At 38.9% G+C, this 144,179-nt stretch overlaps 1 protein-coding gene across 3 annotated transcripts; it reads right to left on the reverse strand.

Moving 5' to 3' along the window:
- Positions 1-15,060: 15,060 nt before the first annotated feature.
- Positions 15,061-117,503, reverse strand: ERCC6L2 (ERCC excision repair 6 like 2). Of its 3 annotated transcripts, none has more exons than XM_074953146.1 (21): positions 117,435-117,503; positions 116,526-116,604; positions 115,552-115,804; positions 110,981-111,396; positions 102,986-103,105; positions 95,635-95,783; positions 91,103-91,264; positions 89,595-89,802; positions 87,946-88,086; positions 84,649-84,762; positions 82,412-82,531; positions 68,194-68,265; positions 66,474-66,619; positions 59,032-59,127; positions 57,713-57,812; positions 53,320-53,472; positions 51,629-51,709; positions 48,814-50,041; positions 45,959-46,113; positions 25,049-25,233; positions 15,061-17,273 (listed from the first exon to the last, which is right to left on the reverse strand). In XM_074953146.1, the coding sequence occupies exons 3-21, from the start codon at positions 115,565-115,567 to the stop codon at positions 16,307-16,309; spliced, it is 4,629 nt and encodes a 1,542-aa protein (XP_074809247.1). In that variant the 5' UTR covers positions 115,568-115,804; positions 116,526-116,604; positions 117,435-117,503; the 3' UTR covers positions 15,061-16,306. The 3 variants fall into 3 exon arrangements, with proteins under 3 accessions (XP_074809247.1, XP_074809246.1, XP_074809248.1); XM_074953145.1 differs by having other exon boundaries at positions 95,635-95,828; XM_074953147.1 differs by lacking the exons at positions 15,061-17,273; positions 25,049-25,233; positions 45,959-46,113; positions 48,814-50,041; positions 51,629-51,709 and having other exon boundaries at positions 53,314-53,472; positions 95,635-95,828; positions 117,435-117,495.
- Between the last annotated feature and the right edge of the window lie 26,676 nt (positions 117,504-144,179).

Here is a 144,179-nt window from a genome sequence, read left to right on the forward strand (position 1 = left end):
CTATGGGATCACGTCCAAGACTCAAACAAAAGCTTTTTGTGGTCTAGAGCTATCAGGTCTAAATGGAGTCTTCCTTCTGGTCAAGTCCATCAGAACTGTACTAAGGCAAAACATAACATTCTCCAAGATTACCTCTCTTATACTGTCCAGCTCAAGGAGAGACTGACCAGACACAGAATGCCTTGTTCATGTGTATATTAATGAACTTTGTACTAGACTACCTTGCACAGGGAAATTCAGTTCTGATCTGTCAAACTCTGATTCACCTCGAATGAGCTTTTTGCAAGTCTCATTCACTTGAATTAGCTTTTTTGCAAGTCTTATCTCAGGGAGATAATGGAGCTAGTCTGCTTCACTTATGTGTATTTTCAGCTCATACCATAGGGGCCAAATTCTGTTCAGTTAAACCACCTCAAACCCTACTCTATTGAGTTCAATGATATTATGCTGGATTTACACCCATGCTATTGAAAGCAGAATTTGGTCTACATGACTTTATTGTGGGCTAAACCCATTTCCAGCTGGTTTCATGCAAACCTTGTTCAAAGCTTTCCTGTGCCATCCTGTCCATTGAGGTTACTACCCCCACACAGCAGCTGGTTTGGTCTATTAGCATCCTGACTGAATTCTGGCTTTTGCTTCCATTAAGTATGCCATGATTTATTTTCAGTGCTGGGATTTAGCACACAGCCAGTATTTACTATACCTGCTCTTTGCCATTGGACACCCACAGCTTTTCAGGACAGCTCCATTTAATTATATTGAACATCAAAACATTTTTGATACAAGGAGTGCTTGGATATATCTTTTTTTGGACTGTAATTGCTTTCCACCACATCTGATTAAAGGATGGTGAATTCCTGAATAAACTACAGCTAGAGCACCACAGGGGACTCCTAACGGTACAGTCAGTTCATTTAATCATTCCCCGCGTTTTTTTCCTCTCAGCTATGATCAGACAGCACCTTTATATAGCAAGAACTATAAATGTAGCCTTTAAAGTTTAAGCAGTCAGACCTTAATTAACATTAGGGTTTTCCCCCTCTTCTTTCCCAGCCAGCCAAAACTGTTCTAGTGTCAGTGAAGGTTATTATGTTTAAGCATTAAAAAATGCCTAGCTAAATAAGTTGGCTTATTTGCTTTTGCTGATAGTAGCAGTCCACCCACAGAGCCCTTTCAAATCTCTTCAGTGTTTTGGAAAGTGGATAAGGGACTTATTCAGTGACGCACAAGTTTTGCTTGAGCCAGGAATGAAGCGTGCATTTCATGAAATGAGAAATAACCTCAGACCACACACAGTGTAATAGCTGAACTCCAACTCTCTCTCTCTCTCGCTCTCGGACATACACACACACACACACCCTCCTCCTAAAAAACAAGATGAAGACTGACATCTTTAAATCCTTTAAGCATTCTTCTATAACTAACAGCAGAGGGAGGTTTTCGGAGCTTAGGTGGCTCATTGTTAGCAACAAGATGATGAAAAAATGGATTACTACAGTATGTACATACCATGCTGAAGAGAAATCACAAAAGGCCTTCACCATCTAAACACAGCTTTTAAGAGGAGAAACTGCTAGTCCAAATGTAATTGTTAAAGCTACCTTTAGTGTGTGGGACAATGAGGGGAAGACAAAAAATTTTTCCCTCTGACAATAGTGTTGGTTCTATTGCAACCTGTTTAGTTAAAATAAAATCAATGAATACTTCAAAAATCCCAGAGTAATACAGTGAAATAAAACAGAACGATCATAAGTATATTACACACACAAAACTCACATCCTTTTCTCTTCAAAGCATGGGACCTATGTGTTGTGTTTGGTGAAAATAGATTACACACACACACCCCCCCCCCCAACCTTTTCCATAGCTGCTACTCCATATCTATAATTCCAGCTCCAGCGTTTAACAGTGGCCAATGTATGCCACTTATTTGTTGAGCAGGTCAAGTCCTGCTCCTGTCTTAGCTTACCCCCAACATATTCTTTGTGCTGGCCTATGCAAAGTGCTAGCTTCATAGTGTTCAGCAGGAGAGGAAGTCTCATGCATCAGAATTGTTTGCTTTGTCAGAGATCAGTAATAAGACCATCCCAAACTCAGCAAATGATATGTACGCTACCACATGGCACCATATATAATTATGCAAACATATAGAAGTGTATATAAATATATATACACACAAACCCAGATAATAAGTGCCAGGACCTCCATCTATAGTTAAGGTTGCTTAACACTTTCCATTATAAGACCCAGTTTTCTGTTGCTTATAAAACTTTGACAAACTCCAATCATTAACACGGAAATTTTCCATGGTTGGTTGAATTTTTCTGGGAAATTTCAGTGAAAACAGGTCAGCTGTTGCCAAATATGAAGTTAAAATAGAGCTACCTTGTTCTTGGCTTGATAAAATTTCATTCAACCATTTCACTGAGGACCTATAGTGCCTTGTAGGGAGGTGGTGTGGTTCCCCGGTGCCCCGGAGAGGGACGAGCTCCGCCAGACACCAGAGTGGGCAGAGCCAGAGCACTCCAAGCCCGCCCTCCAGAGGGTCAGAGGCCGGACAGGAAGTATAAGAGCCCAACCCCAGAGCTCACTCAGGAGGCAGCCGCTGGAGAGATCAGACGCCTCTGGCCCAACTTCCGCTGGGGAGACTCCAGCAACCAGTGGCAGACCTGGAGACTGGCTTGACCAGCCGACACTTGACACGAATCAGCTTGTGGGAGAGTTGCTGAGCTTACCGCTTGCCAGCTACCTTGAGGACCCAATGGTGATTGACCCCCCTGAGGACACCGCCTTAACCCAGGTACCTCTAGAGGGGGAGTTGGGAAGTAGCCCCGGGGCAGCCGACCCGAGTCTGGCTGCAGTACTGCCAGAACCCATGTCAGTGTGTTGCGGCCAGGATCCCCACTGACACAGCAGCGGGCCTTTGGCTGCTGCTAGGGCCCAGGGCTGGGACACAGTGGAGTGGGTGGGCCTGCGTTCCCCCCCCACCAAACGCATTGGTGGCAGTCTTCGCCTCTCCCAGGCTGCTCTAAGCCTGAAGCCTGGGCTTGTTAACTGTTACTTGTGTTTGCTCTGCGCTGCCGGATGACTTGAGCTTGGACACCTGTGGTCCAACTGATTCCCCAGAGGCCAGTGCAAGGACTGAGGGAGGCGGTGTGAAAAGTTGCCCAAATTTGGCCAAGTTATAAGCCTCTAATAATTTCAAGCTGCACATGCTCAGTAGAAGGTTGTTAGAGGCTGGCAGCTAAATTCTCTGAAAATTCCATCTGTACTGATTGTGGTCTATCCCCACACAAATTTGCCATGCTGACCAGACTGCACATAAACCATTCTCACAGAGCAAATGAGCATGCTCCTCCAATCCAGGGGCCGCGCAGGACTTTTCCAGAAACTTTTCCTCTTGGCAGCCAAGAGTTGCTGTGACACCAGAATTGAAAGCAGGGAAACACTCTGTTCCATGTCCCCAGTGCCCAGAGGTCTTTAGGTAACACAGAAAGAAGGCAGAAGAAATGGAAAAAGCCACCTGACTAGCTTGAATACAAAAGGGTGAGACAGAGGCAGGATAGAGGGTACAGTGTGGGGCCAGGAGGAGCAAAGGAAGAGTGGGACAAGCTGGGGGTTAAGAGCAGAGGGGGACAAACAGGCTGGCAGAAACCAGGCAAAATGGTCTGTAGCCACTAGAGCACATACTTCTAGAACTTGGACTAGAACTCAGGATTCCTACATCTCAAATCTCAGGATCCCAGGTCTTCATCCAACCTTGATTTAAAAATATCCAGTGATGGAGAATCCACAACAGTCCATGGGTAAATTGGTCCAATGGATAATTACCCTTCAGTTAAAAAGGTGCTTATTTCTAGCTTGACTTCTGCTTCCAGCCATTGGATCTTGTTATATCTCTATCCGCCAGACTGACAAACCCACCATTATCGGTTTTCTGTAGGGATTCCATTATGCATTGTAAACGTAAGTCCTCCATTAGCCTTCTTTTTGATAAGCTAAATAGATCGAGCTCCTTGAATCTTTGACTGTACAGCACATTTTCCAATCCTTCAATCATTTTCATGACCCTTTTCTGAAACCTCTCAAATATCTGAACATCCTTCTTGAATTGTGTACACCAGTACACCACAACTGGTTACAGTTTTCCACAGTAGCAGTCGCAGCAGTGCTAATACAGAGGTAATATAGCCTCTGCTAGTATTTGATAGTCCTTTGTATATACATCCAAGGATTGCATTTAGACCCTTTGGCCACAGTGTTGCACTGGAAACTAAAGTTCAACTGATTATCCACCATGACCCTCAGATCCTTTTTAAAGTCACTGTTTCCTAGGGTACAGTCCCCCACTGTGTAAGTATGACCCACATTCTTGGTTCCTAGATTGACTCTACATTTGGCCTTATTGAAACACATGTTTGCTTATGTCCAGCTTTCCAAGTAATCTACATTGCTCAGGAGCAGTGATCTGTCCTCTTCATTATTTACCATTCCCCAGTCTCCTAGTTATTTGCAAACTTTGTCAGTAATGATTTTGTGTTTTCTTCCAAGTCACTGATAAAAATGTTAAATGGTGTAGGGCCAAGAACTGATTCCTGCGCTTCCCCCACTAGAAATGGGGGATGATTCTCGATGATTCTCTGTTTATAATTACACTTTGAAACTTATCAATAGTTTTTAATCTATTTAATTTATGCTGAATAGATTTTGTATCATTGTAGTTTCTCAATCAAGATATCATGTGGCATCAAATCAAATGCCTTACAGAAGTTCATTAAACACTAATGCTTTTATCAAATTTGTAATCTCATCAAAAACACATTAAGTTAGTTTTACAGGATCTACTTTTCATAAACCCATGCTGATTGGCATTAATCAGATTATCCTCTAATTCTTTGAGTTCTACATCAGCTCTTCTATTATTTTGCCTGGGATCAATATCAGGTCAAGCCTCTATCTACCCAAGTCATCTAATTTACCCTTTTAAAATATTAACACAACATTCACTTTCTTGCGGTCCTCGGGAACTTGCCCAGCATTCCAAGATTTATCAACACTAATAGTACAAAGAGCTCCTCAGCCTGTTCTTTTAAAACTCTTTGCTACAAGTTATCCGGATCTGCAGGTTTAAAAATGTCTGTAGCTGCTGTTTAACATTCTGCTGAGTGACTGCTGGAATGGAAAATATTTCATCATCACTTGGCATTTACCTAAATACAGAACAAAAATATTTCTTGAACACTTCTGCCTTTTCTGCATTACTACTGACAATTCTATCGTTTCCAACCACCAGGAGTAACAGAAAGCACAAGTCCTCTCTGCAGTAACGCTTCCCTATGGTTTTTTCCCTTTCCCTTTCTTTTAAACACATATATGAATACTCAAAGAATCTGCTTACAACATGGTTGCTCCCAAATCTGTTTACAAGAACGGGTTCAGTTTGCAAATGTCAAAGTCAGATTCAAGACTCACTGAATTTGTCAGACCACTCTGTTTATTAGCAAAGCGCTTTGCCAATGCACCCAGATATATGTGAGCCCCCTGCAAAAGCTCAAGCTAACTTATTTATACAGATAAGCCAAAGCCAATTTAACATAGGAGACAAAAGGAAGCAGAAACTGACAAATATACATACATATCTTATTTGCATACTAACGTTTACCAAGCTCCTAGCTCAGTAGGAGCTCTAAGTTAATTAGTTTGAGGACCCATTGTCTCACACTCCTTAACGTTTCTTTTCCTGACAACTATATTTCAACAAACCTTTCAAGCAGCATTTCTTTAATGAATTATAATTTCAATATAATTCATTCTACTTTCACACAAATCATGGTTAAGATCCAGTCTACACTACAAATCAAGCTTAGAACATCATCACATTTCCCCCTCTTACATTCGTAACAGGGGTCAGTAACGACATTGTTGTAAACAGGCTCCCAGCACAACTGTATTTGTAGTGTAGGCAGGGTTAGATTTCTTATTAGTTCACCAGAGTCCTATTCTTCCCAATCAGGATACAAGTAACTATAAATCAATGAGGATTATTGGTATCTTTTGAAGGGGGAAGGGGAGAGAACCTGCACACCCCTGGTGAGCAAAGAGAATTAGTTGAGAAATAAGTAACTGAAAACTTTTTACCTGAAAGCAATGATGAAAAGAGCCCTCCTCCTCGCAGCTGATTTCTATCAAGGGGATGAGGTGATAACCACTATGAAACCATTCCTTTTACTGTGAGGCTATTACAGATTCCACATAACCAATACCTCAATTGCAATCATGCAGGAACGTACCAGTGGAAGCTGCCCACATTCCACTCTGCCATAATCCTGTAACACTAAACACTAAATCCCCAAATTGCTCTTTACTTCCAAACCTACCCAGATGATAATCACAGATTTCCAAGAAGACAAAGGGTACCTAAAAGTAATAGTTTCGGTGAAGGTCAAGCGCTTCCTTTCCAGCCAGTTTAGATTCCAGCTTTTATATATACAAATCTTATTCATGACAAAAAAGGGCATATACATATCCTCAGTGCACTGGAACTAATATTATTTACAGCTTTATATAATGCCCGTAGGTATAATATGTCATAATCTAAGAGGAAAATACATACAGAGATAATCTTAGTTTAAGACATTTTCTTGTGGAGTAGGTTAACAGACAACTAATGCACTTCTACATATAAATGAGAGTTGGTGAATCAATGAATAAATTATTTGTATACAATCTATGAAAGTCTGGATTTATTTATGCATATGCCTACTAACAGAAACAAATGGGTCTGCATCCTCATTCCTTGATTGCTTCAGACAGCTCTGCTCATTAAAACAAGAGCTGGTTTGTGCCAATGAACTCTCCCTGTTGGGCCCTGATTGTGTAATTGACTGCATGCATATACTCCCTTACACCCACATGGAGTGATAAGAATAATCTAAAAGGAATAAGGTGAGCTACCATGAACCAAATCTATCCGCTCCTACCAGCAAGTACCTTATGTTTAATGGTATCGGTCTCTGTTAAATCTAATGGTGTTTATGTGGACGTCTGATCTCAATTGTTTTGATGCTATCAGAAACCAATGAGACCAACACCATCTCCACACCACATCCTGATCTGATGTCCAACTGATTTATGTCTGAGCAATGAAGAATGTCAAATGGTACTTCAGTTGGCTTGCTACCATTTTATCGAACTCCCTACCTCCAGAAAGGGCTATAAGTAACAAGGTTGTTAAAGTCAAACACTTTTTTGAGTAAGGACCACATCATTTTTAAGGTTTGCCAGCAGCTTGCTTGCCATTAGGGAAACTATAACAGTCAATAAAGGACCCATGCACTATGGATGTGGGGTGGAAGAAAAAAATCATCACTGATGAGCCACAAACTGGGGGAGTGGTAAATAATGAAGAGGACAGTATTGCATCCAGTTTTGGGCTCCCCACTACAGAAAGGATGTGGACAAACTGGAGAGAGTCCAGCGGAGGACAACAAAAATGATTAGGGGGCTGGGGCACATGACTTATGAGGAGAGGTTGAGGGAACTGGGCTTATTTAGATTGCAGAAGAGAAGAGTGAGGGGGGATTTGATAGCAGCCTTCAACTACCTGAAGGGGGGTTCCAAAGAAGACGGACCTAGGCTGTTCTCAGTGGTGGCAGATGACAAAACAAGGAGAAATGGTCTAGGTTGGATATTAGGAAAAACTATTTCACTAGGTGGGTGGTGAAGCACTGGAATGGGTTACCTAGGGAGGTGGTGAAATCTCCATCCTTAGAGGTTTTTAAGGCCCGCCTTGACAAAGCCCTGGCTGGGATGATTTAGTTGGGGCTGGTCCTGCTTAGAGCAGGGGGTTGGATTAGATCACTTCCTGAGGTCTCTTCCTACCCTAATCTTCTATGATTCTATGACAGGTCACTGATTCAGAGTGATCTGGATCACTTGGTAAGCTAGGTGCAAACAAACAATATGTGTTTTAGTATGGCGAAAAGTAAATGTATTTATCTTGAAGCAAAGAATGTAGACCACACTTACAGGATGCAGACTCTACCCAAGGAAGCAGTGACTGAAATAGATTCGGGGATCATAGTGGATAATCAGCTGACCACAAACGCCCAGTGTGATGCTGTAGCCAAAAGAACCAACACGGCTGCTACTCTGAAACCTTCTGGCATTGGAATCTATGACTATGAGAGGAGAAATGCGGGGCCTGGGTCTGGGTCCATCTCACAGATTAATATTGCTTCCCATAAAGCCTGCATAAGTCAAAATCACAGGATATTCAAGTTTTCTTCTATTCCTCTGTTGAGGCTACTTTTGTTGTCCTGTGTAAGGGAAACCTCCTTCTTCAAGTGTCCCAATTGGTTATCATAATTCTAAGTGATTCAAAGCCTTCAAGATTGCATCTAAAACACCAGGGGATATAATAAAAATGGTAACAGAATGCAGTTTCAGAAAGGTGATGGAAATACATCAGACGCTTATGCCCATTTCTTGTAAAGCCTAAACATGGTACTATTTCATCATATTTGTTAAGTACAGCAGCTTCCTTGCTCCAGGTACTTAAGTCAGATTTCCCATTTTAGTTTTCAGATGGCATCCAGTTACAATAAGTGCATAATGGCTAACACAGAGACAAAGTGAAGCCTATAACAGCTTCCCATGACCTAAAGTGGAATCTGCTCCAGATCAAATTTAAGCTTATTTTCCAGTGGGCACGCATCCAGACCACAAAAACCACCACAGTTCACAGACTGCTGCTGTGTAGTGTCAGTGTCCAAGGTTTTAAAATTTCATAACATTTACCCTTCACATAAAACAATTTATACACTATATTCAAAGCAAAATCCTGGTATTATTAAAACAGTGTTAACTTTGAGATTTCAAAACCTACAAGCATCAGAAAATTCAGGGTTAAGGTTCCCTTGGCAGCCCTATACCTGGGCCTCTTGTAGCTACACATTATGCTAAAGTCCTACATTACACGACCCCATAGCACTGAGCTGCATGACACACGCTTCAGCACAGAAGGCATTAGGATTGCTTATCATTCAGCAATTTTTCTACTCCTGGAGAAATAATTTTTCACTAGATTTAATTTCAGTCAATATGTTTCGGAGTGTAAGATGATTACGTGTGGGTAAGAAAGAATTCCCTCACCCCATACATAGTGTATGCAACACTAGTAGGGGACGACACATGGACCAATGGTCAGATCCAGTATTTATTTATTACACAGAAAGACATGGAATGCATACAGACATAGGCACACATGCATATTTGTTTTACATGCAAAAAACCCAGCAAGAAATCTTATACCATGTTTTCCATCTCCAATTTATGTAGTCCTATTAGGTTATATTAGCTTAGGTGCAGAGGCTCTAATACAGAATAGTATGGCAGGGTACTTACAATATGTATTTCAGATATGACTAAATAAGAAATTACAGTTTATATGACCTCTCGTGGCATTTAACAATATAAGTGATCTAAAACATAGTCTATGTGCGTGACACATGTACAAAGGTGCAAGATTATGGTTAAACACTATCTTAATTATGCATTCCTTGATTTTGAGAGCTTTATTTGCAGCCTTAGTATAGCATTAATGTAGAAAGCCATAGCTACCTGTTGTGGGTCATTTATATTCAGATCCTGTACTTGCTACTTCTTTTGGCTGAAACACCTGTGGGGCAGATTCTCATGAGCATACAGCCATCCTTACTGGCACAAAGGTCGGGGGAGCACACCAGTACCCTCCATCCCAGCACAGTGTCAGAATGCAGGTTGGGGACTGCAGGGACTTGTCTCAATGCACTCCTGGCAGTTCACATGGCCCCAAACTCCCTCCTCACTGGCCCACATAGTGGGACAAACAAGCAATAGGGCTTACACTAGGAATATGGCGTCCTCATGTGCATTAGAGAGCTCCAGAAGGCATTCTACATCCGTATACTAGTAGCTATTAAGGCAAAATGCTTGCCAGAGTTCCTTCAGGGCTGGTCCTGCTGTACACTGCCCCCCTTAATGCAGGCCAGTGTGCAGCAGGCATGATAGATACCTTTATATTTTACCTAGAACCTAATGAATGTGCCTTCTGGGTAATGGAACCATTAGTGCAAAGATTCACATATCTTCTTTGGGAAATAACAGGAATATAAATGAAAGAATAATTTTTCATTTTCTGTTTCTCATGATTTTAAGCGTACACCTGAATACATGTACATTAGTAACATTTCTAAATGTTCTTATATTAACACTACTGGCCGATCAAAAAGTTCATCTACAAGCATGTCAATACTTTAGATGTGATTTGTTTATTTCAAGAACTATGTTACTAGCATTCAGAAGATATTTAAAGCCTACATTTTGAGTGTTTACTTTAAATAAAAACAATATTTGGGGTACCACTATGTCCCTAGTGTGGTATAATATATACATGAAAGATGGTCATATACATTTGTCTTTAGATTATGAAGCATCACAGTCTGACATTTAATCATAATCCCCTGCAGTCATCTGCTCTGAATCATTTGAGCACAAATTATTAAAAAGGTAATTTGGGTGTTAGAGATTTGAAGCTATTTTGCATGTAAAGTAGTCGTCACTGAAGTCACAGAAACTGAATGTAATGATTTTATAAAAAGTTGTCAGGAAATGTATAGGGCTTTGTTCTGACTAGATCTATTTAAATACACAGCCCTCTAAGATGGATCTGAACTGTGCATAATATTTGGCCTACGGCATGTCAGAAAGGCATACGGGCGCATACTGCCATAAACAAGAATCTAGACAGGCTCAGGTTGCAAGAGGCAAGCTGCATACCCCGCCCCAATGCGGGCAGTTGCCCCAGATAGAGAGGATTTATTCTTAGGCAGCAGGTGGCAGTACCACATTACGCTCCCCCCAGCTATTCCACTTTATCCAGAGCTACACAGAAACCCCGCTGATGGAGACTAATGTGGTATGTATTGAATAAGTTTGTTTCACCACTGTCTTGACTCAACCCATTTTCTGGGCAGTGCCAGCTGGCGACAGCCCATCTAGCTGAGCTGGAGTTGTAGGTGGCTTGTGCACTGTACTTTCCCACCAAACAGATTTTCCACTGGCACAGCTTGATCTTGCTGGTTTATGCCATACTTAACATTAGTACCATATTATAACACCTCACAATGTGTTATGGGACTCACCAGTTGAGAAGTTCCTGAGGTGAAGGACAAAAACCCTTACTGCTAACATTTAACAAACTTCTGAAGTAAAACAGAACCCTGAAGTAGTTACAACACAGCTAAGTGCCAGGAAACTAGAACAGCAATATCCCAAACCAAAACAGAATTCCAAACAGAAAAAGGCTGGCAATATGCCACAGTAACAGCTATACCATTCTCACCAAGGTCACGTGTCATAACTGTCACAGTTCAGGGCAATTGCACTTGTATTCCCTCTCTGAAGTCCCTCAAGGACAGACACTCTTGGTTCCTGGCTCCTAAGCCATCACCTCTTTTGGGTGGAGATCCGTCTCTCCCCCTCCCGTCTGGGGATTTTCCAGGCTGTACAGTTTCCTGCCTACACTTTGTTATCCCCTGCAAACCACGCTGCCTAAACAGGCCAGTGTGTGTGCTTTGCTTTCTCTGTAAAGGCTATGAACAACATAATTGCCAGCAGTTATGAGCTACCTCACAGCTCTTTATAAGCAAGAACATTTATTCTGAAGATGAAAGTATTACAGAAAAAAATATATAAAAATAAAGTTTCCTATACACATGCTAAAGTTTCCTATACACATTTCCTACAAGATTACCAGAGGTCACTCATCAGTCTTACGGCGATTCAGTGGGACAAAGTGCTTCCAACCCTTCTCAGGAAAGATTGGGGACTCCCTTCGATAGAGGGTCCTGTCCACTTACTGGATCAGACAGAAGGCCCTGAGTCCTTAAACACAGGTGATCTACCCAAAAGTCCTTTGTCTGCTGTCTCTAGAGAATCCAGTTTGAACCAGCACATGAGAGCCTCTCCAGGTGGCAGCCCTTCTTTGGATGTGTTACAGCCTGAGTGAATTTTCCCAATCACCCCCCACTGTTCTTAGTTCCTGGAGGAGCTATCGTCACCCTCCCGCATGGAATTACATATCATCCCTGGCCCACAATGATATATACACTTAATATAGGAAGATCTCCCAAAGATATTGCAGAAAATTGCTCTGTCTATCCATATCTGGGGATCAATCCAACACACGGAACAGAGAGAGCCAAACAAAATAATACCACCATCTAGCTCTTACACAGCACTTTTCATAAGTAGATCACAAAGGAGAACACTGGCTCAGTTTCTTGAGAACATCCAGAATTCTGTTGACAGTGCTTGTGCACAGAAGAAACACAAGTCTGCTTTGTGAACAATAATGACAACTATGAGGAGCAGCAAACACGCCACTGTATAAGTAGCTGTTTCCAGAAGAAGTAGCGGCTGTACAATCAGAAAGCCACAGTGGTTCAGAAATAATGGCTATCAATAGATACTAGGGCTGTTGATTAATCGCAGTTAACTCACACGATTAACTAAAAAAAAATAAATCAAAATTAGATTAATTGCACTGTTAAACAATAGAATACCAACTGAAATTTATTAAATATTTTGGATGTTTTCTACATTTTCAAATATATATATTTCAATTACAACACAGAATACAAAGTGTACAGTGCTCACTTTATATTATTTTTATTACAAATACCTGCACTGTAAAAATGATAAACAAAAGAAATAGTATTTTTCAATTCACCTCATACAAGTACTGTAGTGCAATCTCTTTATCATGAAAGTGCAACTTACAAATGTAGGTTTTTTGCTACGTAGCTGCACTCAAAAACAAAACAATGTAAAACTTCAGCACCTACAAGTCCACTCAGTCTACTTTTTGTTCAGCCAATTGCTAAGAGAAATAAGTTTGTTTACATTTACGGGAGATAATGCTGCCCACTTCTTCATTACAATGTCACCTGAAAGTGAGAACAGGCATTCACATGGAACTGTTGTAGCTGATGTTGCAAGATATTTATATGCCAGATGCGCTAAAGATTCATACGCCTCTTCATGCTTTGGCCATCGTTCCACAGGACATGCTTCTATGCTGATGACACTTGTTAGAAGAATAATGCGTTAACTAAATTTGTGACTGAACTCCTTGGGAGAGACTTGTATGTCTCCTGCTCTGTTTTACCCACATTCTGGCCATATATTTCATGTTATAGCAGTCTCGGATGATGACCCAGCACATGTTCATTTTAAGAACACTTTCACTGCAAATTTAACAAAATGCAAAGAAGATACTTATGTGAAATTTCTACAATAGCTACAGCACTCAACTCAAGATTTAAGAATCTGAAGTGCCTTCCAAGATCTGAGAACGGTGAGGTGTGGAGCATGCTTTCAGAAGTCTTCAAAGAGCAACACTCTGATGCGGAAACTACAGAACCCAAACCACCAAAAAGTAAATCAACCTTCTGCTGGTGGCATCTGACTTATGATGATGAAAATGAACATTTTTCGGTCTACACTGCTTTGGATAGTTATCAAGCAGAATCTGTCATCAGCATGGATGCGTGTCCCCTGGAATGGTGGTTGAAGTATGAAGGGACATATGAATCTTTAGTGTACCTGGCATGTAAACATCTTGCGACCCCAGGTACAACAATGCCATGCAAACACCTGTTCTCACTTTGAGGTGACATTGTAAACAAGAAGCAGGCAGAATTATTTTCTGCAAATGTAAATAAACTTGTTTGTCTGAGTGATTGGCTGAACAAGTAGGACTGATTGGACTAGTAGGCTCTAAAGTTTTACATTGTTTTATTTTTGAATGAAGGTTTTTTTTGTACATAATTCTAAATTTGTAAGTTCAACTTTCATGTAAGGAGATTTTACTACAGTACTTGTATTTGGTGAACTGAAAAATAATTCTTTTGTTTTTTACAGTGCAAATATTTGTAATAAAAAATAAAGTGAGCACTGTACATTTTGTATTGGGTTGTAATTGAAAGCAATACATTTGAAAATCTAGAAAACGTCAAAATATTTAAATAAATGTTATTCTATTATTAACATTGCAATTAAATGCGATTCATTTTTTTAATTGCTTGACAGCCCTAATAGATATCGCTAAAAGGCAAAATAATTCCAATTTTTGTCATCTACCTTAATCTCAATAGAAGACATTGTTTTCTTTTTCTTATAATTGGTTGTATTAGTTGATAGTTTTTTTCTAGGTGGTATTATGTTTTGTTAGCATTTGATTTTCAAAATAAGCGAAGGTATAACAACAGCAACTCCAATCCATATTACTGACCCATGTGACAGAGATAGTAAGCTTTTGTAATTCTTATCCGCGTGAGGTGGTTGAGTCAGGAAACAAAAACCTGCATGCCCATGTAATACAATTTATTACACAGGTAGATCTCTGTTTTAGAGATGGGAAAACTGAAGTGCAGAGATTCAGTGACTTGCCGAAGTTGTTACAGAATGTGTGGCAGAAATGAAAACAGAAATCACATCTGAATCCCACTCCTGTGTCTCTACTACAATATCATAATTCTTTCCAGGAGCCTCTGGACTATGTAATTCTTCAGCTCACCTGTTTATGCTTGAGTGCAATTAAACTGCTTTGTTAACAGCCATTTTGGATCAAGCTACTATACTATAGGCAGTGACTTCATTTCAACAGCCGAATTACTTCAACAGAAATGTAATTGTTCTACAGTAAAAGTAACCACAGCTGTGTTTTAAGCGTGAATATTAATACCAGTTTTTAGGGCCACATTTTTATAAATAGGTACAGGCAATTCCACATGCTGCAATATGCATACACAAATACAGTGATTATGAGTGCAATCACAGTAACTGCACATGCAAGTAACAAAGTACACATCTAACATGTCATCTGCACATATAATTGCATGTCCCCTTTTCTAAATATCTTGTTCATGTTATACATAAATGTGTATAACTCAGTATTGTATATAAAACATTTATTCTTTTCAGAGCACATTTCTTACAAAAATGTAAACCAAATTATTTTTTGGGTGGAAAGAACTATCTCCCCCGCCCCCCCTCTTATAAAATACCCATATTTGATCTAAGTTATTTTCCCATCAATTTATTTTCATATTAGATACTCAAATGTTAAAATAAACTAAGAGAAAACACCAAACCTGAGATATTGAAGATAACTGGATTTATCTTGAACTTCATTATGAAATGGGCTGAAAAAAACCCAAGTGAAGAGAAAGCATCCCTGCCTGTGGTATTAACTGAATATCTTAACTACCTGGAGACCATGGTGGCAATGAAGATTTTTGTAATATGGGTACTTGCCCACCAGAGAAATACGAGGAATCATAAGCGAGGCCTCCAACTTATTATGCACAGGCCAATGACTACTTTCAATAAATGACATGCAGGAGTGAAAGTCTCCAAATTCCATTATCTGAGTTATTCAGTCCTCAAAAATTCTCTAGTTATAATTTAAAACTTATATGCAAAGCTCTGATTAGAAATTATTATTATTATTATATTATTATTATTAATTATATCAGATTAATTATATCAGATTATTCTCTGATTTAAAAACAACCTTGTTTAACAGCAGTCTTATTTGAGATTGCTGGGATCCACCCAAGCAGCATCAGAGGGGCTGCTGGCAGACTGACAGCCTGAGCCACCCGTATTTCAACAAGAGGAAAAAATACCCAGAGCTCCATTTAACTTTAGGCACATCAGCATCCAAAAGAAAACAACTCAAGCGATTAAAAAGAGTGTAATTTAAAATTAGCGCGAGTTAAACCACAGTAGGATGTGATAGAGCTAATGTGTACCTATACTCATGGACTGCAATAGCTGTGAAGACAGCATGGATTAGTAAACCATAACTCATGCCCTGCGGTGTTGTACTATTGAAGTTAACACCTATCTTGTTGTGTTTTATGCCTCCATGATCACAGCAGAATCCCTAGTATGAGTCCACTGAAGTCAAAACAAATATGGGCCCCCTTATGATTACAAACAAATTACAAGGCCAGGGTTTAAATGACACTAAGATCCTACATTTACATCACCAGTATTTCCGCCTTGCTTATTGCAGAGAAACATAGGGTAGAATATCTTACAGTATGCCCCAAGGCCAATGGTCACAGTAAGATATAATGGAATGCTGTCCCATAATGTATGCTACTAACACCAGTAAGTTTTCTTAAGCTGTATTTGTGTGACTGATGAATTTATTACCTGAGCTTTAAGATCAGTCTTTCATATTTAGACATCAAAAGGTGTGTGTGCCAGATGTAGACTCATCTGAATCACTTAGATTATATTTTTTCCATAAAAAATTATCATTTTGTTTCCAAAGAGAACTTTCATGAACCTCCTTCTTTTTTGTCAAAGCAGTAGGAGGTGCTCTTTCACACAACTCCTCTATGACGGCCATGTCTGTGAGCTTTCTGAGACTCTCATCATTCTGCTCATTCAGCACATCCCAGAAGTCTTTTGGTCGTTCTTTTGCTTTTTCTGCAGGCCTTGAAAGAGATGTTCTTGGCAGCTCCGTAGGCCTGTTTCCATTACTTTTGAAGAGGTCATTGAGAACAGAGGTGTCTCCTAGTAAGTCTACAAAAGAGTTTTTCTTGTAAGTCTGAGTTTCTCTTTCTCTGTTTTCTGACTGAGACCGGGATCTTTTTCTTGGAGATTCCATCCCCTCTGAGTCCAGCTGTCCTTTAGTGATATTTACAGAGAGCACATCTATTATTTCTGATTTACTGCTTACTGAGCCAGTTGCCATAAAATCTTTGAATGGTTGACTGTTTCTCCCACTGATGCTATTTTGGGTATTGACAGTGGACAATTGTTTATCTTTTGAATTAAGACACACAGCATCTTGTATGCAGAAATCATTGTGAAACTGTTTTGCTTCTCCTTTGTGTCTTTTTTGGCTACATATTCCTGCAGTCACACAGGGAGGATCTTCAGCTGAAGGACCAGACCTTGACTGTCCACATTTTACAATGGCCCTTCTCTTTCTACAATGACTTGTATATACCTCTTCTTCCTCACACCCATCTGAAACGTGTACTGGAACTTTGACTGGAAATAAGTCCTCTAACTCTGGACACTTTCCAGCATAAAAATCTCTCAACATTTTCTGTCGTACTCCTGATGTGGCTTTTGCAATATATTCTGCAAGTTCTTCAACTGAAGCCATGTTAAAGTGGGATACCATTTCTTCAAACTGTTTCCTATCACCATCAATAAAGAAAAACATGATTATCTCGTCTTAATTTTTTTTAAAAGGCACAGAGTATAAAATAAAGATACAATCAATTCATTCAGTTTAATTAACTTATATAACACAAACCTAGACGAGAACTGAAAGTCATACCCTTATTGGTAACGGTACTAGTTCTGACTTCAATTGCAAGGAAAAGACCAAGAGCAAAATATTCAAAGTTGCCAAAGTGACACAGGGCTTGTCTACATCATGGTGGGGTAATGTGCTCTACATGGGCGTGCTTTCCAAAGGGCACTAACGTGTTGCTGATTAATAGGTCCCTGTAGACCCTGCTGATGCGCTTTAACATAGCACTGTTTGAAACAGCTGTATGTGAAACTGCACTATGGAAACTTTAGCATGCACCAGCATGCTACAGGGTCTACAGGGACCAATTAATGCACAACCAATTAATGCACTTTAGAAATCACAAAATTGGAGAGCATATTTCCCCCACGTGCAGACAAGCCCTTAGGAGTCCAATTTTCAAAAGTGACTTAGGTACTCAGGAGCCTAAACTTTATTGAAAGGCAATGGGACTGAGGCCCGGTCCTACATCTAAAATGTAGGTCGACCTAACTATATCATTCAGGGGTATGAAAAATGCACACCCCTGAGAGTTGTTGTTAAGACAGCCTAAGACCCAGTGTACACATCACGAGGTTGACGGAAGAATTCTTCTGTCAACTAGCTACTGTCTCTCAAGGGGGTGGATTTAGTACAGTGCTGGAAAAACTCCTGCCACTGTAGCAAGTGTCCACATCACACTGCTGCAGCTATGCCACTGTAGTGCTTGTCGTATAGACTTACTTTTAGGTGCCTAAGGGCCAGATTTTTAAAGGTATTTAGACATCAAAGATTCATATACGCACCTAGTGGCATTTTCAAAAGTGCCTAGCACCCACTGAACCAAAATCACTTAAAAAAAAAAAAATTCACTTGAAAAGTTGAAGGCATAATTTATGGCATACCACCATGTGTCACATTAAACTTGGGAGTAAAATGTTCCTGGCAGGGTCTGAACATGTACAGATGAGAGTTCTAATACTACACAGCCACTGGTTCAGATATCAAGTGCTACAATAACGCACTGCTTGGTCTTCCACCCAATTCCAGAACACAGAGTAATTTAAAATCTCAAATATTAAAAAGGTCTCTGACTAAACTGGACACATGCAATACATTTTCTATAGATCTGATCCTTGGAACTAAAGCTTGAAATTAGCTCAACTCCTTTGGGTGCAGATGGTAAGCAGCCATTTTTGCAGGCTTCTGAGAGAATGCAGCTCTGGGAACAGAGAGCAAGCTCAGATATAGAGGCCCATTAGGAACTTCTCACAACTCTTAAAATGATCAGCTGCAGCTCATGGGGAGCCATTGGGCTACCCAGAAATTACTGAAATGTTCCTTTAGCAATGAGTTCCTTTCAATGCAAGTGTTTTGGGTTTTAACATTCACAGTTAATTTGAGAGAGGAAGTGGGATAAAATTTTGCTGGATACTGGTAAGGGTATAAATAGTTTATAGTTTGACATCTGCCTTACTTAAATTCCTCCTCTCATGAGAGGAAAGGAGAGAGAACTAAAACTAAATTATAATTTGATAAAATATACTGTATGGTGATAAAGCAGGAGACCTACATATAATTCTGAAAACAAAACACTATGTCCAATGTTTGGGCAATTCATTAACAGAGACCTAAAAGTGAAAAGTATCCTAAATTGGATATGGATTTTTACTCATTTTAAGAACTACAGAAGGAGATAAACCCATTCATCCACTCAATAATTCATATTGAAATGCTATCTGGTCTGATGGAGGGGAGCTTGGGTGAAAGATCTTACCAAATTAGAACAAAAAACATCCATGCTATTAAAAGTATGTATTGAGAATATAAGACACAATCTTTATACTGAATTTTAAGACATAAAAATTGGCGTTATAAACAAAATCTTTTTTTCAAAATTAACTTATCTCAGAACATTGTGAACCTCTAAGGCCAGCCTATGTTTGTTTTGGATACAATACTTTAAACAACTTGATTTAAATGAACCCATAAGTACCAAAGGCCATGGAAACCTAAATCATGGTAATAATGGACACATTGCAAAGAATTAATCTAATATTTATGGACTGCTGAACTCTGAGCTTTCCTGGCTTCAGTAACAACTTGGTTATTAATGTCTTGTAAACAAGAAGTAATTTTTTTTTGGTAAGGAACTTCATATTCTCACCAACACTTGTCCATACCTTCACTCACACAGTTTTACCACCTTAGACAGTGGAGGAATACAGAAACTTTAAAATCTTGTATTTACAGAAATCATAAGGAAAAGTCATGGGATTCAATCTCCTCTGCAATCTAAGTGGCTGCTGATGACCAAGTTGTGTGCAACAGAATCATTAAAATAAAAAAAATATAACTTTTCAAGACAACAAGCTGTTTTGGAACGAAAGCTACATATGAAATATTTTAAGCTAAAATATCCTGCAGTAAAGTTAAAACATGTTATGAATTCAACAGAAAACTTCAGGCGAGCAGGTATTGACATGCCTTACATAATTTGTGAGGCATGGGCAAAAAGCTGGGCGCATTCTATCTAGCAAGTTATATCTGCCGTGACTTATTGTTCTTATATGCTTTTTTTATTTCTAAAACAACAGTAGGGATTCTGAAGTAGGAAACTGTTACTCATAAAACAGTTCTCCTGATGTACTATAGTGCAAAGTAGCAACAAGGATTTTTCTAAGCTTATCTAGTAATCTGTCTTGCTGATACCTATGAAAGATTCACAGGCATAATTTTCTTCCTTCCATCCCTCTACTGTTAGACAACAGACAGTTCAGGCTTGAGTGGTGGGAACAGTGAAAATGGTTTGAGTGGTAGCACACACACACAAAGTAGAGAGAGTTTACATGTACTTTCTAAGGTTTATACTTAGCCTGGTTGAACACGTAATATTTTCCACAGACAGCAACACTGCTTGCTTTTCACACGCTGCTCAAACAATGTGTATCAACCCTAAACTGGAGGGACCATCTTACGAATGACAAATAGTACAGTGCCCATACCCACCATTCAGTCTTCAGCCAATCCACTGAGACTGCCCACAAAGGTGCCAATCAGAGTATTTTTGGGATGTGAATACGTGTCTCCTTTGGCACTGCAAGGAGCTCAAAGGGAGCTGCGGAGTTGGTGCTCGGGCCGGGGGCAGTGCGCGGAGATTCTCCTCCCAAGGGGCTGCAGGTACTTGCCGCCGGCTGCTTCGAGGAGTGGTGCGGAGCGAGGGTGGGCAGGAAGCCTGCCGTAGCCCTGCTGCACTGCCAGCGGCGGTGGCTGGGGCCTCCAGGGCCTTTTAAACCACCCGGGCCCCTGGGCAATTGCTCCCTTTACTCCCCACGTTGGCAGGCCAGAGTGTGGTTCTAGCAAAGTGCAGAACTATCAAGAATGCCATCCTTCAGAATACATACTAAAACTAAGCTCCCTTTGCCCAGTCTTTGATGGCTATTCATGTTGAAGTTAGGGGTCCTGAGGGCAATTTTAAAGGAAAAATAGCACTTAACCCTGGCTTCTCAGCCAAATTTATCTCAACAACAAAAAATATCACACAGAATAGGTTCTTATGTCCTAGATTGTGAGGGATTCATGAATGAGCATGTGGCCACTGCATTACCTATACCTAACTCATTGGTAAGTCAGTCACTTTGGTATACCTTTAGAAAGTTGAAATCTACAGCCATTTAAAACTGAAAACAATCTTCAAGAATATGATTGTACCAGACTAGGCCTTGAGTCTCAAACATATTGCTGTTGGTTCTTTTAAACTAGACACTTTCTATAAAATGCAGCAGGTTTGTAAAGAGGTCATCTTTTCTCCTAGTTGAGTACTAAATGCAGCCAACACTCCCGTTTTCCCTTCCCCATCCCCACAGTTGGGCCTCTTTTCAATAAAAGCTTGAGAGTTTCCAGCATTTAGTGGCAGCATCTCACACAAGTCTGTTTGCAACCAGCTACTATTTTCCCCAAGATTATTTCCAGCCATTCTCAGCTTTGGTAGAATATTTGGTTGCAAAATTTCATATTTTCATATTTCTGTCCAAAGATATTGGCACCATTCTAAATGGAAGGTTAAAACACAGGATTCAACAAGCCCTAAGAGGCCCCTGCTCTAATTTTATATGAAATAAGACTGTTTTGCTTATTAATCGTTTCTAAATCCATTTTCAAGGCTTTTAAAAATCTGAAGATTTATTATCACTATCGAGCTAGACTATATAAGCGATACTCTGACACTTCACTTTAACTCTCTAAAAAAATATAGAGCTTTTCCAATCTAAATAGTTTATCCAAATATTCAGCTGCTCCACTTTTTCCTCTCCCCTCTCACACCCATAAAACAATCAATTTTTAGAAGTACAAAACTAATACAAAGAGATTTAGTGAAAAAAATCTGTATTAAAAATATTCCTAAAAGTTACATACACTGCACATTTTGTATATAAATGCAAAGAATCCCATGGGTAGGGTGTATTTAAAAATTCACTATAAACTTATCAAATATATTTTAAAAATGTCAATCCACTTAGGCTCATTTTCAAATTATTGGGAAAGACCTTTAAACAATTCAGACCAAGCTTCCAATTTCAGATCAGGAGGGTGTTTTTGTTTTGTTTTAACTATGATGTAGATAATCTGCTATTTAGTTTGGACAGTGAACCAGTCTGTTTCTGTTAAAAAAAGAAATTCATAGTTAACATATTTTGAACATCTACAACAGCATCTCTGTTTTAATATTACTAGTTATATGCCTCTTGCGCAGCTATCCCTGTAGCAGCTATCCAGACTCCAACATTTACAGATGAATGCTGCATACCTTATTCAATGGAGAAAGCAGCTTGATTACAAGTACATCCTCAAACAATTTTACTGGCTCCCCACTTATTTCAGGATCCAATCTGATATTGACCTCCTTGTTTCTAAAATGCACTTGCTTCAGCTGATTTCATAAATTCTCTCTCTCAACTCCTTGCTTAGTTAGCAATGGCCTATACCTTTCTATTTCTGCATGCTCTTTGACCATTGTTACTATGAGAACTTTCTCCTGTAGCAGATGTCAAGAACTGCAAAATGTTTCTCTTTCTCTGCATGATTATAATTTAAATGTTGCTGATTAGTATTAAATAGTGAGGAGGGACAGGGTGGAGTGGAGTGGGGGATGGACTGGAGGAGGGGTGGGGGAGAGAGAGAATGAACTAGAATGAGTCTTTTTCCAAACTGGGGGTTTGCAGGGGGAGAGAGATGTGGGAGGGTGGGGAAGCAGCAGCACAGAAAAATACCCTCTTTTGGAAAACTTGAATCTGTGTTTAAGAAAAACCCAACTTTTTAGTCCTTGTAGCCTTCAGCTGAAAGAGACTAGATCTGGATAATACCAGTAGCCAGTCTCCAATCCACGCTATAAAATCTCATTTTATACAATTTAATAAATTAAGCTGCAGTATTGCACAGTGCACATACCATGAATCCTGCTAGGATGACATCTGCACAGATATGTAATGCATGACATGTTGATTCAACATGTTGAAATGGTTTGTGGGTGGTTCCATTTGAGCTCAGCCTCAAGACTGATGGCTATAAATTCCCATTTAAGTTTCAACAAGAATTGGAATATCAGATTTGTTTAAGAATCCAAAATTATTATTTTCAACAAGTCATTTATTTTATACATCCTGACTGGCAGTGAAATATCAGACTACTGTCAGGGTACATTTTCAAATTAGCAGGAAAAGAGAAATTCAAAGCCTTACCCCCTCAAGGAGAAGACTACACCTTCCTTCCCTCCCACACACTGGCACTTGCTGTTAAACACATTATAGATTCATCACTTGCCAAAATTCCATTTGTAAAATAAACACTGTTCAGATTTAAATTAAAAATTAAAAAAGAACTTCTGTAGATGATAAAAAATCCTGAATGTATTTTCCCTTAAGTATGTTTTCATAGCCAAGTCATAAACTACACCTGACAGACAGCAAATCACAACACCTTGCACATTCTTGAATGGTTTTAAATATTCACTTCCCTAGAACAGGTAATATGCATTTTCCAAAAATCAGAACATCAATCTCTTGTCAACACGACTGTTTGTTCCATAATGAATTTTTTTTAAAGAACTGTTTACCGTAGAGTTATAGTCCTAGTTAATAAGTAAAATCCTTAAACAGTTCATCTCTATTCTGGAAAAAGTGAAATTCAGGCTTTTCAGAGTTAAAGGACTGGTAAAACAATCATTTCAAAACAATTTTTGCTAGTAAAGACCATCTTTTCACATATCAACAAGTTACTACCCTCTTTCTGTCAATTTAAAAGCAGAGGCAAACTGTGTGTACTTTAAGTAAACAACTTGTATAAAATCTACGACCTAACATTTCAAACCACTTCACAAATTCTGGATGCACTGCGAGTGTTTCCATAGGTAAGGAAGAGGAGAGCTTTGCACTTAAAGCAGGGATTCAGCTTTTTTGTAATGTATGAAGAATATATTGCATCCTCCTGAAGCACTTAGCCTGAGTTAAAAACTTCAAAGAAATCTAAATGTGTAGAAGTGCAAACAATCTTAATTCTACCTAGTAGTGACAGCATTAAAAATATGAAAAAAACCAAATACATTTTAAAAGTCAGTTTCTTCTAATCTGAGATACCAAGCACAAAATATGTATCAATCATAATTGCATAGCTGTTGCTTTCCCACTCTTTAACAGTGTTTGGATTACTTTTAAATTTAACCTTAACTCTTAATTTCATGGATTTATAATGCTTGTTTTGAGATTAATTACATCCAGGTATTTTTTTTAAATTTTAAATTTCCTGATAAGCATTTTCATCCTCAACTCACATTAATAGTTTTTATCTGAGAATATTCACTGAATCTCAGCACCTTTGTGAGAAAGGTAGGAGGGTATTGATCTGCTTTTTTCAGATTAAGGAAAATAATACAGTTGTGTATGGCAGACGCACTTGAGGGGCCACATCTGCAATCCTTAGTCAGAACACTCAGCAATTTAAATGGGAGTTTTGCCTAACAACTGGACCCATAAAAAACAAGATTCTAATTGCATGTACTGCACAGTCTCTAAACCAGTGGTTCTCAGCCTATTTACCACGGTGGGCCACGTATGCTGCTCACTACTTGTTATGTGGGCCACATCCACACAATATATATAATACCTGTATGGCCCTGAGGATGTCACATGGGCTGCAACTGTGTGCTGATTGGGCTTGGCTGCAGATTGAGAACCACTGCTCTAAACCAAAGCAAAATGGACCAAAATCCTTTCCGGGTGTAAATCTATTGACTTTACACAGTTACACTGGAATTATTTTGGCCCTCTAAATACAGTTGGAAGTCCTCAAATTACCTCAATTTGAAAATTATCAAAATTGTCAACTTTCACAATATTAACTGAAAACACAAAAACAACATGTGTGCCATTTTAAATAATTCATGTCTATATTTTAATTCAGCCAGTATGGCAAAAGTGTGCTGTATAAGCTACAGTATAAAGGCAAAGTTTCCAATTACTTCTGCTCTTGTAACAGAAAGTTATCAATAACCCAGCCCTGCCTTTTGCCCACCCATGTCTGACTAAAGTTTATTTGACAAAATGAAAAAATTACACAACTTCCTAAAGTAAAGTTCTCTGTAATCTCTACTTCTTCCTCATCCTCCCATCTTACGAGTCTCACCTGCGAATGCTTTTGGGTGTCTCTCCAATCAAGAAGGTAGTTGGACCTACTCTGTGTACCTTTTTCTTCTTCTGGATTGCAGGATGTGCAATACAAAGGTGAGACTGCTTACTGTTGTCACTTATTTGCTGTTCTCTCTTAATGTTCTTTTTTGCTGATATGGCTTCTTGGGTTTCCTTCTCTCTCTAACAAAAAGAGAAACAGAAAACATTATTTGTCCATATTTCATAGAAGAGGGTTTTTTTAAAATATGTAGCAGTTCTGTTCTGATCACTCTAATTTCACAATTAGCCATGGTCTAGCAGTTAGTATGCTAGCCTGGGACTCAGGAGACCCAACATCAATTCCCTGATGTGTCACAAACTTCCTGTGTGACTTTGAGCAAGTCACTGTATCTCAGTTCCCCACCTGTAAAACTGGGATAATAGCACTTCCCTACCTCACAAGAGTGTAGTGAGGATAAATCCACTGTATCTTTCACTAAATGCTAGTACAATGCCTGGCACAATGGGGCCCCAATCTCAGTTGGAACCTGCATCAGAATACAAAGAACCTATTCACACATTAAAATTATTGTATTGACTCAAATACATCCTCATTTCTGTCTTGCTTCATTTCGCAAGATTACATGGGCCATCTGAATTTCCACTTAGTTTCTGTTTATTAATGTTTTTGTTACATGTATACTTGCCCTGTGCAGAATTTTCAGTTACTTAATACCGAAGTTTGATTTTCAATCTATGATATTTTCCTCAATCAATTTTTATTTGATGCGTGCCCATTTCCTAACTTCCATGGGACTGTTTGCAGTGTTCTTAGACCCTAGGATCTCACATCTGTTCTGATTGTATTACTTTGGCAAAATACAGACCCAATTTGCATGGACGGGGAGGCTTTGACAATGAAGATAAACAAATTAAGAGACCAAAGATTTAAACTTTTACTTTGGCAAGGTAAGTGCACAACTCCAATCATCATCAATGCTGCAGTGAACTCTTACATAGACTACCAAAACTGAAGTCAAGGCTCTAACTATGTTAAAAAAACAAGGTCTTCAGTTCTCAAAAGGAATTGTATAATATTACTCAGCAAACAGACAAATTATAAACAACATCTAATAAATTACAAATATTTTTAAAATCTTACTCTGTGTATATTTTAAAATATTTACATATTGTATAATTATTGTTTGAATACATATGGCTATAGAATTTTAATTTAAAATTTGTAATACATTTTAATAGAAAGCCTAAAGGTTAGCTTCAAAATAAATTATTTTGATGGGTCAGATATTTAAATGCAAAATATTTACAGTAGAAAGAATGCTCTCAGAAAATGTCTAGTATTCATCTTTCTTCCTCAGGGAATCAGGAGTTATATTAAAATTATATAATTTAAAATAATGCAAACAAACAAACATAGCTGGTGTACAGTACTAGTCTAGTCATGTCAATGTCTTCCTTAAAAGTATTTTATAACTCCCTAATTTTTCATCCATTTATTTCCTTTCATTAGAGAACATGGAATAGATGAGGCAGCAATGCTTTGGTTTACACATCTGTTCAAACACAAAAGATTAAAAATCTCTCTCTTTGGGAAAAAGCCAAATCCTGTAAACACACTAAAAGTCATAAACTTGCTAGTCTTTGCAAAGAACCAGAATTACTGTAAAAACATACTGCTTACTGTAAATAAACTCTCACAAATGGCATCTGTAATTCTAAAAGGACAAAAACTTTTAAGTGTGTTTACAAAAGTTTGTGAAACTCTTATCCTGCCCAAATTAACTGGTCACGGTTTCTGCATGGAGGTAAAAAAAGTTACTGTAAACACCGTTTCCCAAGAGCTAATGCTAGTGGAAGCCTAAAGCAACTATGAATTACATTTGAATGTCTTAATTTAGTCTTCTGGACAAAAGCCAACTGGTGAAATGGACCCACCACCAACTTATGTTGCTGCAGAACTACTGGCATTATTTGAATTTATGAAAATGTTCATGATTTTATCAAATTCAAACCCAAGTCTAAACCCGAATAACACTTTTCAAAAATGACAAACATGAACTTTTAGGCAAGAACAGAGGGTTATAGTGTAGCTTTTCTTAAGAAATCTTCAAACTCTCTCAGGGCCTTATCCAAAGACCATGGACCTCAATTATAGCTGAGATAAGGCCTAAATGCAGCAGTATGTTTTGCACGTAGGTAAGTGAAAATATTTCATGAATTATTTGACATAATTTGAAAAATTCTTTTGTTGTTTGTTTACTTTCAAATATCAATTTTTCATATTGTAATTACTGTTAAAATAGTCAAAAACTTCACAGGAACATTTTGGCTGCTCCTTTCTTCTTTTGTTTGTGCTTTGAATTGGATTTCTATGTATTACTCTCATCAAGCCTACTCTCATTTCCTCCTTTTTCACTCTCACATTGCTGATGTTCTTTCCAGTCCCCTCTCTTAATGGCTGTTTGGCTTCTTCTCTTACCCTCTGCTTCAAGCCTATTTCATGCCAGCAACTTCCTTTCAACAGCTGCCCTCTTCTTGTTCCTCAAGGGCCTTTCCGCTCCACCTTCAAACCCACATAATTTGTTATAAGTCCTTCTAGGCCAAATTCCATGCTGACATTACACCATTGGCCTCTTTCATTTGCATTATCTCATATATTGTATATATCTGAATTACACACCATTCCTGCAAAGACTGATTGAACTGCATGGGACTTGATACAATCATATCCTTTTATAGGCTTGGACTTTAAGATTGCAAACTCCTTGGTACAGAGACCATCATGTTTGTAAAATGCCATGCTCACTTACAATACTCTATAGAATATTCTGACTTTGGAATAAGACATGTCTAAAAAACAGTAAAAAAAAAAAAAATCAGTGAGATGACCAAAAAATGCTACCACGGCTAAAACAGAATAAAAGAGGCAGTTAGAGACAAAAAGACATCAATTTAAAAACTGGAAGTCAAATCATAGTGAGGAAAACAGAAAGGAGCATAAACTCTGGCAAGACAAGTGTCAAAGTATAATTAGGCAGGCCAAAACATTTGAAGAGCAAGTAGCAAAATAAAAAACTAAGTAATTTTTTCAAAGCAGGAAGCCCGACAAATGATCTGCGGAGCCACTGGATGATCAAGGTGCTAAAGGAGCACTTATGGAAGACAAGGCTGTTGCAGAGAAGCTAAATGAATTTGTTGCATCTGTCTTCACTGCAGGGGATAAGAAGGAGATTCCCACACCTAAGCCATTCTTTTTAGAAGATGCATCCGAGGAACTGTCCCAGATTGAGGTGTCAATAGAAGAAGTTTTGGAACAAATTTATAAATTAAACAGTAATAAGTCACCAGGACCAGATGTTCTGAAGGAACTTAAATATGAAATTACAGAACTACTAACTGTGGCATGTAATCTATCACTTAAATCAGCCTCTGTACCAGCTGACTGGAGGATAGCTAATGCAATGATCATTTTAAAAAAAGGTTCCAGAGGCGAGCCTGTCAATTACAGGCCAGTATCAAGGAAATTGGTTGAAACTATAATAAAGAACAGAATGACCAGATACCTAGATGAATACAAGATGTGGGGGAAGAGTCAACATGGCTTTTGTAAAGGGAAATCATTCTTCACCAAATCTACTAGAATTCTTTGAGAGGGTCAACAAGCAAGTGGACCAAGGTGATCCAGCTGATATAGTGTACTTGGACTTTCAGAAAACCTTTGACAAGATCCCTCACCAAAGGCTCTTATAAGCAAAGTAAGCAGTCATGGGATAAAGAGCTTATATAATAAGAGGGAAGGTCCTCACATGGATCAGTAACTGGTTAAAAGATAGGAAACAAAAGGTAGAAATAAACAGTCAGTTTTCACATTGGAGAGAGGTAAATAGTGTCATCCCCTAAGGATCTGTACTGGGACTAGTGCTGTTCAACATATTCATAAATGATCTGGAAAAGGGGGTGGCAAAGTTTGCACACGACACAAAATTATTCAAGACAGTTAAGCCCAAAGCTGACTGAGAAGAATTATAAAGGGATCTCACAAAAATGGGCCACAAAATAGCAGATGAAATTCAATGATATGATAAATGCAAAATAACGCACATTGGAAAACATCATCCCATAGATACAAAATGACGGGGTCTAAATTAGCTGTCACCACTCAAGAATGAGATCTTGGAGTCATCGTGGACAGTTCTCTGAAGATATCTGCTCAATGTTCACCAGAAGCCAAAAAAAGCTCACAATGTTAGGAACCATTAGGAAAAAGTGACAGATGCTAAGACAGAAAATATCATAATGCCATATAGAAGTCCATGGTACGCCCACATCTTGAATATTGCATGCAATTCTATTCGCCCCATCTCAAAAGCAGAGAGATTAGAATTGAAAAAGTACAGAGAAAGGCAACAAAAATGCATATGGAAGTTTCCATATGAGGAGAGATTAAAAAGACTGAGACAGTTCAGCTTGGAAAAGAGACAAAAAAGGAGGGATATGACAGAGGTCTATAAAATCATGCATGGTGTGGAGAAAGTGAACAGGGAAATGTTATTTATTTCACATAACAGAAGAATCATGGGTCACCCAGTGAAATTAATAAGCAGCAGGTTTAAAACGAACATGAGGAAGTACTTCTTCAAACAATGCACAGTCGAGCTGTGGAACTTATTGCCAGGGGATGTTGTGAAGGACAAAAGTATAACTGGGTTCAAAAAAGGATTACATAAGTTCCTATTAGCTAAAATAGTCAGGGATGCAACTCCATGCTCTGGGTGTCCCCTAAAACCTCTGACTGCTAGAAGCTAGGAGTGGATGACAGGGGATGGATCACTTGATAAATTGCCTTGTTCTGTTCACTCCCCCTGAAGCATATGGCACCGGCCACTGTCAGTAGACAGGATACTGGGCTAGATGGACCACTGGTTTGTTCCAGTACGGCCATTCTTATGCAAGCCCATAGGAGAAAAATCTTTTAAATGGGCTAGCAAATTCTTATCTAGGCAAGCATATTTTATATCACTATATTAAAACCTTATAAAAACCAGTAGAACCATACCAATTCACATTAGTAAATGGGAGACCCATTATGCATTACTGACTTCTGTGACCAAGTGAAGAAATGAACAAAACAATAAAAAAGCCAGAATCCTGTATCACAAGTCATATTTTGTGCATGTAGTTTAGTTCTGATTTTTTTAATACTACTGTATAATAAAACTAGTAAATATGCTGCTGGATATTTTGAAAGAGTAACAAAACTTTAGTGATAAGTCCTCACTTCCCAATCTTTTAGATCTTTGCTGAAAAGTGGGAAGACTACTGCTGACTTGTGCATGTGAATTTTGGGTAGTGTGGTGTAATGAAATGTGAAGTAGCATTCTATTGCATTAAACCAGAGAACCAGAAGCAAGAGTTAATAAGTATCTACAAACTTTCAAATGTTTTGCCATACTCAGCCTGGGTTCTTTTCCCCAGGATTAGGATTCCAGACAACACCTGGATATGAAGTAATGTGTTCAACCATTTTTTCCCAATTTATTTGAAAGAAAATGCATATGCTTAAAAATTCCAAATACATGATGATGTGCAAAATATTTTGAAACACATCTGAAGACAGAATGTGGAAACCCATGAGGATTCTGGTCAATCAATACACTATCATTCAGAGATATGATACTTCCATGTTAAAAAGTTTTCCTATGTACAGTTTACCACATTCTCTAATTAGTCTGCTTAAATGTATTTACTTTGTCTTTTGCTCTCAATCCAATACATATTTTTGAAAAAGAAAGCAACCAGCAGAGTGGCAAATTGACACTCTTCTGATGAGGTCAATCAGTTCGGTGTTGCTGCAACATGTATTTGCAGGGCATGTAACTACATTACCAGCCAAAAGATTAAAGCTTCCCTTAAATAACTGATCATAGGCTTATTTGTCCTCCAACAAATTAATTGCACCTGTGCTAAATTATTTGAAACCCTCTCTTTTTTTATTACACTTCTCACATTTTCCTTCCTCTCAAACCAATATATTAGGGGATAGGTCCAGTGCCATGGCAAAGTAATGTTGCCTCTGTAGCACCGAAAGCAAGAAATTATTTACTTGCAATTGACTAGATTCAGTCTAGTCCATCACAGTTGTCCACGCTCTGTCAGAGGAAAATCTGCCAAATGTAGTCTAAATTGAATCACTAAAGATTGACAGTATATTTTCAAACAAAACCCTACAGAGTAAAGTCCAGTGTCAGAGATGAAAGCCCTTTATCTACCAATTCAAGTATCAGCCAATATTTTTGCATCCTATAAAGTTAACTTAATGAAATAAACCTTAAGGAACTGGAAAGTATCAGCCATGTGCTGAAAAAATGTGAGGGTTAAGGATAAGAAACTGAGTTTAGACAGACATCTCAAACTGAGAGCTGCTGTATGCACAATTAAATGCGATTGTGAGGCCCCAGTTAAATGTGGGGAAAGGTGCATATGGCAACTCAGTCATTCCTCCCTTCTCACCTTCCTCTTGTTTCACTATCTCTTCCATGACTGTGCAACAGTACCTGCTGTAAAGAGACTTCCCTGTGCTGCACCAGCAAAGAAAGACTGGGGAAGGTCAGGGAGAATTATTTTAAGTGCTCTACAACCTTTAGACTATGTCATTGATTAAAAATACTTCCTGAGAAAGCAGTTATTTTGACCTCTTCATATTCCACTTCTTCTGCACAGAGTATTCAAAACATAACATACATCAATTTTCCAAAGACCAAAACCTTGCTTATAAGTTTGAGAAGAAGACACATACATAGAAAATGAAGAATGAATAGAGAAAATTGTCTTTTGTGATAGGAAGATATAAGTGGATGTGTGTATGTGTTTTGAAAACTGTCAAAGGTCCAGCAAAAACGGCAACATCTGCATATTTCAAGTCCCACAGCCCTCACTCAATCCTTACGTTCACATGTATTTTCAGAAGGGAAGGGACAAATGTAAGAATGAGTGAAACTGGGGCATTAAATACAAAGATACAAAGGGGGTGACTTCATAGTCATTGCTTCCAGCTTGACATTCTATCTTCAAACCTCAACCAAACAGACATATTTTAGCAATGTGTGATAATCTAAATACCAAAGTCAATTTTAAAATGTATAACAGGCCTATAGTAAACAATTATTTTCTGCGATCATATCCATGTTCTCTTTTGAAGGCATACAACTTTCATATACTTGCTTCCTGCAAGGGGCACGCTATTGTACACCAAGCAGGGCTGGCCCTACATGTTATGGAACCTCAGGCAAATCAGTGTGGGGGCCAATTCAGCTCCCTCCTCACCTATGACTGAGTCAATCTGGCTGCAAAATGAATTGCTGCTATAGATTGCTAGTGCTGGAGTCAGAACAGACTACAAATGGGGGCATCAGGGATGGTACTCTACATGAACATGTGCTGTAGGGCCACATTAAGCTAAATGGGTGATTGTGCAATGGGAATTATTTCTAGATAGTTCCGAACCCTATGGCAATTCGTCATTTCTCCAGGCTGCTTCAATGACAATGAATATCCTTCAAAAACTGTGGGACTTCACATTAAAGTACTTCAGCATAAATATAGTATGTCTGAGGCTCTTTCTCTCTCTAAACACCTAAATGATCACCCTGCAGCAGTTTTCTTGCAACATACAGGCTTCCAGCCATCATTTCCACTGTGCATCTTTCCCCCTTCATAGCCAGAGCAGTGTTATCTAGTTTCTTCCTTAAAGGATACATGAAATCACTGCCCCCAGATACACAGGATGCATATCTTGTACAGTTTCATTATCTAATTATTTTCATTTCTAAAAACAAACAAAACTGTAACTATTCAAACTTCTAGGTGCACTGCCATCAGTCATACAAAATTATGAAATATAGTAGAGAAATCCAGTCGGACTGTCTCGTTAACATCTACTCACAATAAAACAACAAGCAAATACCCATTCTGCCTCATGCCTAACCCCAATCCCTTCAAAAACTGACAGAACAGATGGAGCCTGCACCATGTCCTGAAGGTCCACAGACTTTGGACCACTGAATTTTCCAATGGGACTCATTCACAGTCCCAAATAGTCTGTTTACTTCCTTTTTTTCCTCTCCTTAAAAATTTCCTCTGCTTTTCTTTCCAATGGCTTTTCTCACATTACATACGAGTTGTTGCCACCTTTCATTATACTTTTTAAGAAACTTTCTTATCCACAGTTTTCACTGTATCTGGATATGTTTTCTGTATTTGCTAGAACATATGAAATCTGCAACTTTAGATTACTCTTGTTCACTTCATTTTTGGTTTCTTCTACCACCCACTTCCAGACAGATAAGCATGAAGAAAGGCTTTCTCTCTAAGAAACTCCACTACTCTGCAAGCAAGCTGCTGCTCAAAGAATAATGTAGTCAGCATCACTCTTCCTTATGGATCATATGCATTATCTAGTCCCTCTTCAACATGATACCCATACAGCCAAGATCACAATATAGCTGCTGATCAAGAACCATGGAACAGCTACTGTTATACCATAATACACTTGCCTCACATCTGGTAGTCTGAAAGCAGAATTGTTCTTTTATCTACAGTTCATCAAATATGAAGATAATACTGTAATTACAAGTGTTAGTGTCTATCTAAGCTAAGGTGTCTGTCACCACAATATTCAAGATACAAACAGTAAGGATTATGTTTAAAATGACTCCTGAAGTTATCATTGTCTTTAAGTAAGGGGGACTAAAATTACATGTTAAAAAAAAAGCTGCTAAAATTGTTTTCATCTGTTGTACTTGTAATACAGAATATTAGGAAGGTTCTTAATGTAATTACAAACCCCAATATTCGATTCCTCAACTTAATTTCCTCCAAAAGGAAACCAACTCCCTGCAATTTCACATTCATTATCAGACCTAATTCTGTGATAGACTTTTTGAAGTCAGTTAGAGCACTTGCTCACTAGTGTGAGCAAGGGGTTCTGAGTCTGTCCCCATATAATTAATATTTCATAATACCACAGAGTTCAATCAGCGGAATTCTTTTAATAGAAGTATATTCTTCACACTATGAAGAAGCCAACAGAACTCTAAATTACAATGTACTGAGGGACTAAATTACTTCCAAGACTTCCTTAAAGATTTAATGATAAAAAAAAATAAAAAAAACCCAACAACAGTAAGGACCAGACCCCGGCCTTATTTCAGCCCCTCTGTGGTGCAAAGCAGTCAGAAAGCTGCCCTTACTGAGCTGATAAGGATTCCTTAGATGTCAAAGAGCTAGTATAACCAGCTTTGTGTCACCACCATTTGCCCCACACTGTAGAAGACATTTCAGGAAAATGGCTGAGGGTATGGATGGGGCTGGAATGCTTTGTTGCTCAAGTGATCCCCCAGCTAGTGTAACATCCCCTTGGGAGCAATTATCAAATGGCACATATTGCAGCATCGCTGAGGCTATTCTAACTTTTGCTGGAACTTGAGCCAGCCTCTAGTTGCTGCAGGGACCAGTGAGGCACAAAGGTGATAAACTGTCACCTTTGCCCCCTTCTAACTGAGTGGGGAGATAGTGAGTGATGAAGAAATTTTGGTTGTTAACTGAAGTCCTCTGAAACATTCATATTTTTTAACTCTTTGTTTGGGAACCGTGCTGAGAAAAACCAATGAAAGCAAGTGGCTCTCTGCGAAGGGACTGGGTTTGATTCCATTTCCCATAATATTAGCCCCAGTTCCTTTTTATATGGCTATGGTCCAGATATCAACAGATTCTGCCAACATCCAAGACAGGCATCACAATATCAGTCTATATACAGCCATACTCTCCATTTACACTAGACTAGTTTATACAGGGGCCAGCATTCCACTACTTTGTATTTTCATCAGTTAAAAAAAAATCACTACTCCTCAATTAGACTTACCTGTAACTGTCCAACAAGAATGCTCCCATCAACTACAGAGATGAAACATTCTTTAGTCCGGACAGGAACAGCCCAAACTAGTCCAGATGAGGCAGAAGTCCTCAGAGCAATACACAGCTTTTCTACTTCCTCGCCTCTCATGCAATACTCAACGCTCTGCCTTTCTGACATGTTCAACTTCAGATCAGCCATAGATTGAGACACCATTCCTGAAGTTGTGATCTCAAGCTTGGAACTGGGAAGTGCTGATAATAGGCTACCAGGTCAACCAAGGACAGATGTCTCTCTGCTCTGCACAATTTTCACTGCCTCTTCTCCAGTCAGATGGAGAGAACATATTTTCAGGGGCAGCAGCAATTTCTTTCCCCTTTTTAGCTGCTTAACAGGATTAATTCATTCAAGTGACATATCGCCTTAGTACATCAGAAAACCTAACCACAAATCAATCATCATAATCATTGTTGTTGTTGAAAAAGGGGAAGAACCACTAGCTTGTCTCAGAACTCAAGACCAGTTGGTAATTGCTTATTCTATTAGAAGCCAGAAGACCTCAAAACAACATTTCCTGATTATTGCAGATAGCCCAGAACAACATCTGCCCAACAGCTATAAGCTTTACAAAATTGTGTGTATAGGACATTAAAAACTACACTGAAAGGGTTAATTCCATAATACGTTGAAATAGTAACCTTAACGAAACAACATTACAGGTCAATCATTTGGGAACAATTATTTTAAAGCAGAATAGCCTTCCCTATCCTGAAAGAGCAGGATAATGGAATGTTATCTCCCCAATGTCTACTCACTGTAAACAACCTATCTTTCCTGGATGAATGAAAAAGCTGTATAAACATATTGCAATCAAATCTACTACAGCTGATGGAAATCCTTTGTTAAGCAATCTAAAAAATGCCAATATACTACAAATACGATAAAGAGGAGTTCTTAATAACACAACTTTTGTATTTACAGTATTCTGAGCAGCACGTAAACCTGCATTGGGTATACAAAGGGCACATTTTTTTCTAGACTGACAGCATGCTTAGTTCTCTCATTTACACCACACTGCAATAACATAAAGAGGGGTTTACCATTAATCCAGGTTTTACTACAAAGCATCCAGTTATTTCTCTGTCAAACACTGGCAAGAGTGCCAAGTGTCTGTCATCCAATTCAGGGGATTAAGTCTTCTTTTATAGTGTGATACTTGTACCAATTTATAAAAATACAGATATAGTTTCTTAGAGCTGGTCACACTCTATATTTTGGCCAGGATTCATGCCGCAGAGGTTGAATATGACAGCTGGCAGGAAGTTGAGGGGAGAATACATCCTCCCCCTTTTCAGTCACCACATTTCAGTTGCCATAGTAATTAATCCTCAATTGAATGGCTGTCTTTGTACATTTCTTTTCAGTAAAACTTTAAGTAAACTTAAGTTGAAAACATGCAGTTGACTGGAAGAAAAAAAAAAAACAAAAAAAACCCCCACAACCCCAAAGCTCCATATAACCCACAGGTACAGTACAAGTTTTGTGACTAAAGCATTTCCATTTATTGAGAGCAAATTAGCTCTAATGTAGGATATTATCAGTTTTTCAAAATACTTAAATATGCCGTGCCCCTGTTTTTATAATTGTTTTGTGAAGTAAATTTTCCCCCTTCAAATTCTTCTTCCCCCGCTTAAAAAAAAAATCCCTTCAGAAAAATAAAAGTAAAAATCAGCTTTAAAAGAGCTAAAGAAAGGCCATCCCAGACTCCTCTACTTTTGAATTTTCATGTAGACTGTTTTTGCCAATTAACACTGAAATTAATTAGGGAATTAATTATGGAATCCAGACATTCAATTCAGAATAGACTGGAAACAGTAGAAAAGGACATTTCATCTTGGCTCTGGGAGGCTTTTATTTCTTTTATGTTTAACTAAAAAAAAAAAAAGTTCACTAATAAGAGTCCAAAAAAGCAAAAGAATATTAAGGGAAATAAATCAAACATCCACCACTGAAAATCTGCCTGGCTGCTACAGTCTTTAGTCACCCTGTGCATAAGAGGAATGGAAATGCAAACTGTGCAAATATTTAGTGGGCATGTCAGCTCTGAAGAAATATGTGAACACCTATATTTTCTCCCTACTATTTACCTCACTCCTGGAGGAATGTGTAAAAGCTTGGTTTTGTTATTTGCATAGCTGTCATGACTTTTGGTCCTTGTCTTTAGTAAGGCTGAAATCAGTGAGGCAAGGACTGACCTGGGTTCTTCATCTTTTCTAAAATGATGGCTACAGAAGAACACACTATCCAATCCACTGCTTCCTTTGCACTGAATATTTTTCCCCCTTCAGAAACTTTTTCCATTTGAATATGCTTCCTTTCCATCTGATATCACCCCCTGGCAGAGAATACAAGCACAGGTTTTCTTTGTAACATATGGTGACACATTGTTAACGTAGGTAAACTCCCCTTGTAATAATGTCAATATTTTAAGCAAGTCTGTGGTTGTTCATGCACTGACAACAGAAGTATGAATCATTTTTATGGAAACAAATGCTGAAGATGATGGGCTCTCTGGATCCTATTAAATTAGTTGAGGATGGGCAAAGCACAGTAAGGTGTGGAAAAATTAACAGGAAAACCATTTACTTTAAGAGGAACCTTCTTCATTCAGACCAGTTCTATGGATGGGGAAACCTGCCTATCTTAAATTGCATCTATTGTTAAATAAATGACAGCTTATTTTGTGAAGATGCGAACATTGGAGCAAGGGGCAGCTGTGGATTTTTCTTTTGCTAGATGACCTTTGAACCCAGGAGACTGTGGATCAAGTCGTTAGAATCCTGAAGCCTGGTGAGATTTTCCCATCTATGCCTTGCATCATTGTGCTCTCAGAGAGCTGGGCACATTTTTGTCTCCACTATTGGGAGGAGAAGAGCAAAGCCAAAGCCTTTCCATAAACCTTAGTGATCTCTGTATTTTTAAAGCGCTTTGCTCAGGGGTATGGAACACTGAAGTTTTTGGGAAGTACACAGAATAACAAGCTGTTGAGATCTGTGGAAGTGGTTTTTAACATAAAGTTATCTTTTTGAAAGATGTAAGAGGTAAAGTTTTCTATTGATAGAGCATCAGATTCTACTGTTTGTTAACATGGCCAATCAAAAGACAACCTGGTAGGACATGAAAGAGAACCTACTAAGTTGAGTTTCCATATGGACAACTTCAGATATAAGGTGTTTTTATTAGTATGTGTGTGACAGAAAATGATTTGTTTGTCCAATGAGTCTAATATGCTGGCTACAAACACACAATGAGATTTCAGGATATTTAATCACAGCCCCTGAACAGCAACATCCCAACCACATCACACCTTAACCTTTAGGACACCCAGGCTTGCCTGTAATAAGGGGAAGCTTGATTCATCTCTTCAAGTGAGCTACTGTGGTGGAAGGTGTCTAGAGGTAAGGATCGTTGAGGTGACTGTCATAGTAATACCTTTTCCTTCAACTTCATCCTTCAAATACTTATGCTTTTAAGTTAAACAGGCTGGCCTGACATGCATCACTAGTCCATGTTATACCATCAACAGTATCTTTTGATCTCCAGCAAGATCCACTGCTCCACCACCATCTCCACTTAGGAGAATTATGTCTTGCTTTGCTAATTTGGAGTTATTAATGCCTAAATTGAAATTTCCCCTTGATCAAGGTCATCCAGATGAGCTGTATCCATAGGAACAGTTAACATAACATTTGCCCAGTTTATGAGAAGGCACCTCTGCTGTCCTTAAGTCTTTTCTCTTTGAGATGTACATCCTTCTTTTGACATTCTGGTTTGCTATTAATATATACATCGTAGATTATCTCAGGCTGCTGAGTCTCCTCTGTTATACAGAGGGATGCATTTTAATTGCCAAAATTCTTAAGAAAATACTTTTATTTCCGTATGTGTTTTATACTAGGTACTACTTGTAGCAGATATAGAGCAGTTTAAGCAAAACTATAAATATTGACATAACCACATTATTTAAAGCAAAACTGCAGTTTTTAAGGGAGACCACTGTACCTCCTTGATTATGTTTCAAGGGTGAGCTGCTGTATGCTGAGGAAGTTTGTTTATGATGGTTCCCTTGGTGTACAAAAATCACAGGTAACAGAAAAACAGTCTTTATCTATTGGAAACACCACACAACCTCCCTGTCTAGCTGTAGATTTCGGGTCCAATCTTGTTTGTTTGTGTAAGTTACTGTTACTGCAGCTGAGATAGCTGGAAGATATTTTCAGATGGTATCATGCTAGTATAGATCCTCATCGCTCTGAGCTTCAATGTGTGTTTATACTATGTTCCTTTTCCTGTCTTGACAGGTCCCCATAACTACTGTGAGATGATGTGTACTTCTCCCAATCTTCTCAGACTTGCATCAGTGTGAGGGATGGTAAAAGGTGGTTAACAGAATCTTTAGTAGTGCCTAGGGTGTAATCCAACTACGATCAAAGAAGCATTTACTGTTGTTTTCTTGCAGTAATCCAGAAATTAACATAATTTTCTACCACATCAAGGAGCACTGAGGGAGTCAAGTTCATTTCCAAGGATTGGAGGATTGACAATTACCATCTTGCCTCCTGCTTCTTCTACCTATTTTGGCTCATGCTCAGACTCTAGAGTACCTGCTGTCTTCTATGCTTTCAATTTTGGAATGGTCAATCAGAGATCCACTGTGTGTTATAGAGTCCAAAGTCCTTCCTGCCTCTATCTGATTACTAGAATTTTGTTGGACTCGACCATTGCTCTGTCCAAAAGACATTCAAAATAGTTTGCCTTCTAAGACCTTAGTGTCCAAGAAACAGGATTTAGTTTGGCTTTAAAGATTTATATTTATACCAAGAAACATTGGATGAAGTATAGTCATTGCAAATCTGGATAAAGTTTATTCTCTATTCCTTTTTTAGGACAGGTAGTGTATATTTAATTGTATTAGTTTTATTACTTTTAAAATTGGGAAAGAAGACTCAAATCTTCAAGCTGTTTTTTTTTAATTTCAGATTTTAGTCTTTATATTAAGAATGTTATGACAGATTCTACATTTCAATAGTCTGATATGTTTTAGCCATTCATTATTGTAAATGTTGAGTACAGTTGCTCACTTTAAAAGGCTAAATCAAGCCCTTTCACATTAAGTGTAGGTTAGAAAAAACAAGACAAAACAAAGAACAGCTTGGTGTATCTCAAACAAATAATAAGACTCAAGCTTGCTACAACCAAGCCCTTTCAAGTCTATTTACTATTCAGGAACTCATCTTCCTGAGCAGGTGGGATAGCCCATAACCCCATCCGGCTGCTCAGGGCACAGCTCCTTCTCCCAAGCCACCCATCTCTCCACTAAGGGAACAGCCTTCATGGTTTCTGTAATTCACTCCAGCTGTAATCCAATCCACTTTCTGCTTTTTAATGTATGCATTAATCCCTTCTTTACTTCTCAGGTACGCAGGATTGATAAGCCCATTCACATTCAGAATATTTCTGATTATACAGTACATGAATGAAAAGTGTCTGTGTATACTCAGGTTTCAGAGTAGCAGCCGTGTTAGTCTGTATCTGCAAAAAGAAAAGGAGTACTTGCGGCACCTTAGAGACTAACAAATTTATTTGAGCATAAGCTTTCGTGAGCTACAGCTCACTTCATCAGATGCATTCAGTGGAAACATTCAGTGGATGCATTCCACTGAATGCATCCGATGAAGTGAGCTGTAGCTCACGAAAGCTTATGCTCAAATAAATTTGTTAGTCTCTAAAGTGCCGCAAGTACTCCTTTTCTTTTTGTGTATACTAAGCTTTTCTTATTTCCTCTGTTGATTGATTTTTGCTGCAGTCATGTTTATCCAGTTACCATATTATTAGCTATAGTTTTTCCAGTTTGCATTTGGCTGAATTCTTGCTACAGAGCATTCATATAATAATTCATGTTTTGGGTTAATCAAAGAATGATATAATATAATCTGAAGAAAACTCCCAGCATAAATATTTTTTATTTTTTAAAATTTTTTTATATTTTTATTTAATATGTAAATATTTTTACAGCATATTGTCTTGACTCATAATTAGGGCTGTCAATTAATCGCAGTTAACTCACACAATTAACAAAAAAATTAATTGCAATTAAAAAAATTAATCACGATTAATCACAGTTTTAATCGGATTGTTAAACAATAGAATACCATTGAAATTTATTAAATATTTTTGGAGGTTTTTCTACATTTTCAAATATATTGATTTCAGTTACAACACAGAATACAAAATGTACAGTGCTAACTTTATATTAGTATTTTGATTACAAATATTTTCACTGTAAAAATGATAAACAAAAGAAACAGTATTTTTCAATTCACCAATCTCTTTATCGTGAAAGTATAACTTAACAATGTAGATTTTTTTTGTTACATAACTGCATTCAAAAACAAAACAATGCAAAACTTTAGCGCCTACAAGTCCACTCCATCCTACTTCTCATTCAGCCAATCACTAAGACAAACAAGTTCTTTTACATTTACGGAAGATAATGCTGCCATCTTCTTATTTACAATGTCACCTGAAAGTGAGAACAGGTGTTAGCATGGCACTTTTGTAGCCAGCACTGCAAGGCATTTACATGCCAGATATGCTAAACATTCATATGCCCCTTCATGCTTCGGCCACCATTCCAGAGGACATGCTTCCATGCTGATGACGCTCATTAGAAAAATAATCTGTTAATTAAATTTGTGACTGAACTCCTGGGGGGAGAACTGTATGTCCCCTGATCTATTTTACTTGCCTTCTGCTATATATTTCATGTTATAGTAGTCTCGGATGATGACCCAGCACGTTATTCATTTTAAGAACACTTTCGCTGCAGATTTGACAAAATGCAAAGAAGGTACCAATGTGAGATTTCTAAAGATAGCTACAGCACCCGACCCAAGCTTTAAGAATCTGAAGTGCCTTCCAAAATCTGAGAGGGACGAAGTGTGGAGCATGCTTTCAGAAGTCTTAAAAGAGCAACACTCCGATGCTGAAACTACAGAACCCGAACCACCGAAAAAGAAAATCAACCTTCTGCTGGTGGCATCTGACTCTAACGATGAAAATGAACATGCTTTGGTCTGCACTGCTTTGGATTGTTATCAAGCAGAACCTGTCATCAGCATGGACGCCTGTCCTCTGGAATGGTGGTTGAAGCATGAATCTTTAGCGGGCAGCATTATCTCCTGCAAATGTAAACAAACTTGTTCATCTGAGCAATTGGCTGAACAAGAAATAGGATTGAGTGGACTTATAGGCTCTCAAGTTTTACATTGTTTTATTTTTGAATGCAGGGTTTTTTGTACATAATTCTACATTTGTAAGTTCAACTTTCATGATAAAGAGATTGCACTACAGTACTTGCATTAGGTGAATTTAAAAATACTATTTCTTTTGTTTTTACAGTGCAAATATTTGTAATCAAAATATATATAAAATGAGCACTGTACACTTTGTATTCTGTGTTATAATTGAAATCAATACATTTGAAAATATAGAAAACCTCCAAAAATATTTAAATAAATGGTACTCTATTATCGTTTAACAGTGCGATTAATCGCACAATTAATTGCGATTCATTTTTTTAATCACTTGACAGCCCTACTCATAACGTATACTATTCTCCCCTTCAATTTAATTTTCTCAAGGGTGTCAGAAATAAAGTAATATCTCCAATCAAGCCTAGTTTTCCGCAAGCATTTTATTTGTTGCTCTAAAATTCAGCTACTTCAGTTGGCCATTCCCTTAGTGTGTCAAACATCTTTTAATATTTTTGTATCCCTTTCTTTCAGAGATATAACTCTATTTTCTATCATCTCTGAAATGTGTTTATAAATTTCAGCTTTACAAAGTTGGAAGTGTAACATTACACACATATTATAAAAAACATTAATTTAACATGATGAAGTTGGCATGGAAAAGGGAATAGGAAGGGATATTTTGTTAATGCCCAGGAGAAGAGACTGATCCACTACAGGAAAGAAAATGAGATTATTCTGATGCTCAATCCTTCTCCAGAGATGCTTAGCGAAAAAAAAAAAAGATGAAACTGTAAAAATAAAACAAAAAAACCCAACCCCCCAAAAAAACAATAAAACCGGATCAGATATTTAAAAGGCCAGAGGTAAAATGTAACACACTGCAGATATTTTCATGCTATGTTGTATATGAGGGAGGCATCAGCTGAGAGGACTAAGACCTACAGGAGATCACAAAAATTCCCTATATTAAAAAAAAAAAATCAGATTAAGGAGTGTGAACATAGAAATCGAAGAGAACATTAATGCATATGGAAGCTTCTCGTAAACAGATGCCAAGACAGTGCTTCTGAAGAGCAGAGTCAAAGCTTTCATGAGGGCATTCAGTTGTTCTGTCAAAATCTTCTAACGGCAGGTCTTCACTACCCGCTGGATCGGCGCGTAGTGATCCATCTATCGGGGATCGATTTATCGCGTCTCGTCTAGACACGGTAAATCGATCCCCGAACGCACTCCCCGTCGACTCCGGAACTCCAGCTCGCGAGAGGCGGAAGCGGAGTTGACGGGGGAGCAACAGCGGTCGACCTGCCACCATCCTCACGGCCAGGTAAGTCGACATAAGATACGTCGACTTCAGTTACGCTATTTGTGTAGCTGAAGTTGTGTATCTTAGGTCGACTCTCCCCCCCCCCCCCCCGCACCCAGTGTAGACCAGGGCTAACCTTGTTTTGAGAACTATGAGAATAAAATGAGCATACCAAAAACTCTACCAGGATTATACTTGAAACTCCCCATGACTCCACAAGATTTTTTCATTAAGAATTTTGTTTGGCTGATAGTACTTAAACCTGTTTTTAAGAACACCAGAGTAATTTGCATGTTTCTTTTCTTGACTATTCCTCATTTGATTCCTCACAATTTTCTTTGCAGTATTTGCCACGGCACCTTACAATGTCCTAAACTGACTGAATAAGTGAAAAATAAATGGCAAAAAGAGATGAACACCAGAGCAACCATAATTTGCTTTTCATACAAAGTCCTTGTATTAAAAATAAAGAAACAAGGAAAGGAGAAAACAGAAAAAGTAGCAGCAGAGTTGTTCCTAAAAGTGGATCATTTTTCAAAGTTTTCTACAAGGCATCAGCAGCTCTTTAAGAAAAGCACGAGAAATTCAGAGCTCTATATTTTAGAAGAGACAGACATCTAGCGATTACTGCTAAATTAATGCCTTTATGTCAGAGTAAAAACAGGAAATGAAGTCAACTGGCAGTTTTTCCCACCATTATTGATGTTTTCCTTCCTTTTTCGATCTCTTCAAGTTAATTGATGTTACTGTTGCTTCTGGTTTAAGAAACCAAATACCCTTGAAACGTATCGATTGACAGCTAATCAGAGAAATTAATTTGTTAATACCTGTGGGCATGAAAATTCTGAATTCGGGTGTAATGAGAAACAAATCATTTGAACAACAGAAAAGCCTTTAAAATCCCATAGCCTAATATCAGAGACACAGCAGGCGTTAGAGTCATTAAGCCCCAGTACTCTCCTCAAATTTTTCTTTCATTTGTCCTGCATTCTAGTGATGTTGTCAATCCCGGCTATTAGGGGCTGGGATCTTTCTGTGGTATTCTTGAGCATTTTTACCTGATGGTCTATTTAGGGGAGAGATTCAAATACAAATACTTTTACTATAGAAAAGATCTCACTTATTGCTCATTGGCTTATTTGATCTTCCCAGCATAATATTGCTTCAACACCCCTTGCTAATAGAACAATTATTTACGCTAAATCAATAGTGCTGGAAGCACACCTGTTAATGAGGAAATGCATGGGCATGACCTAATATATGTAGATCCAGACTAGAGTTTTTACCTTGAGTTAAATGATTGTTAGTTTATTCATGGTAGCTAAACACATCTGTGAAGACTAAACTGAATGTACCCCAAACATTTGCTTTAGGCTACAAACATTTGTGGTTCATCCTGGGAATCAGCCTAGGGGAACTACAAATGTTTGTAGTATGGAAAAAAATGACTGGGGAATGGTTAGATTCATCTTTACAAATAGATAAATTGATGGTGTCCGTCTAAGTCCAAATTAAACATGAACCCCCAAACCAAAAACCTGGATGTGAACATTCCCACTTAAGTGTCTGAAATCTGGATCCAAATCAGAATGCCCCAAGCATTCAGGAATGCAGATTAAAACCAACAAACGATAGGTTTGAAACATAAACTTGAAGCTCTATCCGAGTTTAGACTCAGGCTTATCTCTATTCCAAATGTAATTTAACATGAAACGTAATGGCTGTAAAGCATAAAAACATACTCATCACTACAAATTAAGCAAATGTTAGAAATGCTCCCAACAGGCTTGCGTTCAATTTTCAACTTCAGACTTACATTAACAAAGACTACACTGACCCATAAAGTTGAATTAATCATAGTAGACGTTTTGACATAAACTCTTTCTGCAAACTTGTATTTGACTTTAAGTGATTCTAACTAAAACACTTTCCAGCCCTAGTGAGGGAGTCCTTTGGAATACCATGAAGGTTCAACCTTCTTTTCTGCTAACTTGCTACTTTATTAATTAGACCAAAGAAACTGAAGATTCCAGGCCTCAAATCAAGTCCTATTACCAGAGAAAATGTGGCACAGGATTAGATTTCAGGTACCCAATCTCTGTTCTAAAACAGATAAGCATATTACTTCTGAGACAGTCTTACAGAAACCAGCAGAGGGTGCTGTTCAACTCAGTTCCCAACACTTTCAAAGCTGACCAATACAGAAGTAGCCGCAGTATTTTATTTTATTAGGCCTCCACTTGAAACTCCTCCTCCTCTTCCCATCAGTGGCTTTGATCATTCATGGTGGCCATTAACAAAAAACCAAGTTTGAAGAAAGAGAATAAGGAGGATAAAAATAGAACAAAACAACATTTCCCAAATCCTCCTCTTTACCTTGGCACTGTAGACTGCTATATTAGCAGGGAGCTGGGAAAACTGCTTCAACTCAAACACATCTCGCACTGCCCAGTTACTCATCTGATTCTCAGCCTTGCTTGATCCAACCACATTCTGGTTTGAATGAATATAAGCCACTTCTTGAACACCATCTAATACATGAGAAGAAAGGTATAATCAAACACTTTTGGCCATTCCAAAATACTGCCTGGATATATCAGCTCTATTATAGAGATCTACTGAAATTTTAAAAGAAAAAGTTAAAATAAAGTTAACGTGGAAATCCTACATTTTGTTAGCCTGCAACTTAGGCCTAGATTTTTAAAGGTATTTAGGCATTGTTGCACTCAGCGTTGCAATGGCTAACTGCTTTAGGAGCTTAAGTCTCATGTTCAAAAGGGATTTAGGAACCTAAATACCTTCAAAAATCTAGGGCTTTGTCCTTAAATCCTTCAGTTGTGCTAATATCCATTTAAATGCTGCAACCATTTTAGTAAATTCCCTTTTACATACCGAGAAATGGCAAACTTTGCTCCATGGCACCCAAAGTTTTTAAAAGATGAATGCAATAATAACGCTCAAAGTTAAGGACTAATTGCCCCAACTACTCCATATTATACATACTACCAATACCACAGTACATATTTCAAATAATATTCAGTGATAAAATTACCAGTTACTGATAACAGGAAAAAAGTTAACGTTATGGTGAGAACTCATTTACTCATTCCCAAATTAGAAAATGTTTCAGAGTAACAGCCGTGTTAGTCTGTATTCGCAAAAAGAAAAGGAGTACTTGTGGCACCTTAGAGACTAACCAATTTATTTGAGCATAAGCTTTCGTGAGCTACAGCTCACTTCATCGGATGCATACTGTGGAAAGTGTAGCAGATCTTTTTATATACACACAAAGCATGAAAAAATACCTCCTCCCACCCCACTCTTCTCCTGGTAAAAGCTTATCTAAAGTGACCACTCTCCTTACAATGTGTATGATAATCAAGGTGGGCCATTTCCAGCACAAATCCAGGGTTTAACAAGAACGTCCCCTTGTTTTTTCCTCCCCCCCCAGACGTTCTTGTTAAACCCTGGATTTGTGCTGGAAATGGCCCACCTTGATTATCATACACATTGTAAGGAGAGTGGTCACTTTAGATAAGCTATTACCAGCAGGAGAGTGGGTTTGTGTGGGGGGGGGGCGGGGGGGGGGCGGAAGGGTGAGAAAACCTGGATTTGTGCTGGAAATGGCCCACCTTGATTATCATACACATTGTAAGGAGAGTGGTCACTTTAGATAAGCTATTACCAGCAGGAGAGTGGGTTTGTGTGTGTGGGGGGGGGGGGGGCGCGGAAGGGTGAGAAAACCTGGATTTGTGCTGGAAATGGCCCAACTTGATTATCATACACATTGTAAGGAGAGTGATCACTTTAGATAAGCTATTACCAGCAGGAGAGTGGGGTGGAAGGAGGTATTTTTTCATGCTTTGTGTGTATATAAAAAGATCTTCTACACTTTCCACAGCATGCATCCGATGAAGTGAGCTGTAGCTTACGAAAGCTTATGCTCAAATAAATTGGTTAGTCTCTAAGGTGCCACAAGTACTCCTTTTCAAATTAGAAAATGTAATTGTATCATACGTTAATGCTTCTTTTTGTAGTGATTGCAAATGTTTAGCAAAAATAGAATCACATGTAAACAGTCAATTCTGCTTATTAGCAACCCCTGGATTGCCAACAAAAAATTGCCATTATCTGGCAGTTGCCAATAAGAAGGGCACTTTTGTGGGGCTGCAGCCAGAGAGGGCGAGGAAGGATAGCTCAGTGGTTTGAGCATTGGCCTGCTAAACCCAGGGTTCTGAGTTCAATCCTTGAGGGGGCAATTTAGGGATCAGGGCAAAAATTGGGGATTGGTCCTGCTTTGAGCAGGGGGTTGGACAAGATGACCTCTTGAGGTCCCTTCCAACCCTGATATTCTATGATTATAAGGAAGTGTTGGGATGAGCTTTCTCTGGCTTTACCTCCCCAAACCTGCCAGGGGATAGGCAGCAACGGAGAGCGTGGCTGCAGCTTGGATGCTGGGGCTTTCAGAGGGGAGGGGAAGCTGCGGATAGGGCAGCATCAGGCGAACAGGGGTGCAGCGCTGCATAGTACCTCTCCTTGTGGGTTGGACTGGGAGGCTGCAGGGAGGGGAACAGCAGTGAGAGGTACCTTGCTGCTCCATGAGACCTCAGCACCCCCAACTCCCTGTGGAAAGCCTTGGCATCCAGGCTGCAGCCCCCAACTCCATACTGCTGCCCTGCCCACAGCCTCTCCCAGCTTGCAGTGCCAGGACTCCAGCAGGGGTCCCCCATTGGGCAGGGCTGCAGGTGCAAGCAGGTTTGCAGGGCTGCAGCGAGGGAAGGCATCTCCCTGCATTTTCTTCCCATGCTGCAGCCGTACAAACCTGCCTGCCTACAGCTGGAGTCTTTATTCCAGAAAAACTCAATAAAGCATCATGCCGTTGCCAATCCTATTAACAATCTAAATCCCATTAACATTAATGTCAATGGCATGGAATTTGTTCCGAGCAAAATGCTGCTATTAATCGGAAGTTGTTAATATCCAGGTTGATATTAAGCAGCATTCACTGTATTGCAGAGTGGCCCTCAAAATCAGAAGAGACAAGGATAAAAATATCAGTGAAATCAACAAGGCCTATAAAAAGGGAAGGACAATATTAAAGATCTCTTAATAAATCAGATATAAACAAGGACAGAGTGACACCTTTAATATATCTGCAAAAAACTTCTCCATATTAAATTTGTACTACTACATTGTGCTGAACAAAAACTCATAATAAATTTTACAATCACCTAAAAAATTGTCCATTGATCCCACATTTTCTTCTTGATTGACACATGCTCTCTTACTTATAGAGGTCTTGTGCACATGAGAGTGACTGGGTGTCGAAACTGTAACTGAGGCACCTCTAACACGACAGGGTGATTTGGGGTCAAACTGAATTCTGCGTCTCTGTTTTTTGTGCCTGTGGTTTTGCTTACTTAAGTGAATTTTCTTGACTGGTAAACCATCTTCAGAGGATGAAAATTCACCTATATTCTGTGAATCGGTTTCCTTTTCTCCATTGTTTGGCTTGTTTGCCTGCAGCACAGTTCTGGAAGAATTACAGAACTTCTTATTTCGATCACATTTTTGTTTCAACCTAAGAGCAGTGAAGGCTTTCTGGTTTCTTGATTTGGACCATAGGGGTATTTCAAGATCATCAGACTCATCACTTATGTCACTAGTGCCTCTCACATATGTTGTGGACTTTTGGGCATTTTTCCAAGTCTTTGTTTTGGTGAAGACTGACCCAGTATTATGGAACAGAGATTGTTTACAGGCCAAAGTGTCTCCTTTAGGTGTACGTTTAGTGGTCTTTTCTGTATCTGACCCTTCCAATTTTTCTGATACAGCCTTGTCTCTTTTAACATTTTTAGCAGGAGCAGTTTCTTGGTGAGTTGGAATTTGTGAAGGAAAGATGACATCATCACTCTCTTCTGAGCTGCCTTCAGTCTCCATGACTACGCCAATTTCCTTTGAAATGCACTGATCTATATTTTTATTTTCAATGTCCTTTTCTTCCTCAGATTCAGATGAAACAGGCCAATCTGGGGCTACAATCGCACAACGCATATCTTGTTTTTCACTTCTATTTGGTGACTCAGTGGTTCTCCGACGTCTCAAAATACTATTATGGCTTCTACTTTTCTGAAGACCAATGCACTTGACATCTACATTTGCTCTTTGGCCCACAGACCTGGCATCTGAGCTTTCATGATCAGATGCACCATTACTATCAGTGACCTCAGTAGCTTTAGTTTCTCTCTCTAGCAGTTTAAGAAAACCACACTGCATTAAGGTAAGCTGTTTCTGTGAAACTAGCATGTCATTTGCACTGCAAAATCTACTTCTTTTTGTTCTTGAGCTTCCCACAAGTTCGTCATCACTAAAGTCACTGTAAAAATCAAATTCCTCTTTCTCCAGTTGTTCCCTAGATTTGAGAGGAGCTTTATCATCTTCACAACCTGGCTCTGCATGCTAAAAAAAAAAAAAAAATACTGAAAATCATTGTCACAGAAGTTAACATTACAACAAAACAAAAAAGCTATTTAAAACAGATATACATTTGGAACAACAACTTCTAACTTTGACTCTCTAATACAGATAATGGGTTTTTACTAAATTATAAAACCCAATCTATACAAAAATAAGTACATATTCAATACACAGATATTAAGCAAGTAGGAAGCTTTGGTATGCAATACAATATTTAACCAAATAATAGCACGTGTATGACGATTAAAAAACCCCCGCAATATTAGTAAACTGTGTTAAATGTTTGGGACAATAACACATGCTATCTACTGTCTGCTTGTTTGGGAACAACCTGCATTTATCCAGTAAACATACCATTACATTTACAGTTTGAACTCATTTTAGTGCGGCTTTCAAGTTGTTTAGGTTAAAAAGCAACTCAACAGTGCAAACCAAAACACTACATAATCAAATCATTTATAAGGAAAACACATAACAGGGTGGCCAACCTTTTAGGATTTGAGGTCCAAAAACACTCCCATTTATAATGGTTTGAAGAACTGTGCGCACATAACCTTCTACTCTAGAATCACTTAAGGACTATTGTAGCCAAGCACAAAACTAAAGAAGTTCAGAAAACAGGAACAAGCCATTAAGATGGCCTGTAGGGGGGTTTATTGGATCTGTAATTATATGGAGCAAGCAGCCCAAAGCCCTTGCACAGGGGATCTGACCACTATACCAGTTACTAGGCTACAGAATACTGACTATAGTTAATAGTTAGGGGTCTGATTGGCCAAACTGCCCAACCGGTTGGAAAAGTCAGCAGACTGGCTCTTAAGCCCAGCAGCAGCGTTCAGGGGCTATGCAAAGCATTTGCCCACAGCTGTGATAGCTCCTGTTTCAGCCCTGCTCCTGCCTTGGCCCCAGCCTTGCCTCTTTTCAGGTAACCCTGTCCTGACTTCAGTTCTAATTATGAGGCCAGTCTAACCACAGAGCACAACCAGCCTCTGACACACAAACACACGAACCAACTATTTGGGCTTTGTGCAAAGGAGTGAATTTTACTTCAAATTCTCTGTTCAAAGTACAGTAGGGGGCAGCTCCTCAGCTGGTGTGAACAAACACTGAAATCACTGGGGCTAGGCTGACTTACATCAATTGAGGTTCGGGTCCAACAAATCATTTGTCAAATAAGTCATTCAGAATACAGTATTTCAACAACAGCTCAGTGAGCAACTGTCCCTCCATCAACGGTATCCATTAACAAAATATACACACGCACAGCAGTCTGATGGTATTTAAGAAATACTGTAGAGGCATTATGATGGGATATTACCACAGACTAAACATATTAACAGAAGTTTGCCTGATATTCATTATCTTCTTGAAAATTCTAATCGAAGGCAGCAAGAGACCATCATCCTGCAGCAATGTTCTCTTTCTGATATTATCCCTTACATACTGTATCTTTTAAAAATTTTTGTGTCTAATTTTTGTCAAAGATGTTTGCTCAACACACTAACTGGACCGAGAAGAAAAAATAGCACCCACATTCGATGATGTATGACATGCACAAAGACAACTTACCATTTCTAACCTGCATGATGATGGCTCCTCCTTTAGCCATGTAGTGGCTGTCATGACTCCTGCTTCCACTTGACCCTCCCTCTAAAAGAGAAAAGATGCAAGACAGGAAAACTTTATAATAAAAATTACCAACACAATAAGGCAGCATGTGTGGTCTTCAAGGTAAGGTGGGCAGACAGGGCAAAGCTTAATTTTTCCATATTTATCTGGAAGTGCACATGTTCAAAAGTAAAATGGCCACTCACACTTAAGGCCCAAATAAACTGCCACACTTTAGTTGATGGAAACACTCAATGGCAGTTAGATCAAGCCTCTAATGAGTAAGAAAACTGACATATTATACATGTTGAGTGGATCCTACACACATCCAAAATTTTACTATTTTTAAACATTTTTTTCAGAAAGACAGTATTTTCATCACTGAAGACTATTTAAAGCAAATACCAAGACATAATTGTTTTCCTCCTAGTAAAACAGATTTGAGCTGAAGTATCCCAAAGTGAAAAACAGGTATCTTTTCCAAAATATGGCTAGACACATTTTGTTTATAAACTTTCTAGAAATATTCATCTTTGGCTGAGACTATGACTAAGAAGCTTTATCTCCAAAGTTCAGTTACTAAGAATGATTGTGATGGGGTCATGGCTTTCGCAGTTTAAAAGAGTTCTTAACACAGTGGGCCAACTTCAGAGGCAATGCATCCCATATTATAAAATTAGACTCCTTTATCCACACATAAGGGTAAAGAATTTTAAATCGGGGTATCTTACTCATCAAGAAGCCAAAGCAGGTATATGTGTGAAAGTGCACAGTGGCTTACATTACCTTACATAGTCTTCTTACATCTTCATATGAAAGATTTTGGTTTTTTGCTACACTAACTTTTTAGTCCATAGCATGTGATTTATACCAGCTTAGCTCCTAACCTCCTTCTCAGACTCCACAAACCAGATTGAGGAGTGATATGTAAGGGATGGAGGTGTCAGATATGAGAAAGAAAAATAGCTTCAGGGAATCTTATTTGGTAAAACATACATACTGGGGACATAAAGAGGTGCATGTTATGCATCCTTTACCTCACTCTACACCACCCTCTGAATCTGGCTCAATACACTGTTTGAGAACAACCAAATTTTAGATTTTAGAATGGAATGCCCCACTCAACCTTTTCAATGCTGCATTTTTAAAAAAATGTATGCATATGATACATAAATGCAATAATTCTATGCTATGAAAAATGTCTATCCACCTGAACTAATAACCATTAAACAGAAGGTTAGCAAGATCAGAACACCTTCTTCATAGTAAAAAAGTATTTTAAATTTGATTTAAAGGACAAATACTGTATCTGATAAATAAAATACATCTGTGAACACAGATGAATAAATGCAGAAGTGTCCCAAAATCAATTGTGGTATTTTTATTAGGAACAGAAATGAATTTCATTGAGCTCTTGGCAAGTTTTAATAAGACTACATTTTCCATATTTTTGTTTATTTTAGAGGAATTATTTTGGTGTGCCTGAAAGTGAGAAAGTAACAGCCCTATATTAAGGCACAGTGTAGGCATTTGCTGTTTCAACCTTCACCATACTGCTTTGCATGGCACTACATTCATATTTATGGTAAAATGCTTCAAGAGGAAAAAATATGTAAAGCAAATATCCAAAAGTCATAAGGAAAGCTTCACACCTCCAGGATGTCTTTTGTAAGGCAGGACCCCTGGTTTCGAAGCTTGAAGAGGTTATGGATCCCAAAAAGCTCTCCTTGATGTTCCTTTGATCCTTGCACTGCCTCAAAATATCGCTTGGCATTTTCACTTCCAACTACCGCACAGTGAAGTTGCTAAAACAGAATAATGCAAGAGATTTCAGAAATGTTTGCTCCAATCACGTCAGAATTTCCTGGCATTCACAATATATATGCAGCTTTAGTTAAAGCAGGCAGAAATTCCTAAGGAAGGATATTTTGTTTTTATTTACCTGGCAGATGTTGCCATTGTGGTATAATATTAATCTGACTAGTTTTATTGAATAGGAAAGAAAAAAAATGTTCTAAGCCTCCTACTTCATTGTTCTATGCCTAACACTGGAAACTTGCTAACTTATTCTTGAGTATCAGTACTTCACTGCATCATGACTGTTTACAAATAATTTATAACAAATATTTAAATTATTGTTATTCAGCCTTTAAAGTACACCAAGAGTGAAAAAGAATATGGTCACTGAATCATGAATATTGATCTGGAAAAATTTAAATTCTGATCCACTCTGATTAAGTGGAATGTACAAATGACTAATAAGAGCCACCACTGTGCTGGAAAAAGTTAAGTAAATAGTGCATCAGATAAAATTTAAATGTTCTTTAAATCAGGCAGGTTGAGCTGTGCTTCAACTGACGTCAAGTGTTCAGTACAAATATAGCAGACATCCTTTGCACGAACAGCAGGAAGAAATGATGGCTTTACTCGACCTAAAAAATTTTTCTGTAGCTCTGTCCCTAGGATGTTAGTAGCCTTTGAGGGCTACTTAATGGTAATTCTAGGACTATGCAGCTGCTTTCAAGGGAGAAGTATCCCTCTGAAATAGTCATCAGTCACAAAGGCAAACTATAGCTGGATGGAGCCCTAATTTTGCTAGGTGCAGTGTACATTTTTCTCTAAAAATTTAGTAGCAATCATGATCATAGTTAAGGTTGCACCACAGATTTCAGATTAACTAGTTTATATTGTTTACTTAATTTTATATTTTTGTTCTACTTGTTTTATATTCTGAATCACTAATGGTTGTACATGGTTCCCCTCTCCCCTAACTGTTCCACTAATAAAAAACAATAAAAAAATGTGAAAGTAATTTCAAAATCAAACACATCCTTCAATAATTTCATCTTTAGACAACACAACACAAAGCATTACAAACAGACTGCTTTTCAAAAAATCAATTACTTACACATATTAAAATATTGACTAAATACAGAGTAGACAACTCAGTTTATATGTCTATTTGAAGATGCACTTGCACATATACAGAAAGCCACATGTTTAGGTGCTGTCATGTTTCTGTGTTCTCATTAATGGTCACAATATATTTTTATACTCTTCATCAACACTTGTTGAAAATCTCAGGGAAAGTGTGTGTCCAGTTAGGTACTCAACTGTCAATGCAATTCAAATCTAGATGTAAAAACCAGCCTTGGATTGCCAATATTTTGTCTGTAGACTAATTCTATGTAAAATATACTTGGCCAATTAGACAAAAAAATTTCAACAAGTTCTGGATAACAGGTCAAAATTTTGAGCAGGTTTCTATCAATGCAGACATAAGATTTGTAGGTTCCTCACTTCCACATGCAAAAGCCTACACATGGGCAGACAAATCAGGTAACTGCACATGCAATTCACAGTTATGTACCAGTTTACCTGTTCATACAGATACACAGGTGTTTGCAGACCAATGTGTCTGCTGATTTTAAGCGTGCATTAGTGGAAACCTAATGAAAATCTGAGCCTTAGATTTGCAAATTTTAACTGACCATTCTTATAGTTAAGAGACAGATGTTCAGTTATATGATACAGCTGTATGCATACATATAAGCTCAGCTATATTAATAGGTACCTGATTGGTCAGAGTAGTGTATGGTCAGAGTAGTGTATGCAGCCTGTCCCCTCCAGTTATATAAGCTATCTAATATATCAGTTTTTTGCATTCAGTAGTAACATGTATATCTATGTACACAATTTCATGCATAGACCTGTGCAAGTCTGGCCCTAAACATTCCTGCTAAAATTAAATCATTATGCTTTGTGAGAACTTTACAAAGCTGGTAGAAAGAAAGCCTTATACTGTACTAACGTCTTTGTAAAGTCATCTCAAAATTTTGTACATAAACAGCACATAATTTTCTTCATGGTGCTTTCGATTAAAGTTTCCTAAACATGTATTTAATTAGGATGTGTGACAAAGTTCCTGCTCTACCTTGGTGGGTCTTGCGCCTATTGGCGGATTTGCTCGCCTTGGAGCTTCACGGAAGCCCTCAGCTTGGCCATTTTTCTGAACCCACAGTCCAGGTCGACTCCTCCTGTGTCTGACCAGGAGTTGGGAGGATTTGGGGAGAACCCGGGTCCGTCCTCTACTCCGGGTTCCAGCCCAGGGCCCTGTGGAACACAGTTGTCTCGAGTGCCTCCTGGAACAGCTGTGCGACAGCTACAACTTCCCTGGGCTACTTCCTCATGGCCTCCTCCCAACACCTTCTTTATCCTCACCACAGGACCTTCCTCCTGGTGTCTGATAATGCTTGTACACCTCAGTCCTCTAACAGACCGCGTTCTCACTCTCAGCTCCTAGTGCCTCTTGCTCCCAGCTCCTCACACACACACCACAAACTGAAGTGAGCTCCTTTTTAAAACCCAGGTGCCCTGATTAGCCTGCCTTAATTGATTCTAGCAGCTTCTTGATTGGCTGCAGGTGTTCTAATCAGCCTGTCTTAATTGTCTCCAGAAGGTTCCTGATTGTTCTGGAACCTTCCCTGTTACCTTACCCAGGGAAAAGGGACCTACTTAGCCTGGGGCTAATATATCTGCCTTCTATTACTCTCCCATAGCCATCTGGCCCGACCCTGTCACAGATGTCAGATAATTACTGAAATGGAGAAAGGAATACATGATGTTTAAAAACATGTTTACTGATGTTTAAAAGGTTGTCAAAGTTGGTAGGTCTAAAAATTGACTTATTTTGACAGTGTTCTCCACTGAAAGGTCTTAGCTTCCAGATCTTTTCATCTGTTTATTTTTCAAATTGATCACCGTTGCCAGTAAGACGAAAACCCCTATACACAATAAAGCAATATGACATTGTGTAAGTCACAGTCAAGAAAATAGCATACACACATACTGATATTAACAGGGAATATAAAAGTTTTTCAGAAAGTTGTGTACGTTTGAGAAAAAAAACATGTTAAGACTTTCCAGAATAGAGCACAAAAAGCAGCAGATGTTAGTCCTTAAATAAATGCTAATTAATTATTGACGCTTTAAAAATACAGTGATTTCCTTTTAAAAATTAGATTACCGGTATATAGCAGAACTCTGCTAGTTCAGTCACAGTACATTTACCAGAACATTTTCAATTAAGTAAAAGTAAACACTGGGAAAAAAATGAAGTGAGGAACTAGTGACTTTCTGCTGCTGTCCTAGGGATGGACACAATCCACACATGTGATTTCATTCCTCAGACTTTCTATTCGGAAAGTGTCACATAATAGGCACAACCCCTACTCTTGCCCCGATGATTTCAATAAACTGTCCTGAAACAAGACTGGGACAAGTTGAACTACGAGAAGGGAAAACCTTTCTTACAAATTCTCATGACCCTGCTAGTCATCACAATCCATAGGAGGGAAGAGGAAGTCAGTGGGCTTCCTCAGAAGTATGATGTTATCAAGCAGCTATTACTGTCCAAGTTACTATACTGGCAATGGGGATTGCCCCACTTCAGCTCTCCTCCTCCTCCTCCCTCACTCAAAATGAGGAGCTGGAGAATCAAGGAGTTAACAGAAGAGCCTGGCTCTCACAAATAAGGTAGTGTTCAGAGTAATGGACACTTCTTAAGTCCATTTAGCCCAGCATTTCCCAAAGTTTTGAAAAATAAGCCCCACCCTTCTGGAAAATGAAAATCAATCGCGCCCACCTTCAATCCCATCATGTGTTTAAATTTCAGTTTAATTTCTCGTACAGGCCCACCAATATTTAACTGAAATTTAAAACTTGCTCTTACATTTTTATTTTAAGGAATGACATTCAATATTGGCTGTCTCAGACCTTCATAAGAGATACTTAAATCTCCTTTCTCACATGCTTTGAGTGCTGAAATAAGTAACAACATTGGCATTTAAAGTACCATCACTGGCCTGAGTTAGCACCCGCTGAAATAAATGGGGTAGTTCTTCCTTGTCAAGTGCATAAATTAACATTGCAAGTCATAAATCCAACATAGAGTCAACCTTGCTATAGGTCAGCTTTCACTCATTCAGACAGCTGGCTGAAAATAGTTATTGTTTGACATGTACCATGATACTGTGTGAACTTTACCTGTTTGTAAACCTGCCGTAAGTACATCATCTCCTCCACTGTCCCCAACGAGATCAATCTAAACACTTTCACATCTCTGCACTGGCCAATCCTATAGGCTCTGCAAAGACAGAGTAATTTTGAAGAATGCTAGGTTATTAGCCAACGAGTTCCTTTGGGGATAAGTAAAATCCTAATTCCAATAAAAGGGAAATATTGTAAACTTAAAATAGAACTTCCCTAAAAGACAAGTTTAGAAATTAAATGTTTTTACCCAGCTCACATTTTCTCTCTTTAGGGCCCTCACTTCTCTTCTCCATAAATCTCTAAAACTACCAACAGATTATTTTCAGAAACCACAGAAGAGATTTACTGAATGTCAAGACATCAGAGAAATGTGACCTTCACAGAGGTGGTACCGTGAAAGTCTAGTCTTTTCACGGTTTCTTCTGCAACATCATAACATTTTTCCATTTGTGGAGTGTGAAGGGGAGAAAGAGATGTCTTCCTGGAGGTATCTAAAAATAGACTCTCTATATTGTTAGAAATTACAAAATAATGGAGGAGCTTAAAAGCTAAAATGTAAAATAGGATGGAACAAAGAATGTATTTTTACTCATCAAAACTCAATTGCTTTATACATTTTAAAGACTCCTTGGGGTGTTTCCTTAGTTATCTAAAAGTATTTTCATGAGCTGTATGTGAAATGCTATCCTACGTTTAGAAGGTCTAGGAGAAAACACTTATAAAACAAGAATCCTGCACATGTCACCACAGCAAGCTATCAGACATTAAACTGAATGCTGAAATGGGACATCTCTACATTACAGAGGTTTCAAAATAAGAACACAACTATTTTTCTTCAGGGATTCTCTGTTTCTCAACATCACTCTTGAGCTGGATCACTAACTGTGTATTTTTTGTTTATATTCTCTACTTTTAAACAGGCTAGCAGTGATTGTTCCAGGTTCAGGAAAAATGCCATCAGGCTATATGTCCACTTATTTGTTTTAAACGAACCTATCATAACAACAGCTTTGTCCTATGCCTCTCTCTTCCAATGATGTCACAACTTGAAAAGTAGCAAATAAAAAAAGTTACAATTCAGAGGTAAAGGAGCTGTGGAAATTCTCACTGACTTTTTAAACAGTATGCAGAGTACATTAATGCTAAAAAAAATTATCAACAGGCATTTCTAAATCTAGTCTGATGTGGCCAAAATCAGAGTGTGTCTAAGAATATCCTATTCTCTAGGAAAATTTGCATGAGAAAATCTATTTCCAAAATGAAAAAACAAAAAGAGCACTATGTCTACCTAAATTTTAAAATTGAGATTATACCTGTCAATGGCTTGAAGATCATTTGCTGGATTCCATGTTGGATCAAACAACAGAACGACATTGGCTCCAACAAAATTGAGACCCAATCCACCAGCCCTTTAACAAAAATGAGTTAGTTCTTAGACTGCAAGAAAAGGAGTTAGGTACCACCATTTTTTAACTCAAATTAAAAGATTTCTAACTCTGGATCTATTTAACCAAAATTAGGCTTACTAGTGGTAGGCTCATATTTTTTCTCATTCCAAACATAATTAAACAGCATTATACCAACGTTGGTAGCAATGGGCTGGCGCTTTATTTACAAAACACAACAATAGCATAATAAACCAACAATCATGATTATTGTAGAAAATCACAATACCTTAAATTGCAGGCAGACTCTATAACCTGCCCAGCTACAAACAGCTGCTTTCACCTTGATAATAGAAGTGCTGCCCAACTACCTGCTGCATCCCCTTAACACTCAAAGTGAACAATATGAATCAAATCCTCAGCTGGTATAAATCTACATAGCTCCATTTACTTCAGCAGATCTATGTCAATTCTAGCCATATGAGACAGCCAGAAGAGACTTTATGTAAAGAGAGACTTACTACAGAGTTTGCACCAGTTTTGTTTCTTGAATCACAGGGAGATGGATTTTGGCAGTACTTGCTACATGACTTACACCAAAACAAGGTATAGTTTGTAATGCCTCTCCCAGCTATTCTTAGTGCAGCAGTCCTGGCAGGATAAACAAGTACTAGAGTGCAGTGGTGCCTGTTTCTGAATCAAAACTATTGAGAGGGCTAAGTAAGAGCACAGAAAAGTGAATGATAAGAGAAAACATCACTCATTTGTGATGCAGTCCTTCTAGTTTCAGAGTAGTAGCCGTGTTAGTCTATATCCGCAAAAAGAAAAGGAGTACTTGTGGCACCTTAGAGACTAACAAATTTATTTGAGCATAAGCTTTCGTGAGCTACAGCTCACTTCATCGGATGCACAATATCTGTGAGGGTCATTATAAGAAAGTCCTATTACATATGTATATACTGGACTTTTGGGGAACAGTTAGGCTCAATGTGTTGGTTGCATCTTCCAGAACACCTTAACTACTCCAAAATGCTGTTCAGACAACAAAGGCCCCAATACAGCAAACCCATTAAGCATGTGCTTAATTTTAAGCAATTGAACAATTCCCCTATTGAAGCTGAAAGGATTACTCACTTTCTTAAAGTTGGACATATGCTTAAGCGGTTTACTGGAGTGGGGTCAAGTTGCAGGACTGGTTCTTGGAAATATCTTTAGTACCTGTTTAGCCACATTCCTCCTAATCCCCCCCCAAAAAGAGATGAAAATTTCTGGAAAAGTGTCTGGAAGCAAAATGCTTGTATCCAATGCGCTAGTATCTGAGAGACTGTTTGAGGTGGGCTTTGATTTCAAACATGCCATGTTTGATTTTGGGTTATTTTTTTTTTCAGATCCAGAAAGCACATTCGGCACATCCTGTGTATGATGTGAACAGACAGCTGGTAGTCAATAAGACTGGATCCAGCGGAAATGCTAAGGGGTTTCAAGAATCTCTCTCTAACAGTATCCCTTGCTGGGGATATAGATGGTAGATATAGAGTTTAAATAATTAGAAGTAGCACCAGTTAATCAAGTGAGAGTGAGGTAACATATGTATGTATGGCAGACTGGTCATCACAATTTGAGTGGATACCATTCTTAACTGATGAGTGTTTTTCTTGACGAGATCTATCCCCTCCATAAGGTTTATAGTGGTATCTTATGGTCAATGATGGTTTCTCCAAAGAATTTAGAAGAACATGGCAGCAAGCCACTACACGTTCTCAATGAGACACTCCCAAAATATGGAAAAAGTTTATCCAAGTTTTTTTTAAAAGTGTATATTTTAAATAGTTTATTTTGGATTCTATTAAGCTAGTTTAAGGTGGTTGGAAAGGGTTGAGTTACCCCCATTAATTCATTTCCTTATTAAGAAAAAAGAAATTGGTGGGAACCACCACCTTATGGTCTTAGTGGAATCCTTGTTAATATAAATAAAGTTGTGGCCTTTTCCTTCCAAATGTGGTGTAGTGCTCGGTTAATTAAATTTAGAAAAGGAGATGTGGGAACTTGCCAGCGTTAACGGAGGTTTCCGGAAGATGAGCATTCTCAAAGTTTGAAATACTGAATAAAAATCTGTTTGTTTTTTGTTTTGTTTTTTTTGTTTTTTACAATCCTCCACTGTATTTTGGAATATTTCTTATTAGAGGGGATGGAATTCAGCTGCTCTTACCAAACCCTGCAGTCAGACCAAAATATAAGTCAACATGTTTTTCCAATTGGTTTCTAATAAAAAATCCAAATATTTGGAACCTGAAATATGAAGTATATTTCAGATTTCATTAGTGGAAATAACAGACTGAGTATGAGGAAAGACAAGACCAAACAGGATGTTTAAAAAAAATTAAAGGGGCAAAAGTTTTATAAAATTATTAGGTATGCTACAATGTTTCAGAAGACAAGGCCCCTATGACTTCTTCATAAACACAATGTACCTAGAAATGAGTTGGTGCATTATAAATAAATAATTAAAAACGGGTAATATTTTAAGTGTCATTTAAGCAGGTAATGTTTAAATCACACTGAATTATAAGAGAACTCATGGCTCAGATGGTTCAGCCTGCTACATCACTTCTGTTAAGGAGTTTGCAACATTGCCTTATAATAAACCATTATTTTTCAAGAGTTCATGGCATTGTAGGACTGCACATTGGATCTGACTAATGGTCTATTTACTTTTGTATCCTGTTTCTGTGCTCAGTACCATAATCTTCAGAAGTTAGAAAACAACATGCCAGAGGGAAGTTTCTATGGAGGCAGTTAGTAATTAGTTCTATTCACAGAATTGTGTGATCCTAAACTTCATGTCTCAAAATCACTTTGTGGCTGGGAGTTCCACAAACAAGATTATATAGTACATAAAAAATTATTTTGTAATTTTAAAATTTGTCATCTTTTAATTGGATGCTTCTTTTTACTTGAAAGGGCAAATACTGTAAGAGCACCTGACCAACCGAATAATTTTACACACTTCTATCTTGTGCGCTCTTATTTGTCTAATATCAAAAGTTTAATAGGAGAGATTTAAATATTAGAACTATTTACATCTTTAATGATTAGTCATCTCATTGCCTCTCTCTGGATTTTTTTCTTCCCCTCTTGCTACTTCCTTTTTGAGATGAGTGACCAGAATTGTACACAACCAGAATTGTATACACTACTGAAGGTAAGGACAAACCAACAATATATAATATAACATTGTAATAGTTTCATTATTCTTCTCTGTCCCTTCCTTTATACAACCTAACATCTTTTTTTGCTTTTGAACTGCTGATGCACACTTTACAGTATTTTCTTAAGTTTATATACACTTAATTTAGAAGCCACTAATAGGTGAGATTAGTTAAAATTCTTTCTAGTGCATATTACATTACAATTTATCTCATCTCCCATCATTGCCTAATTTTCTGGCTTCATATCTGGATTAATACTCCACTTAAATAAAGGGAATCTCATGGCTCTAATAGCTACTGTTTCAGGTCTGTGTGCAGACTCAGGAAGACATCATTGCACTGGTTCACATTAGAAAAGGTTATTTTCATTACCAAAAGGATAAGAAAATTGCATTTTAAAAGAAATTTTATTCTGAAAAAAATATTAGAAATACCAAAAATCTACAGAGAAGCCCAAAGTCTGCACTGGAACGCATACATTTGCATGTTGTGCGTTTCCAGTTGATCTACTGAACCTTTTCAGGCTTTGTAGGGATGCAAACAGAAGTTACAACCTTCTTGAGACATTGCTTTCAGATCTCATGGCACTTGCAAGCAGCACTGCCAAGACCACTGATATACAAATCCTTCACTTCTATCTCCTTGGAATTTTCAACCTCTGCAGGAGGAAATTGATGGAGTAAGCATCACATATGCAGGACTCAAAGAGATAAAAAACCTGAAGATCATGACTGTTATATGATCCACTAGCCAATCATGTGTGAATTACATGAGGCTCTGTCCAATTCACAGCACTGCTTGCTAAATATGTGAGCTCTAAAATGAAGGTCTAAAGATTATCGTGTCAACTTTACTTCAAAAGTTTATAAGATCTGAGAGTCTTCAAAAAGAATGACTCAGGATGTTTTAGTTCAACCAGCCTGGCTGCAAACATGCTAAATTAAAATGCGGCCTTGCAGAAGTTTAAAGTAATGAGGCATGTCTGTAAGAACATGCAGAATACTGGAATTTATATTAACTATTTTTGGTATGTTTATATATCTAGGTATTTTACAGGGCCCTCATTACTCTAGTATCTGAGGGCCTCCCATTACTAAAAAAATGACAATGGTCTCTCTCTTCCTTAGCTGTCATCAAAAAGCAGATTTAGGATTTTTTTTAAATGAATGGATTTCTGAGCACATGGAGATTAGCGTGGGAAAGACAAGGTAGAGCATTGGATTTAATATTTGGCTCTGAAGGAGGGGATATTAGCAGTTTTTATTTCTTGCAGCATGATATATTGGAACTTTCGAACAGCGCTGCCCAATGTCCAAGTGCTGTAGTTCCCTCCCCTTAAACGAAGTTGCATCACAGATATTACAAGCTCTGAAAGCTCTACCAGCTGAGTTTGTAACTCCTGCAAATCATAGCACTACTTCTCATGAGATTTACAACTTGAACTTGTTTGCTTCCAGAACCAGAAATAACTCTAAGCATTATGGACCATATTTATTCTTCTCCCAGGACAGATTCTTCTGCCAGCACAGGCTTAATGAAAGAGATATTTCTGTCATGGAGCTTTAAAAGTGACAACAGATAGGACATGGGAATATGTGCCATAAACCTTTTTCTTCCACAGAACGTGCAAGTGTCTGTCCTTGTAATCTTTAACAATCTATAGCTACTGGTCTCCAGAAATTTATAAGATCAGTAGGAATCATCCATATTACTTATAACTTGTCCAATAGATTTTTGAAAGTTAGAATATCCACAAGATTATGTTCAATACCAGTATCTAAAACAAATGTGAGGATTTAAGATCAAGTTGTTCTGGAGATATGCCTTTACAAATAAAGTTATATTTATTGAAAAGCTGTTTTTGAAAGCCCCTTTTCTCAAAACCATATTATTCCATTAAAGTTTACGTTTCTAAAGGTACTTTTTGGCTAAAGGCTATGCAGGAAAAATTTCAGGCAGAATGGATTTATTTCTCCAGAACATAAGGTAGAATACAAATTTGGTAACTGTCACTGTTTTAAGAATGAAGTCATTATTACTGCTTCATCATTTAGTAATTGTATAGGCTGGTGCTTCTTCCTGAAGTTGTATATTGATTGTGCCACTGGAATAAAATGACAAAAAATAAAGCTACTCTATTGAGACGTCACCCTTTGTTAGATGCATTTTTTCAGCCAAAATAAAGCGTAAGTGGATTTGTCAGAAATTAACATTTGGCTCTTTGAAAGATGAGACTTTCAGAACATACAAGTTGACTGCACAGAGCAGTCAGCCAAAAACTTTGCAAGAAACTATGGACAGAAAAGTATGTCGCAATTCTGTCAATTTATGATGTGTTTAGAAATAAATAAGATACTGAAAAGTTCCATCAACCAGATGACTGCACAAAAGATCTTGGTTTGGTGTGCCTAAACTCTGATTTAGAGGAGACCAGAAACCCTCGTGGAGTGCTACTAGGATATAGCACCTTCAGATTTCCAGAGAGTTACAAAAGACTCTTGTAGTCTCTTTGATTACTTTATCTCAGGAAAGAAGAAACACATTCATTTTTGTTGTACAATGTGTGTGTGTTGAACTACACTTTAAGAAATACAGAGAATACCATTTTGTTTCTCTTGGAACTTATACTATGCTGCATATTGTTCTAGGCATGTTTTTCACTAATTTACTCAGTGAAATGTAAGACATTGTATTCAGCTCTGTATAGATAGGATCATCATAAGTTAAGGTGGCTGGCATGAAGCAACACTTGCGGGCATGGCCTGCCTTACCACCTTTACTACTCAAAAGGGCAAGGGAGAAGAAACTACTAATGAAGCAAGACTCCATTTCCATTTAATTGAATTCTCTACGTCATAACACCGAATTTATGAGATTGTGGGGATGAAGCTAATCCTAAAGTGTTTAAAACAAATAAGGTTGACAGAACATTCACTATAAGTAGAAAGCCTTTCAGAACAGTACAGATACAGTAACTCCCAGAAGGGGTAGCTCCTGTAATAGATTGTTTTCATTTTAATTTTCTGTTCACCTAGAAGGACCAAAAACTGCTTATCATTTCTTATTCAAGAAGTCCCCTGAAATCACTGGCCAGATATTCTGATTCACTGAGGTTATGCTCAGCAAAGCAAGAGTACATCACTAGAGCCGTGATTCTCTGCTTATATACCAGACCCGTGCAAGTTAGAGAAGCCTGAGGGCTGTCCTAATGTGTGCCAGCTGACAGTGGTCTTAAACGAGCTATGATGGTTGAGCACAGCCAGAATGTATCGTGCTCTGGCCTCTCCACATCTCTGCTCCCAACATGCACCCTGTGCTGGGACTGTGGAAGGAACAGCAAAGGAGACAGTTATCCTGGCTCTATACCCACTGCAGTCTCCCAACAGCCAGGGATAAATAGGCAGTATCTGCTCCCTTTGCACTACTGCCTGGGAGTAGTAATCAGCTTAGCTAAAAGATAAAGGATTATGTAACAAAATCAGAAAGCCATGAATGGGTTGATATACTATTTTCATAATTTTTGGCTGAACACGTACATCTCATTAGCCTATTCCAGTAGAATTCACTATCCATCATAAACTGATGAAAAGATCCCTTTCAGGCATATAGAATGTGTAAGATTTTATTGCTTGTTTGAGATAAGTGCTTTAAGGGACAAGTGTTAGGAAACTGGGCTCAAACTGCACATATAAAAAGCATTCATAGGTGTAAAATTTTACTGATAAAAATATGGCTTTCCGTATGGGTTCACTATGCACACATAAAATAACTCACATGCTATTGTTTTGCACACACAACTTAAGAGCCTAGTTTTTGAAAGTTTGTCTCTTAATGTGCACAGTAGAACAGAAATAAAGAATGCAGTGGTGCACTAGACTGTTAGGAACAATTTGTGGTTGCCCACTGCCCTTGGCTAGCCTGGGGATTTAAAACTATCACTCGCCAGGTTCAAATCTCAACGATCCCAGAAACGACAGGAGAGAGTGAAGAACAAAAATTAAGTGTTATGACCCATTTCTACTGTAGTAATCTTAACCCATAATGGATGCAGCTGACAGTAACACCAGGCAAGATCAATCAAGTTAATGCACAGTAACTTTACTACAAGCCTCTAAATACGTAGCTGAAGGCAGACACACAGTACAAATTAAATTCTCTTACATTGTAGAAACAAGGCAAATGTTAACATCTTGCATGCTATTGAACTCTCTCACTATCCTGACCCGGTCCTCTGACTTTGTATTTCCATCAAGTCTTTGGTAATCTAGCCCAGATGCCATACAGTATTGTTCCAGCACATCTAGCAACTGATAAAAAAAGATGGGGAGATAAGGCATTATTAGTATCTTTTAAAATAAGCACCATAACAACCACAAAGATTAGGTATCCCAAATACCATTTCTAATAGCCCACAGACCATTTGAGAATATAAACGTCTCTCTCTATTGGTATTTAACATCCTTATCCGCTTATTCTCTATGACACAATTGGTTTTGTACTGTGGCATTTAAAACCTTAATCTTTCACAGGTTTTTTAATTGAAAGCAACAAAAGATATAAAATTAAAGCAGAGATCTTGAACTGTCATTTACAGTAATCATCTATGTTGGCATGCTAAGTATTTAGTTAGATAATCCTGAGTTATAGTTTGCATCATTTCAGAAACCACATTAGTCACTAACAAGAATACCACATTTAAGGCTTTGGCTTCACTGCATTGTTAGCTTGATGGATACTTGAGTGTTGCTACTAACACATCTCCCAAAGCGTCTAGCTCAAGTTAAGTTGTGCGTTACTCTCAAGCTAGCTGGCCCATTGGAGGCTGTGGGTTGATGCTTCAGTGGTGCTGATGCTTGATGCCAACGCAGTGAGGACTCCACTACTCTGTGCTGCTAATACAAATATTCTGTGTAGCTCACAAGTTGTGTTGCACGCGAGCTAAGCTAGTGAGTAGGGCCCTACCAAACTCACAGCCATGAAAAATGCATCATGGACTGTGAAATCTTGTCTTTTGTGTGCTTTTACCCTCTGCTATACAGATTTCACAGGAGGGACCAGCGTTTCTCAAATTGGGAGTCCTGAGCCAAAAGGGAGTTGCTGGGGGATCGCAAGGTTATTTTGGGGGTGGGGTGGGGTGGTATTGCCAACCTTACTTCTGCACTGCCTTCAGAGCTGGGTGGCCAGAGAGCAGCAGCTGGTGACTAGGTGTCCAGCTCTGAAGGAAAGTAAGGGTGGCAAAACCATACCATGCCACCCTTACTTTTGTGCTGCTGCCTTAAGAGCTGGGTTGCCAGAGAGTGGGAGCTACTGATTCGTGGTCCAGCTCTGCCTTCAGAGTTGGGCTCCTGGCCAGCAGCTGCCACTCTCCAGCTGCCCAGCTCTGAAGGCAGCACCGCCACCAGCAGCAGTGCATAAGTAAGGGTAGCAGTACTGCAAGCCCCCCTATAATAACGGTGCGAAGGCCCCCACCACCATTTTTGGGTCAGGACCCCTACAATTATAACACTGTGAAATTTCAGATTTAAACAGCTGAAATCATGAAAATTACTATTTTAAAAATCCTCTGACCATGAAATTGACCAAAATGGACCGTGAATTTGGTAAGGCCCTATTAATGAGTGGAGACAACTTCAGCTAAGACTCCAGTGAAGACAAGCCCAAAGAAGAAAGGCGATTACTACATTTGTCCTTGCCACTGTCCTTGAGATAACATAAGGTTTCAAGATGTTTTCTTTAGTACTGCATATTGTCCATATCAACACTATTTCCCATAGTGCATGTGAGAAAGAAAATGTGGTTGAAAGCTGCTGCTGTCCCCTGTGCTTTATGCCTCAGGACTTATTGCTGAGGTCAGTCATAATGCAAGTCATATAGAGCTCACCTTGGTGGAAAAGGAGAAGAGAAGAACTTTATCTTTGTTTTTTCTGAAGTGATTTAAAAGCTGTTGAAGGACCTGGAAATGAACCACAGAGCAGCAATTAACTGACTTCATCCCAAGTACACCTTACATATACACACACTTACATTTTCTAACTTTAAAAAGAGTAAGCTGTAGTTTTGGTCTGTATTTCATACTATTTTCTAAGGAAAACGGGCACTAATGAGAGGCTTTGCAAGCCTAATACAGTTTCCTAGTATCATAAATGTCACTACAATAAAAGGAGATTCTAAATAAACACATACACACATGCACACACACTGTTAATAAACTCCTTCTCCGAACACATTCTGAAAGGGCAGTTTTAAAGTTGCCACACTAACAGAAGTTAAGTTCTAAAGGAGCTATTTGTATCTTTCAAGTTGCCTTTTAACAGAAGTTAGTCTACAAAGCTGTAACAAATACTACCTATCTACTGTTCTACCCTGGGTTTGGGTTTTTTGTTTTTAATTAATGAATCCATACATTCACTCTGAACAGAGCTAACCTTATTTAGTTTGCTGCACTACCTCTGAGTTCAAAACTTTTTGGAACTTGTCTTCTTAAAATAATCAGTCAGATGTATGCCCCTCCCTACTCCCCCTCTTTTCTGTTGCTTTGTTTACTGTAGGCCTCAGCTTCCCAGACTCTGCACAGACCTTGAAATGCCAATAATCCGCCCACACACAATGCTCTTCTGGTAGGGAAGCAAATAATCCAGAGACTTGCGTATAATAGTGATACAGTTATTTTCAAAAGAAGCATGTCCACATCTGGCAATGGCAGTTCAAGAGTACCATGCAGAAGCAATACACAAAGGGGAAAAGGAATTTTCTGCACCATGTCTGGAGCCTTCTCCCACAGGGCAATAAATATTTAAATTATTTTATTTATTCGGTGATAACTACTTAAACTGTTACATCTACACAAATTTCACTAAAAGTGTAACCACTCAAATAATAGAGGAATGCTTGTATTAATTTTACAGTTCTAGATAAAATCTTGAACACAAAATACTAATATCAGTCATAACATTTTCTGTATTGTAGTATCATTCAATTACTGGGTAAATAAGAGGCACAAATCATATAAAGTTGCATGTTTTCCATCTGTAACTATAATTTGTAAGTTGTACAATGGACAAAATGAGCTTTATTTTACTCAAAAAGTGTAAAATATACTGTGTTAAACGTTCTACATTTGTATTTCATGTAATTGCATTAAGAAAGGACAGAAAAATTAGCAGCATGTTTAAGCTGTAGAAGGAGTTTGTCTCCTGTAATATTATTATTAGAGTAATAAATATTGTCACGTAATTAATTCCCTATAGGAGACAGTGCAAACAAATACACCCAGTTTGTTTAAATAAAGTGAATCAATGTCATGTCTGCTTGGATTTTACGTATTCTGGAATATAATAGCACTAACTCTGACGAACAAAGAAAATTAAATGGTTTTGTGCTGAAGAGAAACAAAGTATATGTTCCCACACTGGAATACTATCCTAAAAGGTAGGTGTTTTGAAAAACACAAACTGGGTGAGCATACTCAAGCAAAAACATAATGTTACAATTAAAATATGGTTTTTCAATATGGTGAGCATGGATTTAACTCCCATCAGGATTATTAGAAGTCCTGCAGTGAAATCACTTTACACCATATTGATATTTACCTCTTAGATTTCAACTACAATTTATATTGTGTACAGCTGTCAATGCTGCTTTTGATGTTTTAAAGATAGAATCACAGGATCATAGGACTGGAAGGGACCTCAAGAAGTCATCTAGTCCAGTCCCCTGCATTCATGGCAGGAATAAGTAAAATACCGGCTTTTATAATTCATCCCTCACCCTAAACTAGGCCTAATTTTTTGTTTATATTTACATGGTACTCCCGCAGAGATACTTGCATTTTCCTACTTAAATAATGACGAAAATAAGAAGCCAGTAAAATCAATCTCTTAATCAGACGTGTATACTCCCAGGAGACATATACTTACTAAACAGAAGCTTTCAAAAAGTTGCAACTAATAAAAGTATTATAAAAGAAGTTCTAAAACTACATTTTATTTCTAGCAGCCAGATATTTAATATAATTTTTTATTTAAAAGTCATATACACAGTGAATATTGGTAGACTACTGTTACCCAAAATTTGAGGAAAACTGAAGGAGTAATCGGACAAGTGAAGGTTTTGGCCCATGTGATTATGGGCCAACTATTGCGTGACTCAGAGAGCTGAGTAACCATTCTGTTTCACCACTCCTGCTTCCCCTCCAAAAAGTCAATGATATTGTAGAATAATGCTCAAGAGCATGCAGTCTACAAGCACTGTACTTCAAAAGTGATGAGTCATTTGTCTTTTCATTACATAATTCTCACTTCACAACTGAGGTGTACTGGATTCTCACAACAATGCATATTGTCAGGCATTATTTCTTGCATGTTCAACTACACCAAATCTAAAAAAATGCTTTTGTATTACATTTATTGACAAAACAGTCTGAAGTGAAAACAGAATGCTATTAAAAAGGGGAGGGGGAGGGAGACTATTAAACAACCACACATGCAAGCAAATACCTTCCACCTCTTGTTATTCTACTACAAGAAAATCTTTAATAGCTACATTTCTGCAAGTTTTATAACATTTGGTCAAATTTATTTCCCCACTGATATGTTAATTTTTGTTTCATTACTGATTTTAAAAAAGTGTTTATAAAATATCTTCCAATTCTTAATTAATGGTGACCTCTCTCTGTGCATTTTTTAGGCTTCCCAAGAGACCAGAGATCCCCTGGATACCTTTTCTCTCATAATAAAAGCCCATCAGTATAGTAGATTTATAGTTCTTTTCAGAATGTAACACATATGGGACAATCAGACAATAATCTGATCAAGAAGAAAGTTCACAATATTATTTGAAGCAGCCTTGGCAAAACAATTTATCTCAAAATACTGTATATTTGAGGTCTAGAAGAACAGGAAGTATAGGTCTAATTTGTTATGATTATTCAGTTCACAGACAAAAGCTATCACCCAGGATCACATATTCAGAAAATTTCTTGAACCTATTCAGAATAGAAAACAGGTTAGCTAATCTGTTCTCAAAAAGATTAACCTTCAATGAAGTCTCCACTATTTTAAAAATATAGTACACCAGACATTAAAAAGGCATCTTGGCATTAAAAAATTACTGTCAAACATTTTTAACTTAATGAACTTAACACGAATGTTATTTTTCAGTTATGCCAATCTGACCCACTATAGCAATGAAGTCAGATACAGTATTGATGCATTTGAAAGTGTTTTTTATTTTTAGAACTAAAATAGCAACATTTAAAATATTAAACTTGCAAGGATAATAAAGTGAATTTCTATAATCCAGGTCAATTAAATTTTGTCATCTTCTACAGCAGAATTTCCAAGTTTGAAAGCTGAACCCTCACTTCTTGAAAATAAAACCAATCGCACAAGACCAACATATGTTATTAAAGGCCCACCCATCTTCATTTTTTATCCTCTATATATAGTCCCATCTCCCTCTTCCATTGGGATATGGATGGCATTACACCTTTTGGAAATGTTGTTCTACACTGAGATGCATTTCCTGAAGTGATATAAAATCTGAGGTCTCTTTAAGATAGGAAGTCGTTATTTTCCATTTAATCAGGTGTTTCATTCCACTGACCCTCAGATATACTTTTTTAAGCTTAGATATTGCAACCATGCGCTTAAGTGGGTTAAAATGAAAACAGTCATTAAGCAGGTTTCTGCAGTGACGTCAGATCATTACCATCAGAAACAACCAGGCATGATGGAGGACTGAATAACAGTAATCTACTGGGATCTCTTCAAAGCATGTTTTAGCAAAACCGCCCAATACGGTAGCAGTAAAACAAAACAAAGGAAAAATTCTATGAAGCAGTCAAGCAAAGGAAAAACTAACACAAGATCACTGTTTTTCCTATTTTCCCTCTAATGGCCAGAGGGGAAGAAAACTACTAGGTTTCAAGTGACTACTGCCAAAACGTGCTTGTACCCTATAGATCCAACTCCCCAGCTTGCCTTATGATACACTTTAAGAAAAGGGCACATTAAATATGCTTTATTTTACTAAGAAAAATTGAAGCCAAAAATGTAAGTTAAAACAGACAAAAATCACTCAAACTTTCTGACTGAGAGAACCAGTCAAAGTGAAGGGCAGATTTCCCACTCGGCAAAGGAATTATTTTCCAAGGGTAATCATAAAAAAAAAAAAAAAAAAAGAACTTTAAATGTAAGGATCCAAAGGAGCTTTTCAAGCTGATTATATCTTAAAGTAATGAATTCATGACTTTTGTCTGTGAAAGTAATCTTAAAATTAGGATTTCTTCAGTCAGGTTCTAAAGAAGGAATATTTGATCCACATCTCTCAGAGAAGTGTCATTTTTTTCAACATAAATGGAAGTTTCACCAGGTGCCAGACAGATAAGTGGTATCATTCTTGTTATTAGTCATAAAATATATTCCACTCTTCTTTTAATGAGGTTCTTCACATTCAAGTGAGTTTACAAGAATATCTGCTTGTTTTGGAAGTCCGATTTCTGTAGTTACCTACTTTCTGAATAGAAAGATTCCTTCTTAAATTTCTTTTAAATTTTCACAGTAAATATTCTGGTTATTTGTTTTCCTCTGATGATATTGGAAACACCAGCTGCCTATCACCAACTCAAACCCAACATCACTATCACATCTCTGCAATAAATGATAAGGTCAAAAACTCCTGTATACTAATGTTGTCTTTTGAGATTCTAATTATATGAATATTAAATCGTCTATTAATATTTGAAATCTTCAGTTCTGTTGACTCAAAAAGAAACAATGGCTTTTCAAACTAGCTACTTCTCTTTCAAATCAGTGTTGTGGTCCTCGGTTTCACAAATTCCTCATGGAACATTATACATTTTATTAAATGTATTTTATTTCATATTTATTACAATATTAGTAATTTAAGATCTTTAATGTAAAAGAATACTATGAGAACTTTTAATATCTGTAAGAATCATAGTTTTAATGGAACTGCCCTTCTCCTTAGTTTGAAGGGGATTAGAAAGCAAACCTAATTTTCATCGAAGGCTTGAAGTTTCTTAGTAGCCAAAATAAAAATCTTTCAAGTCCTTTCCAACCTATAAATCTTTAATTAGCCATCTTGTCCCGATCTCAGTCTTTTATGTTATGCAGTGTTCTTGGTACTTTGAAAAAAAGTAGTTTTCCTGCTGAAATGAAAGAGGGGCAGAGCATGTCACGATTCCAATATATTTTTAAAAATTAATTCTCTTTTCTTTACATTTTTACTCACATTAATGAAATCAAGTGTACACACAATATTGCAGGCTACATTAATTGAAACCTAATTTCTCATACTGTATGGACTCCAAACTGAAGACTAACATAGGATGTGCTAAAAGTTCATTTATGATTTGATCTTCACTTTTATTTTATTAAACTCAGTTTCTAAATAAATAAATGCCTTGTGGTCCAACCAAGATACAATTCACACATAAATAAGCAATAAGACTCTCACTGAAATGGGTTTTCTACTGTTATGATGCATTAGTGGAGAAAAACAGGAATGAGAAAGTCAAGTAAACTAAGGATCATTCCATAAAAACAGTATTTTCAATAAATAATCTTTCCCTTCTACTATGTGTGCAAGTGGATTTGTTACTCAAGAAAGTAAGGGACTTTCAGGAATGGACCACCTAGAAAGATGGCTTATGTAAACTTACACACACAAACACACACACACACACACTTATCACAACGCAACTCAATTCCACTTGGTGGGATAAATGGGAGGTTTGACAATGTTACAATGTGGTCAGATTGAAATATCAGAGATTAGAATGAGAACAGAATAATTTTTTATTTGCATCTTAAGTGAGTGTGAATTAAATTCCACACTTGAAAGCTAATACACAAATCCACTGCATAATCTAACCACCTATATTTAATTGGCTATTATATTACTACTTTCTTTTCAAGTATTGCCCAAAATTTATAATGACAAAATATTCATCCACAATATAAAGCTATTTCAGGGAAAAGGTTAGCAATCATTTGAGATGCTCAGATTATCATGTTAAAAACGGGAATTAGGGGGCTTGAAAACACAATGTGGTTATGCTCTAGGCTCTTCCTTCTGTAAACCTGGCTTCAAATCCTGAATTTGTTCATAAGTGAAAATAAATTCCATGACATCACCCCCATCCCCAGATTTTGGCACAACTACGAGTCTCTGCTAAATAGAGGTTCAGGACTAAAATGTTACAAAACAGGTGTGAAGAATTGTGAGGGGAATATTATACAGGATCTACTTGCAGCATGTTCTGTTCCCTGCTATTAATCATTCTCTTCCAGAATTAGCATTCCAGACTATTGTCATTGCATTGTTTTATCATTAATATCATTTATCATTAATATTGCTAGGAGCACTAAAGTGTGACATACTTCCCTCATTCCCTCTAATATACAGTAATATACAGTACTATCCTATCTTGAAAGCATTGAGACTAGGCACTTCTCTTGCCATGCCAAACTGACATTCTAGAAACATGACAGGAGAAAAACCTGCTTTAAAAATAGCAAAAAAGATTTAGACAGCTCAGCAACAGCAAAAATTACCTCATCTCATTTTGACACTCTTAAAAGCAAACATTTATAGTAGATCAAATTGGTTCACAGCCATACTTGAGAAAAGCAGCTACACCCACTACACATCTACTTCCATAGATAACAGAAAAGCCCAATATTTATTAGAACCAGAGTTCATGACTCCCAGGATTCTGAATGCTACCTAATTCACTAGGATCTATTCTTCCATTAACACTCAGCGCAAGAAAAGACCTCCTTAATATTTATGCCAAAGAGTGAATTAGTTTTTGCCCAGCACCTTTACTGAATACCTCAAACAAATCTACATAAATCCTATGTATAGTACTCAAAATATAATAATGATCTCTTTCAAGCTACTTTCCATTTCATCTGAACATTTAAACCTAAAGTTTTAGAATGAATGCTGTTCAGGACATACTGTTCTACTATGCTACTGCATATCTATATAGGCAAACTAATGTGAATTGAAAATTAGCTAAAAGATTGTAAAAGGAGAGGTTACTCATCCTGTGAAGTAACTAGTTTTTCGGGATGTGTCTTGCTACGGATGCTCCACTTGAAGTACACATGCACCACATGTGCCTTTGATCGGAGATCTTAGTTAACAGTGCCCATTCAGCTGCACACGCACTCTACTCTGCCTCATGCTCTGCTCTGGCCACACAGAACTACACGGGCAAACCACCCTCAGTTTCTTCTCCATCACAAAGCTCCATAGCAGAGAACTCTGAAGCAAAAAGGAAAATGATGGAGCATCCATCAGGACACACATCTCAAAGAACTACAGTTAATGTACAGGCAGAATAACCTCTCCTTCTTTGAGTACTATTCCTATGGGTGCTCCACTTCAGCTAGAACTGAGCAGCACACTCTAAGGAGTGGGGGGGCTGCTGAATTGGATCCAAGATCGAAGACAGTAGAGTAGAACCAAACACAGCATCAGAAGCTGAGTCATGAATTACTGCATAATGTTCAGAAAAGGTGTGCACGGAGGCCCAAGTTGAAGCTCCACAGATCTCAGCAATGGAAACATTCTTAAGAAAGGTTTCAGAGTAGGAGTACTTGTGGCACCTTAGAGACTAACCAATTTATTTGAAAGGCTACTGAAGCAGAAAGAGATCTTATTGAATGGATCAGTACTCTAGAAGGAGGTTTGAGACCATGAGACTGATAACAAAAAGGTAATGCAGCCTGAAATCCATCTAGAGAATCTTTGTTTGGAAACTGGATATCCCTTAAATCTGTCCGCAGTAGACACAAACAACCTGGAAGATTTTCTAACTGGCTTAGTCCTGTCCAAGTAAAAGGCTAATGCCCACCTGAGTGTATGTATTACCATATCCTTATTATTCAGGTGTGGTTTAGGGGAAAAAACTACAAGAGGAACAGACTGGCTGATGTGGAAGTCAAACAACACCTTCAATAAGAATTTAGGATGTGGTCACAATGTGGCCTTGTCCCCGAAGAATAATGTGAAGGGGGGATATGCCATCAGAGCCCCTATCTCCCCAGGTCTTCAAAATAACTAATGGCTACCATGAAGCCGTTTTCATAGATATGTCAAGTAGAGAAGAGGTCACTGTTGGCTCAAAGGGATGTCCCATAAGGCAGCTAAGCACCAAGCTGAGGTCCCAAACCAGAGCAGGATTTTTGACTTGTATAAAGAGATTCCTCAACCCCTTGAGAAACCTCATCATCATCAGATGTGCAAACACCGAAAAGCCCTCCACTGGGAAATGGAAAGCCATAATGGCTGCCAAATGTATCCTAATGGAACTCAAAGACAAACCTATCTTCTTCAGTTCCAGGATACAAACTAGTATATCAGCCTGAAAATGACACAGGTGAAAGGTCACACCACTGGCTGAATCTCATCCTCTTCTGTTGGTAAGCATTATGGGTACACTGCTTTCTACTACATAACAAATAAATACTCTTCTTACGTCCTCAGAACAGGCTGTTTCTAGTCCCGTTAACCATCAATCAGCCATGGTTTGAGCTGAAGAACCCTAAGGTTGGGGTGAAGAACTTGACCAGTAACCTCAGACAGAAGATGAGGGATGATCTGGAGAGTGATTGGTTGACAAGCAGCCATTGGATGAGGTAAGGAAATGATGTCTGTCTTGGTCAGAACCACCACAATAACTCTGGCCTTGTCCTTCCTTATCTTGATCAACACCTTGGATATTAGAGGAGTTGGAGGAAATACATACAAATCCAACATCCAATGAAGGAAAAAGGCATTTCCCAAGAAATTGCAGCCCAGTCCTCCTCTCAAGCAGAACTGGAAGCACTTCCTGTTTCTGGCCATGATGAACAGATCTATCCGCGAGATGCCCCAACACTTAAATATGTGATGGCTTACAATTACAAATGGCTTACACCTCCCATTTGTGATTCTGAGAGAGGTCTCCACGGAGGGCATCTGCCGTGATGTTCCGAATGCCTGGTAAGTAAGCTGCTGAGATTTTGTATGCACCAATTCCAGAGTCTTGACTGCTTCAGCACAGAGGAAGGGTGATCTCACTCCCCTTTGACTGTCGATATAAAACATGCATGATATATTGTTGGTCACTATTTTCATATGTTTGCTCCGATCAATGGCATAAAATGGAGACAGGCATTCCTGACTGCTCTGAGTTCCAGGAAGTTGATGTGTAGAGTAGTCTTCCGAGATGACCACCTGTCCTGAGTTGCGTGAGTGTTGAGATGTGCCCCCATCCCAACTGGGATGCTTCTGTTATTATCACCATTAAAGACATTGAGCAAAGGGGACTTCTGTTCAAATACTGTGAGGGTCTTTTCACCACTTGATGGACTTCTTCATGACAGAAGGAACCGAGAGTAGTTTGTTCAAGCTGTGTTTGCTTGGTGAATAAACAAGCCACCCCTAAAGGCAGTGCAGGTGCAACCTCATGTGGCTTATTACAAAAGTAACACCTGCCATATGTCCTAATAATTGGAGACAGTTTTTGACTGATGTCTGGGAATTGATTTGGACAGTAGTGACTAAATTCGATAGGGTTGTAAACCTGTGAGTAGGAAGGTAGGGTTTGGCCGCTACCGTATCAAGATAAGCTTCTATAAACTCCAATCTTTGCACCAGGGTCAAGGGGGACATCGAAATAACAGTGGCCACTCAGAAGGTCAGAACGAGGTCTCACTTTAGGAGCATCCCTTTTACTGCCAATTGTCGAGATATGGGAACATAAGGATTTCTTTTCTGAGAAGGTAAGCTGCTATCACTGACAGAACCATCAAAAACACTCTGTGAGCAGAAGACAGACCAAACAGAAGCAGTCTGTGTTGAAAGTAGTTTTGACACAGAGTAAAACATAAGAAATTTCTGTGGGAAGGGTGAACTGCTAGATGGAAATATGCATCTTGTAGGTGAAGAGCAGAGAACCAATTCGCTGGGTCCAATGATGTTATTATTGCTGCAAGTGTTACCATTTTGAATTGCTGTATCTTCATGAGCCAGTTTAGGAGCCTTAGATCTAGAATGGGTCTCTACCCACTGTTCTTTTCTGAAACCAGTAAGTACCTGGAATAAAACACCTTCCTGTGTGTTGTACAAGAACTAGTTCAATAGTATCTACGTTCAGGAAGAAGTCTATTTCCTGTTCTAGAAGATGCTTGTGAGAGGGAAAATGCCTGAAGAGGGACAGAGGGAATTGGAGGGAGGAGGGAGAGAAGTAAAGCAGATGGAGTATCCTGCTGATATGATCTCCAAAACCCATTTGTCCATAGCAATATGCTCAAAAGCTTGTCTGGAGTGAGGAAGGCAGTTCCCAAAGCAGCGAAGGCACGTGAACCATTGAATCTGGTAAGGAGTAAGGGAGAGAACTCAGAACATTGACTACTCCATCAAACTTTGTGTTTCAATGAAGGTTGAGAGATCGATGCCTGTACAGCAGACAGACTCTTCTTCTGGAACATCTGCCTCACTCGTTGGATTTCATAAGGGCTCTAGAAGCAGGAGACAGGACAAGATTTCTGCATTGTCTGAGACTTACTAACTGTCCGTTTATGAGCAGCTGTGTAAATTCCTAGAGAAAGCAGAGCGGCCCTGGAATCTTTTAAAGTATGTACAGACTCGACGGTATTCTTCACAAACAATTTTAATCTGTTGAAGGGAAGGTCCTCAACTGTATTCTGGACCTCTTTTGGAAATCTTGAGAGTTGAAGCCAGGAGGCCTTTCTCATGACACCCACAGTAGAAACAGAGCGAGCAGCTGTTTCAGGGGCATCCAGAGAGGCCTTCAGAGATATTCTGGCAAGAAGGTGACCCTTTGTAATGGACTGCCTGAAACTGGTCCCTCTGCCCTGGTGGTAAATGCTCAACAAATGAATTGAGTAGTAGCTGTGATTATATTTCAATAGTTGGTGATCCTAAACTGCAGAGTCACAGATGAATATGATCTGCAACAAAATAAAACAAGACACTTCTGATCTTTGTCGTATGGCATTGATTTAACACAGTGCTGCCTTCTACGTTCATTTATAGCCTCGATAACTAGGGAGGAGTTGGGAGAGAGATGAGGAAATAGAAATTCCGAGTCTTTAGATTGGACATAAAATTTCTTATCAGCCCTTTTACAGGTGGGTAGAATTGTCACTGGGTTATACCAGATTACTTCTTGCAGGATCCAGCAGAGCCTCATTAATAGGTAGTAAAATTTGGGTAGATGACGTTGTATGCAGAATATCTAGCAGTTTATGTCGTGACGCCTTAATCTCCTCAAGTGGTATTTGTAATGGGTCTGCTATGCTTTTAACAAGGTCCTGGAACTGTCTGAAAATCATCAGCCAGGGATGGTGGAGGAGGCATGACTGCTTCATCTGGGGATGAAGAAGAGATATTGGTTAGCAGGGTGATCTCTGTCTGTTCTCACCTCCTGCTCCTCCAAAGTCTCTTCTTGTGGGTCAGGCCTTCCAGAGGGAGAGGAATGCGGGGATGGGGAGGAATTTTCTACTTCTGTGAGCAATGAGTGATACTAAGGGCCCTAGAGAATTGTTGGCGGTATGCTGCTCATGGATTCAGTACAGCCATTGAGGGGGTCAATATGGAATAGGTGGGGGCACCCATGAGTGCCATCAGACCATCAGGATGGAGCTTGAGGGTGTCTTTCTCAAATAGGTTCCATCTTCCTAGAAGTCTCCAGAAAAATATTTGTCTGATAGTGAGGACTGGAGCCCTGAAGCAACATTTGAGAAGTCAATGAAAAATCCCCATTATCATCATCTTCAACATGACTTTGTAGAAGTGGAGCACTGGTAGAAAAAGATGGTGATGCCATCAGTACTAGGTGAATATCTGGACACGTAGAGGTCTCTATCAAAGGGGTGTCACTGTGACATCTCATGAAAATTTAACTCCTGTGGTACTGACCGAGGTGGCAGCCATGACTGTGGCAGAGGAACTGGACAGTACTGCAGGCTTTATGTGCTCCAAGGCGTGTGTCCACAAAATGACACTCTGATCTTCTGCAGTGCTGCAATGGTAGGTACCGAGAGCCTGGCTTATTCTATTGGTACCGACTTAGAAGAGGTAGTCTTCTTCTCCTTGTTGCCTCGATCCCCTGACAATGTTAATGAACTTCTGGAGCTGGAATCCTTACATTCTTTGGGGTTAGTGCTGCTTACAGTACCTGAGGACCTGCAGCTTTGTGGGTACTGAGTCAGGAACTGGAGGAGGGGCAGGGGGTAGAGGGGAGATACCAAAGTAGCAGCCTCAATCTGTGACCACAGTTTCTTTGAGAGTTTCCCTACCTGGGAACCGAGCTCTGTTCTCTAATGACTTTTTGAGAGTATTCGAGTTTTCCTCTTAGAAGCACTAAGGGAAAGTTTTGTGGAAATGGTTTAAGAGCTCTATTTGCTCAGAGACAGGTGTATGGCAGGGCAGGGGTGTCTCCGTGGCTTGGGTCAGAAGCCAAATGGAGGGAGCTGTTCATCATGAGGAGATGCAATTTAATCTCCCAGTTCTTTCTGGTTCCTGATTTTAACGCCAGACAAAAATTACACTTCCCCCAAAAGTGAGACTCCCCAAAGCATGCAAATGGATGCACCGGGAGTGGCCCCTGGCACGAAGGATAGACTCCTGGCATGAAAGGCAACATTTAAAACTGAGAGAGACAGGCATACCCTTCTAGAAATCTAAAGTTCCCCACATGAGAAAAAACCTGAAAGGACAACGGTCCTTACTACTTTTAACTATTATTAACCAACACTACTACAACTAACTAAGCTAAGTGAAACCATGGGGGGAGAGAAACTACAGTGGAGGAAAGCTCAACTCAGACACACCTGATGCTCCATCTCAGGCAAAATCATTGAGAAGGAACTGAGGGCAGTTCGCCCACACAGATGTATATACCCATGGTAAAGAGCACAAGGCTGAGCAGAGCATATGCGCAGGTCGAACAGGCACTGCTACCTAAAATCTCCAATGCACAGGGCACCCCCACCCCTCCCCCGAAACGGAGCACCCGTAGTGACACTACCTGAAGAAAAACAAAAGGTAATAGATTACAATTATCAAGTCAGGAAGATATACCTAGAGGGGTACCCTCAGGATCAGTGTTAGAATTAATTTAATCATCTGAAAGAGGTATTAATCAGCATGCTAAAGAACTCCAGAGTTGATATTAAAATGAAAGGAGATGGGAACCCCAACAAGCCCAGAGAAATTAGAAACATATAGAAAACAAAATGAGATTCAACTTAGAAAAATTTAAGCAATCTGGAAAAAAAATAATCTGAAAACAATGTTGCTCAAACAAAAGGAGAACCCTGGGAAGCAGTAATGCTAAAGAGAACTAAGGATGATAGTTAAAACAAATTTAATATGACTTTGCAGTATATATAGCTGCAAAAAGGCCAATGCATTTATGGATTGCACAGGCAAGTACATCAAGGGGAGGGTGGTAGTGGTCCTTCTCTATGTGACTCTAGTTAGATAAGACATCAGTCCAATTCTGGGCAATACATTTTCAGAAAGATTCCAAAAAAGAGTAACTCAAGCAACCAGGAGACTAAAAAAACTGACTGATGAGGAAAGGTCTTAAGAGCTAAATATATATAGCTAGGGTAAGAGAAGGCAATAGGCAGGAGACCTAAATGGATATAAATCCATTATATTTAAAGACTGAACACTAGAAGTGGTGACATTATTTATGAAGATATAACTAGCAACTATAGTTATGAATAATGGAATGAAAAGTAAAAATTTAGACTCCTATTGGGGTGCAGGGAAGCTTCCAGACTACAGAGTCTTCCAAGAGAAGTACTGGATACACCATTGCAAAGAACCAGAATGGACAAAGCACTAGAAAATGTTTTAATCAGGAATAACCCTTCATTGCCAGGGAATAGTATTGTGATCTAGGTCTTTTAAATCTGTAACTTTCATGATCAAGGTACAAGGATTAGTTATAAAGTGGTTAGATAAATGGTAGATGCAGATTTTCTAACACATCTATACTACAAACTCCAAAATTATGTAACACTGTTTTTTCCAAATATGTTTACCTTCATTTTCCCACTGTACTTTGGATCAGAAATTGTTTCAAAGGCTGCATCTTTGCTCAGCTGTACAAAATCTGGAAACTCGGAAAATACCTGGTTGCATACCCTTTTGATATGTTCTTCCTGTAAAAAAAAAAAAAGGGGGGGGGGGGCAGAAAATGTGATCACCACAAACGAAAAATGGAGTTCAGTATTAGAGATAATTTGGTCCAGCATTAATCTGTGAAAGAGTGAAATAGGCTAAAAGAGCACATTCTTGATGATGCTGGAATTAGTAGTAAATTTATAAAAGTGCTCAGTACAAAAGCATCTGACAACAATAAGAAAAAAATTGAGGTTTTAGCTTAAAGGATAAGAGGCTACATGGTTAAATATGAGAATTCTAGTAACTAGAGTCTGCCCAAAACACAAGATAGTCCTCTCTCCCATATTAAGGAAAATAAAAGTGCATTGCCTCACTTGGAAAAATACCAATGGTGGACTTCGGCATATATTAAAGAGAGCATTGCAAAATTTTCATTCCCTAATGGAGAAGTTCCCAAACCTCTCAAGATTATGAGGATCATTAATTTTCTGATCTCAAGTACCACAATGGAAGATATGGCAGCAGACTGGCTCGCAAACCCTCTCCCCCCCCTTTCTTTTTAGACTTTATTATTTGTTTAGTACAAACAAAGCTGGAGCTGGTCAAAACACAAATATCCTGTCCCAAAGAATTTACAATCTAAAGGACAGACAAGAAGACATTGAGAAATACAGAGGGAAGATTAAGAAAGGTTTTTAAATCAGTATTACTACAAGTATAACTTCACTTCTTGCTGGCTCCAAAGAAGAGTTGATTCCTTAGGAACAATATCAGTAAGGAGAGGGCAAACAGATTGGGAGGTCGATTTCAGGGGGGGGGGAGCAATGGGCAGGAATGGGAGGAGATGACAATAGAGCATTAAGACTGATCCTGAGATACTGAGTTCAATGAGAGTGAGGGTGCTAGGTAGCTTGCAGGGCCAGGCTCAAAAATACTGACTGATGGAACTAGAGCCCAAGTATCTTCGATTTTCCAGTTTGCTTACTGGCACTAATTGTCAACATTTTAAATCAGTCTTTTGTGTACAGATGTAATCAGACAGGTATCAATTGGTACACATACGGTAAATAATCATGGGAAATGAATTCACCATTAAATAATACAGCAATTCTAGCCTACTATATCATACCAGTAACTATTTCAAGCACTACAGCATACTGTAATTTCCATAAACCATTTGAACTCTTAATTTTTTGTCGTAACAAAGAACACTATTCTTCCAAAGCACGCCAGACAGAAACAATATTTAAAGTGACATTTAGGCACTTACTATGGTGATAGGTATAAGTATAAAGTCCTGGACAGCGAGGTGTAACACTTTTCAAAGAGGGACCACCTTCTTGAGGGGCCAGGATTAAGCCAGGAATTCTGCACTTTTATCCCCTTGAGACCTCCAAATGAAGGTGATTAACATCCCTTTCTTTTTTACTCATTTACGGTCTTAGAGGTATATTGCAACACTTAAAAAAAAAAAAGTTTCTATGCTGCCTCTGTCTTCACTTGAGGAAAGAAGTAAAGTGAATTCCAAGAAAATATCTGTGTGCCACCATCAGTTTAGATTCACAAATTCCCCCTTGCCATTCTAACAATTCCAGCTGACACTGTCTTCTCCTTGCCCCTACTTTTATCAAAGTATTTCTTCTTGTGCTGTTCAAAGCAATTCAGCTCTCTCAAAAGAACAATTCTTTTGGAAAGCAAATGCCCTAAAACATTTTCTATTTTTACAAAGAAGCCAACCTTGGAGAAATTCTTTTGATAAACAAATATGTTACAAGTAGTTGCCTCTGACATTATTTGAACACTAAAATGTCTACTTATCTACTGTTCCCCCAACATCACCAGAATTCAATTTTTAAAAAATTACTCGTGACTAAATGAAAAATACTGCTACTGTTGAAAACTACTGAATAAGGGTTGTTCCTGCACTATAAAAGTCAATGGGAGTTTTGCCATTCGATTTTATGGGAGCAGGATCAGACACCAAGCACTAACCAAAATACTTCAATTCCTGCTAGCTAGACAAAAAGATGAGAGTAAATAAAGTTGAAAAGAAGTGGCCGTCACAATTATAGCTAGCTGCTACAATAAGACCTTTTCACTAAAAAGTTTCTCCCTTTGTTTCACGACTTTGCTCTTCAGGCGGACCCAAACCAACCTGATGTTTGCTGGTGTTCTCTGTCTGTAGTAGAGCAGCATGATTAGCAACCTTCCGAAGGATTGTCAGGTAACTGAAATACAGTGCCCTCATTGTTTCACCATGGGCATTTGTCTGTAGAAACAAAACAAAAAAAGCAATAATGCTTCCTAAAAGTACAAACAACCTAGAAAAATGTGAATATCCTACAATTACAGATATTCTAACCACATTTATTGGCAACTGGCAGAATCAGCGTTCTAGATGAGAACTACCATTTTCAGCAGAAAGTGTATTTGCGATTTCCAAGTATTTTTTAAAACCTCTTCTACATAGATTAATATGGGAACCTTATTGATTTTGTTAAAAATGCAGCATGACAGAGAATACTTACAATTTTCCTGCATTTTGTAACAAATAGTATTAACAGAAAAGATTTCTTCAGAGCCGATGCCAGGCATAGGCAAACTAAGCAATTGCTTAGGGCCCTGAGCAGCTCAAGGGGGCCCCTTATTAATTATTGGTATGTGTTGTGTGTGTGTGGGGTTCCAAAAATACTCCTGCTAGCACCGCCTCTGCTTCAAGACAACAATGTTGTTTATATTTGTTCTTACATATTACAGAACATGTAATTTATAGAAAGTTAGGGTAACCAAGATGCCATGTAACATGTCATATGAAAAATAGAAATGGAAATGTTACAAACAATTTAAAATCAAATTTAAATCACAGCTGTTTTAATGGCATCTTACCCAACAACAGCTAATAGTTTTCTTTCTGAAAAGAAACTCAACAATATTTTAAATAGATAAAATAATAATAAAATTATAAAAATATAATAATAAAAATATATAATTAAAATGACTTTAAATGTTTATGCAAGGTTTTCTACTGCATCAGCAATGACATCAGATACCTGTGTTTTCCTGGTTATGGCTGACTGACTTTAAACATGCGAATATGCCAAAAATAACAGTCAGTGCATATCACTGAAGTCATTAGTTGACAAATAATAAAAATGACAGCTTTAGCACTTGCACTCCATTTCCAATATTATTCTTAAATGCCTACCATAAAATTTTAACTAGTGCTCAATCATGTTTCCTCCTTCAACCTTTCAAATTGCTAGATTTCATGGGTAACTTCAGGAAGTTATTCTATAGCAATCTATTTTACACTTAAGCAGCCAGGATGTGGCCAAGGGCTTCCAGTAATTTCAGGTGTCATTAGCGAACTGAATGAAATGGAGGGTCACTTTTCTCTACAAAACATCATGAGACATAGAAGCATGGAAACAGCTAATGTTAAAATTAGTGAAAAACCAGCAGCACACCTTCATAACGTAAAATCTATTAATAAAATAAACAATCCAAAAGCTGCCTTACTGTAAAAAGCATTTCAACAAGAGATAAAATAGATCGGGTTATCACACTGAAGCAAAGCTGAAAAACATTTATAATGTACATGAGGAATAAATACAGTATATAAAAGTGTGTCATTGGCCAGTATTATGTGCTCATTTTACTATTATTGTAAAGCGTGTATTTGAATAATGATTTTCCATTACAGGACAACTTCTGCAGAGTAAATACAAAGGTATGCTTATAATTTGAATTTATTGCTATTACTTAGAGCTGGAAGTGAGCTAATAGGTCCTTCAGTCCATCCCCCTGTCCATGCAGGTTGTTCCCGACTGTATCTTTTCTAATGTTTTACCACAGATCTAAGAAGGCTATTCCACAACCTAATACAGCTCAAGTAAGGAAGTTTTTCTTGATATCCAATCTAAATTTTTCCATTCTTAAAATTTGAATCAGTTGGTTGAGAGAAGCTGTCCATAACGCTCTCAACCCAGACTGTAACAGCTCTTAAAATATGGGTGTCAAGGGCAGAGCAAACTGAGCGACCTGGAGACACAGATATGCCTAGACAATAAAGGGTGATAGGGTACATGGAAGAAAACGTGAGAGACTGCAATAAGTTAAAAGTAACAGGGAAGTTGACAAAACAACAGAGTATTTAATGTAAAGATAGAATAGATGGAAATTTAGAAAAAAAATGCATTGCTTTAAATTGGAGAAGTAAAGACTGGGAAGAATACCAACCAGCCAAAAAGAGTGCAGTTTATTATTTTGAAAATTATAAAAAAGAATACATTCAAAGCAGACAAAAGACAAGAAGTTTTCAGTAATTGCTACTTCAGGGAACAGCAAGACCAGTGGAGCTTGAGGCAACTTCCATCACAGCACTTCCATCAATAGTTTACAGATGACCTGTGTCTCAATCAGTTTGATTTATTTTGTTTAGGTTTTTAAGTTAACAAGCTGCCTGAAGTAAAATGATTTTAAATGTAATCATCAGGACTCCCAGGACATTTTAAGGGACAAGGTTATGGGTTTGCTGAAGTAACCATCCAGGATGCAGTTCTTGAGTTTAAACTGACAAAAAGAATTCTTATCAAAGCCTCCTTCTGAATATTTTCTCCTTGCATGCAAAGTGCAATGGATGTACTGAGTGGAAGATCACAAGGGGTCAGTAGGTACTGTTAAGTCCGAGTTAACTTGAAATTACACAGTTAAGTTAAACTATAACTATCTTTAGTTTCTTCCCCATGACCTCCAATTAACTGACACTATATTTATATTTATAACTGGAGTTTAATTGCATTTTTTTCTTAAAGTTCAGTCTTTCAATAGTTTTCCTGTATGTACAGTATATTTTCCTTGTTTTGTTCTTTAAACTGATTTCCCTGTTTTTCAAAACAAATTTTTATTGTTTAATAGATTTTGTTGCCAGTGTATTTATATACATTTACCTTTTGTTCAACTTTCCCTTGTGAACTGTTACATACAGATTAAGACAGCCCCTTCTTAGCAGAAATAATCATTTGTGAATAGTGTCTACCGCTATCTCTTACCCTAATTAAAGACAGAGAATGTGAGAATCTCAGCCACCAACATGTCATAACTATCAGCAAATATTGGCTCTTTAATGGCAATGACCAAATAATGTACCTTTCATCCCCCACCTTGGATTATTAAATATAAAAAGGGATCAAAGAATTTCTATTCTGCCCTCAAATGCTACAAAAGTTTTGAGAGCAAAGGTGAGAGACAGCCTGTGCGTCTAGAGGAACAGTGGTTTTGGGGAATGCTCCACTCTGCAACCCCTCTTTTGGTGATCTATTAGGAACAAGACCTGCAAAATAGGTAGGGCCAGTCATTCCCTGAAGCATATTCCTTCACATTGTCCAAACCAGCAGGGTGGAAAGATGCAAGTTACTGTACATCCTGAAATCTAGACTGTGAAAATACTTACTTTGTAACAACAATTCTTCCTTTTCCGGCCACTGCTACAACTACAGGGCTCCCGTGCTCGCAATACTAAGCTTACATCTTCTGTTGCCAACACAGCCTGATATACTTGTTTCTGGAACTCTGTCAGGGAACAGTATACCGTCTGCCAAGATAGAACCCCAAAATACAATTGTATGCAGCGTACATGAAAAAACAACAAAGACCTCAATAAGAATATAACACAAAAATGCTAAAATACTAAAATTACAGGAAATGGAAAATAAACTGATAGATGTACAGGTAGTTAAAGGGTATTTTTCTGCTCCCAACAAAGAACTGGAGGCTGATGTGCTGGAAAAAAAGTGTGAAAATATGGTCAACAGGTAACTTTAATACAATTTTTTTTTCTACCAATTCTATTAGCAGTATTAAAATCAAACTACATCAATCATTCTGCAGTTTTACTTCCACTTACATTTTCTTTAGGCTTTTTTTTTTTGGGGGGGGGGGGGTTATTGAGTGAGTGAGTGAACGGTTTAAAAGACCTAGCCATAAAGGTTCTTGCCCACTTAGTCAGAATGGTTTATTTGCCTTTTCCTTTCACCCCCCTTTGGTACAACTATTGTAGAACACTTCTACAGTCAGGGAGATAAAAAACAGTCAAATCTAAGAGACCTATTGATACTGAGAGTCACAGGAATGGGGCGGGGGAGGGATCTGTACAGTGGTGTGTCCAAAACTCTTATCCCTCCTCCCAAAGACCACGGGTGGCATCTCCATGACATCTTTGGTCTTAACCAGCAGGAGACAGAAAATCCCAAGATCACTTCTGAACTTAGGCCACCCACATAGCAGCAGCACCATGCTGTGCTATAATAATACAACAGTAACTTGAACGTATACTCACATTAACAAGAGAATGAAAAGACATAAAACCTGCTAGATTTAGAAAAGCACCTGACTGACGTTTGTGTTAATCTTTCCTTTAGAAGGCACAGTTTGGATGACATTATTACAGGCTCTGTATGAAGGGCAAAACAAAATCTAGAAAAACAGCTGCAAGCTAATGTGTTTAATTTATTAAATGCATTTGTGCTTGCTGGCTAAATAAATTCTCATATTCATCAAAACGGCCTAGTCATGATGATTTAAAAAAGCATGAATTCTTAAATTATGTTTATGCCAGCACCAAAGAAACAGCCACAATTAGTCACAATTAACTTAAAAAAATAAAAACAATTTTAAAAACTATTAAAATGAATACCATAAAAGGGGAGGATTGAAAGTAATTGGCTTTTAACAAGTCTTAATTTATATATTATCAGACTCCACCTCCTGTGCACAGAAATGTGAAGCTGATATTAGCCATATAATTACAACTGTGCATATAAATTAAGCATCTGGATGTGTTAATGGTCAGTCAAATGTCTTGCTGGGCATTTCCATACCCAAATAACTGAATCTGAACATGCAATCATAGTAATTATGTGAACAAATGAAGTGTACTACTGCATGTGCATTTTTGCTCACAGCCCTGGACCTCTGAACTCTAGAAAAATCTGACCACAGAACCATGAACTACCAGATACACTATACAAAAAACACTACGATATATATAACAACCAAGATATGATATATTTATTAGTATTTTGTAAAAATGGCCACTCTTACTCTGTCTTCCTTCTTTGGCAACTGATCACTAATAAAAGCCTTAGTACGTCGCAGGAAGCAGCCAGACATTTTTCTTGCTAGCTTCTGCATGGCCTTTCGACCTGTTGCTAGCTCTCTCTTAGTTGCAGTGTGCCTCTGGCCATGCTCCACTGGATCAGAAAATTCCTTCTTGAAATGTGTTCTGCTACCCAAAAGTCCAGGTATAGCCCTAAAAGAAATAAAAGAACAGCAGTCATTTGCTGAACGCGAACGCAGAATATCCTCTTCCATTGACTAAAAGCATGTGAAATACTCCTGACTAACAGTGACAGATCTTAAATCAATCATCAGCAGTTAAATGAATAAATACGACTCATGTATATAATAGAAATGTATCATTCTACTTCCAGACAGTCAGCCTTTCCATGTACTCACTGTCAGCCTAAGTTTAGGCACCTAAATCCCCATACAGGCTCTTCAGTAATAATGACACAATTTTCAGAGGAGCTCAGCATCTGCAGGTCCAATGGATGCTGACCAGTGTTATGAATCAGGTTACTATTATTTAGGAGCTTATTTTAAGGATTTATGCGCCTAAAGTTTAGGCACCCAGGTTTTAAAATGTTGACTTTGATTCTTTCTGCTTTAATTCCATCAGGTTATACAGATATCAAATAGTTTAATGAATCTGAATCTAAAGAAAACAACAGGAATTATTAAACCCATTAGGCATTTTCTGAGAAATACTCCCCATTGGGTAATCCATTCTAACACCATCTTAATGTTTTAGTTGCTTGGATTTTACATTAAGCTTTGCTACTAACTCATCCCCTTCCTGACATTTCACTTCAGCCCACAATTGCTCCGTATTTAAGATTTTTAAAATTGTAAGTAATAAAAGATTATTTTGTTTGCACTTTCTATTCCCTCATCTGGGGGTCTTTTTTCCTCTTTAAAGTTCTTTGGGGTAGGGACTGTCCCTTCCTATATATTTGCACAACACCTAGCACATTTTGGGCACTACTGAAATATTAATAGAAATCATCAGGAGGACACACAACACTCTTATCTACATGAATGTGAGTTGTGCGCTTTAGACAAAGCAGGGAGCAGAGTGCCTGAGACTGGGAGCAAAATAATTATTCTTATCCTGTTACGTCTGGGTTGGAGTGGGGGCACCACAGGCCAGGGAAAGAAAGGAAGGACCACTGGAAAGAAGCTAGGAGGGGTAATAATAAGAGAAAAGAACTCCTCCCCTGCTTACCAGTACCCAAAAGAGTGAGGGGATGAGGACGCCCCCAAGTTTACCATATACAAGCTATCTAAGACTACTCTAAAAGATGGGTTATTCCAACAGCTTGGGGGCAGTGCCCTGGTGGGAAACCACATGTACTTCCAGCAGAAACAAGACAAAAGTGTGATGGAATTCCTACTATAGCACAGTTTCTGGACACTGCTGAGGCCCACACCATTACCACCCTGTCACTTCTCTGGATAAGTCTTAATTAAAATATTAACTTCTTACTTACCAATCCATGACACACCACAATTCTTTCATGTTGTTCTGAAGAATGGTTCCAGTAAGACCTATACGAACACTGCATTTTAAAGCCTTCATAGTGTGGGTTATTTGAGCCTTTGGATTCTTGATTCTGTGTGCTTCATCTACAATGACAGCTGACCATTCTAGGCTGTGGATCAACAGGAAATACAGTTTCATGTAGCTGTCACTTGCATTATCTCACAAACATGTACTTAGAATTAGCTGTGCTTCCTCACAATTGTTGACTAAAAGCAAGTGACTTAAAAGAAATGCCATCAACTTAAAAAAAATTCAAAGACAAGTCCAAATGTTACAAGTAACACTTAATATTATTGTAAGTGAAAAAAACATATCAGCTATTTTTTCAGCTAACTTTATGTATTTTACATCCTGTTGTGTGTACTCAGTTTCACTATAATCAATTTGTTCAGATCCCTCACACAGATAAATGCAAGAGAAATAATGTTTCAGGAAACAGAAAAATTTGGTTTTACTATCACATACAATGGGACTTAGGTATAATATCTGAGATTTTTAAAATTCTCTTTAAAAAAATCCTCAGATTTCAAGATGGAAGTGTGCATTAAACTGTAGTTTAAGAGGAATCTGGCTCCCTTTCTTGAGCATTAAATCAACTCTGCAATGAAAAATATGCATCAGAAAACTGTACTAATCAAGTTTTTTAAGCTTGCATGAGGAGAATTTGATTACTTTCATCCATTACTCACCTGTAGTTTATATTTACTTTGTTATGACTAGAAATTAGGCTATTTCCAACCCGGCAGCTAGCTGAGCCACCCACTATAGCTAGAGCCCTATCAAATTCACAGCCATGAAAATCATGTTACGACTGTGAAATCTGGTCTCCCCCTGTGAAATCTGGTCTTTTGTTTGTTTTTACCCTATACTATACAGATTTCACAGGCATTTCTTAAACTGGGGGTCCTGACCCAAAAGGGTGTTGCGGGGGTTATTTTATTATAAGGTTATTTTATTATAAGGTTATTTTAGGGGGGTCGTGGTATTGTCACTCTTACTTCTGTGCTGCCTTCAGAGGCAACCTAGCCATGGGGCGCCCAGCTGCAGCAGTGCAGAAGTAAGGGTGGCAATACCATACCACTGCATCCTTACTTTTGTGCTGCTGCTGCTTCTGGTGGTGGCTCTGCCTTCAGAGCTGGGCTCGCAGCCAGCAGCCGCTGCTTTCCAGCTGCCCAGCCCTGAAGGCAGCGCTGCCGCCGGCAGCAGCACAGAAGTAAAGGTAGCAGTACCGCAACCCCCTCTACAATAGCCTTGCAACGCCCCCCACACACACACACAAAATTCCTTTTTCGGTCAGAACCCCTACAATTATAACAGCATGAACTTTCATATTTAAATAGCTGAATCATGAAATTTATTACTTTTAAAATCCTATGTCCGTGAAATTGACCGAAATGGACCATGAATTTGGAAGGGACCCAACTATGGCATTGCTTTTGTAGGCTCCTGCCTTTCCTAAGGTTAGACTTATCTTAAAAAATTAATTTAGCACACTGACAAGGCTTTGTGGCCAAAAATACGAACTACTGCCAGTCATGCTATACCTCTTCTGTGAAAGAGAAAAACTGTCTGTCTCTAGCCTATTAATCCAGCAGCTTTTAATATCACTAACTCCACTTTTAAAAGATTTTTTTAAAAAGTTAATTAACAATTATAAAAAGGTAGCAGATTGAGAACCCTGCTTACTGAAATCTTCCATTTTCCCCACATAAGAGGTACAGCATGGGTAGCAGCAACAGGAAAAACATCCTTATCAATGAGTCTGAAATATGACTTGAAGGGACCAACTGTAGGGATGACACGATTGTTCATTCTTTTTGATATCTCTACTGCCAATGATATTGGGGGGTTGGAGGGATGTGGAAGGGAAAGCTGCATATCTGAACAATATCAGCAGCCATTGCATGGTAACAACTTTTGGTCACTATCAGTCTGGAACACAATAAAACCCCATGACCTAAAGGTGAAATGATTCAGATCACATTGCTAATCCTGAGTCATCCAGCCCCCAGAGAGATTTATTTAAATTCAAATTTATAAAGCAGGTAGAAGATTAGTTCTGAAATAATGATATGTTGAGCAATTTCAAAATACATTAACTTCAAGTCTGATGTTCCTTTAATACAATCAAGCAGCTGCAAGTAGGAGCAGGCACATTTTAAAGTATCGAGGTTTTTTTCCATTTTAAAAAAAAATCTATTTTAGATTAACTTATTTTTAAGACTGAACCTTCATTCAGTACTATTGAAATACTCTAAATCAAGTAGCCCATGTCAGCCTCCTACATCTCAAAAATCTACTTTAAGAAAAGTCAGATACTCTCAAGAGAACATAAGAGATAAAACCATGGCTAGATGCAAAGTAGGAACAGGAATGAGCGTATTTGAAAGTAACCAGTTTCAACTAATCATTCCTTATGCTCACGCATGAAGAGATCTGAGTATAGGGATTACTCCTCCCTCTCACACAGATTCTCACATCTCTACTTCAAACCACAGTATTTTTAAACAAGACTAGGTTGACAGAGATAGCTATAGGGATCTCTTCAGCTATGAGTAAATCTAAATTGTTATCAAGTCCTGAAGGTGAACCCAGCTGTTTAAACTACAAGACCATGTCAAGCTGTCAGCAAGTTTGTACTGTGAGTTCTCTAGTATTTAAACAGTCAATACTGACTTGCTCAATTGATTGTACTCAAGGTCATGAACTATAGCAGAGACAAATTGGAAAGCAGGAAGATCTCATATTCTATAAAGTCCTTCGGGGTATTAAGAAACATAAATATTACAATATCTCTCTTACTTAAAGTTTCCTGAATTAAAGGACCAACACAACCTGGCAAAAAAAAATGCACTGTGTCAACTATTTGCACTGTACACCAGAAGTTAATCTACTGTGAGGACTTGTTGGGGGATGTGTGTGTGTGTGGTGGGGGGGATATGGAGAGTTCTATTCTAAACTAAATAAATACATATTAAATCATTTCCTATCATTACTTTTCCATGTAGGCAACTGCTGTATCGCCACAAAAACATTATATGATCATGAATGGGAGGTAAGGCTGTCTGTGGGATCACAGATGAGAGTAGGTTGTCCACTAACAGTGGATACTGACCTCTGTCATGCAACAGGGATATGTAACCTAGATGCATACTCTACTACTAGTGATGACCCACAGCTTTGCCATTCCAGTTTATGGCAAGTATGGGGGGTGGGAGAGTATGTGCACTGTGCTGGGAAATCTTGTGTTGATTTATGAGAGTGGCGAATGAAGAGTGTTTGCTGCGGTGAGGAGCTATCTGTGTTTGGGGTTATTGTGTGTTCTGGGAGATTTGTGCTGAGTTGTGTCGAGGGGGTGTGCACTGGGAGACTGTGTTGAGCTGTATGGGTGGTGAATAACGGCTAGTTGAGTTCATTTGTGTGAGGGTATTGTGTTTGGGTGTTTTGCATTGTGCAATCTGTAAAGTTAAAATGGCTGACAACTTAAAAAATACATGTTCCCCAAAGTTTGTGCACAGAGCTGCTCCCTGTCGGGAGGGACCACCACCTCTTTGTTACCCCACACAGCTGTCACTCCCACCTCCTCTGATCAAGTGTCACATTCCAACCACCACAGAACCTTTGGACTCTAACATTCCACCTGTTTCTCATCAGGAATATGAGTGAGATTGGAGGAAATGTGTGTGTAGTGATGGGAGCTTTGTGCAGGTGGCAAGTGAGGGATGTGTCCGGCGGTGGGGGCTGTGTGTGTTTGGGGTTACTGTGTGGGCAGAGTTATGTTGGTGGTTTTGAAAAACTGCGGCAGTTGGGCCCAGTAATCAACCATCTGGACAGGCTCCCTCATACAACCAATAAAATTGTTGCATGCTAATTAGGTGTAGATATTAACTCTGATATGGCAATGGAATAGGACTCTCAGCCTGACTTTACATGGGTGTAATTCGTAAAGTCAAAATGGCTGAAAACTTAAAAACTGGACTGCAACAGACTGCAAATCACGCTGAAGATTCAACATTGTGATATTCTGAACAAAAAGAGCTCACAACCATGCTTGAAGCTGTTTCCATCACTTCGCATTGATTCTATACAAATCTTACACTTCAAAGTGACAATCCTGAAATGAAAAAAATAAGTCTAGGGCAGGGATTCTCACGGTATCAAGCCTCTGCCATCCCATATATTTTAATGGTCATTTTCGGGGACAGAATGGGAGAGACAGAGACTAGTTTGCCTAACATTTCAACATTTAATGTAGCTATCATTCAAATAACTACCTTCTTGGGGGTTACCCATTAGAAAGAGATTCTGTTTAGCAAGTTCACTGGATACAGATGTACTGTATCTCCTCATTCCACCTCCCAGTAAGGAGTTAGATTCACAGGATTTAAATAGTTGTCAAAAAAATTTAAAACCAAAACACTGTAGACTGTTACAAAAAACAGTGTTTGCACAAATGAACATTAGAAAATGTTACATTACCTGTTAAGTTCATCCAAACATAGGCGAAGTGTCTCATATGTTGTTAGAGCAATCTCACACTTTCCCTGCTTGATGCGACTCAGTTCATTGTCCTTTCTACTGCCATGTAAAATAGCGACTCTGAAATAGCCCCAAGTGTCCAACTCATCCTTCCAGTTATAAAGCACAGAAAGAGGGGCCACTATTAGGAAAGTCTAAAAACAAACAGCTGTCATTATACTGCTGCAGAATCCATGTCAAAAACATTTTATCAAGAGCTGTCATGCAAAAATCAAAATAATGAGCATTGTTTTAGTATTTAAAAGTTTGAATTTTATTTAATCATTTTCCATGAATGATATTTATTATTTGCTTAGCGTTATATGAACTGAACAGAGAAGAGAAGAATTAGAGGACAAACTCATAAAAGTAAATCAATCTAAGTTTATTTACAGTGTGTGGTCATCAGAGGAAACATACAGTAAAATGGTCCCCAGAAGGAGTACTGCTTCAAAGCAATAATGGTACTTACTCAAGTTATACTGTAAAGCTTTACAAAAAAAAAAAAAAAAAAAATCTACTTCATATGGACAGAGAGAGTAAAACTGATGAAATGCAAGAACTGTAGAAAAATTATGACTGTAGATTGATAGAGAAAACACTAACCATCACTTTCTACTTCTATAGAATGTGCATCCACAGATCACAAAATGTTTTACAGATGGGAAAACAGAGACACAGGAATTATTCAGTAACTTGTTTGATGTCACAAAGCTAGTTAATGGCATAGCCAAGAACAGAATACAGGTTTTTTCTCTTCCATCTACTTGCATATTCCATTAAACCACAGTCGTGCTTATGAATTGACACAAATGAAGAATCAAAAGACATCTGCAACTGAATTATGTAATTAGTCCATTAACTATATTTGCTACAACTAACCTCAAAAGGCCAATATTGATTCATATTTTATTTGTTTTTTAAAATGTATTTTAGGTATTAGAGATATTAACCTTTGCTGGAAAAATGCAGAACACTAAAATTGTTCGTGGTAGGTACAGTTAGCTGATTTCAACCTTTTTACAACATGTATTTTAGTTCAATGCATATATTCCCATACAGTAGATATTCTCTGGATTCAATTGTGAATTTTTGTTTAATAAAGTATTTTAAATTTACCTTTAAGACTCTCTACTGTTTTGTATTTAGTAAGCGTTTGACTTAATTGAAGAATAAGAACATTAGCATGTGTACATGGCTTTTATAAAAAGAAACATATGATTTGTACATGCCATTGAATAGGACACAAGACTGGGAAACAAGAGACTAGGTTCTATTCCTGGCTGTGATACCTTGGAAAGTCACTTCACTTCTGTGCCTCAGTTTTCTCTCATCTGTACAATGGGAACAATACTAAATTAACCACAGTTGAGAACTGGTTTAAAATACACAGATAAAAAGCACTACATATAAATATTAAGTATTATTAATACCACCATAATCTTTTATAATCCTGGTCCCATTACAAATGCTCATTCAAAGGACTGTGAGACCAACTCATGCGCAAGATATTGAAAAGCTTCCATTTAGCACATTACTTTGGGTAAGGGAACAAATCAGAACTTTACGAATAAAAGTATGTATCTTAGAATCCTATTTCAAGCAATAACACTTATTACTTGTTTACACCAACCAAAAGAGAAATAAGGATTACTTGCGAATTGTATACCATTGACACTTTTGTCATCATTTTTCTCTCTTTTTCTTTTCAGGGAACTGAACCACAAAGGAAAGTTTCCACCTTGTCTAAACTACTGCATACAGTAGGTTTCCAAAACACTGATTCTTAAGCAATATACAAATTCATTGTGGCAAAAATTATCAAATAAGAAGTAACACTAAAAGAGGCAATTCAAAAATAACTTTACTTAGCCCTGGTCTACGCTACAAGGTTAGGTCGAATTTAGCCATGTTAGGTCGATTTTATAAGCAATGCAGCTACACAACCAACCCTATTCTGTCGACCTAAAGGGTTCTTAAAATCGACTAATGTACTCCTCTCCGATGAGGGGAGTAGCGCTAAAATTGACCTTCTGGGGTCGAATTTGGGGTAGTGCAGATGCAGCATTGTGCAATTCTACAGCATTGGCCTCAGGGTGCTATCCCAGAGTGCTCCAATGTGACCGCTCTGGACAGTACTTTCAGCTCCGATGCACTAGCCAGGTACACAGGAAAAGCCCTGGGAACTTTTGAATTTCATTTCCTGTTTGTTCAGTGTGGCAAGCTCAGCAGCACAAGGGACCATGCAGTCCCAGAATTGCAAACAAGCTCCAGCATGGAGTGAACGGGAGACACTGGATCTGATTGCTGTATGGGGAGAAGAATCTGTGTAGGCAGAACTCCAATCAGAAAGAAGAAATGCGAATATATATATGCCAAAATCGAACAGGGCATGATGGAGAGAGGATATACCAGGGACACACAGCAGTGCCGCGTGAAAGTTAAGGAGCTCAGGCAAGCCTGCTACAAGATAAAGGAGGCAAAAAGGCGCTCTGAGTCAGAGCCCCATACATGCCACTTCTATGATCAGCTGCATGCCATTCTAGGGGGGACCCTACCAGTACCCCACCACTGTCTATGGACACCTGCAAGGGGGGAGTCTCACGCAACACGGAGGAGGATTTTGTGGATGAGGAAGAGGAGGAGGAGGAGGAGAATGCGCAGCAGGCAAGTGGAGAATCCGTTCTCCCCGGCAGCCAGGATCTTTTCATCACCCTGGAGCTAAGACCCTCCCAAGGCGGGTTCCCGGACACTGAAGGTGGAGACGGCATCTCTGGTGAGTGCACACTTGTAACTACACTACAGGGGTTAAAAGCAATTGTGTTTAATATTTGATTTGCCCTGAAGAATTGGGATGAATTCGCGGCCAGTACAGCTACTGGAAAAGTCTGTTAACATGTCTGGGGATGGAGTGGGAATCCCCCAGGGGCATCTCTATGAAGCTCTCCTGGAGGTACTCTGAAAGCCTTTGCAGAAGGTTTCTGTGCGGGGGCTGCCTTATTTCATCCTTCATTGTAGGACACTTTACCACGCCAAGCCAGTAGCAAGTAGTCTGGAATCACTGCAGCACAAAAGCATGGCAGCGAATGGTCCTGGATTTTGGTCGCATTCATGCAACATTCGGTCTTTATCTTTCTGTGTCAGCTTCAGGAGAGTGATATCATTCATGGTCACCTGGTTGAAATAGGGAAATTTTTGTAAGGGAACAGTAAAAGGACCCCGTTCATGCTGGGCTGTTTGCACTTGGCTAAAAGGGATCATCCAGAGAATAGCCACACAGTGGGGACAGGGGTGTGCTGCACATCCACCCCAAAACCACAGCCACTCCTTTTAAACAGCAAACCCAGCCGGCATTGCTTGTTATGGGAAAGGAGGGTGCTGGTTTGAAACCATTCCCACATGTTATGAAGGCGGAAAAAGCCAGCCCCGCGTACTCTTTGGCTTACTATGGCTGCCTGGAAACCAAATTCTGTTGCCCAGCTGTGTGTGATGTGTCACCATACCGGCAGGCACTCAATATAAAAGGCAAAATGTGACCTTGTACCTAAAGCACAGGTGCTGTCTGCTGTCAATGGCTTGGTTCACTGTGAAAGAGACTCCCTTCTGTTCTCAGAAACGTATCTTCTTAAATTTTACTCTCCCTTTTTATCCCCCTTGCAGGTGCAAATGTTTCTATGCTCCCCGTATCAACTCCCTCCATGAGGTTATCGCAGATTAGAAGGCAGAAAAAAACACACTCGCGATGACGTTTTCCGAGCTCGTGCAGTCCTCCCGCACTAATAGGCACAGCTGAATGCATGGAGGAGTTCGGTGGCAGAGGCCAGGGAAGCATTCAGTGAGCGTGAGATCAGAACATGCAGGAGGCTATGCTGAGGCTAATGGGGGAGCAAATGGACATGATCAGGCATCTGGTGGAGCTGCAGGAAAGGCAACAAGAGCACAGACTGCCACTTCATCCATTGTATAACCACCTGCCCTCCTCGCCAAGTTCCGTATCTTCCTCACCCAGACGCCCAAGAACACAGAGTGGGGAGGATCCAGGCATCCAGCCACTCCACTCCAAAGGATGGCCCAAGCAACAGACGGCTGTCATTCAAACAGCTTTGATTTGTAGTGTGGCTACAATAAGCAATGTGGCCTTGTCCTTCCCTCCTCCCCCACCCCACCAGGACTACCTTGTCAGTGATCTCTCTCTCTCTTTTTTTTTTTTAAATAAAGAATGCATGGATTCAAAACAATAGGGACTTTATTTCTTTTGCCAGTTGTGGTCGACGGGGGAAGGGGAATTGGCTTACAGGGAAGTAAATTCAACAAAGGGGGTGGTTTTGCATCAAGGAGAAACACACACAACTGTCACACCGTAGCCTGGCCAGTCATGAAACTGTTTTTCAAAGCCTCTCTGATGCGCAGTGCGCCTAGCTGTGCTCTTAGAATCGCCCTGATGTCTGGCTGTTCAAAATTGACCGCCAGACAATTTGCCTCAACCTCCCACCCCGCCAAAAACATCTCCCCCTTACTGTCACAGATATTACGGAGCACACAGCAATAACAATGGGAACATTGGTTGCACTGAGGTCTAACCTAGTCAGCAAACAGCACCAGTGAGCTTTTCAACGTCCAAAGGCACATTCTACCACCTTTCTGCACTTGCTCAGCCTATAGTTGAACTGCTCTTTACTACTGTCCAGGCTGCCTGTGTACGGCTTCATGAGGCATGGGAGCAAGGGGTAGGCTGGGTCTCCAAGGATAACTATTGGCATTTCAACATCCCCAACAGTAACTTTCTGGTCTGGGAAGTAAGTCCCTTCTTGCACCTGTTCAAAGAGCCCGGAGTTCCTAAACATGGTTGGCAAGGTGGTCCGGTGCCAAGATAGGGATATGCGTTCCGTCTATTGCCCCACCATAGGTAGGGAACCCCATTGCAGCAAAGCCATCCACTATGACCTGCACATTTCCCAGAGTCACTACCCTTGCTAGCAGAAGGTCACTGATTGCCTTGGCTACTTGGGTCACAGCAGCCCCCACGGTAGATTTGCCCACACCGAATCGATTCTTGACTGACCGGTAGCAGTCAGGCTTTGCAAGCTTCCACAGAGCTATCGCCACTCGGTTCTTAACTGTCAGGGCAGGTCTCATTTTGATATTCCTGCGCTTCAGAGCCGGGGGAAAGCAACTCACAAAGTTCCATGAAGGTGGCCTTACACGTGCGAAAATTTTGCAGCCACTGGGAATCAACCCATACCTGCAATACTATGTGGGGTCCCACCAGTCTGTTCTTGTTTGCCAGGCCCAGAATCAGAGTTCTACTGTATCAACCTGCCCCACTGCTGCCATGATGTCCCAATTGCCACATCCCATGCTTTCAGGAACATCTGTGTCCATGTCCTCCTCACAATCATCCTTGTGCTGGCGTTTCCCAGCCAGGTTCTGCACATACTGCAGGATAATATGTGAGGTGTTTACAATGCTCACTACAGCAGCGCTGAGCTGAGCAGGCTCCATGCCTGCCGTGCTATGGTGTCTGCACGCTAACCCAGGAAAAAAGGTGCGAAACGATTGTTTGCCGTTGCTTTCAAGAAGGGAAGGAGGGGAAACTGACGACATGTACACAAAACCACCCGTGACAATGTTTTTGCCCATCAGGCATTGGGAGCTTAACCCAGAATTCCAGTGGGCAGCGGGGACTGTGGGATAGCTACCCCACAGTGCACCACTCTGTGAGTCGATGCTAGCCACAGTATTCAGGATGCACTCTGCCGACATACTGCGCTTAGTGGGGACATACACAATCGACCATATAAAATCGCTTTCTAAAGATCGACTTCTATAAAATCGACCTAATTTCGTAGTGTAGACATACCCTTAGTTGAACATCTCTTCAGCTATATCATGGACAGGTGTAACTTGTAATATTAGTTATGTGTCTTAGAAGTTCTCTTTCTACAGACTTATTCCACTCTCTCAACTCATGAACTGTGAAACTGAAATTATTATCCATATAATAATTTGGATTGGCTACTCATTATGTTGGTTCCGTACACATTGATACACATAAAATATCAAAAGACACCTGCTACAGAATAATATATAAATTAGCATTATAAGTGCCATTACTTTAAAACAGTGGCAAACTTTCTGGTGCAGTCTTACAACATGAGTCCCATAAAATCAACTATATTAAGTTGCAGCTTATTTAGTCCTGAAAAGAAGACGGATCCACAAACCAACCATTAAAAATATTTAAGTGATAAGTATTTAAATAAAAGGTTTAATGGTTTAAGATGGTTCCTGCAACTCAATCACCTCAATCAAATGAAAATCAGCTAGGTCTTTCAATGTAGGCATATGAAGGTGTGTCTTACATTTAAAATAAACTTTTAGATAACTTATCCATTTGCTAGCATTATAACAGATTATACAGGAAATCATATAGCCTCACTTCTAAAATCATCATGTGTCTACCATTCAACATTTTATAGCTTATAGAAACTTCACAGATACAATGTAATTTTGAACCACCAAAAGACCTATAAACTTGTAACAGTCATTATAAAGGGAACCAATAGCTATCCCTATGTTTAGGTTGCCTAGCTCTTTCTGTTACAAAAGATCCTTCCAATCTTTCTTGAGACATGCTAAAACCTCCATCGTTTGTAGCAGGATTTTGAAATTCATCAGAGGGAAAGCCCTTAGGCTGGAGAAATACTTTGTCTCATGAAATTACACTCGGTTCTCCAGATATAAACCATTTTCCTTTTCTTGCTTTCATTGTTCATTGGTCTTAATTACATGATCACATGTAGTTTTCCATAGGACACCTGCCTCATTCAGTGCACAGAAAGGACATACATGGAAGAGTTAAGGTTAGACTAGCATTTCCTAACTTTCGAGTGCTTGACTTTGCAACTTAAATAATGTTTTTTTAAGTATGCAATATACGATGTATTAAAGCATAACATTTAATTTTCCTTTTACGGACAATTGCTTCACTACCTACTTAGACCATTAGCTTCATCCTGCTGAATTTTCCTACTGAATTTTCACATTTTGTATAGTTAAATAAATGCTAGACCTACATATTGCATTGTCTCGGTTTTAAAAAAACCGGGAGGTTGACTTGCATTATCAAAAATCCATGAACATCTGTATTTACACATGCAAACTATATAACACCCAAAACCTGGTTTATGCAAACATATTTTTTGCAGTGCAAGTAAGCTTTTATAAAAAAAAACAGCATCAACTTTTATGTTATCAAAAATAAGTGTTTTATGTTATCAAAGAAAAAGTCTATATCAATTAAAATGTTTACCTTTTTGGGGATATATGTTGGTTCTTTTTTCATGGTCCTCAATAAAAACTCTGGCATATTGTTTTCAATATCTTCACGTGTTCCCTTTTTGTGTAGTACTGCAGCCAGAAACGAAATGACCTAGAGAAAGAATGCAATTTACAGTGAATATGCAGAAAATGCAACAAAATATGAATATGTCCTTCAGACAACAGACATTCAGGGCACGATCCTGGAAGTGCTAAGCATCCTCAGTGTTTGTTGACTTCATCCTTGAAATATGACCTCAACTCCCCTTTTTCTGGAGAATCATCTACCCTTGGCCAGATGGTAAAAAAGGGTTTACAGGGCTAGAATGTTTGCTAATGGATGAAGAAAAAAACAGATCCCTGAAAAACACAGAAGATGTAGTGCACGAGGATAGGGAGAAACGATGGAAGGGGCATGCCTGGGAGCTTTCCAAAGAAGGGAGGAAATAGGGTCCTTTAATGGGAAAACAGAAGCAGCAAAGATGTGGTTAGTCCACCTGAAACTTCAGTCCAAAGTTTCCTCTGGGGAAGGGAAAGGAAGGCTTTTAAACTGATGGTTGCCCAATCCTATTAATATGTATTTCTTATGTATTTCATAGATAAGGCCAGAAGAGACCACTATGATCTGCTAGTCTGACCTCTTGTATACACAGGCCACAGGACTTTCCTGAATTAATTACCACTTAAACTAGAGCATGTCTTTCAGAAAAACATTCAATCTCGATTAAACAATTGCCAGTGACAAAGAACCCATCACAACTTGATAAATTGTTCCAGTGGTTAATTACCCTCAATGTTAAAAATGTGCACCTTATTTCCAGCCTACTTTTATCTAGCTTCAACTTCCAGCCATTTGATCTTGTTATACCTTTCTCTGCTAGAGTGAAGAACACAATATCAAATTTTGGGGCCCCAGGTAAGTACTTATACACTACAATCAAATCACCCCTTAACCTTCTCTTTGTTAAACTGAATAGACTGACACAAGGAGCTCAATCACTATAACGGCATATTTTCAAATCTTTTAATCTCGCAGTTTTCAACCTTTTTTTTCATTTGCAGATCTCTAAAAAATTTTGAATGGAGGTATGGACCCCTCTGGAAATCTTAGAGATAGTCTGCGGACCCCCAGGGGGCCATGGACCACAGGTTGAAAACCACTGTTTATGGTAACAACCACGTTTCGCGGACCGCTTAGGCATAGACCATTGACCCCCAGAGGTCCACAGACCACAGATTAGGAACCACTTTGATCATTCCTGTGGCTCTTCTCTGAGCCCTCTCCAATTTAGCATCATCCTTCTTGAATTGTGAACATCTGAATTGGACATAGCATTCCAGTAGCAGTTGCACTAGTGCCAAATACAACGGTAATATAACCTGCCTACACCTACTTGATATTTCCTTGTTCATGCATCCAACGATTATATTAGTCCTTTGGGCCAGCATTGCACTGGCAGCTCACATTCAACTGACTATCCAAAATGACCCCAAAGTTTTTTTCAGAGTCACTGCTTCCCACGATAGAGTCCTTGCTCCTCCGATTCTCTGAGGCTAGCAACAGGATTAGCTTTCTCCATTGGATTCAGGGCCTGAAGTACAGCAAGGTCACCTTGTTAAGCCCCAATTGCAAAGCATTCTCTGCTGACTTCAGCTTATCTGTCAGCTTGGAATGTGGGTGGCCTGAGGTAATATGGTATATACACTGCAACATTCTATAGTACGCTAGGGGCTCATAGTTTGAGCTACACTTCAGTGGTCATCCAGAACAAACAGAACGCAAAAAGCACAGCTATTGACAGACACAGTTTGGCTACAAGAGTCACATTTTTAAAAAAAGAAAAGGAGTACTTGTGGCACCTTAGAGACTAACAAATTTTGTGAAAGCTTATGCTCAAATAAATTTGTTAGTCTCTAAGGTGCCACAAGTCCTCCTTTTCTTTTTGCGAATACGGACTAACACGGCTGCTACTCTGAAACCTGACATTTTTAAAAACCATCTGGGTATGGTGTCCCAGGGACTATGCAGCAGCAAGAAGCAACTGTTCTGCCACTGCAGTGCTCATCTTTTAGAAGTTCAGCAGTTCCTCTATTGCTCACGGCAGCAGCCAGCTCCCATCCCTTCCCTCTGCAGCTGCCTCACAGCTGTTCATAGCAGGACAGAGCTAAAGCTGTCAGCACCACTGAGAGAAGGAGGTAGCCAAAAGGGAATGGTGGAGGGAGACAGCCAGCAAGGAATTCTGAACTGTGAGGAAAAAAAACCTGCAAAGGATAGAGATGGGTGGGGCAGAAGAGGGGGAAGCCACCATGTGGGGCAGGAAAATGGAAAGCTGCCATAGGGGCCAGAGGAGGCAATAGAATTTTAGGCACAATTCTTCATATCAGGGGTAAGGCAGTTCTGGAAGTTTGCATGCATATCAGTGAATTTTAATACGAAGTTTTTGGTGGCTGTGGACTTTTTTTTTTTTTATCCTTTCAAGCATAAACTGAAATTCCCCAGAAAATAACAACAACCTCTAGTGGCTTCCAGACTCTTCATTTATTTGAAGAATTATTCCCATCAAACTTTCACATTTTGGCAACTATGGCAAAGGCCTGAAAAAGAACAATCTGCCAGAGAAATCTGCTGCTCCTTCAACTGAAGCAGGAAGCAAACTGGAGAACAGACAGCATAAGGAGGGGGAACTGAAGCCAAAAACATTTCACTTTTGTCTGAGACACCTCATAACAGATAGATAGGGGAGACACAACCTCAAGAAACAATATAGTTTGAACTCCGTAAAATAAACATATATAAATTATTTTGTAAATCCATCCTGCTACAACAGACATGGCCATTTCTCAGAACATTCTGTAATAACTATTTTACAGCACAACTACTTAGGTGGTCACAAGTTTAAGGAAATAATTAGGAAAAAATAAAGACTTCAAACTTTATTCACTCTTCAGGCCTTTAACTTCATTTTTAGCCTCTTTTCAAGGTGTGCTGGAAAAGGAAGAGAGATCTTGCTACTCACCACTATCCACCAGCACCACCCCTGCTTCCATAAAAAAAAATCAGTAAGTAAAATTACTTCTTCATACCTGGGGACACCACTAAGATAAGTTAAAACTAGGGTTGTCGATTAATCACAGTTAACTCACGCGATTAATTTAAAAAATTGTGATTAATCGCAGTTTCAATCACACTGCTAAACAGAATACCAATTGAAATTTATTAAATATTTTGCATGTTTTTCTACATTTTCAAATATATGGATTTCAATTACAACACAGAATACAAAGTGTACAGTGCTCACTTTATATTATTTTTTATTACAAATATTTGTACTGTAAAAATTATAAAAGAAATAGTATTTTTCAATTCACCTCATACAAGTACTGTAGTGCAATCATGAAAGTACAACTTACAAATGTAGATTTTTTTTTTGTTATATAACTGCACTTAAAAACAAAACAATGTAACTTTAGAGCCTATAAGTCCACGCAATCCTATTTCTTGTTCAGCCTATCGCTCAGACAAACAAGTCTGTTTACATTTATGGGAGATAATTTCACCTGAAACTGAGAACTGGTGTTGCCAAACATGGCACTGTTGTAGCCGGTGTTGCAAGGTATTTACGTGCCAGATTTGCTAAACATTCATATGCCCCCTCATGCTTCAGCCACCATTCCAGAAGACATGCTTTCATGCTGATGATGCTCATTAAAAAAATAATGCACTAATTAAATTCATTACTGAACTCCTTGGGGAGAAACTGTATGTCTCCTGCGCTGTTTTACCCATATTCTGCCATATATTTCATGTTATAGCAGTACTGCATGATGACCCAGCACATGTCGTCCGTTTTAAGAACACTTTCATTGCAGATTTGACAAAACATAAAGAAGGTACCGATGTGAGATTTCTAAAGATAGCTACTGCACTCAACCCAAGGTTTAAGAATCTTCCAAAATCTGATAGGGACAAAGTGTGAAGCATGCGTTCAGAAGTCTTAAAAGAGCAACACTCTGATGCGGAAGCTACAGAACACAAACCACCAAAAAAAAAAAAAAAATCAACCTTCTGCTGGTGGCATCGGACTCCGATGATGAAAATGAACGTGCATCAGGCCGCACTGGTTTGGATCATTATCGAGCAGAACCTGTCATCAGCATGGACGCATGTCCTCTGGAATGGTGGTTGAAGCATAAAGGGACATGTGAATGTTTAGCGCATCTGGCACGCAACGCCAGCTACAACAGTGCCCTGTGAATGCCTATTCTCACTTTCAGGTGACATTGTAAACAAGAAACGGGCAGCATTATCGCCTGCAAATGTAAACAAACTTGTTTGTCTGAGCAACTGGTTGAACAAGAAGTAGGACTGAGTAAACTTATAGGCTCAAGTTTTACATTGTTTTATTTTTGAGTGCAGTTCTTTTTGTCAATAAGTCTACATTTGTAAGTTCAGCTTTCACCATAAAGAGATTTCACCTCATACAAGTACTGCAGTGCATTGAAAAATACTATTTCTTGTGTTTTTTACAGTCAAATATTTGTAATAAAAATATAAAATTAGCACTGTACACTTTGTAATCTGTGTTGAAATTGAAATCAATATATTTGAAAATGTAGAAATAAAAAAAATATTTAAATAAATGGTATTCTATTATTAACAGCATGATTAACTTTTTTAATCTCTTGATAGCCCTAGTTAAAACAATGTTCTTTTAACATTAAATGGACAAATGTACGGAAATTTAAAATTAAGCCTGCACTTTGCCCATAAGCCACCCCACTGTGACTATGGTGTAACAGAAGGTAATTCTGCATGCCACATGGATTGAGGAAGTGGCTGCCTGAAATATGAATTTTTTTTAAAGTTTACATCAGACACACCAGCCCCATGTAGGATAATATGTTTGGGGAAGGTGAAGGAGGAGTTTAAACAGTAATTCTGAAATTCAAGACTTCATCAGGTTTAAACATTACACTCCTAAAACCAAAACCTGCAAACTGCTGCACATGGGCAGACCTCCAATCCCATGGAGTCCCACTGACTTCAACAGGGATCCGCCCAGAGCCCCATTGACTTCTGTGAAGATCTACAGAAGAGCAGAGGTACACCTACTCTGAGTAGTTTGCAGGATTGGAGCTTTAATATGCTAATTTAACCTCATGCAGTGCCTCCTTCATGTTCTTGTGGTATTAAAAACCAACAGTATTTTCCTAGAGTTAATAAAATACTCCATATTCAAACTCTGACTTTGAAAATAAAACTGAGCCCAACTGATTTAAATGAAATTTAGTTGAGAAATGAATTGTCATCTTGAGAATTTGTATGCAATGTTACAACTGAAAATGAGATTTTAGGCTGAATTACACACTTTTTGAAAAGGGAAGTTTAGAAAATGTCAGGAGTTTCTAAGTTACAGCAGCACTATAGGGGGTTGCTAAAATAAATTGTATTGAATAGAAGTTTAACAAATCATTTACAGAAACCAAGTTATCCATTATGGAACAAAGTTTAAATTAAGCCTCAAAGAAATCCCAAAAGAATAAAATCAACCAGAATAAGTGTTCCAATCTACAATCTAATCTCTGAATCAGTCATAGGATAGAATGGTACTTCATCCCTGAAATGACAGACCAAATTATGATTCTGGGAAAGTGCTTTTTTTTACAGGCATCTTTCCCCATGCTGACAATGAAACATTTACAGGCTCTTTCCTTACACGCTGTCAGTTAGCAATAGATACTATATACCAGGGTCTGGGAAACAGTGCAATAACATTTCCCACTGGCCAATGTGAAGGGGAAAAGGGAAATCAGACTTGTTTATAAAACATTTGCACGAGTGTTTTTGAACATCTCCTCATCATAATAAAAAAAGTCTTCAAAAGTGGAAAAAAATCTCTCACTGTGTGCATTAGTATTTCCTAAAGGCATCCCAGCCATTTTCCAGAATCACACTGTAATTTGAGCCAGGGATGGGAAGTTCAGCATGTAAACAAGCATGAGGAGGAGGAGATTTTTACAGCACTGTAAATTAGGTTTTCTGATATGTGTTACGTGGTTAATTAAAGTGACTAATATACATAATACTTGTTTCAAAACAGTAATGTCTTCTACACAAATAAGTGAGACTCCTGCCTCTTTTGTACTTTCATATGCACTGCATAGCCTTCCTGCAGCTCAAAGTGCAGAGTACAAAGACTGACTTTTTGGGGAGGGGAATATATAAGATACTCTTTTAATGATGCATTCTTCTTCAAAGTTGGTGTATCAGTTAGAAAGTTTATCACATTCCAATTCCAAACAACTACATAAAAATCAGTTGTTGCAACATGCTAAGCTTGATTGTCTCCCATCTACCCCTTCATAATAATTAACTATTCCATACAGTTATACAGCACAGCAAGCACGCCACTCACTATCACCCAGCATCATCTATGTGCTCCATTCTTTCAGGCAAACTGCTTGATATTCAAACTTCTAGGAATCCTGCTCTCTAAAATAGTCTATGTTTGTATATCCAAAGGGATACTCTAGCACTTTATATGCAGAGGTAAAATTTTAAATTCAGCTTGATGAAAGTACTTTTCATTATAATTATCAATGACATTGCACTTTTAGAATTAGTTTCATTGTTTGGATGGTATTATAGAGCATTAGCTAAACAGGTTGATCAAGGTTAAGAAAAAAGTTGAAGAACTTTTTAGTTTATATTTTAAAAGTAAACACAATAAATATTATAGTGAACATATGTTATTACTTGTATTCCTTCTCCTTTGAGAAGGATTTGTAGAGTGGGCAGAATGTCAAAGAATGTTACCAACATAATGTTGACACAAGTCAACTGAAATATGATACATTGCAGAAACCCAAAATGGTTATTTAAATATTAGTGGTATTGAAATTGACTGCCAAATATCCTTGGATATATGTTTTTTATTAGATTGTATGAGATACTTGCAGTTTAGAATACAAAAATACATCTACATCTACTGTATTTGAGTGCATCTGATTAGTTCCTTTTGCTCTCAACCTCATGCTAACAATAAACCCAGGCACAACCAGGTGCAGCATTATGCAAACACAAGCAGTTCAGTTTTATTCAAACTGAGAATGTTATAGCACCAAGAGGAAGACGCACATTGTGTGGTACACCTATAAATACTCCCCCTAGAGAGACACTTTGCCAAAAGTACACTTAGTTTATTCTCCGTTTTTAAAGAGAAAAGGGTTATGATGTTACAGTGTGAGACAATGCTAAAGTGAGTAAGGAAAATTCTCAGTTAACGTTCCCAGAAGTGGAGGTGGGGAGAATTTTACACTGGAGTAGATGGATCAGTGGGGCTCTGGAAGGAATTAGACAATGGAGCAGTCCGTTGGGGGGAAGGGGTGGAGAGAGAAGAGGGCATCATATATTAGATACTTTAGGAATCAACCCACTAACTAAATAAAAGGAGTGGAGGGGTAAGAACCTCCTTCCAGATTAAAAATGTCTTAATTTTGACGATGATCCAAAACAGATAAGAAAAAATGCTACTATATACTGTATCTTTTGCATTAACATTAGCTGTCATCTTTACTTATAGGAATAGTAGCCTAAATAAAACACTTACATTTCTGACTGGAAGACAACAATGGAATGAAATATCTCGGATTTTACAATATAAATCTGGCTAGGGTCTCCAAAGTTTGGAGTATACTTGAAGTACTTTTCAAGAGCAGCACAAAACTGTCTAGACAATAAATGAAAAACAACTTCATCCACTCTGTGCATGTTAAAAGTGTAAAGCCCCATTTATAATCATTGTTATGATGCACAGAGAGTAATTATCAAAATACCTGAAATACAAAGACAAATATTGGGTCTCTAGCTAGATATACAATTACAACTTCTTAAATAGGTGCCTTTTAAAAATCATTAACCCTTAAATGTAATCTATTTCATAAAGCATAGTCATATCTGAACCAATAGTTTAAGATGACAAAATACCTGTATTGTTTTTCCAAGTCCCATGTCATCTCCAAGAATACATCCTCTTTTACGAGCATAGTGTCCATAGAGAAACTGAACCCCGTCCCTTTGATAATCACGCAGATACCTATTAATTGTATAAGGGATACAGTCCCCATCTACAGATAACTCAAAAGCAACCGCAGGAGATGGAAGCCTTTGGTCAGGGAAATAAGGCTTTTCCAAATCTTCATCATCAAATATTAAGCTATTCCGTGGATCTCTGGCTTTACAGAGTTTCGTTATTAATATGTTCTTTTCTTCAGACCCCAAAAATGATACAATTGCAAATGATTTCCCATTCTTGTCTGTTTCAACTGACTTTACTGTGGCTTCACAAAGTTTCCCACTTTCAGGAGATGGGGCAAGACACTTCTCTCCAGCATGCCACCTGTCTAAAAACAAAAACACCCAAAAAAAAGATGAGGTTGCAAACTATGTGAAAAAAGTGCTATACTTATTATGCTTTTGTTAACACTGTTCACACTATTTTATAAACACTGTTCTGAGAAAATAAATATAAATAAGGCCCTTCATTTTTGGTTTTTATTTATATATGTTTCTTGGAAATTTATCCTGTTTTCTCTAAAAATTTTACAAATGGGAGAAAATCTTGAAAAAACAAAAACAAAGGGCAGCAAGTGCTAGAGAGGGATGCCCAGTACTCATGGGGACGATACTCACCATGTAGCGCTTGAGGAAACCTTCCAGGCCCTACAGTGCTCAGGAGGTCTTGGCTGCCAGGACCTTGCTCCCTACCCTCTCTTTCTGTGCCCCTGACATAGAGGCAGCCAAGGGAGTGCTGAAGAGGTGGTCAGCAGAAGAGCAAAAGGCTGCACTCCGTGAATACTGGCCTCCCTGCCAGACAGAGTGCCCTCCTGACCCCGCTGGCCCTTTGGCATGGCCCCTCTGCTTCCCTTGCACAGACTCTGTTTGGCAGGGGAAGTGGATGGGGCTCTGTGTCCTGCGGCTGGCTGCTATAGCTGCAAGGTGGGGGAGCAAGAAGGGCAGGAAGCCTGGCCCCAACAGCCAAGACTACTGATACAGAGTTCCCCCTGCTTCCGATGGCGGACACTGTCCCATTCTGATCCCAGCCCTTCAACATGGCCCCATCCACTCTCACACTGAAGGAGAGGGCTCTGTCTGGCAGGGGCCAGTATTCACAGGGTGCAGTGTTCTGCTCCCTGCAGGCCTGTAACTGCAGTGGTCGGGCAGTCTCAGTTGCTGGGAGCCAGCTCCCTGCTCATCTCACTCCCCCACAGCACAGAGGAGGCAGAATGGTGCCATGCTGAAGGACCAGATCAGGAGTGGAGCAGAAGGCTACACCACATGAGTACTGACACCCTTGCCAAAGAAAGCACCCTCCTGACCCCACCTGCCGTTCAGCGCAGCCTTGGCCACTTGCCCTGTGAAAAATTCCCAAGTCCCAAAAAAGCCAAAATTCAGGTGAGAACATGAGAACCCCCCAACTCCTGTAAAATCCTATATACTGGCTTTTTTCAAAAACTTGTGAATTTTTCAGGGGAAAAAAAAAATCAGTAAATACCAATAACGAAGGGTCTTACATATAACATAAGGTAGGAGGTTAGGATGAAAGTCACACTAGAATTATGTTTTTACTGGCTATTTAGCACTAAATAATGTAAATAACAACGAAACATATATGAAAAAATATAAAGACTATAAAAAAATATAAAGACAATCCCACAAGTTGTTCCATGACGACTTCAGTGGAACTCCAAGCAGGTACTGGAGGGCCACTGATGTATAACAATCAACAGGTTTGGGATCAGACAGGATGGCATGGTTAGAAAGACATTCTGCTGAATATAATTTAGTCTGATCTATTGATAACAAGGAATCTACTCTTTACATTACTACTGTAGATATAATTAATTATTTATTTCATAAATGAAAGTGTTTAAATCATCTTGCCTCTCAACATGAACTGTAATTGTAGCCATGTCAGTCCCAGGGTATTCGAGACACAAGGTGGGTGAGGTAATATCTTATTAGAGAACTTCTGTTGGTGAGAGAGGAAGCCCATCTCTCTTGCCAACAGAAGTTGGTACAATAAGAGAAATTACCTCACCCACCTTGTTTCTCAACATGAAGACAAGAGAAAAAGCAGCTCTTGTTTAAAATCAACACAAATATGCCTCAGCGCATGAATTTAAAAACATATAGCAGAGTGGTATTGCTGACAGCTTTCTTTTCCTAGTCACGTTCTCAATGAATTTACACAAGGCCCATTTATACAACTGCATCTGTTCCACTTTCTACATTCAACATACAAACTCAATGTTGACAGAGCTATTCGACTTAGTTGAAAATTAGTTATTTCATTGTGAAGGGGTGTATCAGCACTGCACTAGTGCAGCAGGGGTTAATCCTTCTCTCTGGGCCAAGGAGGCCACGCCCCCTCGGCTCTGCTGGACATGCTCCAGCTGGAGATAGGATATAAAAGGCAGCAGAGCAGCTCACTCTGGGCTGACTGCCAGTGAGGAAGGAGGTGTACTGCCTGCACTTCAGGATGTGGAGGCCAGCCAGATGGAGATGGACCCCAAAACATAGGCTTGGGATGCTGCAGAGAGGGGAGAGACTGTGGAAACCTGGAAAAATTAAACTGCAGAGAATTGGGTAGGAAGAAATCTAAGGCAACTTTGTGGGAAAGAGGTTGTAGAACTGTAGACAGGCTTGGCATATTTTGGTAGGATCCCTGCTGAGCTGGTGGTGGACAACCCAGCCACTGACAGGGCCCTGAGTTGGGACCTGGTGTGGAGGGTGGGCCTGGGTCCCCTTATCCTGGCCACGGCCCATCCTGCGGTGGTGGCCCAGCTCAGCAGCATATTGACGCTGACCAGCTAGGTTGCACTGCCCAGCTAGCCAGGGCCAGGCTTCTGACTAAGGCCACAGGGCCACACAGCCCTGAGACCAGGGGCAGCCCTACAGACTCAACTGTGGGGCTGTAATGCATCTGTCCCCCTTCCCCCAAAGGGTGATGGGGTATATCAGCCCCATGACCCTCATTTTTAGATTGCATGTACAGAGGTAACTTTTAAAATGTCTCTACTGTTAATTGAGGGTGGAAAGAGCAGAAGGAAACAGTATAGCAGGGCTTGAAGAATCCACTTCCAGTTTGGTAAGAAGAAGGCCTAAACCCACCAATTTCCATAGAATTCAAGCTTTTTTTAAAAGAAATATTTATCAATCATGATTGTAAAGAGAGCCTTACAAATCTGAGTTTGTGGACAGTCAGTTTCATTGCCTCTGGTGCTCACAGTACTCCAAAACAGTAGCAGTGAAATTAAGACTGATTAGTTTCATTGCTACTATGCAGATTTAGACAACGATGTTAAATTTCACTCTACTACTGCTATGAGTAGCAACAGAGACAGGCACATGAACTATCTGTGGGGAAGGAGCACCCAAAAAGTAGAGACTGGCAGTGAGATACAGCAATGAGGAGTAGGAAGGTATCTTCCTGGGCACTTGTCCTCCTCCTGACTCCAATGCAAAGGTTCCAGGGAAATGAAAATATCCATCCATTTGCTTCTGCGCTCTTTTAAATAGGACCAGGAAGGGGTCCTGAGGGAGGGGAGAAACCTGTCCACTGGTACCCTATTAGGTTTCAACGCAAGAATCCATGGGAGCGGTAGTACTCTCCTACCCACACACTCTTGCTCTCTTCCCTGGCACCTATGAGATCTATATATTTTCAGGACAATTCTTTTAAATGATTAGAAATAGATTACAAGTTTACTTAATTAAATGAAAAATTAACATAGAAGAATATATCTAATCTCTGAAAGATTAGAATCTTTGTTTCATCGTTACTGTTGCATACATGTGTTTGGAGTACCTAAGGAAGAGCATACAGGTAACCCCCCCCCATAAAAAAAAGTATGAATCTTCATGCTAGTATGCAAAATTAGAAGTGAATCTAACCAACAAAGAAGTGAAACTGACTATATACAACATGCTGTTAAAAAGCCACAAAAAGGGGGGGAATCCTGTAATCTTTCAATTACAGTAATCTTAGATGTACCATGCATCTGAAGTAGGGTTTTTACCCATGAAAGGTTACGCTCAAATAAATCTGTTCATCTTTAAGGTGCCACTGGACTCCTTGTTGTTTTCATGTAACAAAAATAAATCTAAAATTTGCAGTTAAAAATGTGATTTGAGATGACACATTGCAGATTCACTCAAATCTGCACACACAGTTTATGTATCAGTATACCTATTTGTCAGGAGTGTGGGGTTTTTGTTTGTTTTTTAAATCAAAAAGTTATATTGGTACTTTCCCTAGTGGGCACAGTTATACCAATATCAAAGTGCTTATATCCTTTCCTGTATGAGAATAAGCTAGACCAATATAAGCACTTTTATATTTGGGGAGTAGTATCACTTTACTATACGAACAGAGAATTTATGCAACCCCTTACAGTACCTGTCACTTAACAGTGTTACATTTTACATCTTCAAAGCATTGTACAGATATTTATTAATCCAAACTACCCTTAAAAGGTAAATAAGTAATAACTTACCTCTACTGTCACACATTTCAATTTATAACCACACATGCACTTGTGACATCCATGAATTAGAACATCCAGACATTCACGATAACAAAAGAAGTCAGTGAGTCCATCCATATGCTAACAGAGATGGAAGAAAAAGGAGCCAGTCGCTCAACTTTGAAGGTATAACTCCAATCAAGATGGGACTCAAGAGCCTGTTGTGATGTTCTTACTCCCTACATGCTCAATGGCCTATACTTTGGATCCTAGTAAGCTGTCCCTGTGAACAAAATACATGGGCTGAAATGGACTTATGACATCCACTGACCAGGCAAGCATTTTCACCATGCTACTTAAAGAGTTTACCACCAATAAGTTAAAAGAAAAGGAGTACTTGTGGCACCTTAGAGACAAATAAATTTATTTGAGCATAAGCATCCGATGAAGTGAGCTGTAGCTCACGAAAGCTTATGCTCAAATTTGTTCGTCTCTGAGGTGCCACAAGTACTCCTTTTCTTTTTGCGAATACAGAGTAACACGGCTGCTACTCTGAAACCTATCAATAAGTTAAATAATCTTACCAATGAACAACAATGTGCATGTAAATCAGCTGTTTTATCACCTTTTCCTATATGATACCAAATACTAAAAACCTGTACTCTTGTTTTTTTTTTCCTTACGCAATATCTTTCAATCATCTTTTAATATATACTCAAGCTCCCACCTGTTAACAAACAACAGAGGAAATAACTCATGTTATCTAACAGAGTATATACACCTCTTCCGGACAGACTATCAGACAAACAGGCAAATCAAACTGGGAATTAAACATATAAAAATTTTCCAATTCACCTCTAATTGTTCTTACAAACCATATACCAGGTTTTAACTAGATTTTAATATAAAATAAAGACTACAGGGAACAAATGGCAAATAGAGACATTGAAGAAAACCAAATAAAGAGCTGGACACATAATCTCTTCATATTAACCAATACTTACCTAGTCTTTGCCCTCCATTAAAATTTAATTGAGGTAGTGTGATCAGTTTCAAAATAAAAAATGTTGACAGTATTAAAATCTGGTGAAAATAAATACAGCCTGTGTCAAAATGGTATTTAAAATTTGAAGGGAAATCAATATAACAGATCTGGGACTATCTCCCTTAATATACACACATTCGGGGGTCAAGTCTTGCACTCCTTGTGCACTCACAACTCCAAGTGCAGAAATAATGCAGGACAGGGACCTTTTATTAAATTATTTCAGTATTTCCCCCAGTTAAGAACCCAATCCCATGCTTCTTCCCACTCCTCCCCATAACGCTTTATCACGAAATCAGACGTCTTTAGGAATTAACAAAATGTTCATTGACAGCATAACACCTCCTCAGTCCTCACCCCAATCCTGCAAAGTACATCGTGATTTCATTTACAGCTAAGTGGAGAGGTTCTGCATAAGTCCCAAATTTCTGTCCCTTTCTCGCAAAAGGGAGAGGGGGAGGGGAAGATAACATATTCCCTGCTACGAGTGTGTTTCAGAGAATATTAAAAACACCTCTGGAACTGGAGAATTTAAGGGGCAGTTTCCTGCGGCTCCTATGGAACCGGGGAGTGGTTGGAATGGGTTGATAAGGAGGGGATAGTTCAAGGGGCAGCGTTTGCAAACACCCCCCCCCCCGCCCGTGCGGGGGTATGGCTGGCGCTGGTCAGTTGCAGCCCCCCATTCCCTTGTCCCCGCAGCGGAATCCCCCTGGGGGTGGCGGATGGGAGGGGGCTGCATGAGGACGGGGAGGGAGACTGCGCCGGGCACGGTCGCTCCCCGCTATGGTCGGGGGGGGCTGGACCCAGGGCAGCTCCCCGCTCGTGGGGGGGGGCGCGGGGGACAGACACCCCCCTCCCTGCTCCTTGCCTGGGCTTCACCCGCCTCGCACCGACCGGGGGCTGCGACTGCCCCACTCCAGCCGGTGCCTCCGGGGGCAGGCTCTACAGCCAAATATCGCGAGATGAGAAGGCGGCTCTACGGGATTTTCTCTTAAAGGCGCCGCAGCCCCGGTAGAAGGGCTGTTGGCTTCAGGCGCCGATAACGTGATGTTTTCAATTCTCGCGCTATGCGCCCGGCTCTCCCTGGAAAGGTGGGGCGCGTGGTTCTTCCGACGTAGGGTCGGGCTCCCTCCAGTCCGTCCCTGCCCCGCTGCAGCCGGCCCAGCGAGTCGCGTTCAGGGGCTGTTAGTGACCCGTTACTAAGCGGCTCCTGCCCTGAGCAGCCAGGCGGACTCGGGCAGGGAGTCGCCACAGGCACCGTCACAGCCACCGCTTTGCTGGAGCGGGCCTGCGTAAATGTTAGGGTAGAGGCTAAAACGATTGTGCTGTACAAATGTTTTAACTCAGGTATTCCCATTTGTTCTGCATCTATTCAGCGCCTGCTCTAATGGGCTCCTAGGCACTACGGTAATGCAAATTAATAAGAAGTGACTTGTCTAATGACACAAAGCGGGTAAGCAGCAGAGGCAGCAATAGAAGAGAGGTGAAATCCTGGCTGCACTGAAGTCAGTGGCAAAAATCTCATTGACTTCAAGGGGATCAGGATTTCACCCCAGGTCTCCTAACTCCTATTCCAGTGAGCTGACCACTTGATGATTCTTACTTCAATCTCCTTGGCGTGGAAATTTACACCATTTTAGACTCTCTTACTATTGGTTTCAGAGTAACAGCCGTGTTAGTCTGTATTCGCAAAAAGAAAAGGAGTACTTGTGGCACCTTAGAGACTAACCAATTTATTTGAGCATGAGCTTTCGTGAGCTACAGCTCACTTCATCGGATGCATACTGTGGAAATTGCAGAAGACATTATATACACAGACACCATGAAACAATACCTCCTCCCACCCCACTCTCCTGCTGGTAATAGCTTATCTAAAGTGATCATCAAGTTGGGCCATTTCCAGCACAAATCCAGGTTTTCTCACCCTCCGCCCCCCCCCACAGACAAACTCACTCTCTAGACTGGGAGTGGTTAAGTTATTATGCAAGGTAGCCTATTTCCCCTTGTTTTTTCCTCCTCCCCCCCCCCCCCCCGACGTTCTGGTTAAACTTGGATTTATGCTGGAAGTGGCCCACCTTGATTGTCATGCACAGTGTGGGGAGAGTGGTCAGTTTGGATGAGCTATTGCCAGCAGGAGAGTGAGTTTGTGTGGGGGGGGGGGGTGTGAGAAAACCTAGATTTGTGCTGGAAATGGCCCACCTTGATTATCATGCACATTGTAGGGGGAGTGGTCACTTCGGATGAGCTATTACCAGCAGGAGAGTGAGTTTGTGTGTGTATGGGGGTGGGGGAGTGAGAAAACCTGGATTTGTGCTGGAAATGGCCCACTTTGATTTTCATGCAGGTTGTAAGGAGAGTGGTCACTTTGGATAGGCTATTACCAGCAGGAGAGTGAGTTTGTGTGTGTGGTTTTTGGAGGGGGGTGAGGGGGTGAGAGAACCTGGATTTCTGCAGGAAATGGCCCACCTTGATTATCATACACATTGTGAAGACAGTGGTCACTTTGGATGGGCTATTACCAGCAAGAGAGTGAGTTTGTCTGTGGGGGGGCGGAGGGTGAGAAAACCTGGATTTGTGCTGGAAATGGCCCAACTTGATGATCACTTTAGATAAGCTATTACCAGCAGGAGAGTGGGGTGGGAGGAGGTATTGTTTCATGGTGTCTGTGTATATAATGTCTTCTGCAATTTCCACAGTATGCATCCAATGAAGTGAGCTGTAGCTCACGAAAGCTCATGCTCAAATAAATTGGTTAGTCTCTAAGGTGCCACAAGTCCTCCTTTTCTCTTACTATTGCTACAATACGTAAGAAAGTCTGAGTGTAGGGCGGGCTGATTTATACCATTTTACACATACCTCTGAATTTGGTCCTAAAAATCTTCAATAAAATCCTAAAAGATAACTCTGAAAAAAAAAATCAATACCTCTTCCTCCAATTTTTACAGTGATAAATTAAAGTGACATAATGTAGAGTTCCATGCATCCAAAAATCTCCAAACCCTCAAAAAAACAAATCTCAAACCCATATCCAGGGAACAGAGAATTAAGCAAATGACTATCTTTGTTCCATCCACAAAACAAGGCTGAGTTTATTAACTAAAATAATCAGTAGTTTCTTTCAAGAAAACTTTACAATTACAAGATAATACAATAGATAGAATGTCCTTTACCTGCTTAAATTAGTAAACTACATATATTAGACTGTCTACATTTCCTCCTGCCACGTCCTGACCTGGTTATTGACTAATGTGATCCTGCTGGCTTCAGTTTCTGAAAAATAGAGAATGTTGTTATACACTGCTTTCTGTGGACTGCAACTCTTTCATTGACATCTCTGTGTCATACACTTCTGTAAGTTAGAATCAGTTTGAGAAATAACACTGTCAACCTACTTGATATCTCTTTTCTCCTGCACATGAATAACTGAAACCAGCTAAGTATATACAATATTATTCCCTTGAAATAATGTCTGTGGGCCCAAAATAAATTAACCTTGGTTCTGTATTTGGCAACAAGCTCAGACTTCTCCCCCACATACTTTTTAGGGATCCTAGTGATAAGTATCCACTTAAATGTTAGCGTTGACTCAGAAAACATGTCTTCCTTTTTAATTTATTGGGCAGTGTTGCTTGCCAGTTCTTTTGGCCCGTATTCTTTGTTAAGCTTCCAATTTACCCAATTATTCTTTTTTTTTCTTCTTCTTCTACATCAATCTGTACTCCAGCCTGAAATACAGGAGGTCATTTGGGAATGGGGCAGAAGATAGCTGGTATGGTAGCTGGCTCTATAGTAATTGCACTTCCTCCCAATCCAACTGCCATTTGTAGAAGAATCAATAGTGAAAAGGGGATTTAAAAGCATATTTTTTAAGAAAATACTATGGAACTAAACAAGCAATTAAAATAATTACTTCATGGAATTTGAAATGCAGGTCTACTGTACTGGGCTAGCGAGAGTGGCCTCATAGGATCATTATAGTATTATGCAGAGGAAAGGTGGCATTACTGTAAGTCTCATCCAATATTACATGGGAAAAAATCCAGCTTCGTGAAGCAAGTCTAGTGTAACACAGCCCATATTTCCAATAAGCTTCTGTTTATCTCCAATTAGAAGACTTCAGTGAACACAGTAGCACATCACTAATTCTCAACTCAATAACTGGCACACTTGCTTGCTTTAAAAAAAAAACAAAACAAAAACATCCAACAGACACCTGAAACACTTGCCTCATTTCTCAGCAAAGACTCATGTTCCTAGAACTTTGTTACTTTGACTAAATATATTACAGCACTTTAATAATATACTCATGTATTATAAATAATAATGAAAATCACACTTGTCAAAATGTTGGCAGCGATTGTTTAAAAATTGCATGTACTATAAAACAATAAGTTATTTGTACCAAAATATACAATCAATCATACACTTAAATACATTCATTCAAAAGGAACATGACAGGAAACATACCCTTATAAAACCTGAGCTGAAAACAGGACAGCATTTCAGATACAAAATTGACAGAATAAAACACTCCAGTGTCTCAAACCTAGCCTTGGATAAATGAATATCCGTCACCCACATAGTATCTTAGAAAATCAGCTACAGTATAGGCAGTACTTCTTCCAAGGATGATTTCACATTGGATCATACTTGAAGGCAAGATGCATTTATATCAAAAAGTTTACTTAACCAGGATTTTTCCAGGTTTGATTTTTATGGAGATATTTGTGTTTTAATAAGAACTCTATCACAGCACAGCTGCTCTTGTACTTGACACTGTGGTGAATTCACTTTCTGCACAGATCACACCATATCTCTGGGATGTCACAAATTCAGCCTGGTGACTTTGCTATAGAATCAAATAAGAGAAGGGCACTGTGCTAAAGCTATTGCTTAAACACACTAACTTTGTTAATAAGCAAACAGGGGACCCAATCCTGTAAGTACTCCAAAGGCCTGAGCCTGCTTCCATTTAAGTCAATGAAAAAACTGTCATTGTCTTAAAGAGGAGCAGAATTAGGGCCCAAATACAGAACTCCCATTGAAATCATTGGGATCAATTCTCCTTTACATCCACCCCCTCTCTTTTCCAGTGCCCCCTTGCATTATGGTGGACGGCACAGGAGCTGGCTCTGCCAGATTTATTTCATGCAGGTGTTCCTCTCTGCCAGAGAAATTCTCTGTTGGCCATTTACAACCATGACCTGTCCCCTGTACCACCTGAATGATGCAAAAGGGCTGGAGCAGAATAGAGACTCTGGCCCACTGAGAATAGGAATTTGCAGTGCAAACCCCTTTTAGGATCAGGCCCATAATGAAAATATTTTGAAAAGCCAATGAGTGGATTTCCATTTGTTTGTACCTTTAAGTTTTCCCTCTTTCAGGAAATCTGCTCTTTTCAGCTCAAGCTAGAAATTATTTGCTATGCTGCCGAAAATATCTCATACAGTATTTGCTGCGTGGAAAATGTTGTAAAAGGACTTCCAGTTTTCAGTTAATAGTTCTTCAGCACTCAAATATTTATCCAAATTCTGTACCTAAATATGAACTCTATTCATATTTAATTTTATTTTGGTTTAGGTTTCTTAAGACAACAGTACAAGTGTTACAGCCAAAGGGAGGAGAAGGGTAAGATAAGTGCTCTTTTACAGATGCATTCTACCAACAGAAATCATTTCACGTGTAACACGATGGAACTTCATGTCAACTCTTCTGAGTCAGAGAGAGGAGATCAACAGGAGAGAAGATCATTGCCATAAGGTTGGGTCCCAATGGCTGAACAGCCTTCCTTTCTGGAGGCATCTTAGAACAATAGAGTAGCTGCAGCATAGCGGAAAACCAGTTTTACCCAGAGTGTCTATAGGAGCAGGGGTTGGAGCAGTTGAAAATGCCAAGCAGAAAAGAAGGAACAAAGAAACAAGGTGTTAGGACTGGCTTTTTTAAAAAATGGACTCTGAGAGGTTCAGGGAACAAAACAAAAAATTCACATACCCCCTCTACTTCCCCTCCTTCCCCCCCCGCCCCCATAGTTGTAGTTAAGCCAACTTAACTCCTGATGTGGACACAGAAGAATTATTTCATCAACCTAGCCATCGACCTAGCTACCACTGCTTCAGGAGGTGAATTACCTACATTGACCAAAAAAACCAAAAAACCCTTCCGTTGCTGTAGGAAGCATCTCTGCTACGATGCACCAGCAGCATAGCTGCGCTGCTGTAGCTGTGTTGCTGGAGTGCTCATAATGTGGACATGGCCTCAGCCAGGAGAAGGGATCTCAGACCGCTGAAGGCACAGACCAAAACCCAAAGAACACTCTCCAGTGCTGAGGAAATTATGTACAAGTGTTCTTATTTTGCCTAGATCGAAGTATCTCCTGTGCTTTGTCTATAAATAAAAGAATGATTGCTTTAGAAATTCCTCTTCAAAGTTTGTGTCTTCCTTGCTTCAGCTGTCAAGTGTCTCTGCAGGGTTACAATCTGAACTGGAGCATCAATGAGGGTGGACTTCTGGGAAGGCTGTGGTTGGCATGTCAATACCGGTCCTGGGGGCTCAGGGCATCTAGTCTATAAGCCCAATTCCCTGAAAGTGGAATCAGACAGAGTCTGTGCCTGGGGAAGAGAGCCTGAGAGGCCAGATCCTGTGACTGGAGCCTGCCCAGAGCCAGAGCAGCTTAAAAATCTCACAGATCCAATGTGTAGGTCCAAATACAGCTGCCTGGTAAGTATCTAAAAAGGGAGCTAGTCAGGATTGTGACAACCTCTATTTCAGTTTGAAATAAAAGCAAAATGACTGTTTTTCAGAAGTGCTGACCACCCGCAAGTCCCATTCCAGTCACTGGGAACTACAGTGAAAATTAGGCATGGGTTGGCGCCATGAAAAGTGTCACTAAACTGGACTCAGAATTTAGTTGTGGGATCTAAATTAAACAAAGTGAACACCTCATATATCAAAGTCCTTTTGCCTCTCAAGTATACAGTTTGTCACGTGGGCATATTGTCATACATTCCCCACTTATGAAAGTGTATGTCCCAACTCCCAGGAAGCCTGTGGTAGAAACTCAGGCCTGGTATAAACAAACACACAACTATATTATCTATTCTTCAAAAATTCAGAGGTCTGGCTACACCAGTTAAATAATCTTTTAAAGCCAAATTGGGTCTAATTCACCCATTTGGCCCAGCACAAAAAATATATGCACAATAAGTAATATTTTTATCAAATACACACTTCCAACCTCACATGCATAATAAATAGCCCTAACAATCCATCTCTAAAATCTTATTCTGTACAATTCCACAGTCCACAGCACTGAAAATACAAGTCTGGACACACTAGCTAGGCACCTCATGGGAGCTGTTTGGACAAGACTTCCATATAGAAAATATAACATTTCAGAAGTTTAAATTAATATTAATAAATCAGATATAGCTATCCATCATATTGTGTCAACTCATGCTCTCTCAACAAGGGACTAACCCACTCCTGGAGTCCAAATATTCCTAACCACTCAGAAGTGAGGATGGTATTATTATAATTACCGGTTGCTAAATTGTCCTTTAAAGTTAGTCTTACAGATGATGTGTTGCCTAGCCTGACTAATCTTGAGAGACTGATTCCACAAGTGTTATGAAGTAGATACATTTCCCCAATGTGTCTGGTTAAAGGACTTGAGGAAAATCTGAAGTTTCATCCTTAAATAAATATTGTTCATAAATGGATCATGTCAGCAACACTCTGCTTTCATGATTGCTCAGAGTGGGGACTGGGTAATGAGGCTTATTGCTTCTATTACATTTGTAACAGATACTTGTGTAGAATGGTTCTATATGTTTCAAAAAGGCACACGAATACTCTGAAGACTGGTTGACCAGTCACAGTCGTACTCTGGGCTCGTTAAACTGAATCAACATAATTATTCTTCAGAGAATCTTTTATTATGTGTTACTCACTTTACCTTACAAAAACAAAATGGTTTCAGAAATGGAACAGAGCTTTCCATCAGGAATAGCAGTCTTAAAAATGGTTTATGGAGATTACAGCCGAGTTTGTTTTTTTAAGGACAAAAAAGGATTCCAGGCAACCAAAGACAAAAAGTTTTTGCTCCCTCTATTCTCAGCTATCCAGTTTTTTTTTTTTTACTGACACCAACACACATGAAAGGAAATAAAAAATAAAGTCACTGCAAAAAGAAAAGAAGAAAAAGTACTATCTGAAGAATTTGTGGTTTATGTTAATTCTTCCCCTTTAATTAATGTCAAGGTGCCTATATTAACTGGTAGAAAACACTGTTCAAAAACTATCCCAAGATCAGATGAGATGCAAACATGGTCTGATACGGGAGGAGGAGACATGTTTTGATTCTCCTAGATACCTTCTTCACTCAAAATCACACAATCTTGAACAGACAACTAATTTGGTAGTTGTACCAGGTTTTTTATTTAATTTATTTATTTACATTATGGCTAGCCATTCAAATAGATTGTAAAGGAGAATTCCAGCCAGAGAGGCATCACTATAATTGGATAACCCCACCAAAAGCTGCATTGTTTCTGTGCAGGTCTGTTGCTATTTGGATTTTGCTGTAGTGAACACATATGCTGCCAAAAAGAGAATCATCAACCTCAAGATGTTTTTCATTGCATTTTTGCTTCTTTTCAAACGTTTGCCTTGTTAGCTGTGCCAGCCATAATGTGCTTGGTGTGTGTGATTTTAAAATAAATCAGGATGTAAATGCTTTTCTCTCTCCATCTCCCACATATACACACTCTAATATAGAGCCTCCTCTGATTTGACTTAAGTTTCTGATTGTTTAAATGCAAAGTCTGACTCAAACATTCTGACTAAAAATGTTTTATACAACTTATGTCTCCACTGTATTTCTTCACAGCCATTATGCACACATGTAACAAAATACACGTAGCTTGGTTAAGTGTCTGCTCAGGAGAGACATGCTAACGGTCTACAAATATATTAAGGGTGTAAACACTAGAACTAGTCAAACAGTGGCTAGTCAAATAAATAATTCATCAACTGGGACCTGGAAAAACCACCCAGGATGACTATGTGTTTATGGAGGAAGGGGGATAATTTTGTTCTTGTAGGGTTTATTTTGTTTTGTTTTTAGCAGGCTGAACTTTATTACTAGAATGATCAGACTTCGATGGAGTCAGAAACCACAGACTTCTGGGACCAGGTCAGAGATTATTTCTGATTAATCAGGTTGTTAGGGTAATTAATGCATCAAAGCAGTAATACAAACATTACATACAGGGATATTTTCCAGAAAAATGTGAAATGCATTTGAAAATACAACTTTTGATTAAAACTTGAACTTCTAAGCCTACTACCAATTTATGAAATGTGACACCAGAAGTAGGTGGGTCCAATGTAATACTAAACTTGCCAATTGCTTTGCTTTTAAAGTCCTCAGTATAGGATCAAAATGAAGAAAAAAGGAAAATAAGAGAAATAATAGGACATGGTAGAGGCTAATCTTCCAAATAATCAAAGGAATTATTAAACCAATTACAGTAAAGGGAAATTTAGTTCAAAAACATATCAGAGTGACATTCTATTAGTTTTAATAAAAAATAAGTTGTGGGTTTCTTTTATTAAAGTTGATATTCCATACACATTCTCTTCATCAATACATGAAAAAAGAATAGATTATGGGAAATACAGCTATTTTAGTTTTCATTCAAAAAAAGGTGTCATCTATATACAGTCACTCAAACAACAAACACCCTTTGCTAGTTGACATTAAGGCTGTTCAGATGCAAATACCATCACACAATCACTAAAAGTTAAGAAAATCATCAGGTAATACCATCTTCGTTCATATGCCTCAATTCCCAAGTACACCTCTACCCCAATATAACACAACCTGATATAACACAAATTTGGATAGAACGTGGTAAAGCAGTGCTCTGGGGGGCGGGGCTGCGTGCTCCGGCGGATCGGCGCCTCAGCATGTCTGGCTCAGACACGCTGCTCTGAACAGTGTGTTAAGGCTGCTGGGCCAGGGCCAAGGGGTTGGATAAGGGGCAGAGGGTCTTGGGGGGTGGTCAAGGGACAGAGAGCAGGGGGGGTTGGATGATTTCGAGGTTCTGGGGGCAAGGTGGTCAGGGGACAGGGAGCAGGGGCAGGGGTTGGATGGGTCGGGGGTTCTGAGGGGCCAGTCAGGGGGCGGGAAGGGACTATTAATAACGGAAATGCCTGAGGCCAAATCAAGTTCAATATAATGCGGTTTCACCTATAAAGCGGTAAGATTTTTTGGCTCCCGAGGACTGCGTTTTATCGAGGTAGAGGTGTATACTATCCAAGCCAAATACACTTTCAGATTCCTCAAGGCCACAACAACCTACTTTGCACTTCCAGCATATAACCAACCATAATGCACCCTACCCCCTTACTCTAAATCAGATGGGCATGTGTACACATGCAAAATCTCAATTTAAAACATTTTCTCTGCCAAAATAATTCAGTACTTATTAATTATATTTTCTACAATTACTTAGGTTTATAGATTTTAAGACCAGAAGGGACCATTATGATCACCTAATCTGACCAGCATAACACAGGCCAGAGAATTTACTCTGCATTCAATCCATACCTTCTTCTTGAGCTATTGAATAAAATTTAGAAGACATCTAGTCTTGATTTAAATACTTCAAGTGATAGAGAACTCCCTACATTCATACGTAGTTTATTCCAATGATTAATTGCCCTCAATGTAAAAAATGTGCATTTTATTTCTAGTCTGAATTTGTCCATAAAAGAGATGAGCAGAAAACAAAACCAAGATTTAATAATTCTGAACTTCAAATCTGAATCTGAGTGCATATTTTTCAATTTTAAACTATTGCAATTTACTATATTTATTTCTGCACATTATATACCAAGACAATATGATCAAGTGTACACATTTCATTTAAATTCTACACTCCTCTTTCAGATGTATGAAAAGAACTACCAAATATGTATTTTCCAGTGTATGTAGGTAATTATGTATGAATATACATTGTATATATTGTGACGGGGCAAGGCCAGCTGGCTATGGAAAAGTAGTGGGAGATAGATATATTAGCTCCAGGCTAAACAAATCCCTGGTACCAGGATAAGTGAAATGGCAGCTGCTCCAGGTCAATTAAAACACCTAGGGCCAATTAAGAACTTTTCAGAAGGCAGGGAGAAGGCTAGGTTGATTGGAACACCTGAAGCCAATCAGGGGCTGGCTGAAACTAGTTAAAAGCCTCCCAGTTAGTCAGGTGGGTGTGTATGTCAGGAGCTGTGGGAGGAAGTTGTGCTGTTGGAGAGGCTGAGTAGTACACACCATATCAGGCACAAGGAAGGAGGCCCTGAGGTAAGGGTGAAGTGGAGCTTGAGGAAGTAAGGGCTGCTGTGGGGGAAGTAGCCCAGGGAATTGTACATGTTATGTTTCTAAAAGGTCAGCTACCATAGCTGATACTATTAGGGTCCCTGGGCTGGAGCCCGGAGTAGAAGGTGGGCCTGGGCTCCCCCGCACCACCACCACCTTTGCCCCCTGATTAATCACTGAGACTGGGAGACAGAGACTTTGCAAGGAAGGATAACTTCTCCTCACCTCCCTTGCTGGCTTATGATGAAAATGGCTCAGTAGACTGTGATCCTTGTCTCTAGAGAGAGAAGGGTTACGTGGAGGGTCACAGTGAACCTCTGAGGCTAGCAAAATCCGCCAGGAAACGCGGGACCCACGGAGGCAAGGACAGAGCTTTGCCACAATATTTACACCGAGAGAACAAGATACATAATAGTGAATGGTGGAATAGTGTACATATCCTCAATGTTTATAAGTCTTGGTGGAAGTCTATAACTTATTTTCTAGCAATAATCTCATCTCTTCCCAAATCCATTGTCTCAAAAATGGCACTTCAATTTCAGTGCTCTAGTGCAGTAGTTTTGGAGTTTGCAACAGTTTCCAGCAAAGAATCACAGCTTACAACTCTTCTCCATTACAATATGTGCTAAGTATTTACGCTAAACAATCTGTTCCACCTTGCATTTTGCTGTTGTGCTAGGAGTACCACAACACTGAAGACAGCATTTCACCATGTCATAAACTATAGTTTTGTGAATTTCTGTGTAGAAATAGCACATGTAGAGGTTACTAAGTGAATTATATTCCTCTAAAAGTTCATCCAAGTCCACCACAGTCATTTCACAAATACTTCACTTCAGACAATAATTTAACCAATGTCCCAAGTCTGTTAAACCACCAAACATTCCAGGATTATGATCTTGAATATATTTGCTGTGATAATGTCTTTTTACTGATGGATGCAATCCGTAAATTCAGGGCTAATAAGCGCAACATTAACCTTGTGAGGGGATGGTTTTAATTTTAAGGAACTAAACAAAAGTAATCAATGGAAAGAAATGATTTAAGTTAGATGACATGGTTTCCAGCTGCAGTATCCCTGCCTGCAGCTCTTGTAAGTCACTGTAATCATTTTACAGAATGTAAAGCCCTATAAAATGCCAAGAATATCCATAGTTAATTGATTTCAAAAGGAGAAAAGTTCAAAATATATGCAGAGTGTGTTAAAAAGGAAATGAAAGGAGGCAAGGCTGATTTTAAACTCGAAAGACAAGCTGGGTGAGGTAATATCTTTTATTGGACCAACTTCTGTTGGTGAGAAAGACAAGCTTTTGAGCCACACAGAGCTCTTCTTCAAATCGGAGAAAGATCCTCCAAGCATCACAATATGTGCTAACTACTTGTGCTAAACAATTTGTTCCACCTTGCATTTTGCTGTGATGCTGGGAGTACCTTTCCCAGACCTTTGGGCCTCGAAAGCTTGTCTCTCTCACCAACAGAAGTAGGTCTAATAACAGATATTACTTCACCCACCTTGTCTTTCTAATACCCTGGGACAGACACTGCTATAACTAGTTCAAAATTATGGAGCGTAGCCAGTAATAGCCATTATAAAAGATGCTGTACTCTTGAAATAGAGTTGATGGGCTTAGTTCTGCCCTTATTTACACTGATGAAACTCCACTGATGGGCAGAATGGAATGCTGTTTATAGTAAACTATTACTATTATTTATTACTTCATAGAGTTGACAAACATGCTAAGCAAGGAGAAAGGAAGAGAGATCGTTGTGACAACAGATGACAGAATCTGAGACTACCATGATTAGTGGAGTGGAAAGGGCAAAGGAAACTAAAAAATAGACTGGTTCAGAGATGTACAGTGGGCAGGAGCTGTGTGGTATAGGATTTTGAATGTGAGGAGGAGAAAAAATAAACTTTATGGGAAGCCAGTGAAGGGACTCATATTTGGGATAGATTGGAAAGTAAGGGGAGGAGGCAGGGTAGTAATATATAAAGACATCAGAAGAGGAGATTGCAGTAACTGAGTAAGGAGATGAGGAAATGCATAAGCAATTTGTCTTCAAAAAGAGGTACATTTTTGAAATGTTGTGGAGAAAGAAGCAACCAGACCTCATTAAAGCCTGAATTGAGGGAGGAGAGAGAGAAATATCAAAGATGATCCTCAGGTTATAGACCAGGAAGACTGATGCTGTGGTTAAAGTACTGGAAGTGGGACTCTGCCAGAGAATTCCTGTATGATCTTAGAGCTTGATTTTTCAAAGGTGCTGAGCACCCACTATACCAGCTGAAGTCAGTAGGAGCAATGAGTGCTCAACATCTCTGATAAGTTAGGCCTTCAGTCTCTCTAGATCTGATACAAAAGCATTTGAAGTCAATGGAAAGACTTCCATTGACTTTAACAGATTTTTGATCAGATCATTTGCACTCAGGTCCCCATCTACAAAAGGAAGATATACTTCCATACCTTTTACAAAGTTCTTGTGAGGATAAATATTTGTGTATGAGGCATTTCGATCCCAGTACAACAGCAATGGAAGCCATAAAAATAAATGGATATTATCAACCTTAATGGAAAATGGAGGTACTAGAGAGGGTTTAGGAAGGAAGAGTATAAGCTTGGGCTTTAATGTCTTCTATATAGTATGAATAGTATTTAGAGTTTAAATTCATGTGATGTGTGATTATATACCCTTTAATTAAGGTACAAAACTCTAAAAAGTCTTAACTAGGTGACTACAATATGGTAGTATAGTGAGGAGTAGCTGCCTCCCTCTGAACTGGAGAGCGAGGGAACATTACACTCCCCCTAGTGGGCAGACTAGACTCCAAGTAGAGCTGTGCCCTGCAGTCAGAGGATACGGGCAAGCATCCTGAGGACCTGTCCAGACCGCCATCAAAAGAATGCCCCGAGGATCTGTGGGGACTGCCAGTGGCCAAGTATCCTGAGGAGACAGAGCAGCTTTGGACTATGGAGCCCTATACCCAGACTGTGGTAGGAAGTAGCCCAGGGGAACCAGACTTTAGTCTGGTTCTGCTGCTGGAGAGATAGTTGGCTTGTTTTGGGAGGATCCCCAGTGGCAGACCCATCCACCGTTAGGTCTGAGACCGGTCCCCTACCACTGACCCCGTCTTTGGGGTGGTGGCCAAGCCCCCCCTTTTTGGCAGAAGGCCTGAGCTGTGTTGTGGGCTCACCCCAAGTCAGAAGGCTGTGGAGTCATACACTGCTCTGCCCTGCCCAGAGGGCCGGAGTGTCTCCTATAGACTGTTACTTGCTGTCTGCCTATAATGAGGTGGAGTGGCTTCCCTCCTCACTCGAGAGCAAGGGACCACTACAGGTGGCCTGATGGCATGCCTAGAAATGTCCGTTTTCTACTGAATCTGGGGCGTTCGTTGTGAAGTGCTTTAATATACAAATATGTCACTTCAAAACTAAGACTTAGTTTTAAGTGTTTTGCAAAACTAAGCAGAATTTTAAGTACATGAGTAATCCCATCCTTATAGAGCAAGACACCTAAACACAGGCTTACGTTCTATTAGCTTCAATGAGATGTAGCACTGCTTTGCTGAATTAGGGCCTGAATTACTAAATCATACCAGAAAGCCCAAAGGAAGGCAGAGTGAATTCCACCTTCTCCTTCCTAAAATGCTTTTATATGATATAGTCTTAATTCTTTGTATTAAAATAATGGAAGGAGGGCCAGTATTGGCTCTTATTCAATAATAGCTTGTTCTTACCACGTTATTATCCTGGTTTATGAATGTACCTATCATTTTCAATCAAGATCTAATTCTCCTCAATCACTGAGAAAGTTTGGAATCCCCCAGGGATTACCCCTCATCCTCAAAGACACAAGAGCAATTCCAAATTAACTTCCAAATACATTCATGTAAACTGTGTATCCTCTCTCAGAAATAATCATCCACTACATTCACATATAAACAGAACCTTTAAATATGCAACAGATGTTCCTTTTTTTGAAAGGCTCTTGAATTCATTGACAGACCTTTGGCTAAACTGATGAATTAATTTGTTCAGGGCAGATTTCATAAATCCTCTAATAATTCTTACCCTCACACATCTTGACTTGATTTTTGAGATCTACAGCATGTGTTTTAAATGTTTTAACCTTTAATCAGGTAACATTTATTTCAAGGTTGGATGATGATCGGTCTTTGAAAGATGGAGTTAACTAGGAAATAAAATCCAATTTGTCAGTTAAATAAACTCCCAAACCTGAATAATAATAAGAAATGAATCTGTATTATTGAATCTTTGAAATAGTTTGCAGCTTTGATGTCGCTCTCCCTCTCAAGAATTTACACTGAAATGTGTAAATTCTTGAGGGAGATAGATTGCTCAGTATTACTGAACCCCATATGGATATGCAGATAGCATAGTTGCCACACTTATGTCTGACTGATTTAGCCTAGTGGTTCAAATCTAAGCCTTTAACTGTACAAATAGATTTATTTATGGTGTGTTAGACTTTTGTTTTATGTTAATAGGCTTACAAGCAATTTAATATGGTTGAAATCAAGCTGTAAAACAAGTTATATCTAATCCCTTTGCTTTTTACTCAAGCATTTATTTTAACTCTATTAATGCATCAAATGTGAGTAGAAGACTACATTCACTAATTTAGGCTCTTGATGATTTGCACTATATCAAAGACTTTTATCAATCATAGAAACATAGGTTTGGAAGGGACCACAAGAGGTCAAGTCCAACCCCCTGCACTGAGGCAGGACCAAATAAACCTAGATCACCCCTGACAGGAGTTTGTCCAACCTGTTCTTAAAAACCTCCAATGATGGGGATTCTACAACTTCCCTTGGAAGCCTGCTCCAGAGTTTAATTAGTATTTTCTTCTCAAGACTAAACATGCCAAGTTGTTTCAATCTTTCCTCGGGGGTCAGGTTTTCTACACCTTTCACCCTTTTTTTTTTTTTTACTCTCCTCTGGACTCTCTCCAATTTATCCACATCTTTCCCAAAGTGTGGCTCCAGAATCGGACGTAGTAGTCCAGCTGAGGACTCACTGGTGCCAAATAGAGCAAGACAATTACCTCCCATGTCCTGCATACAAAACTTCCATTAATATACCCCAGAATAGTACTGGCCTTTTTTCCAACTATGAGTTGACTCATATTGAATTTGTGATCTGCTATAATCCCCAGATCATTTTTAGCAATACCATCACCCAGTCCCATTTTGTCGTTGTGCATTTGATTTTTCCTTCCTAAGTGAAGAACTTTGGCATGATTTGTTCTTGACAAATCCATGCTGGCTATTCCACGCAACCCTAATATGCTTTACGTGCTTACAAATTGAGTAATAATTTGTTCCAGTATCTTTCCAGGTATCAAAGTTAAGCTAACTGATCTATAATTCCCCACATCTTCATTATTCTCCTTTTTAAAGATAGGTATTATGTTTTCCCTTCTCCAGTCCTCTGGAACCTTACTCATTCTCCAGGAGTTCTTGAAGATAATAGCGAACAGTTCCGAGATTGCTTCAGCTACTTCCTTAAGTATCCCTAGGATGAATTGCATCAGGCCCTGCCAACTTGAATACATCTAACTTACCTAAATATTCTTTAACCTGTTCTTTCCCTATTTTAGCTTGTGTTCCTTGGCTCTTGTTAATATTAATTGTGTTGCGTATCTGATCACCATTAACATTTTTAGTGAAGGCTGAAGTAAAATAGGCATTAAACACCTTAACCTTCTTGATGTAATCAGTTATTATTTTACCTTTCCCCATTAATATATGCACATGAAATGGTTTCAAAATTGTTTTTGTTTTCCTGTACTAAACAACTGGCTTCCAACACATTACAGCTTTATATATTTTCTTGCCATAATGAGACACTCAGAGGTCTACAAGTTTACAGTCTTTAAACTGTAAACAATGGATTACATTTATGCCATTTTTTATTCACACTAAAATCATTGACTTGAGGAGAGATTAATTTTTCTGCCTTTTTTAAAATGATTGTCAGTTGATGGAAGGGTTAAACTCAAAATGATCTATGTAAATTTCAGTGTCAACATTAACTATTTCCCTGCTACTCATTTTAATACCCACCAAAATGTGGGTCTCTCACATCTTCTCAGGTGCCAAAAGCCCCAACTGTATCCCTAGCTGTCAATAGCTCCAGCTTCTCCCTTGCAATGCTATGTAATACAATTATCCATTTCCATATAAAATTATGCAGTATATGAACAATTCAAGGTGTAAGGGCAGTGTAAAACTGAATATAGTATTAAATTAATTAAGAAAAGATACTGTTCTCATATTCCGTTAATTTTAAAAAAATTCTTTGAAGCGGTCATAGCTTGTCTGCTATGGAATACAGAGTCTTACTACAGAATTTAGATCAGCTTGTCATGGAGTACATGGGGTCTTGAACAGAAGTGTGTCCTCAGGCCACACTGTAGCTCTCCAAGGACTGAATCCAACTTGTATTACCACTGAAGAGAGCCACTGTAACTCACTGGTGAGCAGTGGCTCTGGAACAATTTTTATAATGGAGATGCTGAACAAAACTGTAAATCCTGTATATGATGGAAGCCATGTATTTGTTTGCCATTATTCCTTCACACCAGGAAGTGCTGCTACAATCCCAGCCTCCCTAGTTCCAGTGCCCTTGCTGGTGAGTAAATGCTACAGGTCCTCTTTGTGCCAATCCACACAGAATATGAGTGTTACAGCCTCAGTTATGCAGCTTTAGCTCAAGCTGTAACAGCTCATACCTTATCTCTGAAGGTCCACAGTTTATTCTATGGTATGTCACCCAAGATGGTGGCCATCATGTAAGGACTACTTATGTGAGTTAGGATTGCAGGAGCCGGTCCCAAATTCATGGAAAATGCATGCATGAAAATCTGAGGTAAAAATTGGCTTTAGAAATAACCTGAAGTTTAGTCTAAATAAAATGTAACACTTTACAAGTTAATATATAGTTTGATATTGATAATAGTTATGCTATTAAAAAGATCTTTAGTATGAGCTAGCTGTGCGCATGTTTCTTGGATTATATCTGTCTGTTGAAGCTGCTCTTTATTAAATAAAACTCCATTCCTTGAGTGAGAAAAATAAAATTGCAAATTCAAGTCTCATTTAACTTTGAGTTGCTGAAGTTTATCACTACTGCATTTGCAAAAGATACTTGACTCTGGTCAATTTGCAAGGTAACATGGAAAACTAATTTGGGATGAATGAAAGGATACCCAGTGCATAATACATGCAATATAAAAATAAAGGAAAGGTCAGCACAGTTCAATGAATGTCACTAGTCTTTCAGCTATGAACTATCATTTAGCTCTCACCACAACAAATACAGTTAATTGTGATCAGAGGTCTTTTAAAGGTTCTAAGCAAAATAAATCAGCCAAGTCCCTCTTGGTCTGTAATCTGTATCATCTATCATATTTGGCATATTGGTCCTACCTTTTAAAAGGTCAAGAATTAAGGTTCTTAAGAAATGAAATGCTTTCACCTTATTCACCAGAGGGCAATTCCTGCATGTTAGGTCTAAAATTACAGTACACTGAAGGATCAGAGTGCATGACAATGTGCTGCCAAATTGCACTGGCAAAGCAAAAGATCTCACTACTTTGAATTCCTTCCCAATAGCTGAAATAAAAAAAGCTGCTCTAAAGGAAATGACAAAGGAATTCTAAAGACAAAAATAAACTCAAATTGGGTGGTTTTCATGACATTTTATCAACAATTTCCTTCCTTCTAGCTTGAGGAAGAAGATTTAGAGCTACAGGGGAACTGGAGAGCTCAGGCATGGACTCCAAGCTTCCAAAAAAGAGGAGGCAAAATGGATTGAAGCTGGGAATGTAGCCTTGTATTCATCTGCTGACTTGCAAAATAGTGTGTGTGTCCTTGCTTCCTATAGATGGAGCTAGAACGCAGTTTGTTCGGATTGGCTTTGTTTCACAGCAAAGGAAGAGAAGCCATCCAACAAAGGGCTTTCTTGTTAAAATACCTTACCTTGTGTTCTTAAATCTAGTTCAATTTTATTTTAATAAATATTTTCTATGGAAGTTTTATAATAAAAAGGTACAAGTGCTGCCAGTTCAAAATTTTATTTTATACAGAAAAATGGCTTTTGGTGTTTGAGTTGCATTTTCTTCCCATTTAGCATGAACTCCTTTAGCCTAATCCTTCCCTCAGATATGTGATAACTAATCTGCAAAGAGGAGAAAACAGAGAATAAAGATCTATCAGACTCATAGGCTGAACAAGACATGTTCTGTTTCACTACTTACTCATTTTGTTTTTGTTGCATCCCTTCCCCCATCTTTGCTCTGCAGATTGTGTATTTAGATTATATGGTTTTCGGTCCAAGGCCCTTCTCTGCACATGTGGCATTAGACAAATAACGAGTAAATAATTTTAAGATGTCTGTGTTTCACTGGAGAAATAGCTAGCTGTAACTTGATTAACATCAGATTATTCACTTCTATTTTCTGAGAAAAATCAGTTAACTGTAACTGTTGAATTCTTCAAGTGCCTTACCTAAAAGTACTCAACATTTCTAGTCCTGTGTTCCGTCACCTACCCAACACTCATAGACAGTGGATAAGAGAAGACTACATCAGTTGGCACCATGGACAGAGACCACACAAAGACAACAGAAATCAAGAACCCAGTCCTGCAAAACTTTATTCTGATGAACAATACCAATGGCCTAAATTACTTAACTAGCTTAATTGAACTAGTTCAGAGTTCTAGCCAACGAAAGCTTATGCCCAAATAAATTTGTTAGTCTCCAAAGTGCCACAAGGCCTCCTTGTTGTTTTTGCTGATTCAGACTAACACAGTTACCACTCTGAAACCTAGTTCAGTGTGGTTACTTCTCCTCTAGAAAGTGACCCGAAGTCACCATCTCATTTCCACAGGATATTTATTAGCTTTTAGATGGTAATAACTTTTGTCACTACCAACTTGTGCCAGACAAATTGACCACTGAGCAGTGAAAGGCTCCTAATCATATTCCCACAATCATGAATGATCCAGCACCTCCAGATTGAGTCTACAACAGAGCACTGAAACAACAGCCAGCAGAAAAAGGACGCCATTGTCCGACAGATTGCAGCCTTATATGGCCCAATTTTACTTTTTTGTTCAAACTCCCCCTGCACTCTAAAAAGTGCTTTTATCTCCCTGCAGTGTCATGCTATGACCACACCCAAATAAATACATACAGCTTTCTCTCTCTGGATCCATAAGAATGGCCATACTGGGTCCATCCAGCCCAGTATCCTGTCGACCAACAGTGGCCAATGCCAGGTTCCCCAGAGGGAGTGCACTTAACAGGTAATGATCTAGTGATCTCTCTCCTGCCATCCATCTCCACCCTCTGACAAGTGAATGGTTTCCCTAGCCTCTCTTATCCATCCTGGATAATAGCCATTAATGGACTTAACCTCCATGAATTTATCCAGTTCTCTTTTAAACTCTGTTGTTGTCCTAGCCTTCAAAACCTCCTTGGGCAAGGAGTTCCACAGGTTGACTGTGCACTGAGAACAAAATCCAAACATACTTTGTATGGAATTTGGGGGCTTGAATTTTAGATTTCCTACTCCAAAATGGAATGGACCTGGAATACATTTGCTGTCCCAAGAGCACATTATAATTCAAATGCAAGTTTCTGTGATTTCTGCACTGCACTTAATGATTTCCTACTGACCTTCTCTTGGTTTCTTTTCAAATCTTATATATTATCTCAAATCATATATATATATATATATATACATATATACACACACACACCACACGCTCATACATACACACACACATTTTCATCTATTTTACACCAAAGCAACATTATTGATTTCAAGGGGTTTGAAACCATTGTAATTGAAGGGCAGAATTTGGCCCATTCTTTCTGATGTTTAACTAGCAGATTTTTATTTTAATGCAGATCAAATTACAAACTGCCACCTTTGGCAGCTAAGCAATTTGCTTGACAGGTTGCCACACAGTCATTTACACCAGAACGTCTCTCTTTCTGGGTGCACTTCTTAGCGAGGCCAATGAAAAACAGGGAGAAGGGGTGATGGGCTGCAGAACCTGAAGTGCTGAGCCTACAATCCACCCTGAGAGTAGGCAGCTGAAAAGATTCATACCATCTCAAGACTCCTTTCCTGAGAATACAGACTACAGTGGGGAAAGAGGCAGCAGCCAAGTGAAGAACCTGCATTGGATGTCCCATCCAATCCCAGAGCATGGGTTTCAGAAGGAGGTGACTGATGGCAATGTAGTTTAGCAGCATCTCTTTCCATCAGTGGAACATCCCATCTATCAGATTTTATTATTTATTTAGTTTTATTAGGTGTTCCCAATGAGAGAATGTCCCTAGCCTCTGTTTGCCAGAAGCTGGGAATGGGCAACAATGGGCGATCAAGATCACTTGATGATTATCTGTTCTATTCATTCCCTCTGAAGCACCTGGTGTTGGCCACTGTTGGAAGACAGGATACTGGGCTAGATGGACTTTTGGTCTGACCCAGTATGGCCCTTCTTATGTTCCTTAATGTTTACAGGAACATCAGTTACTCACACCATAAAACAGAGCTATTAACAAAAGGCAAAAGCAAAAGGCAGGAAGGAAAGTCTAGCCACATGTACTATATTTTTAATGTACAAAATTTGAATCCTCTCTTGCTACAGGTTGAATGGAAAATACCACCATGATAGAGGATAATAAAATGGATGCAAATGCAGTAACTATGAAATGCAGTCTTCTACATTTTGCAGTGTCACTCAGTTTATTAAAGACATGCTAGCCTGAGAAGTGCAGCTAATCATTGGAAACCATCTGATCCAATGCCAAGTTAGTGTCAGATGGGCTCCATCTGCCCTTAGCTTCCGCAATAGCCAAAAAGAGTAGACTCTAGGGGTCTGATGCATAGGTCATTGAAATCATTGGGCAGATTCCCACTGACTTCAAAGGACTTTGGATCAGGCCCTAGATCTCTTGGTACATCATCAAGAATCTCATCAGGATCTAGAACAGAGCTTCCCAGGGACACCCTACATGTCAGGTCAGAATCAAGATGGCTGCATAAACTTATAATTATGAAAAACAACTGGAGTATTTCAGATAATTATTGTTATGTTTTTGGATCTGGAACTTTACAGCCAGTTTTATTTCTACACAGAAAGATTCTTGTAGATCCCAAGCTACACAGCCTCCAGAAGAATCCCAGTCACCAGCCAAAAGAAATCACTCTGTGCTTGCCAGACATATAACACCAATAACTGGGCTGACAACTTAGGTGGCGAGTGAGAGGGAACAGCAGCTCCCCATTTAGCTAGAGCCACCAGAGAGAATATGCACATCTGATCCTATGTCCCTTTCTGTTTTTTGTCAAGCAACTGCTTAACTTCAGTTTGAGATGTCTGCTCCTTCTAGTCAGTCAATTTTCCTCCACCCCTTCAGAAGAACAGCCATCTCAAGCACAAGCTCTGGATAAAAAAGGAAGCATCCTAGTCCCAGTGAATTAGCATAGGAACATAAATTAATTATCAAGAGAATTAAGTCTTGTAAATCTCCAATAGAACTTTAGTCAATCTGCTCTATTCCATGCCCCTTTAATTCTGTAAAACACTTTGGGACTTGTGAAAGGTACATATAAATAATAAAATTATCAGAAGAGCAAAGAGCCAGAAAAGGTAGATGAAAACAGGGATAAATCGGAAGAGGCAATAGCTGAAATGGAAGCTGTGTACTACAGCAGAGGAAGATGATGTTAGATCCTTTGGTCACGAATATATTTTCCATGGGTTTACCTTTGTCTTACCAAATTAAAAAAATGAGAGAGGGAAATCCCATATGGTTTATATTTTAAAATATGGTTAATCACAGTATGAAGGAGAAATACAAATAGAAAATTCAACCACTTATCATTCAGCTTCTATTTTCCTTTTTGGCTCCCTCTGGAAATCAGAGAAAAATTCTACCTATGCTACTGTACAGAATTTCCATTTCAGCCACTGATTCTGCTGATTTTTTCTTTACATCTACTTTTTCAAGAAGAGTTTGCTCTCATAATGTTATTAATCTATATATTGCCTTTCCTGAGCTTCAAAGTGCTTTACAGAATTAAAATAATACAAGAATTACTTTGCCCACCACTGAAATCCAGCCACTACTGGAATTGGATGTGGCAAATATTATAATTGCACCATTAACCCCATTCAATAGCTTAGAGAAAGGGGTCCAGATTGCTGGGTGCAATGCAGTTGCTTTGAGAGCACTGCTGGCAGATTTTGGCTATAAATCCAGCATAGCTGGCCACAGAAAGATTGCCACAAAGTACATGGGCTACTTAAGTCACTCCTTTCCTTATTTCCAGGATGGGTGCATGGCTGGAAAAAGGGAACACAGACAGGTTTCCTTATTCTCTGCGGATTCCCAGTTACTGTACTGGCCCCTTGAGGCCACTGGTAAGTGACATAACACAGCTGTTTTCAGGGAACGAGACCAGGATCAGCGGAGAGCAAAGGCCACATTTACACATTCTCCTCTTAAGCTGTATATGGTGTACGCCCTGAATATCTAGGACAGGAAATAAAGAATACTTTTTTCATTGTAAGAACTATAAAATGCAAGTAGCTGCAACATAATTAAATACTTTTTATTGGATTTTGGCCAGAAGACAAGGGCAGTCACCCTAACTCTTGCAAAAAGTGCAATGGGATCTTTAATTACCATAAGTGGTCATTTTGCAGGTTTTTGTCTCACATGAAAAATGGAATCTCCAGCAACTCACTTTTACAATATACATGTGTCAGATTTTGTACAAATGATTTGCAGCAGGGCTTTCTATGAGGAGAGCTGGAGCACACCTCCTGAGCTCCGCCGGAATGAACTCTTATTTTAAGGAGTCCAAAGACCTTTTATTCAACGAACATGTTTGTTCATAATTTTCAGTGCATCTTCTTGTGCTGTATGTTGTAGCTTAGTCAAATTATTCAAAAAATGCTGTTAATATAAATAAACCATTATAAATTAATCCCATATTTACATCATATATAGCAAGCAGTCAATCAGAAGTGGATGGCCATGACTTAAACATCTGATTGTGTGCTGATATCTAAACTGTGTGTGTGTGTCACGCACAGAACCAGGATAACTTGGCAAAAACTTCAGTAACAAGGTTCCTGGCTTCTCAGAATTGTTCATACTGTAGCAGTGCTTCCTGCTCCAATACATCTCAGTATTGGTGGATAACTCAATGGGAACAAACGTGTACAGTAGTCAGTTACTCCCAGAATATTTAAGAATCAACTGTGACATACTCCTATGACGTGTAATGCAGCTAGTAAAGCCAATCTATAGTAACTCTGCTAGTAACCAGCAAAAAAAAAAAAAAAAAAAAAAAAAAGTCCACTCAACAACAGAGATTGGGGAGATTTTTTGTTGTGAAATGTCATAAGAAGCTGGAGCTCCAGTGACTTGAGATATGGAACGCATTGAAAGCTTGAAGCAATGTTTTATACAGGTAAAAACATTGACTTCAATCTTTGGCTGAACTCTGAGCATTTTGTGCCACACCCCAGGCAAAATGTGGCCCTAAAGGAAATCTTAACCAGCTATGGAGCAGGTATCTCAGAGTAGGTGGATCTTATGGTGGGACAGAGCTAATCTAGAGAGTTTTATGCTACCACAACCCCAGGATAGGATTGTAGTCAGGGTTTCTCCACATTTCTGAAATAGTTTAACATTAAAATCTGTGATGTAAACAAAATGCATGATAGTGTAGTATAAAGTTTTCATTCTTTTGTTGTGGTTTTTATAAAACACTCCACTTTTATTTCTCATACATCCCAAATTCATACCACTAAAAGCTTTGCACCACACCTTAATGTTATTTGTGGGTGTTATAGGCATATGCATTCCAACTGAATGCACAACATGATTGTTAGGTTAAATGTGGACTTCCATTTTCATTGTCACTTCTTTTCTCTTCTTTAATGGCCCAATTTGGCAAACATTGAAGGCTTCTGAACTTCTGGGTGCAGGACAACTTTAGGATGAATGAAAATGTTTGTCCACTGTACATGTGTATATTGGAATACCCAATTTTTGAATTCTTTACAATATAATTAAAAGCCCTGTGTTTATATGGTCATCTAGAAAGACCAGAATAGTTACTTTTCTATGGCTCATATATTGCACTAAAAATTGTTCTATTGCAAACCACTATAACAATTTAAAAAAAAAAGTGTCATGATTAATAAACTGCCAACTGTAGATTTATTCTTTGCACTGAACGAAGATCAGAGTTTTTCTCCAGAACTTGCAAGTTTAAAGTAAAAAGATATTCTCAAATGAACAATAGTATGTTCTAGAATCAATAGTATACTATTCTGTTCTCATTCTGTGTTCCAATCCCCCACGGAAGTCAATAGTAGACTGGCACAAAAGAACCTATAGGATTGAAAACATACATAAAATCTGCTTTCAGTTACACTAGAGTAATTCTCAGTGAGTTCACTGAACATAACACTAGTGTAACAGAGGACTGAATTTGGCCCAATAGGCATAAAATAACAGGGTGATCATTCTTAATACAAGAACTGAAGTTGAAAGGAAGATTATAGTGCATTACAAACAAAAATCATGATCCACTGTGGGTGGCAATTTTGAATCCCACCATCATGTGTTATGGTTGTATTAACTTGTTTAATTTTATGCACAACTACAGCCAGTCATTCTGAGCAAGTCTCAACGTTGCCAACAGTATAACATCATAAACAAGATTTACTAATCTAAGAAAATTTAAATTATATATTTTATACAAAGCCTCTTGTGTGTGTGAGTGAGAGAGAGTGTGTGTGTATATATATATGGATACACACAAATATACAAGGTAAAAATACTTGCGTACATGTAAATTATGCTGGCACATTATTCTACTAAAGCTAGGATTACACTGCCTTTTGTATGACTAGTATCTACTCTTGCAGTGAGTGAATTTGAAGTGTAAAGGCAGAAGAGAAAAGAGAAGAAATTCCCACTAGGATTAGGCTATGAATATAGTCTAAAAAGTAGCAGCAGACCGACTGTACATTCAAACTGTGCAGATGAAATAAGTATGCACCTGTTCTCTATGGACTTGATTCTGCACCATTCAAGTGAAGGAGGTTTTCCATTGGATCAAGCCCCCCTTTTACATTCCATTTCTCCATACAACAGCAAGAAGAGTTACTATATCGGCCATCTTCTCAGGCTACCAAAAGACAGTGGTAAAATGAATGACCGCATGGTTGGTATCATTTCCAGTGGAATTATTGTAATGTTATCTGGTTTGTAAATCACATCTCTCTGCATTCCTATGTCACAAAAAGCAAATGTATTGAAATCTCTTGAAGGCAAAATTATGATTTTTATAAAAAAAATCATAGCTTAGCCCTATAAGGGAGTCAAGAGATTGCTGTCTCTGTCACAGACGCGCTGCGTGACAAGTCATTTAGACCAACATTTCAAAATGACAACTGATTGAGCATTTTAAGGGTTACCAATTTAAGATACCTTTAATTTCTTTTTCAGAAGAGCTGAGCATTCACAGCTCCAAATTAAGTAAAAAAAACAAACAAACAAAAACAGAGGCATCTAACCCTAGGGGCCACTTTGGAAAATAAGGATCATAACCTCCCTCTGAATAAATTTCTCCATCTCAGGGGGAAAGAATAATATTTCTCCACCTCATACAGTGTTGTGAAGCTTCATTCATTACTTTTTTCTAAAGTGCTTTGCAAGCCTTGACATAAGGCACAATAGAACTATAAGGTATTATTATTATTATATTAGAACCCTATTTGCAGCCATTTACAAGACCAAAATTCCATGGAGTAGAAGCCAATTTTTGACTTGTTGCTTCCATTAAATGCACGGTTTTCATAGTGGAAAGAACTCTCCCCACCGCCCCCTCCCTGCCCCAGTGGTTGCACCTAGGAAGAACCTACCATATCAACCCAACATTTATGGGTTTAAATTAATCCTAACATCATTCTTTGTACATTATACAAAGTATCAAAGCATAGTTTTTCCATGTACATTTTCATTAGCAAAAAATTCAGTCTAGGAGATACAGACTGGCCAAAATGTTCAAAAAGAGGAGCCTTAACTCCATATTTAGGTGCTTTGACATCAATTGGGCTTATGTTCCTAAATCATTTAGGTTCTTTTGGAACTCTAACTGTTGGCC

This window comes from Natator depressus, chromosome 5 (genome assembly GCF_965152275.1).
Source record: "Natator depressus isolate rNatDep1 chromosome 5, rNatDep2.hap1, whole genome shotgun sequence".
Classification (NCBI taxonomy): domain Eukaryota; kingdom Metazoa; phylum Chordata; order Testudines; family Cheloniidae; genus Natator; species Natator depressus.

Coding starts and splice junctions, on each gene's coding strand:
- ERCC6L2 (XM_074953145.1), bottom strand. Junction 88,087..89,594: donor TGCCAAAGAAGGAAGACAGA/GTAAGAGTGGCC, acceptor CTATCTTGGCAG/ACGGTATACTGTTCCCTGAC. Junction 59,128..66,473: donor ATTTGCCTTGTTTCTACAAT/GTAAGAGAATTT, acceptor TTTTTGTTAAAG/GGCTGGTGGATTGGGTCTCA.